The following is a 101616-nucleotide window of genomic DNA, read 5'->3' on the forward strand; positions in this document are numbered from 1 at the left end:
TTGGATATCCACCTTCCTGCCGCCTCCTGAGTTCTGAGGACATACAGGGCTTTCTAGCTGCAAGCAACAAGACCTCCCAGCTGCAGCCCTGGAACCGGCTCCTCAGCAAGTGGGGTCTTGTCTTGATGCAATCATCGGGCCCTGATTGTTTTGCTGTCACCCTGCACAGGGGAGCTGGCACCCATGGCTACTCTTCCTTTTGCTATGTAAGTAAAACACTGTCTAAATCTAAAAAAGACTCATTTCTCTGCCGGCTGATTCTGCCAGGCCTTGGCCTTGCTCTGTCTTATGCATGACAATTCTTACCTATAGGAGTGTGTTGTCTATGTTCTGGAGAAAAGAAGAGGCTAAGAAAGGGAATCGGTGTATACTGCGCTCCGAGTGTGTGCTGGGCAATGTGCTAAGCATCCTACATGCAACTAAATTCACCTGGCACAGATTTGCCTTCAGTTTCTTTAGGCTATGCTCATTACCTTGGTGCATTAATTACTCTGTTGCATTATTATCTCTTCCTGTCTTGCAGGCCAGCACAGGCTAGACGGGCAGAACATCCAGGCCAAGCCCTTGGGAATTAGTCCTGATGCAGCAGGAGACCAGCCAGAGTGTTCCGAGAAGGACAGAGCAGTCGTGGTCCCTTAGAGGCTGCCCTCTCCATTGCAGAGGGATGAGCTGAGCACCCACAGGTGCATCTGGAGTCTTGTTACTGACACTGTATTTTCTACTGTCTGCTGAGGGGAAGCAGATCAGGGGAGGGAACTAAGCCTCGTGAGCACCTCCCAGAATCAGGGGCCACACTAGGAGCTTTCACAAGCTGCATCCCTGTCCCCAGACCAGCCTCAGAGAGGGCTAGCAACTTGCCCACATCACACAGCCAGACAGGAGTCACATCCAGCCGCCTGGCTCCGTGATCCAAACACTTCACCACTGCGCTTTGACTGGAAACGTACATCATTTTGCCAAGGACCCTGGGTGGCTGTCCTGCCAAAGGTCACCTCCAGTAGGCAGGGGCCAGGTGCTCCCGCTTTGCTAGCAGACCCCGCAGGACCCACCGAGTCAGGCACAAGCAGCCTCCGAGGGCATTTATGGGTCTCGGGGACACGGTCAAATAGGGTGGCCTGGCCTCTGTCCCACCTTTAGAAAAACCGCCCTGCCTGGCTCTGAGGTCCCTGGCCTGGGGAAGATGACAGCAAATACCCACCAAGTGCTGGGCAGATGAAGCCGTTCTCTCAGCCCCTTGACCGTCAGCAGCCACGGAACCAGGCTCTCGCAAGCATGGGTCCCCACTTCTCCTGCCTTCCTGATCGCCCCTCTTTCCTCAGGGCCCCTGTATTGCAGTGGTACAGCCCTCCCCCAACCTTTTGACAAGGAAAACTCGATGGTGACAGAGAATGACTGATAACAGGGGAGCCATGTGAACACTCAGAGGCCGAGAGATAAAATAAAAGGGTGATGACAGTCGCCACTTGGGATTTTCCTCTGCAAAGGAGGCCTGAGGGCTGTGGGGGCCTCCGAGTTGCTCTAGCAATAGCCTGTGCTCTGCTGTTTAACAAAGGATGATTTGCCCTGGGGTTGGGAGTCTGCTCACCTCATCAAATTATAGCAGGACCGGGTGAGGCTGCGGATAACAGAAGTCAGCATTTGCACTGCAGATGCCTCCATGGAGGTTTAGAATGCAATTAACTTTGGTAGAAGAGTAGATGAATCAAAATGTGGAAGCTACTACATTATCCCTCTCCTAAAAAAAAAAAATGCAGAAATTGACCTGGGATGTCTTTCCACAAGACACAAGTTTTACAATTTTCATTTTCAGGTGGTTTCTGTTATGATATGCTCTTCATATTTTATTAAAATTATTTAGAGTGTATGCCTCACTTTTAAAAAGGCTATGAAATGTCTTCCCTTAAAAAGCATGCTTTAGATCAGTATAAAATAGAGACAGAAAATATAGCTCAGAAAGAAGGTGAAAGGTAAAATTAAAATATAAATGTCAGATAGGGTATTATTCAATTGGGTATTGCATTTTGTTCTGAGCTTCCCAGCGGTCAAAGTAAAAAAGGATACTTTAATTTTGGGGATACTAAAAGCATATGCTTTGATAGAATGGGGAATTAATGCTTAATTGGTGCGGAATATTTGTTTGGGGTGATGGGAAAATTTTGGTGATGGAGGGTGGTGATGGTAACCCAATATTGTGAATGTGATTAACACCACTGAATTATGTATTTGAACGTGGCTAAAGGGGAAATTTAAAGTTATATATATATTTCTAGAATAAAAATGAAAAAATAAAAACCCACTATAGGAGGGGGGGTGGGGTATGCTGGAGTGCTGTATATGGGGTTTGTATTATTTTTGCAACTGTTACTGTAAGTTTGAATTTATTTCAAAATAAAAATAAAAATTAAATAAATAAATACATACATACATAAAAAGTAAATGAACAATCGGGGGTGGAGGGGAATGGGGTGTTTTGGATGTTCTTTTTTATTTAATTTTTATTTCATTTTTTGGAGTAATGAACATGTTCAAAGATTATCATGGTGATGAATGCACAACTATATGACAACACTGTGATCAACTGATTGTACACTTTGAAGGATTGTCTATTATGTGATTACATCCCATAAAATTTCATAAAAAAACAAAAACAAAACTCATGCACGAACATTCATAGCAGCATTGTTCCTAATAGCCAAAAAGTGGAAACAACCCAAATGTCCATCAACTGGTGAATGGATAAATAAAATGTCAATTCAAATACAATGGAATTTTATTCAGCCATATAGAGGAATGAAGCATTTATACATGTTACAACATGTACCTCAAAAACATTATGCTAAGTGAAAGAAGCCAGTCACAAAAGACCTCATGCTGTGATTCTATGGACATGAAATATCCAGAACAGTCAAATCCATGGAGACGGAAAGTCCATTACTGGGTTGCCAAGGCAGGGAGGGGAACGACTGCTAACAGGTATGGGGTTTCTTTGGGAAGAGTTGATAATGTTCTAAAATTAGATACTGGTGATGGCTGTACAACTCTGGGACTATTACGAAAACCACTGAATTGTACACTTTAAAAGGGTGAATTTTATAGTGGGTGAATTACATCTCAATGAAGCTGTTCTAAATCTTAAAAAAAAAAAAACCCACCATAGGACTGTACAATACAGTGAACCCTAATATAAATTATGTAAATTATTATAATTATATCTTTTTCATCAATTGTAACAAAGTTACCACTCTAATGCAAAGCGTTAATAGGGAAAATTGTATTCATGATGGGGAGCATATGGGAATTCTGTATTTTCTGCATGCTCTTTCTATAAACCTACAACTTCTCTAATAAAAAATTATTTTAATAAAAGTATATGGTGCTTTTATTAGTAAGATTATTAAGATTAAATCATGACCAACATCTTGGGATCTTTCTTCTAGAATTTATGTCTGTGATATTTGTGAAATTGAAATAAGTTTTGTCTTAAACAGCCTGGTGCATAGAAAGAAGGCTAAGAAAGTAAAAGCAATGAAAACAACTGCGCCATGGTCTTGCCCAAAGCCAGGGCTCCAGGCAGACTCGGGTACAAGATGGGGTGTGGGGTGGGGGGACGGGGGATAGAGGGAGCCCCCAGGCCCCCGCAGCTTGGGCCTCTGCACCATTCGCTGAGGCTACCCCAGGCTTAAGGCCAAATGGGCTGGAGCTGTCCATAAACAGAGACCCCACGCTTTGTCCCACAGCAGGAGAGAGAGTGAGAGGGAGGGAGAGGGAAGTCTCGGGGTTGAGGGCAGGACCTGTTATCCCACGGGCCCCCCGACAGCAAACCTGGGCCTCTTCCTGCCACTCCATCCCCCTAGCACCAACAAGGGACCCTCACAAACCTGAGCCGGACCCCTCGTCGCGCAAAGCACCAGAGGACACGGAACAGTGGCAAAGGTGGCAGGGAGGAGGGTCTTAACTTAAAGAATCAAAGTCTGGATTTTGTGCCCTTTCCCCTGCCCCCGGCACCCCAAGTGCTTTGTCCAGAGGCCACCAGGGCCTGTGCCATGCCCGCCTTGCATGACGGCTCTACAAGCAGTGTCCCAGCTCCCCGAAAGGGACCCCTACCCCCGAGTGAGCCTGCCGTGCTCCCAGCATGGGATCGGACCCCCTGAGCAAATGCTTAGCGACGTGGACTGTGGGGAGGTGGAGGAGAGAGGACGTGGACACTGGCTTTCCAGAAGGGTCTCAGGAAACCAAAAGGGGGCATGGCCAAAGCCCCAAGCGACAGTGGCAGCAGGAAAACCACTGACCCTCCAAAACCCCAGCCTGGAGGCAGGGAGAGAGTGACACTTCAACCCCCCGCAGAGCCTCGGCTCTAGGAGCGGCCTCCGACCGGACCCCACGGGGGAACAGGCAGCGAAAGGGCCATCAGCTCTGCGGCATCCAGCTGTCCCCCCATCAGATGTGTGCACAGGCGCCTCATCCACAACAGGGGTCCGGGCATCATTCCAGGGGAGTGGGAGTCGGCTCCCCGCTCCTAATAACCACCCTCCCTGGGTGAATCACCCGCACTCAATTAATTAAGCAATGATCCAGGTTGGGGGAGAAGAGAAACCATCCAACCGTCAGCACAGGTCGTGGGAGAACAGCGTCTCCACCGAGCAAGTGGAAAACATTCCTTTCTAATTCCTGAATCCCATAGGGCTGGCCGCAGTCAGAGCGACATCTAGTACTTAGGGGTTAGCCCAGCTCAGGCATGTATTTATCATTTTCAAGCCCTACACTGTACTTACAGAGGTGCCCGTCACACGAGCACTTTCCATTGTTACTGTCACTTCTCCCCCAAAGGCTGGCGGTGTGGACACAGTCCAGCAGCGTGTAACTGAGAGTGGCTTCTTCTCCAGGGACTCGGTGGTCCTTGGCTTCAGGTCTGAGGTCACGGGCAGGGACGGGGGGCAGGTGGAAGACGCTGACCCGGTTCCTGGCCTCTGCCAGCCCGTACCTGGTGGACAGGCTTAGTTTGCTTCAAAGAGGGAAGCTGGCCAGGTGCAAAAGGAGCCTGGGAAGGAGAACAGAGCTTCAAGGTTGGTTTGGGGAGGGGTTGAGGCTGAGCCTTGCCTAGTGGGTCTTCGGTTTTATCAACGGATTCTTTCCTGGGGAGGCTGAGGTTACAGCACGGAAGAGGAGGAAGGGGTGAGGAGAGTGGGCTTAGGCTAGACCTCAGAAAGAACTTCCAAGAGCCAGGGCTGTGAGACTTGAACATATCGGAATTCTTGAGAGATCGTGAAGGCTCCCTGGAAATTCTTTGTCCTGCTTTACCTCCCCCTGCCGGAGACTCCCATAGACAGCCACACTGACATCCAGGGCATCAAATGGTTTGCTAGTCCCACAATTGTCCCTGAGTTTTATGTCTGTTCCCATCTGTTTGCAGTATTTTTATATTTTCCATCCAGTAAGTGTTTTCTGAGAGCCTCTTCTGTGCCTGGCCCTGTGCTGGGGAAGCCCACGGAGGACAAAGATGAGTCCTTGTTCTCAGGGTGCACCCAGACTGGTGGAGGGACAGAACACGGGGGGACATTCATAATACAGAGTAGTGAGCAGGGGCCACGGAGTGATTACACATGGCATGACAGAGAAAGGAAAAGTGAATTATACCTGGGAAACCTGAAGGAGGTGACTTTGAGCAGGTGACATTTTATGCTGGGTTTTGAAGGATGAGTAGGAGTTTGCCAGGCAGAAAAGGGGAAAAGGTTCTTCCAGGTAGTGGTATCTATGTGTTTGAAGGCTCAGAGGAAAGCAGAGCAGCCTGTGGGTCCAGATCATGCCCAGAGTGAGAGGGGATGGCGGGAATGAGGCAGGGAGCTCATGGGGGCCCAAAGGTGAAGGGACCTTTAGCCACGCCCCAAGGTTGGTGAGGGAGCCCCAGAAGGAGCCGAGGCTGGGAGAGAATGTCCTCAGAGCCCGGTTTGGGGAAAGACCACCTGGCAGCCGTGGGCAGGATTGGACAGAGAGGGGAGGAGAGAGCCAGGTGGGAGGAGGCAGGGGGTCACTGGTCAAGGTGGAGGGGCTTCTGTGATGGCCCCAGGGCACATGGACCCCACGTGGGAGGGTGAGAACCTCTGCAAAGTTCCCAGGGCTGTCCTCCCAGGGTGGCAGGGCCCCAGGCCTGCGACGTGCGTAGAGAATTTCCTGGGAGCCTGAGGCCGGCCAGCATCCCCTCCCCGAGATCTTCCCTGGCCACAGACGGCCCCTCCTCTGCCAGAGCACTGGACAGGGGAGGCCCCGCTGAGCGTTCATCTCTCCCAGAGGACAGAAACCAGCCGGAGAGGGCATGGCACGGGCCAGCAACTTGATCAGAGTCACCTTCCCGAAAGATCGGAGGACAGGGTCTCAGAAGACGGCGCTCTCTTCAACAGGAAACGCTCGTCCTTTTCCGGCCTCAGGTTCCAGTTGAAATTCAAACTGACAGAGATAAACAGGAGATCTGCTTGTTGGAGGTGCAAAAATTCTCAGACTTCAGTTTGAATTTATTTTATGGCCCAGAAAAGATTCGATAATTCACTAAAATGTTTTTCCCAACACATCAACGTAAGTGATTTGGGCCCTTTTTTGTCATTAGGATCAGACCTACAGTGAACGGTTGGTTCACAGAAGTTTTTAAATGGAGTTAAAAGAAATGGATCTACATCTTTTGAGTGTTAGGGTCAGGGAGATGAATCTAAAATAAACTCCTAGTGATATTTTATAATAAATACTGTAAAAATCTTTACAAATGAAAATCATGACATTACCTTTCTTAGTTCTTCGGGTATAAAAACAATCACTTGGTTATACAGTAACTGTTGTGCACTTAAACAGCAAAATTTCTTCAGTTAGCCTCCTAGACATTTTATAAACTGAGGCCCTTGGACCAACTGGTAAAATTTCTGACTATTTAACGCTTTCATGCTCTAAAATACCACATCATTCTGCCATTCTGCAGTCTGTATTAGACATTCTGGTTTTATAATGTTTTATTCTGCCTTCAATCTAGGCTCTTTAATGTATTTTGTGCCCCGAATTAAGTGTTAGTTGATGGAAACTCTGCTTTTAAAATCATCACTTACAGAGATCTAATAGAGTAAAAATTAAACTTGAAAAAATAAAAGCTGTCACCTGGGTTCATGCCTCTCTCACTTCCCCTGGACGTTATGCCAGCGTCAGTGCCACAAAGCAGCACCAAGGGACAGGTGGCCTTTTACCTGGCAGGTGTGTGCTGGGGAGACCGCGGTGCACGTGAATGAGGAAGACGCCTTCCACAGCATCCCAAAGGCAGACCATGGGCACGTCCACATCCTCATCCCGAGGTGTCCAGCGCAGGGCCGGCCACACCACGGGCATTCAGGAACTGAATGATAGAATGAATCAGCGAGTGAACAAGAAGAGATGGAAAGAATGGGACCAGATTATGCAGGATCTTACAAATGAGGCCAAGGAGGTGGAATCAAAGGTGATTCCCTCTAAAGGAGCAAATCACCTGGAAGAAGCAGAACCTAGAGGCCAGGGAAGTCCAAGTGAGAAGGACTGAACACAACCCATCAACTAGTTCCAAGTGTAAAAGACGTGTTTATTTTGTGTGATGCCTCACATACCATGCAGAACACAATTCATCGAATCCTAACAATGAATTCTAAAGGCCTGCTGGAAAATCAGCTGGGTATAAGCCAGAGGTACATTTATCTGCAGAGACTAACTCAGGAGGTTTGAGTGATTCAAACTAATCACTGAGTCTGATTTCTACAGTTAACCCCCTTCCCATACATAATTTAATATGTAATTACAGCACCAGTGCTTAGTTAAATGACACTAATTTGTGCCAGAGCTGCCACAGACAGTAATAAACCAGCTGTGTTCAAAATGGATCACTTCTCGGCACATGCCATGCAAAAGCCTTCTAAGGTCCCGCTAATGTTTAATAATTAAATTGTGACACCTCAATCTTGCAGAGGACACCATGAATCACAGTGAGTTGAATTCTCCAAATGGAAGGTGGCTGCACTTTATCGTCTGTGCTATTTGCTGTCACTGAAGATGCTTGGCTTCATCGAACCTGTCATCTTGCCATGGATTGTTCTCGTGTGCCCTTCACCTGCCTTCTGGCAGCTACTCCTGGGGAAACACATACCCCAGATGGGGCTGTTCTCTCAAAGACGAAGACTAGAGGGACATATAATCCTCATGTGTCCACACTCAAGCACGTCTTGTTTTTGAAAAATATGACAAATGAGCAGTACTAATTAGCTATCTATACCTTCTAAGAAATAGATAAGTGTATAAGCCAAGAGAGACATTATTGAACAAAAATTACACACACACAAACACAATCCTCATTACTTACGGATTCTGTAATTGTGAATTCACCTACTTGCTAACATTTAATTGTAACCCCTGAATCAATACTCGTAGTGCTTTCGTGGTCATTTGCAAACCCATGCGGAGCAGTGGAAAATGTGTCACCTGACACACACATCCCCAGCTGAGAACGAACAAGGCAATGCTCTGCTTCTTACTTCAGCAATCAGACTGGACATGAGCATCCTTTCAGCGGTATGCTTGGTGCCATGTTTTCTGCACTTTTATTAGGGATTTTGCTGTTGAAAACGGCCCCTAAGCGTCGAGCTGAAGTACTGTCTAGTATTTTTTTTTATATTCATTTTATTGAGATATATTCACATACCACGCAGTCATACAAAACAAATCGTACATTTGATTGTTCACAGTACCATTACATAGTTGTACATTCATCACTAAAATCAATCCCTGACACCCTCATTACCACACACACAAAAATAACCAGAATAATAATTAAAGTGAAAAAGAGCAACTAAAGTAAAAAAGAACACTGGGCTCCCTTTTCTGTTTGTTTGTTTGTTTGTTTCCTTCCCCCACCTTTCCACTCATCCATCCACAAACTTGTCTAGTGTTCTTAAGCACAAGAAGTCAGTGTGTAAATACACATGCACGCACACACACGCACAGGGACTTGAAATTGATTTTGCCCATCAAACAGAAGCAGAGGCTTGTGATGCATGGAAAGGACACAGTGTGGCACAGTCATCCTCTCAGGCCAGGAGCAGGGACCTGACCCTTCTCCTCTCTTGTCTCCCTGCTCCTGGGTTTCAACCAGGGGGGTCCTGACTCGGCCCCTTCCCCACCCCACCCGGCCCAGCCCCTGCTCCCTGGTTCTGACCACCTGGTCCCAGAGCCAAGGGACCATGTCAGTAACCAGAGTAAGTGGCTGGATCTGAACTTGAGTCCGAAAAGTCCATGTAGTTATATATCTTATACTTAAAATTTCATTGTGTTATCATTTCTTCAAAATGCAATCTGAGCTTGCAAATTCTTTCAACTTTACCACATGTTGGGAAATTTTCATAATAAAATGTTAGGAAAGGAAGAAAAAAATGCAACTTGATTTCCAGATTCTTCTTGACCTGAACTTGAGAACCCTGGTGGGACACACAGGCTGGTTTGCCTCCTCGGGTTCTTGTTGGCAGGTGGGCCCTGGGCCAGGCAGCTCCCGCACATACAGCCAGTCTCCCAAGGCAGTGTGTTATGGGGTCCCACCAGGACGCGAGGTGGCCTGGAAGCCCCTGCTGCCCTCAGCCGGCTCCTCTGGGCAGCAGGGCAGGCTCACATCATTCAAAACAGACACAGCTTCCTCACTGAATGTTCTTAGCATGAGACCCACCATTCTGGAACCTTCCCTCCAAGTTCCTTCTAAGACCAAATCAGCAAAATGATCCCACCTGGTGTATGTGCATGTTCACCTCATCATGCTGCTTGTCAACTGCCTTCCCATTAGCGATTCGCCCCAGTTATTTTTTTCTAAGACCACAATTAAGAAGTCCCACTCCAGGTGTTGATGGTGTGTCCTGACAATAATTGCTTTGCAATAATAATGGGATACTTACCAGTTCCTCAGGTGCCTGACCCAGGACACGATATGCAATATAAAAAGTTAGGCTCCTGTATAATTTGCACAACTGTCTACCGAGTCTCTCATGGACGATTAAGGAAAGGAAATTGCAGGAGGGAAACAACATCAGGCTTCCCGAGTGCACTCAGGTGGCTTGGTGGACAGTGGCGACGATTATCGTCCTCATCACTGCTTTAAACAATTTATAATGATAAGCTCCCACATGCATATTCTGCACTTCACAGTCTGCAAATCCCTTTCATGCTCACCTCCAGTGTTCCTGGCTTCCAGTTAGGGGCAGGGCAGCCAGGCGGGGATTACTGCTAACATTTTGCAGATGCAGAAACGGCAGAAACTGAGCTCAGAAGACGTCAATGACTGTCGCTGCTGGCACCTGCCAAGGTGAGGCTGGAACCAGCCTCCGACCCTCTGAAGTAGGGCCGCCAGGACCCAGCTCCTCTCCAACCCTCTGCTCTCCCCTGGGTCACTCCCGGCCCCTTCCGCCCTGTGCCAGCACCCTCCCTCAGGAGGGGCTCTCATTGGCCAGTTTGAGTCACGTGCTCGCTCGCAGACCAATCAGTAGCAGGGAGCTTGGTCCTGCCGACCAATGGCAGCTCCCGCTCTAGTCCATAGTGAGTAGTGTGAGGGACTTTCCCAGCAGAAGCCGAGCCTCTGTCTCCCGGTCCCCTCCCTCCCTGCCCAGGCCTCAGAGTTTCGCGGAAACCTCCCTCCCGTCCCTCTGCCAAGGGCCCAGAACTGTCTGGATTCTGCAGATTTGCCCCGTGGACTTCGGTGGGCAGCCAGGAGGTTCCCTGCCCCTCACCCCGAGGCGGCCATTCCTGGGACCAGGCTCCAGCCTGCGCTTCCCGTGAAGACCCCAAATCCCTGTCGCCCAGGGCTGCTCAGACCTCCCCCGCGCTCTCCGCATTCTCGGACGTCCAAACTGGACTCTCCAGCCCCGCACCAGACTCTCCTCATCCTTCCAGTTCAAGCTGCGGGGTCCCCAGCTGAACTTGTGCCTGAGCTGGCCCAGGCCTGGCTTGGACCGGCCAGAGCCCCAAGGAGGTGACTGCGGAAATGCTGAGGTTCCCAGGGGTGGCCCGAGACCACAGTCCGCAGAGCTCGGGCAACGCTGGCTTGAGTGACCACACACCAGCCACACGGAATCCCATCGAGGGTGGAGCCAGTCCCGTGGGGGCCGTGAGGTCGCGGCCAATGCCAGGGTCCAGGCCACTGTGGGGCGGGAGGGAGAGGCTCAGAGGTACAATTGGGGTCAGCGCCTGAGGAAAGGGCACCAGTGCAGGGTCAGGGTGGGGGTGGGGGTTTGGAGGACAGGCGTGTGCAGAAATGAGGGGGCCTGGGTGCTATTCTTTGCGGATCCAAGAGGGCCCTGGGCTGCTGGGTGCACCTGGACCCAGCACAGATGCCCAAGAGTGGTGTCCAAACACCCCATAAATTCCAGCCGCTGTGTCTGCTCTAGGACAGGGTTTTAGAGAGGAAGGTTTGTAGTCAGAGAAACTGAACTTCTTTGTCTCTAGAGTCACATGCTTTTTGGCAGTTGAGTTCCTCTCTTTGGACCCAGTTGGCTCCTCTAGATGGGGAATGGTCATGCCCACCTCACTGGCTTGCAGCAAGGAATAAATGACATAGCACATGCCAGTTTCTCAGAATAGACGCTGCCACGTCTGTTGGGGGCTCAGGGTCGTATTTCTCCCCCATCATGCCTAAGTGTGTCGTCATTTCCCACCAGTGACTTCTGGGAGTGGTCAGCCCCTGAGAGACACTGTCACGCAGGCAGACGCAGGCACCTCTTGCCTTGCCTTGTGGGGCCTGAGCCCCACTTCTCAGAGGGTGTTATGGGGTGAGCTTCTAACCCCTAGGACCTCAGAATGTCAACTTATTTGGAAACAGGACTTTGAAGATGGAATTAGTTAAGATGAGGTCACCCTGGGGGCGGGCTGGCCCCTAACCCAGTAAGACTGGGGTCCTTATGAGATGAGAAGGAACAGACAAGATGGAGAAGACGGCAATGTGACGACAGAGGCGGAAATGGTTGTGTGGCTGCCGTGAGCCAAGGAGCACCGAGTGCTGCCAACCACCGCCAGAAGCCAGATCCCCCCTCGAGCCTTCAGAGGGAGCCCGGCTCTTCACCTTGGAACTCTGGCCTCCAGATCTGGAAGACAATAAACTTCTCCTGTTTCAAGCCCCCCACTTTGTGGCGCTTTGTGACAGCTGCCCCAGAAAACCAATATAGTGTGTATCAGAAATGACAAGGAAACCTTTTCCAATACCCAATCCTGGGCCCCATCCCAGAACCTCGGGGGCAGGGGGCTGAGGTAGGGACTTTGAGAAGGCTTGGGGACAGATTCCCAGACTCTTTGCTGGTGGAGGACTCCCGAGCTGGAGGGGAGCCCCCTTCTAGAAAGACTCCCCAACACAGGCCATAGAAGGATCACAAAACTGTTTATTTTCCAACCTAGAATAAGAGAAGGGAATGGCAGGGGCGGGGAAAACCTGGCCGTTCCAGTAGTGAACACCCGCAGGCCACACCCAAACCCATCAGGACTTGTCCTTACCAAGGATTTTTTTTTTCTTTCTTAAACTAAGAACCCCAATTTATTTCTAAGTGTTCCCCAAGGTATTTTGCCATGTGGCCTCTGGGGGAAGCTTATCGTACCTGCTATTCTACAGCAATTGTGTCTTTAGAATGGGGCATCCAAAAAGTACCAAAATGTCTAATTTCATTCAATCAGGGCAAGAACTGACCTTCTTTCTGCTCTTGGCATTTGGATTTGCTGCTGCCTGACAAATGGCTTTCTTTCCTTGGTCCTTAGCCTTGCCCAACCCTCAAGCAGAGGGAGGGAGCATTATTTAAGCTTTGCATTCCAAACTAAGCCAGGTTTTTTATCAAATAGTTGAGTCATTGGACTCATTATTTGAACACCAAAATGCATCAGACAGACTTACTCATCTGGCCCCATTTACTACATGCCAGCCTAATACTACAGACAAAGACATAAAATTGAGGAATGTCTAGATGGTACGGACAGGTCCGGAACACAGTCTTTTGTGGCAATGACTTGGCCTGGAAGTGCCAACTTGGCTGCCAGGTGGCCCAGCTCAGAACCAGTACTCAGAGACGAAGATGTGCACGTTGACCACGTTTCGGTGGGAGACCACACCCCCGACCACGAAGTTCATCTCCAGCTTCAGGACGGCATGAAAGGGGCCCACAATGGGCCGCACCTGGCGCACCACACCTGGGGAGAGAACAGAAGGGGCCACAGAATTAGTGGGGATCAGGGCAATGTTGAGATCTGGGCAGTGGTTTCCCTCGAGGGATTTCAGGGCTGGAAGGGGCCTTGGACCCCAAGCCTGATGCTTCAGTGCCCTGCATAACAGCCCCTTCCAGCGGTCACCCCAGGTTCTACTTCTACCCTCCGGTGACCGGTGACAGTGAGCTTGCCCCCTCCCAAATGGCCCTTTCCATCATGACAGCTCCGAGTAGGAGGGGACCTGGAGTGGAGGCACTGGGGCAGACGCGCCGGCTCCTGCCCTCTCAGAGCGGGGTCTCCTTTGCTCCCATCATCTACCCGGCAGCCTTGTGCTGGCTTGGATCTATTATGTCCTCCAGATAAGCCACGTTCTTTTAATCCGCTCTTGTGGAGGCAGACTTATTGTTGGTGGGACCTTTTGATTAGGTTGTTTCCATGGAGATGTGACCCACCCAATTGTGCGTGGGACCTTTTGATTAGATTATTTCCATGGAGATGTGACCCTGCCCATTCATGGTGGGTCTTAATTAGCTTACTGGAGTCCTTAACAGAGCCAGCACACACCCAGACACTTGGAGTTGCAGACAGAAGGATGTTTGGAGATGCTAAGCTAAGAGATGAAGCCCCAGCGTTTGCCCTGGAGAAGCTAAGTGAAAACCCACAGATGCTTAAGAAGAAAGCCAGTGGAATCAGAAGCTGAAAGCAATACAACCAGGGAGCAAAGGACCAGCAGACACCAGCCACGTGCCTTCCCAGCTGACAGAGGTGTGCCGGACACCACTGGCCTTTTCAGTGAAGGTATCCTCTTATTGATGTCTTAGTTTGGACACTTTTATGACCTATGACTGTAAATTTGTAACCTCATAAATCCCCTTAATAAAAGCCAATCCATTTCTGGTATTTTGCATTTCAGCAGCTTTAGCAAACCAGAACAGAAGCTAAGAAAGAAAACGCCCCGGGAGAAGCAAGAAGGACCTATGGAAACTGAGAGAGCCGTTTTGAGACCAGAACCCAGGAGAAGGACCTGCAGACGTCGCCATGTGCCTTCCCATGTGACAGATGAACCCTGTATGCCATCGGCCTTTCCCCAGAGAAGGTATCTACCTCTTGATGCCTTAATTTGGACATTTTCATGGCCTTGGAATTGTAAATTTGCAACCTAATAAATCCCCATTGAAAAAGTCAACCCATTTCTGGTATATGCATTCTGGAAACTTTAGGAAATCGAAACACCCAGCTTCTTCTCCATCACTGATTCTAGACCACCAAGGTTCTTTTGGAACCAGTGACAACCTCCCAACTGCAGGAAGCAAGGGAGGGAGGGAGGAGGGGAGCAACACTCGGCCCCATATGCAGCCTCCACCAGGGGCCCAGTTGCATTCACTGGACACTCCAGACCTTTACTTGGCATCTGTCCTGTTCTAGACACTGGGGAGCTTACTCCTCTTTTGTGAAATCTTCTCTGGCCCTCCTTTGTGTCTGTTTCCACTGGATCACCGCATCTGCCCACCACAGGGACGTTCCAAGTTAGCCTTTCTGCTCAGGGACAGGGTCTGCTTCATGTCTTCATCAGGGTCGTTCATCCTGGCCCCACCTGCTCCTGATCCCGGGCCTCGGGCAGGCACACAGGAGGAGCTCCACAATGTTTATTGAGTGGGATGAAGACAGGGGAGAAAGAAGAGGGAGAGAAAAGGAGGGAGAGAGGGAAGAAGACAGGAAAGAGAGGAGAGAGAGAGGAGAGAAGGGAAAACGGTCCTCAAGGCTCCCATAGCCTAGGAAGGAAAATAAAACTTTGCCCTGAAGCAAAGGGGGGCCCAAGGCCCTGAGCAAGAGGGCCAAATGTGGGGCCAAGGGGAGGGGTTTGCCTCCCCACTTTCCAGAAGCCCCAGGTGAAAACGGCCACGGTGCTGGTCCAGCGGCGTCAACCTTCCAAATCCTCACCCTTGGCGTCCCTGCTGCAGGTCTCAGACACCACTGGTCCTTGGCGTGTCTGCGCCTCTTGAAGATATAATTTTTTTTTTCCTTTGAAAAATGTAGGCCCCTTGGGCACTTCACCTTCGCGTCTCTTCTCTGCGTTGTGAACTGCAGCCGATGTGCCCAGGGTCCCTCGAGCCCGAGCACGCAGCACACGGGTCCGCCGGGGACACCCGTCCTGGGGTCTGGATCAACATTCCTGGCCCCTGAAGCCACTGCCCGGCCTCTGCTGCTCGAGGGTGCGCGTGACGGTCCAGCGATCGTTTCAAATGAGGAAAACCAGCCAAGGGGCCACCCGCTTGAGTGTGACGTCTCAGGCCTGAGACGTGGTTCCTACGGTGACATGGGGTCAGTCGCGGCTTCCTCTTCTCGTCCTGCCACTGGCCGGCTGAGCCACGCTGGGCAAGCCACCACCACCCAAAGTCCTGAATTCCAACTGACCGCAGGGCAGGGGGCAGGAGTGTCAAAGAGTGTTTTAACCAACACAGTGATGGACCAAGGACTACGGAGTATCTCAAGCCAACGGAAAGTAACTGTGTTTCTTAAAAGACAGCGATTTGCATTAGAAAAGGCAGAGGTAAGAGTTTTTCAGTGAAAGCGACATGTCAACATCATAAGAAGAATAAGAAGCTATTGGTCCCTGAAATGGCGTTAGAGAGCTTTGTTTTCTGGGCCACTGTGTGTCTCCCCGCTGAGGGGAGGGCCCGGGGCTGAGGCGCGTGTCTTTCCTGAGCACTTGCGACGTAGCAGGTCCTGGGTCCTACTCTGAGCTTGACACTTAGGAGACAGTCAACAAGCAGTTGTTGAATGGATGAATGGACTAAAGATGATTGCATTAAGCACAGTTTATGAAGATTGGAAATTATGACTCCAAAGTAAAAGCACTGGGAGAGGATGGATGATAGGCAGAGCTTATCGAGTTCTCAGGTGCTGACCAACTGGAGGGAGAAAATGGGAGCTGGGCCTCACACCTGGCCTTGGCATCTACATGTAGAGCCATGAGCAGGGAGGGAGGGGAGCAGGGGGGAAGAAGGGGAGCAGGGAGGGAGGGGAGCCAGGAGGAAGGGGAGCCAAGAAGGGAGGGGAGCAGGGAGGGAGAGGAGCGGGGGGAGACTGGGAGGGAGGGGAGCAGGGAGGGAGGGAAGAACTAGGAGGGAGGGGAGCAGGGAGGGAGCTGACCCAAGAGGGAGGTTGTGAGAATGAGGTTAAGTTTAGCTTTCACACAGGACAGGTGTGCCTAGCAGGGTGGGGCAGTTAAGGAATTGGTAGATGGTTAAAAAAACAAACTGTAATCCACAGTCAGTCCCCCTGCTTATCCGCCCACTATCCACAGTCAGTCCCCCTGCTTATCCGCCCATTATCTACTATCCTTGCAGGGTGGAGCCTCGGAATAGAGGTTCTCAGAATAGCCTCATAACTTGTTACCAAACTAGCCCAGACTGGCTCTAAAGAGGCCTGAGCATAACCATTATAGTCAGGGGTGGGGATTTGTTCCAAAGGTTCCTAATGTTGCAAATTTGTGCCAGAAAGGTATTTCAAATGTCTCTAATTTGGGCAGGCTGCATGTTTCAAATTTGCCAGGGCTAGTTAGGCTTGTCGAATAGAATGTAACCTCTGGAGTATCCAGCCAATGGAGAAACAGGGGAGGGACTTGTGGTTAGGTTTAGGGAATAAATACTGCTGAATCTATTGTTCTGGGCGCCAACCCCCACATTTTGGTTGGGCGCCCATTCTCGCAACATCGTGAATAAATTATTTTCTTCTCCACAATCGGGTGAGCATTTATTCCTTTTCGGAATAGTGCTTGTTTCTCACAGAGGTGAAGCAAGACCCAGTGTGGACAAGGTCCTGGAACAGAGAACCCAGCAGCTCAGAGGAGACCAATGTGGTCTTGCCACTCAGAAACATGACAAGCAAGTGGAAAGTAGTAAACAGCCACCCGGATCTCGGTAAATTTACCTTTATACAAATAATGGCTCCCTGCAGGAGCCCCCCAAAGGCATGGAGGAAAAACCAACAACACTAAGACATGCCGTCAGGACTTACAAAGCAGAAAACTCGAGTGTGGCTAGGTTGGGAAAGAAGCTCCATAGCAAGGTAGGGGGTGGAAATGGATGGGTCCCATGTGCCCAGGGCTCCCCTTGATCCCGGCAGGGACCTAGGAGGAGGGACGGTACCTGTGTTCTCCTAGGGAGTCACATGAGGCTCTGAGAGCAGCACGTCCCAGATCACACAAGTAACATGGGGGGTGGATCCAGTCCGGGAGGACCAACCCCAGCGCCCAGGTCTTCCCACTACGCTACATCTGCTCCCCTCCAAAAAGAGAACACATTCACAGTGTGAAGTAGTGTGGAGGAAGCTTCCAGAACTTACTGCCCTTAGCTGAGTCATAAAACAGGGAAAAAATGGCAGAAAGGAATTAGGAATTACAGAGTAATCATGTCAGTAATTGGCACTGCAGTGGAAGGGGTTGAGTTCCTGAAACCCTGTTTTCTCAGCTTGCCGTGAGAAATACCCAGGTAAAGGCCTGTAAGGAAGGAGGGACAGGAGTCTGGGCTGCATATTCAAAATACCAAATGTCACTCAACATGTCTCAGCAACACTCGTCATCCACACATCTTAACGATTATTGATGTGCTCACTCCACAGAGCTCCCGCGAGCCAAACTGGAGCGTTCAGATGGGGCAGCTGCCAGCAGCTGAATGAAAGAGAAGATCCTGGAGCCCACCTCGCCCTTGGGGAGGAAATGAACAGAAATGGCGGCGCTAGATTCCGTCTCTTCAGCCTTCCTCCAGGACGTGGTGACTAGTGTTTGCACAGCGGGTGACCGTCCTGAAGCTCGCTCTCCCCTCTCTCTCCCTCCCTCACCGCCACTGCAGGCGGCTGTGCACGGTTGACTTGTCGGTCATGGAGGAAACGAGGTTCAGTGCAGTTAAGGGAGCCGCTGAAGCCAATGAACAGCAAACCTGGGGCTCGGACCCAATCCAGGGCCTCTGCCCTTTCCATCAAGCCGTGCACCTTGCCAAGGAAGGGGGGCCTGGGCAGTGTTCCGGAAGCACTCTGCCATCGGATGTACCCACTTCCACCACGTGGGCCAAAGTGTGACCCCTCCTCCTGCCCCCCTGCCTGGACCTCAGCCCCACCCCCTCCTGGGTGTCCTTGGGCCTGGACCCCCATGCCCATCAGCCCGTCAAGTCTCTCCAGACGCCCCCAGATGGACAACTCAAACTCAAACACGCTGAACACGGACCCCACCATCCTCCCCAAACTGCCACTCTCCCTGGGAGTTCCCACCAACCGCCCAGTGCCCAAGCCGGGGACTTAGGGGTCCCCCTCCCCCAGGCACATCCAACCCATCCCCAAGTCAGACTAATTCTGTTGTCAAGCGTCTCTCGATTGCCCTTCTCTTCTGCGCCCCTCAACCTCACCCTGCCGCAGTGCAGGCTGCGATGGTAGGAGGAACTTTATATGCCTCGTCAGTTTTGCCTGGTCGTGAGTTCCTCGTCTGAGCGACCACCCCAGCTATCCCTGCCCTGGTGGACCTCCAGCCAGCCCTGCACACACCTCCGCACACCTCCAACTAGCCCTGCACACACCTCCATGTGGTTTGGGTAGGAGCCGCCCTCAGCCTCTCCCACCAGCCCGGCAGCCTTTGATCGGGCCCTTGCCCTTTGCCATTGCATAATCTACCAGCCAGGCCTGTGTTACCTCACCTGGCCTGGGGGAGAAGCAGTGGCCCTCACTTTCTCCACAGGGCCCTCGCCACTGCTGCCTTCCCCGCCGCAGAGTTTGAAACCCCCCGTCTCCGTGGGAAAACCCTCCCGGCCCCTCCGGGTCGAAGAAGGCAAGTCCGGGCCCCCTGTGTGCTCTTCCTGTTGGGACCCTCGGGGAGCCTAGGTTTGGGAAGCCCTCCCTGATCCAATAAAGCTGTCCCCTCGGGCCTTCTCGGCTATCTGTGTCTGCGCCTCATCACCCAAAGAACTTCCAAGGACACCCAAAGCACAGGCCCCAACACTTCCGCCCGCACGGTTACCACAGCGTCCTCCCCACCGCGGCCGGAGCCAGCCTTCTGGAAAGTCAGTCCCGTCCAGCCGGGGTCCCGGGCGGCTCAGCGCAAAACCCTTCTCACCCACCCCCCAGCTCCTTGGCAGGTGAGACGGACCTCGGCCAGGCCCCACTGCCTAGCCGCCCCCTTTCTCAGCACACAGAACCCCTCGGAGCCCCGGGGGCCCTCCGTGGCCCTCAAGAGTGAACAGAGACCCCAGGGGGCGTGGAGCCCAAAGGGGCGTGGTGACCATGGGGGCGTGGCAACCACGGGGGTGGGGGGAGGAAGGGCCCCCGAGGTGCGTGATGGGGGCGTGGTGACCATGGGGGGCGTGGTGCATGAGGGGCGTGGCCTAGTTGGGGGCGTGGCGACCACAGGTTTGCTGAGGGATTAACCTTGAGCCACGCTCTGGAATCGGTTTGGGGGAGGTGCTCCTGCAGCGGGAGCGCCCGAGCAAGGGGTCAGAAGCAGGAGGCTGCTTGGCGCCCTCAGTTTCCCTGCGTGGACAAGAAGGAGGTGGAAGAGGAGAGCCGGGCCTGATGGCATTGAGCCCCTTTCCCTGAGTGAGGGGAGTCGCTGCCAGATTTCAGCAAGGAGGGGACACATGGAAATTTGTTGAGAACGATCATTTTTCTTCTCTCCTTCTGGAAAGGGACTATCAGTAAACCAATGGAGGACCGAAAGGGGCTTTCTGCTGGACAGGGCCACGGCAAGGAGCCCTCCCACTGGTGCCTCTCGCAGGCTCCTCTCCAGTGTCCCCTTTGTCCAAGCTGCTGTCCACAGGCGTCTTCCAGCACGTGGCGACGCTGACCGCATCCTCATGGAGAGACCCGCTTACCCAGTTGCAAGCGAACATGTATGATGTTCCCACTCCACTCCACATACCGCGTTCCCTGCTGTCGGGGGAGGCAGCAATGGTGACATTTGGGACCGGAGAGCCCGCCAAGAAAAGACCGAGGGCCCTGCCAAACCGAGGGCCCTGCCCAAGGCTCACAGCGCCAGGAACCCCACATGGAGTCCCAGCCTGCCATCTGCTCTCTTAAGTCCCGTCATCTGAGCAGGAACCTTCTGTGTTCCTCAGTGTCCTCACCTGGAGACTGGGGATACCAAGTTCCTACCTTCAGGGTACAAGGCGTGTCAAGTGACACAATATGTTTATTACACACCCAGAAGCATGTCTGGCACACAGCAAGTGCGGAGGCTGCTGTTAATTATGATGGGGACCGGTTACTTGGGGTTCCTTGGCCTCGGACACGGCTTGAGTCTGTCTGTCTGGACACGCCTTGACAGCCTCCCCTGCACCCTGAGGCCCCCGCCTCGAGGCGGAAGGAACCCGCTCCGTGCAGGACACTGACGAGCTCTTGTGTCCTTTCATCGGCTCACGGTTGTCAGGGAGGCCGTGGGAAGAGTCACGCCATCCTCAGGACTCTGTTTTCCTTATTTTGCTCAACATGATGAGTCTAATGCTGTTTGGCTGAAACTTCATTTTTTAAAAGAAGGATGATTTATTAATGTGCCTGGTGGAATCAAAGGCTTTTCAAAGGGTGCATAATAGCAGCTGTAAGAGCGTCACAAATCATCCAGGCTGGACCCAGAGGGGCTGCGTGGGAACCTCTGGAGATGCTAAGAGGCTGCGTTAACCCCTTGGTGACTCGGGGAGTCCGCGGGCGTGTGTGATCTGCCGGGCACCAGACCCGGTTACCTTCTAGTGGGCCTGCTGTGCGTCATGCACGTGCGTGTGTAAGAGACAGACAGACACACAGCACAAATGAACCCCGCATGGTGCTCTCTTAGGAATGGTGAGTTGAGCAAAAAATCTCCCGCTGCCCCGAGGCGAATCCTGGTGTTTGGCTCTTCCTGACGCCATCCCCGCTGGCACACACATCTCTCTGCTCCCATTCACTGCAGATCTCCTAGAAAGAGTTCTCCAGAACATTCGCCAGCCCGTTGACTGGTATGCGGCTCTCCTGCCCCTCTCCACGGACACTGCCCTTGTCAAGGTCACCCGCGGTCTCCGCATTGCTGGGTTCAGTGGTGCCTTCTCGTCCTCATCTGCCTTGACTCTCAGCCCCATGGCCATGGCTTCTCCCCCTGGCTCTGGCTCTCCTTCTGTCCCTCCGGCCGCTCCTTCTCAGTGTCCCCAACCGTGGAACCCGGAGGGCCCTACGCGCAGTCCTGTCCACACTCACCCCTGGTGAGCTCAGCCAGCCTCAAGGCTTTACCTGCCACCGCTCAGTTAACATCTCTTGCACTTGGTTATTCCACGTGCATCAATGTGGGGTGTCTGACAAGAGCCTCAAACTGGATGTCCAAAATGAACTTCTGCTCTTGCCTCACCTGCCCGGGCCCGGGTCTCCGCCTTCGCGGCCGGCGGCAACTCCCTTTTAGATGTTCAAGCACAAACCTGGGCCCATCCCTGACTCCTCTCCCCAGCCGTCACATTCCCCACACCCAATCCATCCGTAAACCCTGGCACTGCCCTCCAAGTTTCTCCTGGGTCTGTCTGCTTCTCACCATGTCTCTGGAGCCTGTGGGAGCCCCGGCTCTCTCCCTGCTTCTGTCCATCCCAGCAGCCAGAGAGCCCTCACTCGTGTCTGGTCACATTGCTCCCCGTCCCAAAACTGTTCAGCAGGAAAGCCAGGGGCCCTGTGGCTCCTCCACCAGCCCTCCCGCAGCCTTCCCGGCAGCCTCTGCTCCAGCCACCCACCCCCTGCCAGCAGCTCCACACCCTGGGCCTCCTTGCTGCAGGGGCTATGTACTCACTGGTCCCTCTGCCCAGACCCTCTTCCTCCAGATTCCCTCGCTGCCTGGGGTCTTTCACAAATGTCACCAATTTAAAGTTGCACCTGCACCCCACCCTGTCACCCCAGCCCCACTTCCTGCTCTGCTTTCGGCAGGGCACTCACCACTATCTGGCAGGGTGTGAACTATGCTTGTTTTTGTCTGCGCTTACGCTCTGAAATAAAAGCGGCATGAGGTAGGAATACATGTCTCTCTGTGTGTCTGTCTTGGTCACTGCTGTATCTCCTAAAGCAGGGCCTGCTCCTGGGGACACACCCAGTATTTGTGGGATGAATCAGTATGAGAAAAGTTTTGAAAGAGGGTTGCCCAGATGATGTGGGAGTGCAAAGGAAGGAGCCACACACTCTGCCTGGGGAATGTTGAGGGCATCTGAGAGGAGGGGCCAGTTGACCTGGGCTTTGAGGGATGCATAGGAGTTTGCCAAGAGGAAAAGTTGCTGCATGTCGTGGCTAAGTCCAGGAGCAGCAATGGGCCATGGAATGTTTTAGTTTCAGGGGCATGGGCTGGAGCGAGGTGGAGGGGAGAGGAAGGGATAAGACAAAAAAAGCAGAGCAGGAGGAGCTGACAGGCGGGTTGGGGATCATCACTGCAGTCTGGAGCCTGAGTGCTAGACGCTGGGGAGGGAGAGGAGCGAGTCTAGGCTGATGCTGTCTCTCCAGCCGGGCAGTGGGGATGGAAGCAAAAGGAGCAAAAACTGGCTGTGGGGGTGAGGAAGAGCAGAGAAACGGAAGTGGGTGCCCTGTTTCCGGTCTTAGGACCTGAATGGCTGGAGTGCCCTTGACCATCACATGGCAGCCCTGTTGCTGAGAGGGGAGGGATGCCCTGGCCAGGCTCAGCCACGTGCCTCTGGAGGCTCAAACCAGGTGAAGCTATCTGGAGGCAGGTGTGCCGCCAGGTCTGAGACCAGCTGCACAGGAGGCACTGGGGGACAGGGCACATGGTGAGGCCACAGAAGGTTCCGGTAGAGCTTGCGGTCCCACCTCTGACCCCAGCCACACAAGTCCCGTGGGAGAGGCCTCTGTCCCCACAAGGCCCCTGGACCCTGCCTACCTGCCAGCTCCCATCCTCTCACCAACAGGTGTTACTGGCTTCCACCTGGGGCTGGGCCCTCTGGGTGGCCCCAGGGGAATGGGACGTGAGTCTTTCCCACCTCCTGTCCCCATGCTGTGCCCTCCCTGGCTCCCTCTGCTGCACTAGCTCCCTTCACTTGCCTCCTTTCGCTTGCCCCAAATGCCCTGTGTCCTCACCAGGCAATTCAAGGTCCTAGCTAACTTGGGCGTGTGCCATGGAGGCCGTAGGCCTGGGGGAATTACAGACGCCCGCCACGCAGGTATGTCCTCAAGCCCCAGCCGTGGTCAGAGCCATCGTCCACAAGAAGGAGGCCACTTGATTTACGTCTCCTTTCACCCCCTGTCATAACAGATCCATGGTAACACCCCGTCTACGAATCTGCAGAGCCATCCGGCTCACCAAGCTCTCCTGGCTCACATCAGCTCATCGGAGCTGCTCCAAAGTGCTTCCCCAGAGGGTGCGTTAGGCCCGAGGCCTGGAGGCCACAGGCTTCCTTGTGGACTGTTCTTCCTTCTGCACCATTCCTTCCTTCCAGGGTGGCTGCTGGGGGGCAGCTGGGCTTGGCCACACCCCACAGACCCCTGCTGGTCGATTCTGGGGCTGCCGGCTTGAGATTCGGTTCAGAGGCTGAGCTGGGGTTTGGGGTGTGGGGTGTAGCCCTGGGCTCTGCATGGGCTGTCTGGGGGCTGCCCGAGGTGGGAGCCCTTGTGCCTCCTCCTCTGGTGGGCTCAGAAGCAGAGGCTGTGCCCCCCAGGCCCTGCCGAGCCCCGGAGGAGTCCAGCCCAAGGACCCAGGCCCCTCTCCCACAGGAGTCAGTGGGGTGGGCTGGGGGTAGGCAGCAGCCAGGCCTGCGCCCCCTTTGCAGCCCTGGTGGTCCCCGGCTGGGTGACTGGGGGTGGCCTCGGGTAGTTTCTGCGCCTGTGAAGTCGGAGTCGATGCCTCCCCTCTGGGCTTTGGAGGATGACGGGGTGTGACACGGTCAGCCACACTGCGGGGCCTGACGCCTTCGACCCCATCTCTGCTTCCCGGGGTCCTTCTGCCTTGTTCCACCTAAGCACCCCTCCTGCCCCAGCTCTGCCCCACATCCCACCCCCCTCTGCCGGCCGAGGCGGAGTCAGGCCGCGACGGTCCCAGGAGCGGGGGCGGCTGGGCCAGCACCCCCAGAAGCATCTTGGCTGCTGTCCAGGGCGTGGCCCCCGGGCGACGGGGCTGTGCCTCCCGGAGAAGAGAAAGTGCCTAATCCCCGGGATTTGCCGTGAAAGCCGGGACAGGGCCCATCACTCAGCGCCCGGCCGGGGCGGCTGCTCTGTTGTTTTAGATGGAATTTTTGAACCTCGTCCGTAATGCGGACTGATCCCTGGCCAAACTTTCTGAATCGGGTTGGAGAACACGGTCAGCAGCACATGTTTAACCCCTTAAGGGGTAATGATTTTGAAGATGCGATCTGGGCCCTGCTGGCTGGGATGGCTGATGGTGACTCAAAGCCAGACAGCGGGGGGAGCATGCTCTCCAGACTTGGCTGAGGCCTTGCCGGGCCGGGTACCCTTGCTCACAAGCCCTTGTACCAGGGCCGCCATGAACAGTTGAACAGGTTGTGCACTGCACACAGACTAGGCTGTGAATGGCATCCCCTAGGATGTTGCAGTGCACAACACACCCAACTGTACATGGCAGCCCTGCCACACACCACTTCTCTCTCACTCTGAGACATTAACAGGGACAAAGCCCACCTCTGAAAAATAAGCACTTTCAGCCATGGGGAACTCAGATGGCAGTACAACAGGAAAGCAGGTCTGCAGCTTTTTGAAAGCAGGATCTGTGAATTGGGTGTAAATGTGCCCCCCAGCACCCGGTGCAGGGTCTGGCATGGGGTTTAGGAGCCCAGGATGCTCTTGTTGAATAAGATAATCCAAGGATGACAGAACTTGGAGGCCACAGCCTCCACCACCCCGGCTTTGCCAGCCCAGGCTCGAGACCTGCTGCTACATAGCAACCAGGCAGTCGGAACCACCTTGGGGCGAACCTGCCCTGGCACCGTCCCACGTAACCTCACCCCGGCCTGTTGTCCCGAGGGGGCTCTCAGCCTCCTCACCACCTGCTGAGCCAGGCTACTCTTATCCTGGGCTAAAACAGGCACCTTAAAACCCTGCAAGGCTAGTAGAATTGAAGCAATTTTACCGAAGAGAATACCGAGGCTCAGAGAGGTTATGGGACTTGCTTGAGGCCACACAGCAAGGACAGGAGACTGAGAATCAAGCCCAGCACATCCTACTCCACGTCTGGGGCTCGGCCAGTGTCCGTAGGGATGCCACCGTTCTTAGACCTAGAAAGGGCCACCCAACATTGAATTGCAAATGAAATTTAAATGCTACTTCAAAGTGAGGCTGTGAGGCGTTGTGTGTTCACATGCTGGTTGAATTTAGGAGGGTCCCACATCACGCTTTAGCACAGACGGCGAAGGAAGTGACCCGTGGGGCTCTGTTCACGTGAAAGGTTCAGGTCCCCTTCATGTATGCTTCCTGCACACCTACTGCGCACCAGACGCTGCTGGGCGCTTACACCTGATCGTTTCATCTACTCACATGACCATATGGATGTAACGTAACGTGTGCAAGGATGTGCAGGATTTTGGCTTATCCTTCCTAAACCTAGCATGGGCAGCCCTCTCTAGGGCGAGCCAATTGCACAACCCTGCACTCCCTCTGACTTTTAATGAGCGCAGAGCTGGCCACCCTGGGGCCCACTTGGCTTTGCCTGTGCCCTTCAGCTTTTTGGGGTCACCTGCCTGCAGCCCCGACTTGCTGGCTGTGGGCCTGGCAAGACTCTTGGTCGCCCACAGGCCGTGAGAATCTACCGAGACTCTGGGACAGGGGCGCTGTTCTTGGGAAGGGTGAACACGTGCAGGGGCACTGGCCGGCAGGTCCTGGGGTGACTTCTGGTGTGACTCACACCTAACAAAGCAAAACCTGTCCACAAAATCTCCACGTCCTGTCCCTACTACACCCATCGGGCCCAGGCCGGGGACATGGGGCTGGGCCTCGGAACTTTAGAGCCGTACTTTCTCTAAGACAAGCAAGTATGAAGCATCTCAGAAATCAAAGCCGCTGCGTGTGTAGGCGCTCACCCACACCCACACTCACCCCCACACAAGCCACACCCTCACAGCCACACACTCAGCATACACACCCCACACTTGTACCCACACACTCACTAAGTCAGCCGGGAACAATCCCACAAAGCGGAGTAGGATCTGAGCCTCTTTTCAGACTTGCAGGTGATAATTAAGTGCATTTCCTGCCAGCGAGGGCCTGACCCAGCCCATAAACAATCTTTCTGAACTGCAGCCTGTCCCTGGGTCTGTCTGGAGGTGGGGAGGCTGCAGGCCCAATCGCCCTCCCTGCAGCTGTCGCCTGGGGGCCGCTCGGGAGGCCCCGGACCCCATCCGCTGCTGGCAGGTGTTAGGGACGCAGGCCTGGGGGTCCTGGGCCGCGCCTGGGTGGGCGAGTGCAAGCTGGCACCCACCGGGTGAGGAGTGAGAGGAGGGTGCTCGCAGACCCCGGTTCCTTCCCCGGCAGGGTGGCAGTTGGAACCTCTTGACCGGACGGCCTTGAAGGATGGTCTTTACCAAAGAAAGGGGCGGCCCGGGACCCCGTGGCCAGGGGTGTTGGGTTGGGAAGTGTCACAGGAAGTGCTTTGCTGTCCCTCCTCTCTGGCTGGGACCCAAATCCCACCACTGCCACCAGACCCCAGCCGACAGAGACAGCAGCTGCCGTGGACCTGAGGACGCTGGCGTAGGGGATGAGCAACCGAGTCAGACTTCCCACGTCTATACCCCACCCTGGTCTACACTATACCCACACAGCAGGGAGACCCTGGCAAGCGACTCAGCTTGTTTGGCCGCAGTCTTCTCACCTGCTGCGTGGGGTAAGTATCGCCGCACCTGCGGGGGCTGTGAGGATAAATAAACAGTTGGGTGTAGCAGCGCACCCTGGCCCGTGCAAGCTTCCAGAGGAGCATCACGGACCCCAAGGGGCTCCCCAAGGCCCCCTTTCAGCCTCTTCTCTCACCTTCACGGCTCCATCCTTGCTGCCTCAGTCACCCCAAATTGCATGTGGTTGCTTCCCACTCCGTGCCTCTGGCTGTGCTGCTCCCCGCGCCAGGAATGCCCCTTGGTCTGGCTTACTCCTATTCAGACATCAAGACCCAGCCCTTGCATCACCTCTTCTGAGAAGCCCTCCCTGACTGCTCCATGAGGCCAGCTGGGCCATTTCTCCTCTGCACCTCCAGCATATTCTGTGCCATCTTAGAAGGGCCTGGTTGGCGTCTGTCTCCCTCTCCAGGCTGGGATCTCCCCAGGGGTGTCCAATTATGTCTGCACCCCAAGGGCCAACAGAGGTCTGGCCTCTGCTGGGACCACTGCTGTCCCCCTCGCAGCCCCCAGCCTGTTCATTCCCTCCCCAAGCACAGCTAAAAGGAGCCAAGGCAGGTGACTGAACTTAGCGCTTCCCAAACTAAAAGGCAGCAGGGAGAGGGGGTATTTGTAGAGCTCCGGGGGCAGCTCTTGGGGGCAGTTTGCAACCAGAACAATTTCTTGCATCAGAATCAAATACAAATTTGCTGATTTCCGGGATTTCTAACGCCCCAGTGCGGGGACTCTTGCATGAGTGTTTAAATTGAGCAGATGCTGGTGACATCTCCTGAGGCCCCAAGCCCGCTCCTCGGGTACCCCCAACACCGAGCCGTTCTGTCATGCTTGTAGCTGTTTTAATACCAATGGAGTCTTCCTGTTAATTATGTAAAGGCTGTAAAACAGAGCTGCCCGCTCCAGTGGCGCAGAACAGTGAGCAAATCCATCTCTCCCATTTCAGTTTACTTTGAGGCTGGTGGAGCTAACAAGAATTCACAGCTGCTCTCACTTTGCTTGCTAACATTTGTAACAGAAATCCACCAGTATATCCGAAATTCACGAGTTGACTCTCACGCTGGGGGCCGGAAGAGATGGACTCCTCTTGCAAACAGGAGTGCTTGAGATTCACCACGTTAAGGAGAATGCTTGCAAAAGGACACCACCACAGTTTTCGGATGGTCCTTTCTTGCTGGGAACGTTGCAGTCGCTTTAGAAGAGCACTCGTGTAACAGTCCACATGAGACGGAAGGCTCTTTCTTTTCTTCTGGGCCTCCAGTAAATACTGGATCACTTGCAGTATGTTCCAGTGCCCAGTGTGGTGGGAACCCAGGTCTCGGCCCACCAGGACCTCACACTCCACGTGGCCAAGGTCATAGCTGCACCTCCCGCCCCCCAGCCCTGAGCGTCCTTGAGTCGTGTCCTCTCTGTGCCACGGGAAGGGTCGACTTGCAAAAAGCTACTAAGTCAACCATGTGGACTGCCACCTGCCCCAAGGGGCGGCTGACCCTGTGTGAAATTAGGCAGCGGGCCCGAGATATAACGTAACCAGAGCTGCCTCTAGTTCCTCTTGGCTTTGGTGAGGTTTTAACACAAATTTTGGCAAAGCCGACCCTCAGTTATAGACAGATCTCAACCCCTGCCCCCTTCCTACAGTGATTAATGGAGAGTTCCACTGAGCAGGGAGGGTGATGGGGAGAGCAAAGTTGCGGTGACCGGCTGCAGCCCAGCAGACTGGGGAGCACAGTTGGGGCCCCCAGTTGCCGTCCCCTTCTCTGCACAGGCGGATGATGTATAGCCCGGGCTGCCACCACGTCCAGTGCCCCCCAATTCGTCATTGCACTGGATCTATCAACTGGAAACCCCTTCCCCGATGCCCCCTGGTTCCAGCACATCTGCTGCAGAGCTGGGCTGAACCCGGGCTGCATAAGGAAGGCTTTGCAGGAGTTGAGGACGCCTCGGGCTTAGTTAAGAGAGCATTTTTGTGCAGGTTGGAAATGCAGTCTTCATTTTTCCTTGACAGCTGGCTGAAGAGGAATGCACCAGAGTCTGTAAAAGGCTTTACAAAGACAACAGGCCTGGCCTCGGGTTCTCCTTGATCCCAGTAAGGAACTGGTTTTAGAGGACACCCTGGAGGAAGCCTGGCTATTTCAGGTTCTCAGTCGACATGGGCCACTGTGTCTGTTAGGTTTTGGTGGGATTGGACTCAGCTGACTCTGGCTCCTGGTGGCTTGCATACAGCTATTTTTCTGGGAAACCCAAACTACTGGCACCTTTTCCAAGTCTGCATGAGCTGTTTGCAGCTCCAGATCCAGGGGGAGGCACGGTATTTGGGGGAGACGGAGACCAGGAGCTCCAGTCCCACTCTGTCCTCGGCATCGAGGGGCCTCGGGCACATCTCTTACCATCTCTGGTCTTTGCCTGTTTATCCGTTAAATGGGGATAATCCCACCATGTCCCAGGGTGGTGTGAGTGATGAAACGCCAGCCCCTGCTTTGCAACAGATGCTCACTAAGTGTTAGTCATTCCATCTCATGCTTCAAGACTCAGCTCAGATCTCGCCTCTTCCAGGAAGCCCTCCTGAGTGCCAGGCCCAACGCCCAGGGCCTGCATGGTACTTGGTGTCAGGAAGCACAGGGCAGCACAGTGATCAGGGCCTGGGAGCCTTCGAGGCGCTGCCCGGGAGCAGCAGATGGGAGGCCCCAGAAAACGGCTTCTCCCTCTTGGCTGACATGGGGGGTTTCTGTCTCAGATGTTGCTTGCCATGGGAACTACACTGCTAAAAACACCTTCGAGAACATCCCAGGCTCTGGGATCTACCAGTTGCTCAGTCTCAGGCGGTCATTTAACTCAGTCCCCCATTTGCACAAGGGAGACCAGGATGTCCCTTCCCAGGTGCTATGTGTGAGGACCAACGCGGAACACAGAGGTGAACACGTGGTGAGAACCAGCGGGTGTGAACCCCAAGGCAGAACACCCCGTGTCCAGGGCCAGCGTGTGCCAAGGGGGGACACCCCACGGGCCAGGAAGCTCCTGGGGTGCACAGCAGTCATCTGGGGCAGAAGAGGAGAGGGCAGGAGTCGGGGAGAAGGAAGCCCAGGGAAGAGATTTTGAGCAGAGAAATAGGTGTCCACTGGTGGGTGCGGAGATGAGAGCACACTACACACAGGCTGGGGCCTGCCCAGCGAAAGTGGCCTTCTCTGGGCTCAGTCCACCACCCAGGGTGATCGGTACCAATAACCAACGATAACCAATAACCAACAGTGTCAGTCTGCATTTCCACCAGTGACAATTGGTACCAGATAACCTCCAAGAGACCAGATGGGACATCCCACAATCATCCTAAGGAGTGAAGAGGCTGGGGTCCACCCGGGGGCAGGGCACAGCCAGGGATAGCTGGTGGCCAGGCAAGGCCGGCAGGACAAACTCCCACACACCAGGCCTTGCCTGTTCCCACACAGCACCAGCCCAGAATTCCCAAGACCCTGGCGGGCACGACCAAGCACGGTGAGGGGAGGCCTGTCTGCTGGGCCAGCATTCCAGCTGCCACCAGTCCTTGGGGCCGTTCCCACATTCCGCTCCAGGGAGCCCCTGCCCAGGGATGGGCCTGTGGCCCCTCACACCCAGGGGTCCGTTCTATTCCCTGCTGTGGCCCTGGGCCACTGTGAGAAGCCAGCAAGGCCTCTTGCCTCTCTGGGCCTCAGGTTCCCCCTCGATGAAGAAAAGTTTAGGGAGAGCCGCTCTCCAGGCACCTCCCAGCACTGACATGCCAGGATTTTCTGCCCCGGTGGATGGGAAGCTGAGAAATGGAAACACCCCAGCTGGCTGGGTTTGGAGTGCAGACGCAGCTGGAGAGGCACTGGCAGGCCTAACCTCCCGGCTTGGGTCGCCCCAGGAAGGGTTTAGCTGGGAACCAAAGGCATAAAAACGGCAGGAACCCAGCAAGAGGGTCTGCTCTGACCCGCGAGGCCCGTGGCCATCTCCGTGCCTCGTCCCAGCATCGCCCTTTGACTGAGCGCAAGGCCTGGGGCACGGGGTGGAGTCCACTTCGCCTCTGTGTCCCCACGGCCCGCCCAGGGCCTGGTGCAGAGGCAGCTCAGGAAGAGCCTCGGAACTGGGGGAATGAACGTGTGACCTGGAAGTTTCCGTGACTCCAAATTTCTGTGGTTCCGAGTGCTTTGACCACCCAGCAGATGCAGCGGCTCAGGCACGGCCCCGACCCCAGCGCAGGGCTGGCCAGGGTGGGCTTCCACGAGCGAGCCCCCTCACCCTCACCCCGAGGCCGGGATGGACAAGCCCTCATCCTCCCTCCTCCTGCTTTGTCCTAAAGCACAGGAGGCTGAGGTCCCCTGGGTTCGTTTCATCCAAGGCCTTCATTTACATTTGAGGAAACTGAGGCCCTGAGGTTCCCGGCCGGGGCAGAGGTGCCGCGTGCACTGTGATTGCCTCTTGCGCCCGCTGCAGCTCCTGGGGGGCCCCGTCGGCCGTGTTCACAGGCGCAGGCCCTTCGAGGAGCCTGTAACGTCGCTCCCGCGGCTCCTGGGCAGCACAGGGGCAACGGGCCCTTCCTCGGCCGCCGAGACCCGGCTGCGGCGCCGGGATCTGAAGGCCACCAGCGCCACCTGCAGGCCGCGCTCGCGACGGGCGGTGGGGATGGACGGACAGACATTCACAGAGCCCGGGCCGTCAGAGTCCATGAGGTCCCCTCCCCCTCTCCACTGCGGGGAAACCGAGGCCCTGGGAGGTCAGGGCCCGGCCCTCGGTGGCTCAGTGCCTTAAAAATGTTCAGAGTCTGAATCGAAGCCCCATGTGGCCGAGGTGAGCCTGTCGGTCCCAGAGCACTGAAAGTCTTTAAAAGGTGACAGTTCAGGAGCCGGCTACGGAGGACGACGGCAATAAACGGACGACCCAGGCTGGTACCCTCCTCCGGCCTCCCTGCCCCAGCCAGACCGACTCTGGGCAGCTTCCCAGACTCACCGACTTCCATCCCCCCAGGCCCCCTTCCCCACCTCGGCCCTTCCCTTGTCCTCCCCTTGTCCTCAGCTCAGGAGCCACCTGCACAGGATGCACCTTGGACCATCCCCTGCCCCGGCCCCCCGTGGCCCCCAAGGCACGGCATCGCAGGGAGGGAGGACGGCATCGCAGGGAGGGAGCACAGGGGTTCCGCTTCCGGAGGGGCTGTGGGTCCTTATACAACCAGGGGACGTGCAGGGAGAGTGATGACGTGCTCGAGGTCACACACGAATCCAGCTAATCCTGAGGTGGGGACTTGGGCTGGGTCCTCGGACCCCTGATGGGCTCCTCCTTCCACCATGAGGGCAAAAGCCACCTTAGCCCCCATTCTCCGAGGGACTCTGCCCAGCCCTCGGTGAGATGGTGAAATGCCACCCACCTGGTAGGCCGGGAGACCCAGGCCCAGAGGGTCACCTGGATTGTTGATGGCAGGTGGGGCAGGCATGGCCGCTCCGGGCTGCTGCTCCGACTGAGATTGGCTGGGGTGGGGGAAGGAGGTGGGCCTGCAGCCGGGCCTTTGGGGACTCAGGTGGGAGTGGCTGAGATGGGGCGTGGGGGAAGAGGGGCACCTGGCTAAGCCTGGGCCCTCTAGCCACTCACCCACGGTCATTCCGTCCATGTAGCGCTTGATGATGTCAAAGGAGTCCCGCAGGTTCCCCTCCGTAATGTCGAAGATGATGTCGGGGTGGCCAGCGGGATACGCCGGCATGATGGCCCGGAGGAAGATGATCTCTGCAGTGGGAGAAGCACAGCCTGGAATGGGGTGCGGCACTGGGCGCTGCTGACCCCAGAAGTGAGCCCCTGGGTAGAATCACCAAGGTGGGATCATCTGCCAGGCAACAGCGCCCAAGCCACCAGCTCCTTGCACAGACGCGATGGAGGGGAGCTGGCGGGAGTTCGTATTTCATGGCCCCCACCCACCTGGGCTGTGCTGGGTGACCTTGGGAGAATCCGCCCTCTGGGCCTCAGTTTCCCTCCCAAATGGAGGAGCTAGGGTCCCTCCAGCACACAACTCAAGGGTCTGGATCCCTGGGCCCAAGGTGCCGACTGACAAGGGTCTCTAGTCTCACCCGATTCCCTGTGAGAAACCAACATGCAGACCAGCCCTGGCCCCGAGAGGCCAAACAAGCCGTCAGGGACCTGGGGAGGATTTGTATACCGTTTGGTGTCATTCTGTGCCAGTTTGGATGTATTATGTCCCCCCAAACACCATTATCTTTAATGCAATCTTGTGGGGGCAGAGGTATTTAGTGTTGATTAGGTTGGAATCTTTGCATTAGGTTGTTTCCATGGAGATGTGACCCACCCAACTGTGGGTAATACCTTTGATTAGATATTTCCATGGAGGCGTGGCCCTGCCCATTCAGGGTGGGTTTGAGTTAATCACCAGAGCAGTGTAAAAGAGCTCAGACAGAAGGAGCTCAGTGTTGCAGTTTAGAGAGACATTTTGGAGCCGGCCGTTGAAAGCAGACTTTTGCTTACGCTTTGGATATAGTAGCCCAAAGTTTGCCCCAAGAAGCTAAGCCTAGAGACATTGTGGAGAATGCCATTTTGAAACGCAACCTGGGAGCAAGAAGAAGCCACTCGCTGTGACTTCCGAGCTAATAGAGGTTTTCCGGACGCCATTGGCCATCCTCCAGTGAAGGTACCCGATTGTTGACGCCTTACCTTGGACACTTTATGGCCTTAAGACTGTAACTGTGTAACCAAATAAACCCCCTTTATAAAAGCAGATCCGTTTCTGGTATTTTGCATAACAGCAGCATTAGCAAACGATAACATGCCCCTTCATTTTCCACAAGGCAAACACCAGCTGGTGATTCTCTCTTATCCAAGGCTGTGGCACCTCCAAAGAGCCTCTGCTGCCCTTTGCTGGGGAGTGGGTCAGTGGGGAGGGGCTCTGGGAGCTTGGGACGCCCACGCCTTCCAGGCAGCTGTGTCCTCAGAGAGTCTCTCCCACCCTCCCCACCCCAGCAGCCTGGCTTTATGCCCCGTAAGGTGCTCCTGCGTTACTCTGCATGAACTTGTCATCGTGCATCAACATGGAGTGGCCATGCTGGCTCAATTGCACAACTCATTGTCGTGCTTCTGCTTGGAGAGGCTCCTTCTTACCACCGTGTCCCCAGAGCCTAGCCCAGGGTGTGGCAAGAAGGAGGCTCTGCCGGTGTTTGCTGCATGAATGAGTAATGGTGAACAGGCCTCCGAAGGCCAGAGGAAGGGCCATGGCACAGGGATGCAGTACACGCTATGCACCCAGGAGTCTGGGGGCAGGAGCAGCACCCCCGTCACCGATCTGCTCAGGGGGCTGGGAGCACAGCCCCTGGCCCTGCTCCTGGGGAGCAGGTGCTGTGATGGCAGGTCTACACGGCCTGCTGGGAGCCCCCTGCAGGGTGGGGGTGGGGGGTGGGAATACCCAGCACGTTCCTCCCGGGACCCCCACTTCCAGTCCAGCCCCTCCCGTCTTACTGCGGCATGGTGGCCAGGGCGATAGGTCCAATGCACAGTTATTATCAATTGCAACCTTTCAACTTGGGTTCAAGTCCCAACTCCAAGGTGACACCTGTTCTAGTTTGCTAATGCTGTGGAATGCAAAACACCAGAGATGGACTGGCTTTTATAGAAAGGGGGTTTATTTGGCTACACAGTTACAGTCATAAGGCCATAAAGTGTCCAAGGTAACACATCAGCAATCGGGTACCTTCACTGGAGGATGGCCAATGGCATCCGGAAAACCTCTGTTAGCTGGGAAGGCACATGGCTGGCGTCTGCTCCAAAGTTCTGGTTTCAAAATGGCTTTCTCCCGGGATGTTCCTCTCTGGCAAGCTTGCTCCTCTTCAAAACGTGACTCACAGCTGCACTCCATTTAGTCTCTTTGAGTTAGCATGTTTTATACGGCTCCACTGATCAAGGCCCACCCCGAATGGGTGGGGCCACACCTCCATGGGAGTATCCCACCAGAGTCACCTCCCACAGCTGGGTGGGGCACATCTCCATGCAAACAAGCTAATCCAAACATTCCAACTTAATCCCCACTATTCTGTCCCACAAGACCACAAAGATAATGGCATTTGGGGGACACAATACATTCAAACTGGCACAACACCCTTGCTCGTCCTTCCAGCCATTCACTCGCCCAGCTCCTACCACTGCAGCCAGAAAACTGTTTCTTGGATGCCCCCGAGCCTCAACTGACTTCCAGACCCACGTTCTGCTCTGTTTGGCACCCTCCTCTCTCCCTGGACTCCCCTCTTACTCGGTGATACCTGACTGGCCCCTCAGGCCCTGGCTTGGAAGTCACCTCCTCCCAGAGGCCCTCCCTGACTCCCCAGAGCTTGGCACAGAATCGGCGCTCAGGAGCCATTTGCTGAACGACTGTTAGGCCTCGGAAGAGACGTCCTGAGCTGAGAGCTGAGGATGGGGCCATGAGGTCTGGGTATGTGGAGAAGATCCAGAGGTGAGGGGAGAGGTTGGTATTTCACACCCCAAACCACACTTTGCCAAGGAATGCCTCCTGCATCCGAGCTCTCGGCTCGAGTGGAGGGAGGCTCCGGAGGGGGCTGCCTCGCAGGGAAGCTTCCCCAGACGACAGCCCCTCCTGGGACCCCCGCACCACATCCTGGCACGGGGAGCGGCCACTCACCTTCGGGGTGGTTGAACTCGCGGAAGGTGGGCAGCGAGATGACAGTGTGGGAGATGGTGTGCACCGGGTTCAGCACACAGGAGGCATCGTTTTGGCGGCAGGACTTCACGCAGCGGACGGTGTCTGTCTTCTCCTGGCGGAGCCTACGGGGAACCACAGCACAAGAGGCCCATGGGAAGGTCAGAAGCACACGCCCCACAGAGTCCCCGAGCAGCAGGTGGCCCAGCCAGGAAGCCCTTGTCCCAGAGACGGGGCCACCGGAGAACTGCGGCTGCCTCTGCAGCCCGGCTGCTCCACGTCACTGCTGTGGGCCCTTCCTGCAAATTGGACTGGGCCCAACACCAGGGACACTCCCTGGCTTCTCTCTGTCCCAGCTGTGGGTAAGTGAAGCTTTGAGTCTCAGTTTCCACAACTGCAAAATGCATTCATTCATACACTTGCTCAACAAATACATCTGAGTACCTGCTGGGTTCCAGGTGCCGGGGATGCCAAAGCGAAGGCGCGAGACATGGTCCTGCCTTCCCAGAGTCCATGGTTAGAGGAGTGGCAGGGGCAAGGCATGAGGGGGTATCTGTAAAGCGCTGAGCTCAGCGACCCCACAAAGTTGTCAACACTATATTGTCATACGATGGGGAAAAGGCTGAAGTTTGCTAAAGGTCTGTCTTCCAGGCACTGTGCTATATTTTTAGAGTCTCTGAATCATAAAATAAAAACACACGTACAGAAAGCTACACAAAGCCTAGGTATAATTTGATGAGTTATTACAAGGCAAACACCTGTTAATCACCACCCAGGTCTAAAAAGAGAACTTGAGCAGCCACCACAAGGCCCTTTTGTCTAGCCCAGATCGATCTCCTTCATCCCTAAAGTAACCCCTTTCCCGACTCCCAGAGCAATCACTTCCTTGGGTTTCTTTGGTTTATCACACAAGCATGTATCTCTAGACACAATCATTTAGATTTTTTTTTTTTAAATTTCTGGAAAGTATTCTTGAGTTATCATTTTTGTACTTATTTTTTCCCCTTGTTTTGATTTCTTCTTTAGCGATTCCTACTGCCTGTATGTTGGATCTTCTTTGCCTATCTTCAACATCTGTCACTTTTTCTTCATACCTTCTGATCTCTTTATTTCTTTTTTTGATTTTAAAATGTCTGCCTCCTTCTTTTCAACTTCTATTTCTTTTAAGTGTTTATTAACTTTTGGTTCCTTCTACTTTATTCTATATTTCTGACAGTGCTTTTTACCTTAGTTTTTAATTATTTCCTGAGTTCTGTCAGGTTTTCTAATTCTGACATTATTTTTCATCCATGTTTTGATCATTTTCTTAATGTTTTTAGATTGTTTGGAAGTAGAAAGTTACAGTCTCTGCACACATCCTCCTGGTGTCTTTTCATTACCCATAAAGGTGTTATTCTATCTCTTATTTCCTTTTTCTTAAATCTTGCACAGAAAACTTTCTTAAAACTTTAGAAAGAGCCATAATTCACAGTAGTTTTTCTGACTTCACAGACCGCCCTTGTCTGTTCTTTCTGCCAGTGTGCTTTCTGCTATTCCACCCCTCTTACCTGGCCTTCTATTTCCTTGTCTCTATTGTCTCTCTCCTCCTCAACATCCTATTCATTTCCAACAGTGTCTCCCAGTGTGACACCTGGACCTGGAGAGGACCCAGGGTGGCTCAGTTTCAAGGGGCTAAGCAGCTCCAGCCCCTTCACCCCTCACCACATGCTCCTGGCAGCCTCTGGCCACTGGGGTGCACAGAGTGCCCCCCACTTCCAGCTGCCCTGTCGGATCGGTCCACTGCACTGTCCAGTGAACACCCATTGACCCTGGGGATGAGGGTGGGGTTCTCCTGGTGTCAGGCCCAGTGGACACCCCACTGTTTCCCACTGCTTTCTCTCGCACACAGGCCCACACAGGTCAGCATGCATTGCATTTTGAAGTTCATGGGGATACCCTGTCACCTTTTTTGTAATTGTTTTCCATGGATGTTTGCTTTCCTTACCTAGTCATTCTGTGTGCTTTTTGGTTGGGGTCCAGAGGGCTTCCAAAATGATGCTGCATCTTTTTTTTTTTACATACATATACAGACATGCACGATCAATGAGTTCATGAATACATGCAAAACTGATTAATATCCTAAAGTGCAAGAAAATGCCACTTAACAGGATTATCTTTCCTTCAGGATGGAAATTAGTTGTATCTCTACAAGTTAATTTCTGCCCTCACAGAGTTGTACAATTGCCTAGTGAATAGAAGTCAAACGTATTCAACGTAAACAATCAGATAATTCCCAGATTCCCTGTGCTAGACATTTTGCATATATTATCTCATTTAATCCTTACAGCTCTTTCCTCTACACCACACTGCCTTCTTGTTTAGCTAATAAAATACCCTACTTGGTACTTGGAGTTATAGGATGGGGACTTGAGTCCAGGACTCTCAGAGATGAGGGAGAGGAACAGGCATTTGAAGCAGCCCAGGGCAGAGGTTCAGAGCACAGACCCCAGAGCCCCACCAGGTACAGGCTGTGGGACTTGGAGCAAGTTCCCTGGCCTCTAGGTGCCTCCATGTCCTCCTCATGAAATGGGGATCATTGCACAGGGCTGTCGTGAGGATTAAACGAGTTAAGTGCTCAAAAGGGTACCTGGCCCACAGCAAGCACTACACAAGCATTAGATGATGATGGTGGTGGTGGTGGTGATGATGATGATGATGGTTTCCCCTCTGGATTCTGATTTATACAGAGAAACAGCCAGAAGAACACCACTCTGGGAGTCAGAAGAGATGGCAGCTCTATGAGTCACTAATCTTGGATTTGCCCAAACCCTCTGAACTTCATTCTCCATTTGCATCAAGAACCTGATACAGGACATTCAGGTATCTTTCAATGAATGAAAAAACCAACATTCTTTGAATGTCTACTGTATACCAGACACTGCCTTGTGTATTATTGCATGCAATCTTCAAAATAAACTCATGAAGTGGGCCTTGCTAGTTTTATTTTATAGGTGGAGAAACTGTGGCTCTGAAATGTGAACGACTTACCCAAAGTCTCAGAACTAGTAAATGGCAAGGAGGGGATTTGATGGCCCATTCTTGGTTTTGGTTTTTCACCTGCATGAACTCCCACGGGGTGATCTAGATACACTGTTGTATTAGCCACGAGGACCCACAGGGTGGAGGTGAGCCTTCAGGTAACTTAGACACCAACCCACGTGAGCACTCATTCCCACACACAGAGAAACATCAGAAGGCCCCAAAATGGAGCAGGCCACCTTAAGGAGGAGGGATTTCTACAAACCAACGAGAGTTCAAGCAGAGCTGGACAGTCACACGGTGGGAATGTCATAGAGGGGATTCTGACGAGCCATGGAAGGTTACTGGATGGCCTCTAAAGCACGTCACCCGAGGCTTGGTTTTCCCTCCTAACACTTCTATAGACAGAAAGGGGAAAAGTGCTCCTTTCAGCCTCAGTGATGTGGACTAAGATGAATAAATGATTGAATACAGGGACTGAATCCCTGCCATGTCTTGCTGGCTTCACAGAGGAGGTGACATTTTAACTAAGCCTTGAAAATACCATCAACCCCCCATCATGGATCCATCCATCCATCCACCCACCCACCCACCCACCAATACATTTATTCACGTTTGCGGCTCCTTCTGCTGGCCAAACATTCTGAAGGTGCAGAGAATACGGAAACTAGTCGGACACACTCACCACCTTCCGACAGCCCCCAGGCCAGGGAGGATGCTGAACGAGGAACAACCACAATGCATGGGGGCAAATGCTCTGACGGGGTCCACGTAGTGCTGGGGGAGCCCAGATTAAGGAAAGGCCTCACTTAGGAGATGCCTAGTGAGCTATGTCTTCAAGGAGATAGGAGTTTGCAGGAAGATGGCAAAACGCTGGGAAGGCACCTGCAGAGAAGGGCAGCAACCCTGCGAGGCCAGACCACGAAGCGAAAGGGGTGAGCCGGGCAGGGTGGAAGCAGAAAAGATGCAACTGAAAAGATGGCCGAGGCCGGATCAGGCAGGGCCTTGGATATCCCTCCAAGGGGTCCAAAGCCATCGACGGCTGCAGAAAACCAAGGAAGAGCTCTCAGGAGGGGAGGGACATAACCTAAACGGCTTTCAGAGAGACTGGCTGCAGCCTGGAGAGTGCACTGGAGGATGGGCCTGGAAGCTGGTCCAGTCCAGAGATGGTCAGGGAGAGGCCTGGGAGACAGAGTGGGAGGCTTGGGGATGACTAGTTAGCTAACCTAGTGGCTTGTTAACTCTGGCCTCTGCCTTGAGGCACAGGGCACAGAGTTTATTGTAGATGTGACTTCCCCACTAAACCCTGCTCCTAGACAGCAAGGCGGGGGCACCCCCATCCCGTGCAACTGTAGGAAGGACCTCAGGACTTTGACGTGATTCCACTGAGGTGTCCTGCGTCCCCCTTCCCATTTCTGCTCAGAAAGAACGTCGGCAGTTCATGGCCACAGGGATGCTAAAGACACAAGCCCATGCTGGTGTAATGTCCATTTCCCCAACGGATGTGGCCAGAGAGCCTACCTTGTCGGGAGCTGGGGACACAGCACTGAGCGTGGTGGGCCCACTCCCTCCCTCGCAGAGCCTGCTGGGCGGTGGGGCGGGCAAATGCTAAACACAGATAAACAGGGCTTGCAAACCATGACATGTATTATGAAGGAAAAGTATTATAAGATCAACAAAGGAAACAACCCAGACTGGGGAAAGGGGGCAGGGAAGGCCTCTCCGAGGAAGGAACACTCAAGCCGAGGTTTCACCAGCATTTCCAGCCAAGGGAGCAAAGGCTGTGCAAAGGGCCTGAGGCAGGAAACAGCTCACCAGTGTGGCTCCAGGGAAGCGAGCGAGGGGACAACCAGCCGAGGTCAGGCTGGGGAGGGAAGCAAGAACAACCTTGTGCAAGGCCACACAAGGCACCCTGGGGACGTGCGGGGTTCAATCTAAGTGCAGTAGAAGACATGAGGGGTTTTAAGCCAGGGACTATCATGTGAATTGTGTTTTGAAAAGAGCACCCCGGTTGCTGAGCAGAGGATCAACTGTGGGGAGAGCCGAGTGGACACTGGGAGACCAGCAGTGAATGAGGGATGATGGTGGCTCGGTGGGATCATGGTGGAGGAAGGGAGAGGCGGGGGTCAAGGCCCACTCTGGAGGTGCCGTGACCGATGCAATGTCCAGAGCTTTGGAATCAGCAAACCAGGCAGCCTCTACCAGCTGTGTGCTCTTGGGCAGATCACTCACCCTCTCTGAGTCTGCCTGGGAGGTGCTGCCCCCCTTGCAGGGCTATGGCCAGGCTCGGGGGTGGTGCCCACGTGGGACCTGCTACGCTCAGCGGTGCCTGTGGCTGGCGAGTTCACCGCACTGGCCTCTGCCTCCTCCTGGCCCAGGGCCGGGCTCCCCAGGGGAGGCAGCTGACTGGGTCAGGCCAGAGCAGGCCCAGGGTTTCCCACAGCAGATTTGGGCTTCTTGTCAAGACAGAGTGGGTGGCCTGAGTGTCCTTGGGACCTCGGCTGAGTCCTTCCCTGTCTTGGGGCCTCAGGTGCCACCTTTGCAAAATGAGGGGGGACCTGAGCTTGAAACCTGAGGGCCCTGCTCAATGTGACTTTCATCTCTGGGGTCAACCCAGCAGAACAAATGAGGTTTGGAGGCAGTGCTGATTCACCTGAAATGATGCAGGCTGAGCCTCGTGCTCCCCTCGCCTGCCTCCCTGGGGGTACGGGCACATACACGACATGTCCCCATGACCAGGAACCCCCAGGCGCAAGCCCATCTGCGGCAAACGCTCCCCAGTCACCCCTCGGGGTCACCGGACAGCGGTGAGTGTCCAGCCCAGCCCTGGATGAGAAGCAGCAGCCGCCCACGACTCCGCCAAATAAAACCCGGGCCCATGAGCACGCCGTGCAGGCTGGTCTGCTACAACTTTATTAAAATCCCGGGAGGGGAGGGTGAGGAAAGCAACAAGGGGGAGCCCCCGCCCCCGCCCCACAGCCCAAAGCAAGCACTCAGAGCTCGGCGGACACAAAGATGAAAAGCTTGGCCACAAAGGAGCTGACGGTGCCGTGGCGGTGCAGGTCCATCTTGACAGTCAGGAGCAAGTCCCGGGGCTCGGGCACGGGCTTGGCGAGGACCACCACCCCGCTGTGGCGGCTGACCTTCCGCGTGGTGAAAAAGCCCTCCTCGTTGCCGCCCGTGATGGCCAGCTGCATGCTGTCCCCGGGGACCGTGCTGGAGGGCCCCATGCGGAACACGTCCGCGGGCACTTGGATGTTGGTGGGGAAAGAGAGGTGATAGTAGGTTATTCGCAGGGGCAGCTTGGGGCACTCCTGGGTCTCCTGGCAGGGCAAGCGCTCGCAGCGGCTGCAAGAAAAGTGGACAGAGACGAGAAGAGGGTTAGGGCAAATCCAGCAAGCGGGGACAACGGAGCACAAGGCAAGCGCGGGCTCGGGGGGGGCCCTCTGCCGGGCCCCCCGCCGCCCCTCTGGCCAATCCTGCCAACGGGAGGAGCACCCTCACTCACCTGGGGGAGGCGCCGTGGGACCTCCGGGCCGCGGGCTCAGGCATTAGCCTCTTCCAACGCCCCCCGAGGGCTCCGGGGGGCTGGGGCCAAGGGCGGTGCCCTGAGCGAGGTGTGTCCCCTCGTCACAGGCAGAGCCCCACCCCGGCCGCACGCATGGGGTGCACCCTGCCCTCGAGTGCCGTCCAGGGCAACATGGGGCTCTCGGGTGACCGTCTCCACCACTAGCGATCGCGGCTACTGCCACATACTGTGCGCTTTGCTACTCATCATGGCACGTTTCTTCAGCAATCACTACAACTGCACCATGGGGGCAGGGGAGGCCCCCCTTTTCACGTGAGGAAACGGAGGCTCAGAGAGGGTAAGTGGCTTTCCCAAGGTCCCAGAGGCAGCGAGGAGGGAGATTTGGGCTCAGGCAGTTAGGTCTTCCCCCAGTCCCCAGGCCATCACTAAACCTCGTGCTCTGGGCCCAGTTCCCCATCTGTGTCCACAGGGCCAGCTCAGGGCCTGGACCAGAGACAAGGAGAGGTTCTAACAGACTCTGACTTCCTGTGACAGGACGGGGACAGATCCCAACTTCCTGTGACAGGACAGGAAGTTTCCATCTTCCTGTGACATGATGGGGGCAGATCCCAACTTCCTGTGACAGGACGGGGACAGATCCCAACTTCCTGTGACAGGACAGGAAGTTTCCATCTTCCTGTGACATGATGGGGGCAGATCCCAACTTCCTGTGACAGGACGGGGACAGATCCCAACTTCCTGTGACAGGACAGGAAGTTTCCATCTTCCTGTGACAGGACGGGGATAGATCCCAACTTCCTGTGACAGGACGGGGACAGATCCCAACTTCCTGTGACAGGACAGGAAGTTTCCATCTTCCTGTGACAGGATGGGGACAGATCCCAACTTCCTGTGACAGGACGGGGATAGATCCCAACTTCCTATGACAGGATGGGGACAGATTCCAACTTCCTGTGACAGGACAGGAAGTTTCCATCTTCCTGTGACAGGATGTGGACAGAACCCAACTTCCTGTGACAGTGACAGGGAAGATCCCAACTTCCTGTGACAGGACGGGGACAGACCTCAACTTCTTGGACAGTTTGGGGAAGATCCCAACTTCCTGTGTCAGGACAAGGACAGATCCCTTGTGACTGGCTGAGGACACATTATTTCCCACCTCCTGAGCCCCAGCCCCAGCCCACTCTGTGGGCAGCTGCCCGGGAAGCAGAGCCAAGGAGCAGAGCCCACAGGTCTTGGCAGGGCCCGTGCCAGAAGTGCCACCATCTTGACTGTGTTTGAGTTCTCCAGTCAAGAGCAGCCTGTATCCCGCTCTTCTGAATTACTTCCCTTCCAGCTTTTAAAGTTTCCTTGCCTTCTGTTGGGATACTTGGAGTTATTTTACTTTTGAAATTTATTGGGCAGGGGCCTCTTTTTACATCCTATTTCCAGGCTGTTCATCGGGACTGACAGGAATCTTACATTCGCTCGGCTGTTTATCATTCTGAGCTCTCTGGAAGGACAGTCCTGGAAATGAGCTCCACGCTACCATAGATACGTGAGGATCGAGAACACTGAAGAGGGGCGTCCTGCCTGGGAGGGGGCCCAGTGGCAGAGGGGAGAGGTGGGAGAGAAGGGGGGCACAGGTGCTGCCAAGGGGCATACCCCCCGAGAGGTGCCCAGGCCCAGCCAAAGGGTTGTGCTCCAAGTGACTTGGGAGACGGCCTCTGAGGAGCTGGGCGCTGGGCAGGGCTGTGGAACCCTGGGAGGGGTGGTGGCTCCCACCAACTGTGCTTCTCGGACCACCAAGGTTTCTCCTTCCACTTGCTCATTGACTACATGTCTGTGTAGGTGGCAGGTTTGGGCTTTAAAACCTCTACACACACACACACACACACACACACACGCACACACACACATGCACACACACACACACACACGCACACACCAGCAGTGCCTGGCCAATGGATGAACTAGTCTCCCGCAGGTGGTTTCTGCCTCCCCACTTTTATCCCGTTGGCTGTCCCCCCACCCAAGAACAGGGGATTTTGATTAACCCGGCCTGTGCCGAGGTGAGGAACACGATGTGTGTGTGATGTTCCAGTTCAGCCCCTGTGGCCATTACACACCAGGGGGCCGGGCTCCTCCCGCTTTGGTGATCCCCCCACTCCGGACCCACAGAGCCACCCATCAGAGCACTTCTAGCCCTTCCTCACGCCAACTGGGCGATGCTGGGCCTGGCTCCTTCCAGACCACTCCACGCTAAGGGCAGGGCCGTGGCTCTTTGACTTTTTCTCCAGAACCCAGCACAGGTGTGGTGGCTACTGTGTGCTTAGTTAATGTTTGCTGCACAGAAATACAGGTCCCTGATTTTCTTGGCCGGTCCCAACTTCAGCGATCCTATCCTGCTCTAGATGAAGTTATTGAAACGTCTCAAAAATGACAACTCCTGCACCGGGCACATGACCTGTCAGACTGAGGATGGCACAAAACTTTCGTTAGCCAGGACGTCTCGTCTGGGGAGGGGCTGTTGCCGCGGAAGCTATGACAGATGAGGGCGGGTCACCCCCAGCCCCGGCCCCAAGGGGCAGGTTCCAGGGACCACAAGCCCTGGTGTCCCCTTGTCACACTGCAAATCCTGGATCACGTGTGCATTAGAGAACAATGTGTCCTACATTTTCAGTTCAACCAATGTACTCGGAACACCCCAGGTTCCACAAAAAAGCAGCCATGGAGGGCCACGCCACACATCAGAGGATAGAGGTCCTAAGGTCCAAGCCCCCTGTCCCGAGAGGCAGCGCTGCTCCGGCCACCCCGGGCTGTCCGAGCATCTACGGTCACCCCTGCCAGCTCCTGTTCTGGTGACAAACCCAAGTAATGGGCCAAAGCAAAGGGGCCGTTGAGGGCCCCTTCCCTCCCAAAGTGGCAGCCGAGGCTGCCTGGGTGCACTCGGGCTTTCAGAAACCGGGGGCTGGCCCCACTGGGGAGAGAAGGAGGGTGTTCCAGCCTCACAGGCTCCACGACAGCTCTGACACCTCCCACGGCCAGGGCGCACGGTCACAGATTGGTGTGGCAGTCGGGAGCTGTGGGAAGCCAGCCAGGCTGGGAGCCCGTCTGTCCTCTGTCCCTCTGTGACCCCCCTCCAGCAGGACTGGCATGCCGCGGGGTACCCTATCCCGAGCTGACTCCAGGGGGGTGCTCTATGGGGAGGCTCCGTCCCCATGGTCATGAGTCACCCCACCAGGATCGGAGAGAACAACCTTATCACCCCCATTTTACAGCTGGGACAATAGAGGCTCCCAGAAGCTAAGGAACCTGCCCACGGTCACGCGACCTAGGCGCAAACCCAGGACCCCAGCATGGCAGTGAGGCCGCGCCCAGGGAGAAGAGCTGCCAGGCCAGGACCCTCGGCCGCGGGGTCCCCTGCGCCTTCCCGCTCCATCCCCTTCCCGGCCTCTGCTCAGGTCGCCCGGTGGCCCTGCCAGGAGGACGGAGTGAATAAAATCGCAGTCGCACTTAAGCGGGAACAGCTCTGGAGGGTCGGGGTGTCATCCTCCCCGGAAAGGCAGGGAGGGCGCGGGAGACTCCCCTCCAGGTAGGGACCCCGGGCTGGACCCACGGCAGCCCTTACCTATTGAGGACAGAGCCCCTTCTCCATCGGCCCCACGGGGGCAGCTGGGGGAGCCACAGGCTCCAGAACACGGGGCCCGGGTTTTGGCTGAACGACCCGTGTCATTGCTCCGAACTCTTTCGTTCCACTGTTTAAGCCATGTCCACACCCCTGCTCCAGCCCCACTCTCGGCTCCTCCCCTCCACCTGGCCCCTCTCCTCACCTTGGCTCCTCCCCTCGGCCTGGCTCCTCCCCTACACCTGGCCCCTCCCCTCCACCTGGCTCCTCCCCTCTGCCTGGCCCCTCCCCTCTGCCTGGCCCCACCCCTCCACCTGGCCCCTCTCCTCACCTTGGCTCCTCCCCTTAGCCTGGCTCCTCCCCTCCACCTGGCCCCTCCCCTCCACCTGGCCCCCTCCCCTCCACCTGGTTCCTCCCCTCTGCCTGGCCCCTCCCCTCCACCTGGCCCCTCCCCTCCACCTGGCCCCTCTCCTCACCTTGGCTCCTCCCCTTGGCCTGGCTCCTCCCCTACACCTGGCCCCTACCCTCCACCTGGCCCCCTCCCCTCCACCTGGTTCCTCCCCTCTGCCTGGCCCCTCCCCTCCACCTGGCTCCTCCCCTCTGCCTGGCGGCGCCACACCCAGTCACCTCCCTCCCCCTGCCTCGCCCTGCCTCCCCCCGCGTGGGGCCCTCCCCAGCACTCCTGGCACTCCCCAGTTACTGCTATCTTGCTCCTAGGGGGCACTGGGCAGGGCTGTGGCTTCTGTGGGCCCCTTGTCCAGCCAGGTGCCACGTGCAGTGGGTCTACAGAAAACCTCCCCCCCACACTGGGCCTACAGTGAATGTTCCCCAAATACACAGTGGGTCCATGGTGAACACTGCCCAAACGTACAGTGGGCCTGTGGCAAATGAGTCCCAAACACACAGTGGGCCTGCGGCGAACATGTCCCAAACACACAGTGGGCACACAGCAAATGTGCCCCAACGCAGAGTGGGCCCACGGCGACCGTCCGTGCAGACCCTGCTGTTTCCCCACAACCAGCCGACAAATCAGAGCCTGGGTTCCCAGGAAGGAAGCCTGGGCAGAACCTCAGGGATCATCTAGTTCAACTGCTCCATTTTACAGACCCAGAGCAGGAAGCAACCTGCCCCAAATCCACGAGGACCCAGATCCCAAACAGGCAAATGACCTTCTCCAGCAGGGAGGGGACGAAAGGCTCCCGTAGCACGAGCCGACACGAGGTGGCAAGCTGAGTCCTGAGGATTCCAGCCACAGCCACGGCCCCCCTGGCCGACCTGCCCCGGGCTCAGCAGAGCAGGGAGACCCCAGCGGCAGGGGCAGCCTCCCCTCCTTGGGTTCTGTGGCTGAGCAGCCAGTCTTCTGGAAACCTCAAACCCAGACTCCAACAAGTGCCTGGGAGCAAGTGAGCGTCCAATCACAAACGGCAGCAATCTCAGACTGAAGACCCGGAACTTTCCTCACAGCTCAGGGAAGCCGCCCCACTGCCCCTGGGGTGTTGTGTGACCCACGAGCTCTTTGGAAAGCCCCCTGCTTGCAAACTCAATTCAGCAGTGGCTTTCCTGGACCCAGGCACAGGAAGGAAGCAAGCTTTGGGTTTTCAGGCTGACAAAAACACATGCCAGGGAACACACTGATCTGGGGGAGCAGCCAGGCAAGCAAACGAGCAAGCCCAATGCTGGAAGAATCGAAGGGCCGCGAAGGAAACTGGAGATGTTTGAGCAGCTCATGCTCCGGCCTCCAGCAAGCTGGAGGCCAAGCCAGAACCATGAGCCAGGGCAGCCCAGCCCCCCAGCAGGCCCCCAAGCCCGGGCAGCGCATGCTGAGGCCAGGACTGACCAGCATTGTTCCCACATGGTCCCCAGGCTGAACAGAATCTGACTTTCGGGTGGGGTCACCTAATGACGACAAGTCACATGGGCTCACTAGCTGACAGCAGATGTGGAGTCACAGTTCCTGGCTCCTCTGGGTAGACAGGGCGTGTTCTGATGCCCACATCTCGCAGATGAGGAAATTGAGGACTGGAAAGTTCTCCTGGGCCCAGAGCTCTGCACTGGGCCACGAGAGGCCTGTGGTTCCTGCCTGGCTCCACACAGCTCTGCAACCACTACCTTGGCTTTCTGAGAGCAGGCTCGCGGGCGTCTGGGGCCTGGAACCAGGGATCAGCTGACCCTCAAGTTTCCTGAGACCCCCGTGGGAGGACCCTGAGGTCACGGCTCATTCATCAGCCCCCCACTCCGTCCCCCATGGCCCAGGCTTGGAGCAGGGCCACCGGGAGGGCGGCACAGACGGTCACGGGGCCGAGCGACTTACGTGTCTGCGGAGTGGCGGTAGTTCTCGGGGCACTTGAAGGACAAGCAGCGGAAGCCGCCCTGGATGTTGAAGCAGGTCTCGTTGATGGTGCAGTTGTGGATGCCAGTCACGCACTCATCGATGTCTGCGGAGACCCGAAAGCGGCGCGGTGAGGGCCGAGCCCGTGGGGACCCACCCAGCCTGCCAAGGGGTGTCCGGGCTCCCAGCAGCCAGGGCAGTGACAGAGCAGGGGTCTCAGCACCCCAGCCTGGGCCCTGGCAGGTGCTTTTCTTTCTAGGATATTTCTATTTCCGGGATATTGACTTATCACTCGGCACCCCAAGGGCTCTAACAACACAGCAGACACTGCACGGCCGGCTCTGCAAGCATTTGGCGGAAAGAATTCACCTAGTTCTCCCATCGATTCAATGAGGCAAGCACTGCTGCACATTAGCATCCTCATCTGGGGAGGAGTCCAGAGCGGCTGTGACTCGCCTGAGGTTGCACAGCTTGCGAGTGGCAGCACCGAGCTTGGGACCCAGGAAGGGGAAGCCAGCGTCCGTGCCTTAAGCCCCCTGGGCCCCTCTCACCCACATAGCCCCCAAGGCACGTCCCCCGTCCTTTACGCGGGTCCCGTAATGTCCCGGGAGGGAATGAGCAGGAGCTACCAGCTCCTTGCTAAGCACGAGGCTTAAAGGGGGCTAGGTCTGGCCCAGTGTCCTGCGACGGGGACTGCTCAGGCTGGACGGGAACAGGCCTGGGGGCCTGCACTGCCGGGCTCGGTGTGAAGGAAAGGTGGAACCCCAGGGGAGAGGAGATGGCCCCTTCCCACGGAGACCCGGAGCAGCCAAGGGGTGGGCTCAGTGGATGTCACCGAGCCCCAGAGGCACCCAAATGCCCGCTTGTCGGTGGGAAAACACCCCTTTCCAGTCTCCAATGCCTCAGCTCAGGAATGAGCCTTTTTCTGTGTCTGGGCAGGACCCCAGGCCGCGGGGAGGGAGCCTGGGCAAGGCAGGGAAGCCCTCTGCTCCATCGGAAATGGGAGGCCAAAGTGGGGTCCACCTGGAGCTCTGAGGGTGTTGTCCACAGGAAACCCCACGGCTCCTGCCTGCCTTCAAGCACGGCCAGAAACTGCGTCTAAAGAACGTGAGGGGCTGTGTGGGGAACCACCGGAAGGGGCTGGGCAGACCCAGTCGCTGTAACTCAGCTCCTGGGGCCCCCTGGGAGTGAGGTCAGCGTGGGCATTCTGGGGTCACTCGTTCATGCACGACACTGACTAAGCCCCCCTCCCAGTTCTCGAGGGAGGTTATAGGACGGGGCTGAGCCCAGAGCACCACACAGGAAGGGGAGCCGAGCTTACGGTGACTTGGACCCTCACAGCCGTTAGTGCCCAGAAATATGGGGTCCGATCTCGGTGTTTCCACCCCCGAGGCCCACGTCTGTCCCTCACCTGACTGCACCCCAGGACGGGGGCCCCGCCCCCCTGCTCACTCCTTTGCCCTCAACGCCTGGCCCAGGAGGGGTCTTCTGGGCACAAAGAGTCCAGTCAGGCCAAAAGCCTCCTGTTCCCCCGAAGACAGGCATCTTTCTAAAGCCGTCAGCCCTCACTCCAGCCTCCTCGGGCAGCAGAAGGCAGGGGCAAGGGCTCAGGTCTGTGGGGGGCCGGGAAGGGGAGACTGGGTATTGGGGTTCCCAGGACACCCTGAGTTGGGGAGGCTTGGAAGCTTAGAAGCTCATCCTGCAGCTGGGAGCTGCCCGGCCTCAGGGCTCCCGCTCCCCTGAGGATCCCCGCGTGTGGCCTGAGCAGCTTGGGGGGCACCGCCACGCTCACCTTGGCAGTTGCGGCCATTGGGGGCCAGCCTGTAGCCGGAAGAGGGGCAGCTGCACTGGAAGCTTCCAGGGATGTTGAGGCAGCGGTAGGAGCAGATGTGGCCCCCGGTGGGCAGGGCGCACTCGTCGATGTCTGCAACAGCAAAGCCCACCCTCAGCAACCTGCTTCCCTGGACTTGGCCACGGACCCCAGCTGGGCTATGTCTCCCCGGTGGGCTGGGTTGGGGGCTGGGGGTGTGGTGTCCCAGGGCGAGCTGGACACAGGGGGTCTCAGTGCTGGGGGCAGCCTCAGAGAACATGAAGTCAGAAGGGGAAACTGAGGCCCGGGGAGCAGGGGGAGCAGCCTAGGGTCCCCCAGCAAGTTCAGGGGCCAGGGCTAATTATTTCATACCTGTTGGCAAAAAAACGCACCTTCTAAAACGTGGCATATAAACAGCCACGACCATAACAGTGGTTGTTACTTGAGCAGCTGTGGTGTGCTAGGAACAGAGTTAGTTGTCTCTTGTCCATGTTTGGTGTAATCTCCAGCAAGCCAGTGAGTGTGGCACTAACCGCCCAGCTTACTGAGGAGGAGACAGCAGCCCACCCACAGCTGGGAGTCAGGGGTGTGTGAGGCCCGAGCCCCCTGTGGCACCGTCACGGCCAAGACTTGGGATACAAAGTCCCCACCACACAGCAATCCTCACCGTTACATGTTTATAAAAGAAAAATCCAGGCAGTTGGCTTACTCCTTTCCAAACCTCACTCTCAACTATGGGTTAAATGTGTCCAGATAAATCTTAGTGTGTGTGGGGGGTGGGTGGGACACCTGCCAGCTTTAAAGGGTGGGAAATGGGGTTCTCCCAGGGGCCTCATTTCCAGAGCCATCCCAGCAGGCCCCCTCCCAGGGGCTCTGAGCCCGGAGAGCCTGAGGCTGCTGGATGTCGGAGTGTGGCGCGGGCTGTCACCTCCCTCCGCCAAGCAGGGGGCCCTCACCTTCGCAGGTGACCCCGTCCACGTCGCTGAGCTTGTAGCCGCGCCGGCAGTAGCACTGGTAGGAGCCGTAGACGTTGGCACACTCCTGGCTGCAGGGGTTGCTGTTACACTCGTTCACGTCTGGAATAAAGGGGGTCCCCATGGCCACCGCTCAGAGCTGTGACTGCAGCCGCCGCGAGCATCGGTGCTGGGGTGCAGTGTGACCCCAATGTCACCTGAGGGAGGCGGCCCCTGGTCCAGCCCCTCACGCTGCCCTGCTTCAGGCTGCAACCTCTCCCGCTGGGATGGCACTAACAGCCCCCCGGTCTCAGCTCCCTCCAGTCTGGGACCCCCGCCCCCAGGTGCCAGGGGCAGTTCCAGCTCTCAGTGCACATCTGACGGCGGCCTCCAGGGTGACAGTGACGGAGCCTTTCCTGGCCCGGCCTGCCCATGGGGCAACGTTCCTAATACCCCAAAGCTCTGAACTCCCCAGGCCCCCCAGCAACTCAGGGCATTTGCTCATCTGCCCCCTTTGCCTAGAGCAGGGGCTGGCAAATTACAGCTCCCAGGGCCCAAATCCGGCCCACCACCTGTTTTTGTCAATAAAGTTTTACTGAAACACCGCACACTCCTTCGGTTTGGTATCAGCCATGGCTGCTTTTGTGCCAGGACAGCAGAGCTGAGACGGTGCAGCAGAGACTGTGTGCGACCCCCAGGGCTTAAAGTACTGATTGTTTGAGGCTTTTGGAGAAAAAGCTTACTGACCCCTGACCTAGGCCTCCCTTCTCGCTTTCATTTACCGCGAGTTCTCGGCAGGGCGGCAGGGGTGGTCAGCCCACGTCTGCCGTGACCCCACCTGCTCCCCTCTGCCCAGGGTCTCTCGTTTCATCTTAGAAACAAGCCTCAAAGGCAGAACCATCTTCCTGCCACACGCCCGGGGCGGGCGCTTAATGAACGCTCATGGAGGTGACGCAGCGAGGCTGGCCGGGGCCCGGGCTCTGTGCACAGTTTCCCACCAACACGGACATGGGGGCCGACCCCCGTCATTTAGGGGGCTCAGGCACGGAACACGCCGGATGGCAGCAGCAGTGCCGACAGTACCCGTGTCATCTGTGTCGACCTGGGCCAGGCACAGCCGTGAGCCGTTTCCAGCCTCCACCTGGATTTGCCCTTGTGGTACCCCAAGAGGTGGGCTCTGCTGCCCCCATTTTGCAGATGGGAACATCAAGGCCCACAAGTGTTGTGTGACTTTGTCAAAGCCACAGAGCCAGCAAGTGGCTGAGCTGGGATGTGGACCCAGGCCCGGGGGGCCCCAAGCGTGAACCCTGCTCCTTTTCAACAGACTGGAGCAGGGATGGGGGGTGGCTGGTCCTCGACGACAACTCCTGGAACCCCCGGGAAGCGAGAGGCTGTTGTCTGTCTCCCTGCCCACCCTCCAGGTGAAGAATCACATGCACTGGAGCGAGCGCAGTCTGGAGTCTCCCACATCTGTGATCTTATCAGCAAGGTCTCCCTCTTCACCCAGAATTTGAAGACTTGCCGTGTCCTGAGCCCGGCCCTCTCACTGCCCTCTGGGCTGCTGCACAGTGTGGGACAGGAGCCGAGACGCAGGGGACAGGCTTGCCAGGGGTCACTTATGGCCCTTGGTCGCTGCTGATGCAGGGTGAGATGTGGCACCCACTGCCCACCTCTCACATGCCAGGCCCCTCATGGAGCCCCGTTCCCACCCCGTGGGCCTGAGGAGCTCAGCGTGGTCAACCTGCTTCCCCGCGAGGACACCGAGGCCAGTGAGCTCAGCCACTACCCAGGGCCACCTCCAAAACCCACCTCTTAACCACCTCCTGCTCGGCCTCCCCAACTAGCTGGGACTCCCCACCCCGCCTCGGAAGGCAGAGGGGATCAGGCCTCTGGTGCACATGGGGGCGGGCGGCCACTTCTGACACCTTTTGAGGCATTTTTATAGTCATTTCCCCTGCAAACCTGCGATCGATGTGTCGCGATGGATTGAATTGTTCCCCTCCCAAAGGAGATGACCCAGTCCTAACTGCCCCCCACTCTGTTGACGTGACCCTACTTGGAAATAGGATCTTTGAGTGCAATTCATTAAGATGAGGCCAAACTGCAGTGCGGAGGGTCGTGATCCAATATGACGGGGAGAACCGGACACAGAGACGCACAGGTGGCACGCGACGGGGGCAGAGGTCGAGCTGTGCCTCAGGCCCAGGAATGTCGCAGACTGCCTGCCAGCTGCTGCCAGACCCCCTCACACCCCAGGGGGAGCCTGGCCGACCCCCTTATGTAGCCTTCTGGCCCCCAGAACTACGAGATGTTTTTGCTGTGTAAGACAAGTCGCCCGCGGTGCTTTGTCACGGCTGCCCTGGCCGATGAAGATGGATGTGCCGGGTAACAAGCATCCCCCCGTGGCCTCTGGGGGGACTGGTGGCTTTCCCAGGAGGAAGGCATTTTGGGGGCATCTACACAGGGGTCACTGCCTGCCCCGGTCCTGCCCCCAGCTCACCCTCACCTTCGCATGAGCGGTCATCGGCTGAGAGCCGGAAGCCCACAGTGCAGCTGCAGAAGTAGGAGCCTGGCATGTTTTCACACTTGTGGCCGCAGAGGCGCCCGGGGTAGCGCTGGCACTCATTGATGTCTGAAAGCAGAGTTCGGTGGGGTGGCTCGGGAATGGCTTGGCCATGCTCCACCCTCCTGCCAGGTGCCCCCATGGCTTCTCCCCCACCTCCTCTGGCTCCATGTCTCAGATCAGAGAGGCAAAGGGACTTGCCCAAACACACAGCAAGCTGACAGGGAGCCGGGGCCAAGCCCTGGCCTGCTGACACCTTGGAGCAGGTGCCCGTCTGCCTGCCAGGGGAGGGTAGGGGTGGGGTACGGCAGATGCCAGCCTCCCTGAAGGCCCTTAGAGGCAGGTGGTGGACACCAGCCAGGCAGGTCTGGCCCCGCTCCAGGCACTTGGCTTTGCTCTCTCATCCTGGGCTAATCGCCCATCCCTGCCCCTGCACCCCGGGGTGGGTGGGACAAATCGCCAGGAGATGATGCACCCTCTCTGGCCTCTGTAGAATGTGGCCTCCAATCTCATAAACACCTGGAGGCTGCAAGCCCAGCAGAGCACCTGTTCTACAGGTGGGGAGACAGGCTCACACCAGGAAGGGCCTGGAGCCCGGGTCTCCTGCTTTGGGGTCTTTTCTTGGGAAGCTGCCAGGACATGGGTTTCTCCAATGACCGCCTCAGAGTTCAAGGTCACCCTGTAGTGCCCAGGGCTGGTCATCCTTGGTGCCCTCCCAGATGGGTTTCCCAAGTCCCTGGAAGGCTCGCGGGGACACACGCACCCACGCACGTCCTGCTGACACTGTTGAAATAGTAACCAGCCGTGCATTCGCAGCGGAAACTTCCAGGGCTATTCAGGCAGCGATGTCCTGGCCCACAGGGCTCAGAGGGTGGCGAACACTCATCCACATCTTGCAAAGGAGAAAGACACGTTTAGAAACCTTTAGGGCATTGGGGTTTTATCCCAAGATCAGAAAGGAAGGCAAGAAAGGAGCAAACCAAAATGCATGTTGGCAAAGCAGCATTGCTCTCTTCACCAACAGGGATTTCATACAGTGCCTGCTGGGTGCCGGCCCGTGGCGGGAAGATGAGCCCGTCCGCTCAGGACACACCTGCTTTGGCCAGCAAGGACTCCAATTACGGCAGGAGGAGCCCAGCACCCCAGGAGAAGCACTGGGAAAGCTCCCCAGAAATCAGAGGGAGGACATGCCTCCCTCCGGCTGACAGGATCTGGGCTGGCTAGACGGAAGAGGACCTGGACCCAAAGACACGTGGGAGCAGGTGGGAACGGTGTTTTGGCAGAGGTCAGAGAGATGCATCACGCCAGGAGCAAAGGGCAGGGCTTGTTGGGGAAGCAGTACGATTTACTGTCAGATTATAAGGTTGGTGAAGTTGGAGCCAGCTCAGGAAGACTGAATTGTAATCAGGGGCGTCTGCACCCTGTTGCACCAGCAAAGGGCTGTGAGCAGGGAGGGGTGACAGCTGTTGGCCCAGGAGGGCTAACTGGACAGATGGACGGGTGGCGGCTGCAGGCAGCAGTCTGGGCTGGGCGTTACTGCACTGGTCCAGGCAAAGGACCATAAACGTCTTTGCTGGGAATTGCCGTGGGAGAGGTGGACAGGTGGAAAAGGCTCGGCTTTGTGGATCTTCTCTCCCCTTCCAGAGAAGGGAGGGTGTGTGCTGGGAGCAGGCAGAAAAGCCGATTTTTTAAAAATACCCACCAACACATCGGTTTCCTTCCTCACTGAGATGGTAGCCACGGCCGCAGGTGGGCACGTTTTTCTGGCATGTGTAGGAGCCCTCCGTGTTGATGCAGGTCTGCCCGACAGGACACGGGGCAGAGAGACTTAAACACTCATTGATATCTACAGCGGAGGAAGATGGAGACATCCATGGTTAAACGGGGCTTCCAAGAACCCAACAATCACAGCGCTGAAGAAACCCATTTCCCTCCTCTGCAAAGCCGCAAGCTGAGGGACCACGATCCCCTTGCCCTGGCCAAGTGGTGGCCTCCTGGCTGGAGACTGCATGGCACACGGGGCCAGCGACTGCCCTCAAATACTGTCCCCCTGGTTTGGCTTCCGGCTGGTAAAGCTTCAACACCTCCACTTTTTGCTGCATTACTGGGCAAAGTCCGCTCCTAAGCTCAGCTCTGCCACCACCGCCACAGCGATTCGATTTGTAGGCCACCCTGTGTTTAAGGACTCCACACACGCTTACCGAGCGTGCAAAGGGAGGCAGAGGGGACCGTGCCCTAGTGCAAGCACCGTAGCCCCCGACGAGGCTGGGAATCCTCCAGGGCCTGGCCCCGCCCGCCTGCCTCCTGCCAGTCCTCTCCTAGCAGTCCATGCGTGAGCCGCAGCAGCACACCTACAGCTCCCAAGAGGCCTTGTAGCATCTCACCTCCAAGCCTTTAGCCACACTGGCCCTGCCCGGGACACACGTCATCTGCTTTTGTAAATAAAGCTTTATTGGAACACAACCACTGCCATTTGTTTATAGACAGTCCATGGCAGCTTTTAAGCCTCAATGGCAGAGCTGAGCAGTTGTGTCCAAGACCAGGTGGTCCGCAAGGTCACTTTCACCCTCTAGCTCATTCCAGAAAGAGCTGGACGATTCACGCTTCTATCAGGAACACGTACGGAGCTTGCCCTTGACCCTGCCCTTCCCTAATGCTGTGCTTCCCCTCAGATTCACACCCCCAAGCTCAGTTCTGTGGGATGCGGGCATCTCTCACGATGTTACAAGCTCCATACAGAGTGACGTCCGCCGGCCGGCAAGCTCCACCCATGGGCCAGGATCAGACCAGTGGCGTCCTCCCTGCTTCCCCAGCCCCAGCGTGATGCCTGCCCACATTCGAAAGTGATGCATCCTGGTTCTAAAATAAGCCGACAAAATCTATGCTAGAAAGTCAAAGTTTCTGCCCTGCTGGCTCCTGCCTCCTGCTTGGGATGTAGCTTCCTGCAGAAGCTCAATAAAGACTCCTAGGATGCATGGATGAATGAATGAATGGGTGGAATGGAAGCACAAACAATGATTAAATAGAAAGGCTGGGTGAGTTTGGAAACACTTTGTATGATCCTTCCCTCTTAGGGATTTGCGGAGAAAAATCCCAGCCGTGAGCTCCCTGTCTCCTCTGCTTGTCCCTTCCCAGGACCCCTTACTGCCGCGGGAGGGCCTGGGAACATCCCGAGAGATCCGTGAGGACAGCGTGCAGAAACCCTGCCCTGGACCCTCACGTCCTCCTCCTAAGAGCAGATGGAGGGCAGGGGGAGGGCGTTAGAAGAAAAATTGAAAGTACAACTCCATGAAGAGGGGAGAGCCTTAGGTCCAGAGTGGTCAAACCGCAGGGTCTGGGAAAATTCTGTTTTATAACAGGGAAAGAGGCACCTACTTTCTAAGACTTGCCCCAAGCTTTGGGCAGCCCCTACCAGGCAGAGCTCTTTGCTGTGGAGCTGCCTGTTGTGCAGGTGGAGGTGGGATCAGATGTGCTCTTGGGGCCCCCGGAATGCTCTAGGAGCTTCAGGAAGATGGATTCTGGCTATGCCTGAGATCAGAGCTTCCCACGAGGGATTGCAGTGTTTCGGGGAATGAGGGTGCTGTCGGCAGATGCGTGCAAGCAGAAGATGTAGGAGTCACCCAGAGCAGGGGAATTGTCCACACCCAACACGAAACCATTGCCCTGTCTTGATAATACTTTCTCCTAATAAAGCATTATTTCTGACAATGTGGTCATTTCTTTTAAAATGACATGAATGTTCTGACATAAAACGATGTCTAAATAACATTGTTCAGTGAGGAAACAAGCAAGTGGCAGAAGAGCCCAGGCCCATTTTCATAAAAAAAATTAAGTCTATGGGATGCAGGAAGCCCGGAAGGACAGACACGGCCTAGCAAGCGAGAAACTTTGCCTTTCTACATTTTTGTTTTGTGTGCTTATTTAAAAATAAACATGTATGCAATTGTTGATGTTAAAAAAAGCACTAATTTTTAAAGAATCAGTCTTGGTTGCAAGGACTGTGGGCACACAAAAAGGGGGGCCCTCAGCCCTGCAGGCCAAGGAAAGGGCAGGCCCAGAAGGATGAATGTTTGGCTTTCGAGGCTTTGGCTGGGGACACAGAGAGATGCTCCCAAAGAACCAGGTGCCACCAGGCATGGGCTCCAGCTGGCCGTGGGCTCCTGCAGGGCTCTGCTCGTTCGCCCGGGCCGTCCCCCAGTCCAGGGGAGGACAGCGAGGGCACTGTCCCCTTTCGCCCTGCACCATTCTGCACCCTCTCGAGGGGTGAGCCGAGACTTGGAAATCAGGGCTGCTTTGGCCAGGAGTCAGGGATTCCACCCTGCACAGCCCCCGCACATCTGGGCAGGACCCTCCTCCCCAGGGGCTCCCACTCACCGCGCCGTGCCGGGCGACAACGGCCCCGTTGGCAGGAGGCTGACCAGGGGCCAACTCACAGGCCAGCCCGGGAGGAGACGGGGCTTTAAAGCAAGAAGCCCAAGGCCAAGTGCACATGGGGAACTTTCCTAAGGGGTCACTTCTACTGGGCTTTAAAGACAATGACAAGGACAAGCAACCTTTCAACCCAAACTACCACTGCCAATAAAAGAGCAGCACGGATTTATCTAAGAAAGGTTGAGATCTCCAAACAAGAAAGGAATCCCCAGTGCCCGGCCTTTTAGGGGTGACATGGCAACCCCGGGGGATATGTAAGGAAGGGGATTTGGGGTTTTGACTACACGGATTAAGGGAAGAGTCTCCCTGACTTCAAAGACAGGACCCGGAAGCTTCCACCAAGCAGCGGACAAGGGAAGGCTGGCAGGTCCAGTCTCAAATGCCCATGGTAGTTACCAGGCCGGGGGGCTCAGCTGGAGGCCACTTCCGGAGAAAGGAGGGGCTCACCTCCCATCTCTGCAAAACGGGGCGCTCTGGCCGGCCTGCCACTCGCCCCCGCCCCACCTGCTTCTCCACTTCAGCCGTCTGACCCAGACCTTCCCTTGCCACAATAGGTTCACAGGTGGTTTTCTTTCCTTTCACATTCATCTTCCTCCAGTAGCAACACAGTATTTTTTGTGTGTGGTAGAATATAAACAACCTAAAACTTTCCACTTGTTATCAGTTTTAAGTGTACAATTCTGCGGCAATAAGTACGTTCGTGATGTCGTGCAACCCCACGGCCATCTAGTTCCAAAATTTTCCGTCACTGCAAACGGAGACTCTGTCCCCCGTGAGCAACAGGTACCCCCCCCACCTCTACCCCAAGCCCCTGGTAAATCCTCGGCTACTTCCTGTCTCCAGGAATTTGCCTATTCCAGATTATTTCGTAGTCGTGAAATCATGCAATATTTTTCCTTTTGAGTCTGGCTTCTTTTCTTTAGCATGTTTTCTGGGTTCTTCCATGAATTACAATTTTGTAACAAAGAGTATTTTTTAAGCAACTCTTTGATAGCTAAAATGGCCTGTGGCAGAGAACTTCCATTTATTTTATTTATGGAATGAGTGCTCCCACGTACGGGGTGTTGCACAATCACCTTGTTTAATCCTTACCTCAAGCCTATAAGTCAGATGTTATGATTATTCCCATTTTATAGAGGAGGAAATCGAGGCTCAGAGGCAGTCGGTAAATTACGTTAGGTCACACTTCAAAACCAGGTGTCCCTGCCTCCAAATCTCCTGCTCTTTTGTTTATACCAGGGGCTGGCAAACGAGGGCCTGGCCCGTGGGCCATATCCAGCTGCTGCCTGTTTTTGTAAATAAACTTTTCTTGGAGCACAGCCAGGCCCATTGGTTTAGTACTGCCTGTGGCTGCTTTCCAGCCACAAAGCGTAGGCTTGAGCAACTGCAGCAGAGACCAAAGGGCCACAGTGCCTACCATATTTACCCCTGGCCCTTTACAGAAAAAGCCTGCTGGCCTCGGGCTGTGCACCCCGCGGCCCCTAAGAGAGGCCGCGGCCCGGGCAGGACGGGCGGACCCGGCACCTGGCCGCAGCGTCTTACCAATACAGTTGCCTAGAGCATCTTGTATAAAGCCACTCTTGCACTGTAGTTTGGGTCTGCAGCGGAAGGATCCCACAGTATTCTGACAGATAAAATCGGGGAGGCAGTTATGAATACCACTGTCACACTCGTCAATATCTGGTACATCATAAAAAAAGGAAATTGTTAGCAAGAGTCCTGCCAGAAGCATCTTACAACACTTTAAAATCACAAGTTTTTTTATTTTTTAAAATTTCATTACTCAAAGTATAACCCAGAACATTCCATCAGAGACTATACACATAGTTAGCCAAATAATGCTTGCATTGCTAAAGACCTCTACACTGACATTTTCCCCAAAGCTCTTATGAAGCAAACTTACTATTAAACAATAAATAACCCAGGCATTTTCCTGGCAGATTTTTTCTTTTTTCATTTCAGGCTACGTGCACATTTAGCTTAGGTCATAAGGCAATTTGTCTTAGTGACAATAAACATGGTCCCTACAAAACATCTGCCCCTAAAGTCTTCCCAGTGTCCCAGATGTGAGCAAGTCTGACTGTCCTGACGGGCTGTGGCCGGGCTGCCCTTCCCTTGAACTTCACAGGTCAAACATTCAAATGTGCAGACAGCTGGCTCGGCCACTGGGTTCAGGGTGTCCAAACCGCCCAGCCCGATTCCGCAGGGCTGGTGTGGCCTGTGCTTGCTCAAAGCCCGCGGGCGTCAGGAGGGTGCGCCTTGCTTTGGAGTCACCCTCAAATCATTATCAGACCAGTGGTTCTGTCCTCTGAAAGGCTCAAAACCCCCTAGAGAAAGGCAGTTCTAAAAGATCCCCATCAGAACCTCATCTGCCAAATAACATCTATCACTCGGCAAGAAGAGGCCACCAAAAGAACGTGCTTTGAACTTCAAGGAAGCCTGGAACCGGATGCAAGGCAGCTGGTGTGCAATTTTTTTTTTTGGTAGAAGGCACATGTGAACACCTGAAATTTAGCCTGCTCTTGTTTTTAAACGATCACGCACTCAGGCTTTTCAGAAATCCCACGAGCGCCATTTACTTGGCACTGAAAGCAAGTAAGTCTTTACTCCTAACAGAACCAGACCCGAGCAGGTGCACTACAGCCGGCTCTCCACACGCTCTGAAAGCCCCTTGCATCCCATCTGCCCTGTGACACCCCCGGCCACTGGCCAGGCAGGGCTGACCACCTCTGTCCTCCAGGGCAGCCACCCTTCCCCACTGCAAAACGTGTGTCCCCCAGGGAGGCGAGCCTGGGCACGGATCTTACCTTTGCAGTCATTGTCCTCCGTGAGCTCGTAGCCCGTCCCACAGCTGCTGTCACGCTGGCAGCGGAAGGAGCCCACGGTGTTAACGCAGGACTCCCCCAGCCGGCAGCTGTGGCTGCCGGTGATGCACTCATTGACATCTAGGGGAGAGGAGACCCAGGAGTGGCCGGCGAGAATGGCCAATCCTTCCGCTGTAGCAGAAGGAATTTACCAGAAGGCGCAGCAGAACTGGCTCCCCGCACCTGTCGAATCACCCGTTCAACCCAAGCTGGGTCCCGGCCCGTGCACCTCGTGGTACGGCACCATGAGGACGTGCCACCACTTGGTCCTCGGCAACACTCTCATCTTGGGCCGCCTTCCCCCTCTCATGAACCAGGGCCCAGAGAGGCTGAGGGAGCAGCCCGAGGCTGCCCAGCACAGCCAGATCCAGAGCCTTGGCTGAGCCCAGCCCTGGTCCTCATGCCCAACACCAGTGTTTCCGTCCTCTGCGTATGAGCCTTGGCTGGGGCTGCTGCACAGTTCCAGGGAGCCCTGGAGACCCAGTCCCGGGCCTTTCTCCAACCCATGAGTGGGGCCCCTGAGTTGTGCAAAGCAGCAGCCCTGCCTGGCCCTCGAGTCCAGGCCCCCAGGCTCGGAGTGCTGCGGTCAGCCCATCCTGCTGTCACCCTGGGCCCTGGCCCCTTACCTTCGCAGGAGACGCCATCAGACAGCAGCTGGTAGCCCACAAAGCAGGAGCAGACCACCTCTTCACCCGTGTCCCGGCACTGCTGCTTGCAGGGGCCCCCGCCTGGAATCAGAAGCCAAGCACACACCAGACAGCTTTTGGTTTTCCAGTTCTGTTTGGACTGGACTGGAGACACATCCCTGGGCAGATTCTGCGGCTGGAGCCCACCCACCCCTCCACTGGGCCCCAGACACCCCGGGGGCTGCAGCTGTGAGTCTCCATGGGCTATGATGGAGCTGGAAGGGGCCAGGCAAAGAAGAGCGTGATGCTACCCACCTGGGCCGGGCCCTGAGCAGGCCCCAAGTGTACCCCAGATCTCTCTCAAGCAGGACCCCTCTGTCCCAGGCCTCAGCTCCGGCTGTGGCCACACCTCCTCCCCCTCAGCCCCCCGAGTGTCCTGCTACGACCCCCTCCCACCCACTCTTCCCCACTGGGCAGCCGGAACAAGGCTCAAAGTGCAAATCTCACTAGGCTAAAGCTCTGCTAAGCAAAGACACTGCGAGATGCATCTCTGCCCGCTGCCCAGGCCCTGCGGGGCCCTGCCCGCGTCGGCAGCCTCTTCCTCTATGGACCCCTGGCCCCAGCGGCGGGGTCATCGCCCTTCCTGCCCCTTCCTACCTCCATCCCCACTGCCCATTGAGCCTTCGCATATTCTGTTCCTGGCTAATCCTCCCTGGTCCTTGCAACCCAGGTCCCTCCCCTGACCCAGAGAGCAACCGAGGCTTTCAGGGCCGTCTGTCCATCTCCTCCCTCCCCTCCCCGCATGCTGTACCTGCCGTCACCTGGACTGCCCACGCCACGTTGTCATTCAACTGGCTCCCTAACTAACCTCCCAGCTGCAGGGCACTTCGCCAAGTGAAATGGAGGCGCAGACCTGCCGGCCTGGACCTGCTGCCCTGTCCCAGGACAGAGAAGGTAAGCCTGCTCCGACGGAAACCCAGCCGGGCCAGGCCCGACTCACTTTAAACTCGAAAATGTCGCCCCGTGAGACAAGCAATTATCTTTCACTTGACCTCGCTGTGGGCCAGGCCTGGGTGGGCTCCAGGGACACCAAGTCAAATCACTCTCAGCCCTGTCCCTGGGGGGCTGCCAGCCTCAGGGGGAGCAGCGGCCGTGGGGTAGAACGCTGGGGCCGGGGGCTTGTCGTGTCCGCTTCTCGCCCACCCCACTTCCCCATAAGCCCACACTGTCCCTCCCTCCCCACCCGGCGCCAGCTCCAAGGAGAGGGCAGGAAGAGAAGGCAGATGCCCAGGAAGGACAAGAGGACGGGCTGACAGTGGATCCCGCCAAAGGGCACTGCCCGGGGGGAATCCGAGCAAAACCGCGGAGGGTTGAGCTTCTCTGGGGCTTCATGAACCCCTAAATGGCACAGGGGAGATGGCAGGTTCTCACCTCGGCAGCGGTCGTTCAGGTAGGGATCCTCTGGCTCCTCCTCACCCTCGGGAATCTTCGCTAAGGGGGACAGAAAGACAGACACGTATGCAAACCCAGCTGGCTCCAGCTTGGATCAGAAGAAATGCCAAAGAGTTGGCCTTCTTGTAGCAATCAGGGAGTCACGTCCGTTTGTACAGATTATGAACGGCTAAATATTAATTTTATCCTTTTTCAAACAGAATTACTCTCATGAATGCAATTAAATCTCTAAAAGACCTCTTAAACAGAAATAACTGGTAGGTTGCCTGCAGTCGTCAACTTCACGTCACATTGTCCAAATACCTTAAGTATTTTAGCAAATGCAGTAACAGCTCTGATATAAATCAAGTCACATTCCCCGAACAACCTTCAGCAATGCACAGGCTAAAAGTTTATTTGGTATAGTTTGCCTGCAAAGCTTAATTTGGAGCCAGCCACCGGGATCCACACACTTGATTTATTCGACAGGTGTTTTTGGGCCTCTCTGCTCCGGGGGTTAAGGACGTGGCACAGACGAGGCCCCTGTTTCCCTGGAGCTGAATCTCGTTGGGGAAGATGGATGATGGACAGGTTATGAGTAAACGGGGGGCACTCATGCTAGAAAGAAAATTCAAGAGGGCAATGGGATCGAAAGGGACCGGTGGGATGGAGGGGACCACATCTAGGTGGGGTGGTAAGTCCCCATCAGCTTCCCCTGACAGTGATGAGATAAGAGAAGAAACGGGCACATCCATTACACCTGGACAGATACAGACGAGGAGGTAAAAGCCACCCCCACGTGAGGACTGGGGTCCCCCAGCCCCCAGGGATACGATGTCAGACTGGCCCGTGCCCACAGAGCCTGTCAAAGCCCAGGCCCGGCTGCTTCGGAGGCCGAGAAGCAGGGACCAGGGTCAACACACAAGTTCCCACCAGCCCCTTTCCCCCCAGCCTCCCTGCACAAAGGGGGGTGGGGTTTGTCCATTTGACCCCTGACCAAAAGGAGGGGCGAGGAGCTTAGACGGGCCTTGAGTGGGCAGAGTCCCTGGAAACACTTGAAAATCAAGCCCCCGACATTTAGGGCCCGTGCACACGAGGAAACAGCCGCGCTCACGGCTCACAGCCACGGCACCGAAACCCGGGGGGAGGAGCCTGCGCGGAAGCCACGCCCACGGCCTCATCGGGCCTCTGGGGAAGGACAAGGCCGACGGGGCGCTGCCCCAGGGGAAACTATCCACCTCTGGGTCGGATTTCCTCTTCCTTCTCTTTGTCTGTGTTTCCTAAAATGCCCACAATGACCATGTAATATATGCAAAATGGAAACGTAAACGGCATTAAAAAGAAAAACGTAATAAAAATACTGCTGTGAAATTTGGTGAGACGTGGGACGTACAGATGGGACTGACTATGCACAAAGCATTGCATTTCAGGGGCTGTTACAATATGATACAGGGTCTCTAACCAGCCAAGGAACTTTCAACCTGGGGAGGCACCAAGCAAAAGAAATTTAGGGGCGGGCCTTCTCTTCTAGGTGGGGAGCTGGGGAGCACCTTCCCTCTGGTTTATTTAATTTGGGGCTCTTCCTGCACTCAGCGCATTCAATCCAGGCAAAACCCAAGTATCCCCCACGTGCCAGGCACGGGCCGGGACACTCGGACGCACACGTGGGCCTGATCCCACCCCGAAGAGCTCACGGTGGGAAGGCAGGGGGGCTCGTACATGAGGCACCCTTCACCACCGGGGTGATGGGGCCTCACAATCTACACAGTGCTGGTGGGTGCCAGTGAGTCTGGCACGGAAAGGCCCAAGGCCTGCCAGCAAATGGGATCCTGAATCTGAGTTTCCCCAGCCTCAGTTTCCCAATCTGTAAGACGGGAGTTGGTATACCCAAGATATGCCCCAGCAGAGTTCTCCTCCAACTATCTATGGCAAAGGACTGGATCTCTGTCCCTGGTCTGGGGCAATATTTTCATAACATATGATAAAATGAATTACAATAATGTATTATAATATAATACAATATAATAATACAATACAAAATAACCTAATGCAATACAATAAAACGAATCACTAAAAGAGCAAAATTAATCAAATACATACAAACTACAAGCCCCAATTTTTAAGCCAGCTTAAGCAGGCACACATGACTCTGAAACTCTTCTGGACGTTTCTAGAGGCCCCCAGCCCGCATGGGTGCTGACAGCGCTGAGCATGGGGCACCATAGTTCTCAACCAGTGTTGGTGGGCTGGAGGCAGCAACAGCTGTGAGTGGGTGAGGATGGGGAGACGGGGGTCCCCACAAAGGAGGCTCCATGCAGGGAAGTCCAGGGCAGATGGAAGACAGGGGAGAGAAGACACTGAGCCGCCCCCAATCCCTGAGATCAAGAGAGTAATCAACGTCCCCAGAGACAGGAAGAAGAAATGCTCTACCAGGATTAAGGGTTTGGGTTTGTTTGAAGTGCACATGTCATCTCTGCTTCCAGGAGCCCAGGAGGGACCTGGAATGGGATCCTTATCCCTTTTTAGACGGAGACGATTCCTATTAGCCCCTCGGCGTGCACGGAGCCCTGGGCTCAAAATAACACACAGACCAGTCCCCCTGACCTGAGCCCCAGTGCCGTGGACGGCCTGGCTTAGAGACCTCAGGTCTGCGAGCTCTTCTGACCCCTTCCCTCACCTCACCCATCTGAACAGAGAGGGGAGAGACGCTCAGGGGGCTTGGGGCAGAGCAGACCACCGAATCTTTCCTACTGCCTCGTGGCAAAGGAAACCATGACGTACATGAAAGAGATTATTAGAAAACCAAGAGGCTGCCTGAGTCTTGTAACCGAACCGTGCCCAAAGGCTTCGGGGTTTATCTGGCTTTGGACAGACGGATGGCAGAGAGACAGAGCACAGGACAGACAGCTGGGAGCTCTCTTGAAACAGCTCTCGGGGGTCACTCACCCCTTGGCTGAGACAACGTCTATTATTTGAAAGAACACAGCCTGGTACTAGTGCATGATGCCTCCCAGCCCCTCGCCCACACCCACTGGCTCCTTTTGGAGGGTGAGGAGGCACCGGCCCGGCCCTGGGAGGCCTGGGCTCTCCCTGCTCCACGGGTAGCCATATGACCTTGGAGATGCCCTGACGACCAGAACTGGGCTGGGCTGGGCTAAGGCAGCGGTCACGTGCACGCCCACACCGCCAAGAGGACAGGGAGGGGGTTACCTGTCTCCTGGAGGTCCCCGATGTCCCCGGGAGCGAAGTCTGCGGACTCCTGGCTCTTGACGCAGCAGGCCCGGAACACCAGCCCGCACTGGTAGCCGACCAGGAGGCTGTACTCGCAGCTTTGGCCCTGGGCCTGAGCCACCCGGCCCAGCAGGCAGCAGTGACAGCATCTCTGCAAGCACAGGAGGCAACTCAGATGGAGAAGCTGGACAGCCAGCTGAGCGGAGGCCCAGGGGGTCCTCGGGGACACCTCTCTGTCCCCAGCTCGTTCCCTTGCCCCAAACAGTGGTGGCTCGTGTCCGACTGATGTGCCTCTTCGGCAGCAAGTAACAAAGCAAGCTGAGCCCCAGATCTCAAAGGCTCTAAAAGGCCCAGGCAGGTGCTCCCCCCTCCCCTCCCCTCCTCCAGTCCCTGGCTGCCCTCAATGCCCCTGGCCAGAGGCCACACGGGCTCTGGGACCCCAAGACATGTCACCAAGCAGAGGGTGGTGTCCCTGCCTGGCACCTGCACCCAGAGTTCCCAACAGCCACACGTGGTCCCCGAGGCAGCGTCTCCCCCAGTGCCCGAGAGCCCCACTTCAGTCCCAAGTGGTTACTCTCAGAAGAGCACGGAACTTTCCAGAAGGCCCAAAGCAGGGGCTGGGAGGGGTGGCTTTTGCTTCAGTCAGTGAAGGTTGATGGATCTGCCAGGCAGCTTATTTCACCCCCTGTGCCAGGAAGGTGCGGGGGTGTTCGTGAACTGTCTCCTTTTCGGGGGTGTGAGTAACCTCTTCTGGAAACACAAATCGCTCATCTGCCAAGGCAATCTGTTCCCGTTCCTTCTAGAATGTTCCACAGCTTTCCGCACTGCCCCTTCGCTGAGTCCAGGGACATGGGCAGTGTCTGCCAGGCCGATGGCATCTGCAGAGCCCCGGCCGGCGGTCATTAAATGTCCGAGGCTCCAAAACGACTGCCCACCCTCGCCCCACCCAGCTGCCTCGTGCCAGAAGCTTCCGCCCACAAAAGCCCACAAAGGCCCGGGAGAGCAGGTGGGCTCTGTGCAGAGCCTCCCCCACGTCCCATTCTGGTGGGGAGAAAGTCCCCAGCAAGGACCCAGGGAGCGCCAGCCCCTCGGGAACCAGACTTCACTTGGATCCTTGCTCCCCAAACCACTTCACTGCCTTCCCACTTGGAGCAGGGAGCGTTTCTCCCAGGGGCTCCTCTCAACCCCAGCCCCTCCGATGGCAGCTCAGCAGACCAGGCCCGCGCCCGCACCCAAGCCCCTCCTGGCCGGGGCTGGACTCCCCCAGCGGGTGGTCAGGGAGGGCCCGCTGGACATCTTTGGCTTATTGGCAGTTTCCGGAGCTTCCCCACCAGGCCCAGGTGCAGACCTTCTCCAGGGAGGCTCTGGTCACAGGGTCGTGGGGATTACACCTCTGAGCCTGTGGGACCCCGTGCCCAGCCCTGCCTGCCTCCCTGGGGTCAGGCCGAGGGGGGCCGAGGGGGCCGCAGACCCGCCTCACCAGACCCCGGCCCTGTGGGGCGCGAGGGGCCCCTCCCAGGACCACTGGAGCCCCAGTACGCCCCTCCGGGTGGCTGCGGAGCTTGCGTGTCGTCACAGACCACGGAGGGGGCCATTCTGAGCTCCGGGCCCCAGCTAGCCCTCGGGTTAGATGAGCAGGAGGGTGTCCCGGCAGGGGTGGGGTGTCTCCCCTAAGCTGCAAAGGGGGTTCTGAAGGCTGGCTGGAGAAGGCCCTGGCCCACACGACCCCTGTTCTGACCTCTGCACTCTGGCCTGAAGCCTGGGGCCTGAGGTCCTCAGGGCAAAGACGGGTCACTTCACCCTGTGTCCCCAGCATGGAGCTGGCCAGGGCGTCGCCCAGGGTTTACTGACTGACCCGGGGGAGGTGGGGTCATTGGGTGGTCCTCACCTTCACAACCATGGCCTCGAGGCTGGCATTGTTCCTGTGCGGCATGGCGCAGCCCTCCTGCTCATTGGCCAGGTTGATGCCCGTGGCGCAGTGCATCTCCTCCAGCTGGCTGTGGCAGCACTGCTCCTGGACCATCCTGCGGGCAGAGGGGGGTCGGGTGAGGGCCGGGGGCTCTGCGGGGGGTGGGTGGGGGGCACCGGGCAGCACCCAGGCCTGGGAGCAGGAGCCCCTTGGGGATGGGAGCTCTGGCTGCTGCCTTCTTCACTCCTGCTCACCCACCCGCAGATGCACGGAGACTCACACCATGCCTGGCATACAGAAGGTGCTCAACGGGTGTTTAGTCAGAAGGAGTGACTGCAGGGTGTGCCCGGGGCAGGAGTTGGGAGTCCTGGCTGCACTGATGCCCACATTCACCTCCCGGAGACCACAGCCCCTGGCCCACTCTGCCTCTCCCCGCCCTACAGGGCTGCAGGTTGGCACCCGGCATTCTGTGTGTTTCTAGAATCACCCCCAGGCTCCGGGATGGATTTGTCTATGTTGTGCCCTTGCACATTTTACTTGTGCTTTCCGTGGACTGACAACACCCATCCGTCCAGCCATTCAAATATACTGGCTGGGGAGAGCCCTCTGTCTTGGGGCTTGGCCTTGTGAAGCTCGTTACTACAAAGGAGAGGCTAAACCTGCTTATCATCGTGCCTAAGAGTCTCCCCCTGAGTACCTCTTTGTTGCTCAGATGTGGCCTCTCTCTCTAGCTAAGCCAACTCAGCAGGTGAACTCACTGCCCTTCCCCCTACATGGGACCTGACTCCCAGGGGTGTAAATCTCCCTGGCAATGCAGGACATGACTCCCAGAGATGAGCCTGGCCCTGGCATTGTGGGATTGAAAACATCTTCTTGATCCAAAGGGGGATGCAAAATGAAACAAAATAGTTTCAGCGGCTGAGAGATTGCAAATGGAGTCGAGAGGTCACTCTGGTGGACATTCTTACGCAGTATATAGATAACCCTTTTTAGGTTTTAATGCATTGGAATAGCTAAAAGTAAACACCTGAAACTATCAAACTCCAACCCAGTGGCCTTGACTCTTGAAGACGATTGTATAACAATGTAGCTTATAAGGGGTGACAGTGTGATTGTGAAAACCCTGTGGATCACACTCCCTTTATCCAGTGTATGGATGGATGAGTAGAAAAATGGAGGCAAAAACTACATGAAAAATTGGGTGGGATGGGGGGGATGATTTGGATGTTCTTTTTTACTTTTGTTTTTTATTCTTATTTTTATTCTTTATGGTGTAAAGAAAATGTTCAAAAAATGGATTGAGGTGACGAATGTACAGCTATTTGATGGTGCTGTGATTGCACATCACGGATGATTGCATGGTATGTGAATATGTCTCAATAAAACTGAATTAAAAAAAAATGCTGGCTGAGGTCCTCCTTGGCCGCCAGCCCCCCTGCGGAGGCTTGGGGGATGGGTGGGGGGTCGGCCTGGGGTGGGGGGCGGGAGGCAGCTTCCCACGGCCTCGGCACCTCTGGAGCTGCTGTCACTGAGCTCTGCTCGGCGGGGTCCGGGGCCATGTGAAGACCCCCTCGGCGGGAGCCGGTAGAGCTGGCACAAATCTCAGCCCCCCTGCCTGTCCCCTCGACCCGGGCAGGCGGCCCCACTGTCATGAGCCCCCATCTCCTCCTGTTTTTCGGGGTGACACCACCACTGTGCCTCACGGGCTGTTAGCAGGGTCCAGGAACATCAGCTGGAGCCGGGCCTGGGGAGTCAGTGAGTTCCCCCAAATTGAGGGCTGTGACCCCCTCCTTGGTCACAGCTGCCACCACCCAACTGACAAGTCAGAACAGGGCATCAGGGGGCACAAGGGGCGAGGGGGGCAGGTGCTGACCCTGCTCCCCGTCCGGCTCTGCCTGGACTCCAGGGGGTGGCCTTGGGCAACAGCCCCCATCCCCGAAATGGGCCTCGGCTCGCTCCTCTGTACCCAAAGAGGGGATCGGACCATTCGCGGTTCTCAAACATTTTTAAGGCACTGAGCCGTGGTTCCAGGAGCTTAGGAGAGGAAAGCAGTGGTTTCAGGGGCAGGGGCCCGGGGCCCGCACGGCTGCACCCTTCTCCCTCCAGGAAGATGCCAGGGAAGTGCCGAGGCCCCAAGGAACCCTGTTTGAAAACCAAAGGACTAGCCAGGCTCTAGGGCCTGTGCCCCACTCTCCCATGAGGCCAGGCACCCCACCTTGCGGCCCCGCAGGGCCCGACCTCACCCGCCCCACATGTGCCGTCCCGGCCCACAGTTCCCGAGCGCCCTTGGACCTGTCGTGGGAGCGGACGTGTTTTGGGAGGTGGCCCCGTGAGGGTTAAGCGCAAGGACGCGCCACCAAGGAGAGCAGTCAGCACGGAGCCTGCTTCGGGCCGCCCCCCAACCCCAAGGTCTTTCTCGCACCCTCGCTCCAGCGCCTCATCCAGATGCCCCCCGTGCTGGCGGCTCCCACTTCCCCTCTCCGGCCCCGGCCTCTCCCTGGGACCCCCGCCTGGGCTCCCCAGCGGCCCCTCGTGTCTCCCCCGGGATGGCCACAGCCTCTACAACCTTCTCCTCCTGCAGCCTGCCCTCCTCCTCGGGGAAACGCCACCTGTCCCTTCGCTCAGGACGAAACTGGGGCTGTCCTGGTCTCCTCTCTCCGATCAAACCCACATCCAAATAATAACAAAGTCTGGCAGCTCTGTCTTGGAAACATGCCCATCGCCCGGCCACTCTTCACCCCTCTGCTGCCACTTGGTCCGAAACACCAAATTAGTCTCTCACTTCCCTCCTTTCTCCGCTACTCTCTTCTGCACACAGCAGCCAGAGGGTCCCTTTTACAATGTGAGCTCTGCTGCATGTCACTTCTCTGCTCAAACCCCTCCAGAGGCTTCTCCCCTCGCACAGAGACAAAGCCAGTCTCTCGATGGCCAAGTGGCCCTGACCGTTGGCCCCTCTGGTTACCCTCCAGCCTCTTGTCTTCCCACTCAGCCCTCGCCACCCTGCTGCACTGGCCTCCGGCTGCTGCTCCGTCACACAGGCACACGCCCTCCTCTGGGCCTTTGCGCTGGCTGTTCCTTCTGCCTGGAATGCCCTTCCCCGCATTTCCACATGGTTTGCCTTCTTGCCTCCTTCAGGCCCGGCTCAAATGTCCCTTCTCAGTGACGCCTTCCCCAGGCGCTCGACTGGCCCCAGCCAGACTGCCCATCTCCCTCCCCTGGTTTATTCTACCCTGGCACAAATCACCCTCTAACAAACCACGGAATTTACTTATTTTGTTCGTTGTCTGTGTCCACCGTGGAATGTCTACAAGGGCGGGGTTTTTGCCTGTTTTGTCCCTGATTTACCCCCATCTTGTCCAGCACGGAGTGTAGATGCAGCGGGCCCTTGGATTTTTGTGCAGTGAGTTGACCAAGGGCTCTGAAAGGGCTTACTGGATTGGAAAGTGCCAGCTGGGGACCTGCGTTGGGTTTTGGCTCGGTGTGTATCCAAATTCCTCTGAAAAAGGTTGAAGGATCTGTGCATTTAATTTAACACAAGGTTTTAGGAGAATTTAGATTTAGATTCTACAGAATGCTGGACCTTGGTTGAGGGTGATAGATAAATTGAGGGAAAATTGGAACTGCCATCTCCTGACTGTCCCCAGATGTTTCGTTGTTTAAAGGTTCAAGCAGACTAATCCCTGTTTGACTGGAACCCACGTTTACAGTCCTCTCAGATTCCCTTGCCCACCCAGGGGAGCCACCTCCCTGCTCTGGGCCCTTGCCTCCCCGGCCCAGGGGGGCTCAGCCGGCCGTGCCTTCCCACCTGCCTTGTGCTGAGCTTGGCACAAAATCAGAGCCCCACAGAGATCTGCCAAATGAATAAAAACAGAATTTTACTGACGACTGGTGAGGCTGGTGGAATGCCCCTTTGAAAGAGGAAAAATGGTGCTAAAACAATTGACTTACCAACTGGCCAGGGCTCCCTGTTTCTTGCATCTTTTAAACAACACTATTAACAAGTGCCTCTTAAATCAGGCTTGATTTCCTGATCTGCTCTCTCCTGTCCCTGCTCCTTTCAAAAGGATATCACTGAATTAGCTGGAAAATCCCTATGCTTGGGCATCACTGCCCTGTGGGCCCCGGAATCAGCATTCACTGGCCCACCCTCACCCACTGGATAGGGGAAGCGAGGAAGGCAGGGGAAGGGTCTTCTGCTCCTAAGCAGCCCCCATGACGAGCCCAATGTCTGCTTGCTGAGCTACAACCCAAGTGTTTCCTTAGATGAGCTACCTCTGGCCCCCAGCCCAGAACCCTGGCTCGGCCTGTTCTCTGCAGACTGGGCAGAGTTTGAACCCCAGCATTAAGGGGGCGAAGGGGAGAGCGTGCAGGGGAGGACCAGGGGGAGCAGCACAGCATCCCTGTAGGGTTGGGGACACAGTTGACAGCAGTCAGCTCAAGGGCTAATTCACAGAGTCCTCAAACGGGTCACACAACAACCCCTGCCCATGAGATTACGAGATGAGTTCACTGTTTCCCCAGGACGTTGGTGAAACTAAGGGCTGGTCACTCACCCAAACGCCAACATTTAGTGATCCTTGACTGGTGACCTGGACGGTCAGGGGACAGGTAGTTCTGAGGACACTGTAATATGGAAATGTGTGCTATCCAGCCAGAGGCGCCTCCAGAAACAAATTGGGGGTCCGTGCAATGCATGCTTTGAAATGTACCCCTGATGAAATGTAGTTCATAAAACAAATGCCTCCTACATAGACAGGAAAGCATTTCTGGGCCCTCTGAGGCCCACAGGGGAGGAAAGACATCTCCAGATCTCATGAAAGACATTGGAGAATAGAGGTCAGTAATAAATCTAGGTGACTAAAATGCAAATTTCCAAGTCGGACCCAGCGAGCTCTGAGTCTCTCTGGCCTCAGTTCTTTCAGGCTCCGCTGGCCGGTGCCTCATTTTGTGAGTTTTACCAACTCTTGATTTCAATAACATTAATAACAGTGTCCCTCCCCACCCTGTTTGGTTTTCTGGTGCTGGTTCCCTATGTCATTTCTGATCATCACAACAACCCTGAAAGAACGGGATCACGGTCCCTGTTTTATATTCAGTGGAGCTGAGGCTCAGAGCCGGCACCAGCCCACAGCTGGAACTCCATCCCAGGTCCATCCACACACCCGAGTCCTGGCTCCTTCCGGGGCCAGGCCGCCTCTCGCCAGCACAGTCTGTACACACAGGCTTGGCGCTGGACGCCCAGCTTAGCGACAGAGCCGCCAGCAGCCGCCAGACGTTTCCAGCACTCAGCCACACTGGGAGCCAAAATCACAGCTCGTGTTCATCAGACACTGCGTAAACCTTAACTGCACTATCTTCTAGGCCATGCAGAAAATCCAGGCATCCTGTGTTCTCTTCCTTTATTTGGTCTGTATGCTTTGGACTCTTTAAGAATTTCTGAAATTAGGATCTATATCCTCCTCTGTGGCTGGCACGCAGCAGGCTACCCCCAGTGCCAACACAAATGCAAAGCTCCAGAATGAGGTGAGTGAGACTTTCCGTAAGAGCCCTCCACCCAGCGTCCCAAGAGCTGCAGCTGAGGCTCGAATTAGAGGCAGAGAAAACTGAAATGCCAGGCAAGGGATGCTTTTCCACCCTCGCCTTCCCTGCATTGCTTTGCAGGCAGCAGATCTGGGTTCAAATCCTACCGCCAGCACTTGCTAGCTGTGCGTGCTGGGGAAAGCTCAGCATCCTTGTCTATAAAATAGGATCGATAACAGGGTTAAATGAGACAACACACACCCAATGCTGAGCACGCAGTAGGTGCTCAACAAAGGCGTGCTATGGTTTTTACCATTATTTTTAGGATGATGATCAGTGCTACCCACATATTTTCATCATCTGTTCCAAGCTCACGTTCTCCCCAAACGTTGAAGGAGCCCGAGTCGCTTTAGGGAGAGAAGACTGCAAACGCCAGTGCGGTGGTTGGCTCCTGCCTAACGGGCCACTCCCTGGGGGAAGGAACTTTCCTCTCTGGGACCAGCTCATCTGTGTTTTCAGGGTCTTAGGGTGGCCTGCGTTCTTATTGCAAAGCTCCCCCAGTTACATTACCTCTTCTGTGCCCATACAGCCCCTTTTCCTTGGGAGGAAACTGCCATGGAGGCCCATGTCTCCTTACTTCCAGCCAAGGGAAGTAAGTCAGTCACAGGAAGGCTGTGCCGTGCCCTGTGTGAGGACAAGGAGGTGGGCAGAGGAGGGGGCTGCTAAAACGACAGCTTCTTGCAAACGTACCTGCATTCCTTGGACTCCGACGCGTAGGGCAATGAGCAATCCTTCTTCTGGGTGGCCCTCTGGTGCCCGTCTGCACAGCAACCCTCCATGGAGACGTCTGCACCCACTGCGCCGAGAAGAGGACAAGGTGACTGGTGTGACCGCGGCCCCCTCCCTCGCATCATGTGCCCCTTAACACACAGGCTTCCTGGGGGCGCCGTCCAGATCCCCCACCCTCCCTGGGTCTCCACCCCAGACCGGCACCAGGCGGGTCCGAAAGGGGCGTGGGCACCTATGATGAGCCAGCCGTGCCTCTGGTCGCTCTACAAACGAGTTCCGAGAACGCTGCCGGGCCCCAGGCTGGGGGCGCACACCCCCTCCCTCCTAGAAAGTTGGAACCCCCAACTGCTCCCTTCCAAACGGGGTTCTGAGAGGCTGCAGCTCAGCACCGGGGGCCCAGGCAGAGCAGGGTGAGTCCTGCTCGAAAGACAGATGTGCGGAATGGGGGACCCCAGAGTCTTGAAAACTGGGACAACCGAGGGCGGCTTCTCCATGGCCGGGTCCTGGCAGGGCAGGAGGTAAACACAGGTAAGTGTGGGGCGCACAGCAGGCAGGGATGGGGGTGTGTGGAGGAGAGAACGCGAGCGGGAGCCTTGAACACAACACGACGCCAACTCAGGAGAAGGGGAGGCCCGACATCTCCAGCACAGCTTCGGGGTCTGGAAGCTGCACCCTGCCGTTTCGTCTTTACAAGCAACTCGAAATGGGGTGCCAGTCCTCATGGCGCAGGTGAGGGCACTAGGCTGGTGATGGATTTTAACCTTGACCTGACACAAGACCCTTTCTTCTACAGAAACAGGGATTTGTGAGAGGTTCAGAGGCCAGGGCTGGCTGGGCAGAGAGGGCTGGGTGAAGCCGGAACGGCGACCAGGCCACAGTGTCCTCTTCTTTCGAAAAGTTCGAGCAGAGGCCAGGCAGCTGGCTCGTGCCCTCACCGCTGACAACAGCTCTGCCGAGTCTGGGACCCGCCCTCTTGCCCCTTGTCCCAAGCGCAGGCTGCCACCCCCACAGACACCCCGCTCACAAGCCCAGCCCCTCTGCTTGGGGACGGAGAAGACCCCACCCTGCCCCAAGCAGGGCCAGCCAGGTACCGAGCTGCCACGTGCTTTGGTCTCAGCAGGAGGGACTCGGGTGGCACGGCTGCCTCGGCCACCTGGGCAGACGGTCGCCTCGCAGCAGGATGTTTCAAATCGGGCTTCAAGAGACACCAGGTTTCCTTCCTCATGGCTTTCTAGAGCCCTGGATGGACAGACGCCACTGGGCTTGGCAGCATTTCCTGGCACTGACAGCTGTCAGGCTCTGTTTGAGCTCACCACTCCTCCGAGGCTGAGCCCTTGGGGTGGCCCCAAAAGGCTTGCTCTGGGGTTCAGCGGGAGGCTGCGGTCGCCTAAAACATGAGCTTGACCATTGGCCGTCGACCACCACAAAGCATCTTTACATCAGACGTGCGTCTGGGTCCTGCTGCGTTTGGGCCCTCAGAGGGGAGCACGCACGCTCCGCTCCCGGGACGACCCTGTTTGGGCACTGTCACAGCATGAGGGGGAAACGAGGCTCGGAAAGGGCCCTGGCACGTGCCCGGAAGGAGGCAGGGCCTCCCCTTGAACCTCAACCTCCCACCTGCAGCTTCCAGGCTTTTCCTCTCCTCCCCCGGGCTTCTCAGGGCCTCTGGGCTTCTTTCCAGCAGCGAAGGATGTTCCTCCCCAGTTTGCACTCTGGCCGGGGACCCCCGGCTGGCAGAGGAAGACCTGTGGTGGGCTCGGTTAAGGGTGACCGTCCCCCCACAGCAAAGCCGGCTGGCACTGTGACTTCAGCCCCGGTCCGTCCCCTACCTCAGCTGCCCCGTCCCTGTGGTTCCCAGAGAGACTGCCTGGTGCCCGTGGGACTCCCCGTGAGCCGGGCTCAGATAAAATTGTCCGGAGTCCTGAGCCTCCGGCCCCAAAGCAGGAAAGCCACGCCAAGTGATAACTGGAGCGTTCCAGTTAATTTTTAAGGAAAGCATTCACAAAACACAGGACGTAATCGGTTACAGATGGAAGCAGCCCACAGTTCACGGATGGATGACAGTGACCCAGCCACGTGGTCCAATGCAGAGGCGGATCCCCCTACGCAGCCAACCCCGGCTCCCCCCTCCCAGCACTCCCGCACCCCATAACCCAGCGAGACCCCCTCAGCTCCCCTGCCTGCCGTCTCACCCTTGTGTCTCCTCGCAGCTCCTCCCCAGTGCCCACCTGCCCTCCCACATAGTCTGTCACCGTCTCGTTGCACTTTCTGCTCACCCAGCTGGCGTGGGTGCCCCTCTGCTCCCACACTCACCGTTTTCTAATATCCTTTCTGCCACACCCTCCCAACCAAAAATTTCTTAAGAGCAAGGTCTATATCTTGTCCTCCTATTTGTTGGCACAGAAGCCAGCACCCAGAGGCTGCAGGGTTTAGTAGGAAAAGGGTAAGCTTTGGAGTCGAACAGAGCTGGGCTCAAATTCCAACTCCAGCACTTCCTACCTCCGTGACCCTGGGTAATGCCCGGTGCCTCTCCAACCCACAGCTTCCTCGTCGCTAAAAGGGGGCCCACGATACCTTCACAGAGTTGCCAAGAGAAGGTTTATGAAGTTTAAAGAATAACATTAATAAATTTCCAAGTGTATCACAAGCTCTCGGTTGGCAGTGGCTCGATTGCACGTTAAATGGACAAGGGGATTTACTTGCAGTCGCTCAGGAGCACTGGGGGGGCTGTGGCCACGTCCTGGTGTGCGGAACCCCCCCTCCCCATGCCAGCTGCAGCCCCAAAGCCTCCCTCAGACTCCGAGAAAGGCAAGCTCGGAATTTCTGGGGCCTGCTCGGCAGGGCTAGAACTTTCTGCCCTGGGCTGTAGAAACATTTGGAAACGATACCCACTGGAGGAGCCTTGAGCATTTTGAACTTTATTCTCAGCAGGACAATAAAATGTTAAGTCCTCCTGTCTGTCCAGAAACTTAGAATGTCTCTGGAATGTGGCTAGAATGTTCCAAATAACCCCAGAGCTGGAACCTGTGCAAAATGGAGCCATCTGGGGAGCTGTGTCCTGGGGACCGGCTCATGGCCAGCTGTCCAGGGCCAGCTCGCCCTCCCGGGTGTGGGGCACCTCCCTACCCGATGGAAAGCTCCTTCCTCCACGGCTCCGTCAGAATGACCGTGAAGGATCCACCGGAGGACAGGCCAGGCTGGAGGTGGGGAAGGGTAGCCTCCTCCCCCGTGATGAAGCAGCGTCTGCTAGAACCGAGACATGCGACGGGCCCTGCAGAGAAGGCCCTTTTCATTCACATCTCCCGTCCCCTATTGCCACTATCCCCACTTTATAGATGGGGAAACAGAGGCCCGGAGATGCAATGCTCACAGCCACACTTCCAATGGGCTGCGCTGGACCTGACTCCTGGGTGCACACTCGCCCGTCCCCACACTTCCTCCCATCCGGGCAAGGCCCGTCAGGACTGTGGCCAGTGGCAAAAAGGGGGAGGGCACACACGGTACCCAGCACAGAGTAGATGCCCACTAAACAGAAATCAAATCTGACACCAAGGGCTTCCACCTGGGAGGCTGGGCAGCGGCACCCGGCACCACCCACCCAAGGTGCGGCTCCCAGCCGGGCTCGGCTCGGCCCCAAGTCACCACTGACGGCCCAGATCGCACCGCAGAGGCACCTGACGCGCCTCCTCGTTCCCTCCCCTGGGGCTTCCCTGCCCCCTTGGCCCCCACATTCTCCCAGGCCTGAGAGGGCTCCCAGGCAGGCCCTCCTGCCTCCCCTCCGCCCCTCCTGTGGTCACTGGGCCCCACACTTAGCCCCAGCCCCTCTCCTCTCCTCACCTGTGTCCCTGCTCGGGAGGCCTCACGCCCCGCGGTTTAACTGACCATGGACACCCCGAAGCCTAGACCTCCCCAGACTGTGATGATGCGTCTTTGGGTTAACCTCACGCAGCGTGGGGTGTGCGTGCGTGCGTGCGTGTGTGTGTGTGTGTGCCTGTGTCCCTGGGCACACGCTATCCCTCCTATACCCGGGTCAGGGCTCCAAGCAACACCACTGAACTGGCCTCTGGCAAAGGCACCCTCTGCACAGAGCTCCTCCTGCGGGTGCGTGACCCAGGCTTGCGGCAGGCCACTGGCCCCCCGGGGAGCAGGGCTGGTGCTGGGGGCAGGTCGCCGGAGCCAGCTGTGTGGCCCTGGGGGACGGGAGACACCAGGTGACAGGAGGGCAGGTTCAGAGACCGAATCCCGAATCCTGAACTGAACGCCTGAAAAACAGCCTAACACACTAATGCCGTAACAGTCAGTTACTGTGGTATTTCTTTAAAGAATGAAGTAAACCATATATAGTAAAGAAAAAAATGTTAAGTGGTGTGAAAATAAAGAAACTCCTGATAGCTCCTATCCTAAAACAATTGTGCATTTTGCTGCACTTCCTCCAGTCTTGTTTTCAGGGCATTTGTGTGTGTGTGTGTGTTGCTTGGGTTTTTTTTTTTAACATCATTTTATTCACTTGTTTATGGACATTTGTATCCTACTCTGTCATTTGAACATTTTATCCCAAACTCTTTTTTTAAAAACATCATTATACAGTCTTTATAATAACTATTTCAGATGACTGCATAATATTCTACCAGGACACTGAGAACTCCTTAAGGCAAGGGTCTGTATCTAAAATCTGTTTTTACGTCACTGTTTCCAGCATGTGGCATGCACTAGATTAGACGAACTCTTTTTGAGTGGAAGTGGCACCATCTCTCTCTTTGGACACATGTCGCTTCCAGTTTTTCACTCTCAGGAACAAACAGCTCTGTGTTGAACATCTTTAATTCAAAATCTTTCTTCATAATATCACTATTACCCGATTAGACTGGAGACTCAGAAGGAGAGGAGAGGAGCTAGGTCAAAGGGGGGAGTTTTCAAGACTTTGATATATACAGCAGGTCTGCTTTCCCTTTTACACAGCCCGGCCGACTCGGTGACTGGAGCAGGATTATCAGGGGCTCAGAGAGAAGGCTGCGGCCACTGGTGGCCGGGGGGAGCCGGGGCTGACCGGCCAAAGCTCCCCAGCCTCCTGGTCAGGAGGTACTGGCCTGGGGAGGGGGCCGTGGGCTCGAGACAGAGGGCACCCTGAGAGAAAAGGCCAGCCCCCGTTTCTGTCAGGCTCTGCTGGGAGTTTTGCAGCTGCCCCGTGGGACACTGCAGTGGAGGGTGGAGGACGTTTCCAAGCCACACAGACCTAAGTTTGAACCCCTGTCCCCTGCTTGCAGCCCAGCATCCCTGAGCAAATTCCTGAAACCACCAGGGCCTCAGGTTGCTGAGCTGTGGAATGGGGCTTGGACCACCCACGGCCCAGGGTTACTGTGGGTTCCGGGTACACGGAAGGCAGCTGGGAATTCTCCCACTTCTGGTCCCTCCCCTTCCCCATCCCCTGCTCTCTTTCAACTTGCACGCCTACGGCGTCCCAGCGGCCAGATCGTCACACGGTGACTGTGGACTAGGAACCTGGACTTCAAACATAGTTAAGAACAGGGGCAAGTCACTGAAGGGTGATGTCAGTATAAATGTCAAGGGTCCCCGGCCCCCACAGCCCCCACAGCCCCCACAGCCCCACCGGCCCTGTAGGGAGCTCAGCTGACGGTCACGTCCCCAAGGCTCTGCCACGGACATCTCTGCCCACCGCCCCATGGCCTGGCTCCGGCTCCTCTGGGCTCAGGTCCTTCTGTCCAGCCCTGTCACTTCTCCACTCCCAGACACGACTCGGCTCAATTGAGATGCTCATCTTCTGCTACCGCAGCATCGCAGTCCTACCCTCTGCATGGGTCTGACTTCATTCTCACCAGCACTCAGGGAGGCTGTGCATTCTGTTCTCCATTTTGCAGCTCAGGAAACTCCGGCTCAGAGAGGGTAAGTGACTAGCTTGAGGTCACCCAGCCACAGGGGCAGAGCCGGACATCAGGCTGGATCTGACAGTGTTCTAAGTGGTTCTACTCTGCTTGCCCCGAAGAAAAGCTCCTTGGGGACAGAGATGGTGTCTTTCTCCTCTCACTGTCCGTACGGCACCTATCTGGTCTGGCACAAACATCAAGGCGCAATAAAAGTTCGTTAAACCCGGGCTGGAGCAGAAGTCCACGGCTGATTAGAAGTTCAGCAAGAGCTGGGGACATGCTGAGGTTGTGGGTACAGAACTGTCACTTTCTTGGCATTACAGATGAGAGGTCCTGTCACAGCAACCGGCCCAGCCAGGCACTGCCCCTCTTTCATCCCCAGCCTGCCCTGGCCCCCGACAGCTCTCACATCCACACGGCTAAGGCACCTCTGCTGCCCCTCCACGGTCCCAACCACCTCCACCCCCTCCAGGGCTCCTGCCGCAGCCTCCTGACCGGTCTCCCAGTCTTGCCCCCATGCTGTTCCCTACCCCCGTCTCAGCCTCGGATGTGCACTGAGGAGGCTGAATGGCGTCCCTGGCCTCCGTCCATCCAGCACTTCCCCGAGTTGTGACAACATTGTGCAAAGTCCCCAGGGGACACCACTGTCCCCAACTGAGAACCACTGTCCTACAAGCACGCTACTCTGATCTTTATGTTGCCTTACCAAAAGCCCTCCAGTGTGTCCGATAAACCCCCAGTGCTCTTAGGACAGGGACAAATGCTCTCGTGGCCCCACCTCCCTCCCACCGCGTTCTGCTCTAAGCCCACCGGCTCTGCCTGCTCCCCCACCAGGCCTGCCTCTTTCCACTTCAGGGGCTCCTGCCCCTCCACCCCCTTTACCTAGTTCTTAGTCACCCTTCTGTGTTCAGCTCAAGGGTCCTTTCCTCCAGGAAGCCCTCCCTAACTGCGCCCCCAACACACACATGCTTGCACGCATGGGTATTTCCTCGCTTGTGTGGTCTCTTTGCTCCCTGAATTTCCCAGAACTTATCATAATTACAGTAAAATAATTCACTGTGTACTTAGTGTCATAGGGGCTCGGACGGGTTCTGTCTCGTTTTCAGCCCTGCCCCATTACACAGTAATAAACGAGGCACTCGATACACAAACACCTGTGAACAGATGAAGGCAAGAATGATCTGTGATCCTAACCAGGCGGTGAGATGACGGAGCAAGGAAACATTAAGTAAGTCGCCAGAGGCCACGAAGCCAGTGCAGAGAGCAGCTCAAACCCAGCTCTGTCTCTAAAGCTTACTCCCACCCCCCAGTACAAAACTTGAAGGAAGCGGCTGCTTCCCCACGATGCTGGACCTTAAAAAGCTCGAGAGTCTCCAGGTGCAAAGAGGAGTGAGGCGCTGGGCGTCCTGGTTGAGCCTGAGCTAGAGCCAGGCGCCTGGGGTCAAGACCCAGAGCTGCCCCTCTGCCTCTGGGGGCCCGTGGCTGTCCCCAAGTCCTGCCCTGTCTGGTGGGGGCTGCAGCAGGGCCCCCCTCGTCAGTGGTGCAAGGGAGATGCGACCAGGACAGGGCCAGGGCAGAACCGGACACCGGGGTGCTGGAAAGGTGTGGACGTCTAAACCCCACGATGAGTGGACGCTGGGTGATCATGGGTCGGGTGCTACCCGTTGACCTGACCCAGTGGTGCCCGTCACCCTCAGGGCCATGCAGGGAAGCCACGGCCAGAGCAAGCAGCTGTACTTCTTATGGAGGGAGCGAGACTTAGTCCTCCGGCAGGTGTCACGACCAGAAGTAGAAAGGGGCTCATGTGCAAAATGCTCTCGAAGCACTTCCACCTAAAAACCAGTCCTCACAATGTCCTGGCCACCACCGGGTCTCTGCAAAGCCCCCGAGGGGTGACTGTCCCCAGTGCCTCCACTTCCCTCCCCATCTCCCCCTCCCATGCGGAGCCCTCCCTCAGGGGCCGCTGCTGTCTGCTGCCCCCTCCTCAAACTGCCTCAAGCCTGGGAACACCCAGCAAGGGCTCCGTCCAGGACCCCCTCTCCCAGGGGCTCTCGTCCAGCCCCTCTGTGTGCCGGCGATGCCCACACTTCCCACCCCGAACCCCAGCTCCTGTATCCAGCCTCCCCCTGGGTGTCTGACAGGTTGTCTCATCCCAGTAACCATCACCACTGTCCGGTGCTCGCACCGAAGTCACAGGTTGGCCTCACTCATTCCTTCTTTCTCCCTCCACGCCCGGCCCCTTGGCCAGCCCTGTCCTCCGAACCTCCCAGATGCCCAACTGTCCACCTCTCCCGGGCCCCGCCCAAGGCCACAGGAGCCTCTCCACGGCCTAACTGACCTCCACTCTCGTCTCCCCAGAACCCACTCACCACAAGGCAACCCAGAGTGACTTCTGGAAATGCCCGTCAAGTTAAGCTGCTCTTGGGCAAAAATCCTCCAGGGGCTCCCCAGCACATCCGAGAGACCCCCAGACCTCACCCTGAGTTCTCAGGCCCTGCACCACGAGCTGTGTTGCCTCCTCCCACTTCCTCCCTGCAGCCCCACAGGCCCTCGGCCCCATTGGGGGCCACTGTGCCAGCCACTCCCGTGGCCCGGACCCTCCCCCAGGCCTTCTTGGAGATGCCCCATTGCCACCCCATCTCAGCTCGAGTCACCTCCCACCCCCAAGGGCGGCCCTCGCCTGGGGCACCTCCACAGCGTGCTGTGATCACAGCAGCAGTTCCCTGCTGGTGCTACCTCTCCGTGTGTCCATTCCGTGCTTATCGTCAGAATGTGTAGTGGGTTGAACTGTGCCCCCCAAAATATGTCCACATCTGAACTCCCAGGACCCGGGAATGTGACCTGACTGGGGAAAGGGGTCTGTGCAGATAAAATTAAGTTAAAGATCTGGAGATGAGAGTGTCCTGGATTCTCTGGGGGTCTCTGAGTCCAGTGATGAGTGTCCTGTGAGATAAAGATGGGGAGACAGAGGATGGGAAGGCACGTGGGATGTAGAAGGGTGGCCACATGCCCAGCCGCACCCGGGGGACCCCAGGAGCAGGAGGGGGCCTCCCCAGAGCCTCCGGAAGGAGCGCGCCCTGCCTGCCCTGGATTCCAGACTCCAAGCACCCCACCCCACCCCTTCAGGGGTCATCTGTCAGGGCAGCTCCAGGAAACTAACAGAGCGAGTCAGCTCCACAGGGCCAGGGACCCATCTGCCCGGCAGCCCTGGTGCCTCGGCAAGGGCCTGGCTCCCTGATATCTAACAACTGGTAGGCTGGTAAACAGCTCTTCGGGGCCAGCCCAGGCTCCCGGGACAGGCTCAGGGACTGTTTGCTGAACAGAACCAGAAAAAACAGCGTATAAGTGACATCGCTTACTGGCTAGGAAAGCCGCTTCCCCTTTCTGGGCCTCAGTTTCCCCCCAATCACAGGGAGAGTGGCCCAGCTGCACGGAGGTCTCGGTGCCCTGGGGGACTGACCATTCCTGAAGCCTCCTCGGTGCCCATCGCCAACCCCATCCTCAGCCACATGGACCCCGAGGCCAGCTCTCGGGCTCTGCCCTCTTTGCCACAAACCAGGAGGCGTGTGATCCCAGCGGGCTCAGATCCCGCTGACTCGGGCCCCTCTGAGGAGCCTGAACGTGGCAGGGCTGGTGACCGCCCCTTACTTGGGGGAAAATAAGGACCTGCCCCTCTGGCCCTCGGGGAATCATAGCCAGGGGTCCTTGCCCATCAGGCCCCTTAGAAAGGTGGCAACAGAGCCGGGTAGGAACCCCAGTTTCCCAAGTCCCTCCTGGCGCCGCCCACGTCACACAGCCCTCTGGCAGGATCCCGTGGCGAGGTTGGGACAATGTCCCAACTGATCAAACAGGAACACAAAGCAAACAGCTCCAGGACGGTCCACTTCAGAGAGTGGCCCGGAACCCAGGGCCAGCCAAGAGCACTTTCCTTTGTAGAGAAGCCAGCAAAGAGGAGAGAGAATTCTCCCCTGCGGACAATTCCAGAACTCTTCAGCTAACCGCGGCCAGAGCCAGCTGTCCACCCCCTGCTATGCACCGGCCCTGCCCTGCAGCTGGGGGATTACTGTGGACCTCAGGTTCCCTGGGGGGCTTCTGAGCCCACCCGAGATGGAAGCAGATGGTAGCTGACTCGGGCTCTGCAGGGGCAAGGCCAGCCCCCATCTCGACACCCCAGCGAGCAGCCCCCTCCACCACAGCTGCCGCGACTCCAGAATGGGGCCACTTGTCCCCTTGATGTGAGCCAAGACAGGGGCGACCCCCCTGGGGTCACCTCTGTCACACCAGGTCCGAGCCCCTCCAGGGCGCAGACTGTGACTCTGGTCTTGTGTTCGCAGAGCTCTTTTGGGGATTGTCTAAAGTGAACTGCGGCCTGTTTTAATCCGCCCCCTCCCCCCCAAGTTTAAGGCAGCACGGCCGCGCAGTTAGGGGCGTGCGCTCCAGTCCCACCTGCGATGCCCTGGGCAGGTCGCCTCACTGCTCCTGCCTTGGTTTACATGCCTGCAAAATGGGGATATTAGTGGTGCCGACTTCACAGGGCTGGTGAGAGGACGAAATGTGTCACTAATCGTAAAACGACATTCCAGTTACAATTATCACCCAGTGCAGCGGGTTCCTGTGTCACATGTATGGAAATAGAGACGCAGAGGGCTGCGGGTGTCGGTCAGGACCCTGGGGTCACTCTCAGAGTGGGGACCACACGTGGACCCCTGGCCCCTCTCTAGAGCAGGTCCCCGACACTGCAGGACCCCCCAGTCGATAGGCTGGAGGCCCCAGAACTCCCGCTGCCTCCCAACTCGGCCTCCTGTTGGGGCAAGCCTGGGGTTATAGGGAGCCCCAAAGAACCGAAAGCAGGCATCAAATAAATATTTGCACACAAACGTCCACCTCAGCATCCTGCACAACATCAGAAGGTGGGAACAACCCAGCTGCCCACCAACAGAAGAAGGATAAACAAAACTGGTCCATCCCTACAGCGGACTGTTGTTGGGCCATAAAACGGAACACAGTGCTGCCCGCGGGATGGATCTGGAAGGCTTAGGCTGCGTGAAAGAAGGCGGTCACCAAGGACCACGTATTATGTGGCTCCTTTCATATGAAATCTTCAGAAATGGGAAATTCATGGAGACAGAAAGTGGAGGAGGGGGTGCCAGGGGCTGGGGGCAACTGCTTAATGGATTCAGGGTCTCCTTTGGGGGTGACGAGGATGTTTTGGGAGGAGACAGGTGATATTTGCACAGCATTGTATATGCACTAAATGACACTGATGGTTAATTTTATATTATGTGGATTTCACCTCAATTAGAAAAAAGAGAGGGGGGCGGGTGGGCACTGCAGGAAGAGCCCTGGCCCGGCGGGAGCTGGCTTCCGGTCTGGCCCTGCCTGCTCGGTCGGGCAGATGACGGAGCCAACCTTGGCACCACACGCTCACCTCGGAGCTCCCTTCCAGCCTGAGGGTCTCTGATCCCAGAAGAGATGAGGTAATGGGTCTGCCCTCCGTCTCTCCCACCCACCCCCGGCCATTTTGTTATGTGGTCACATTTGAGAAAATTATGGGGAAACTGGAACCCTTACAAGGGGCCTGCAAAAGTATTTTTAATAACTTGATGTTTCGCAAAAGGAAAAGCATTTATTGTGTAAAACACACTGACAAAATAATTATCCACCCCATTAGGACTGTTTTCATAACATTTTACTTTCCAAGCTGCCCTGCTCCCCACTTCCATTAAGGGAAACAGGGGGTGAGGGTGGGCTGCCACTTGCCCAAGGAGCCTCTTGGCCTCTCCCAGGCATTTGGAGGAGGAAGAACTCCCAGACATTCCCGGCAGGTCCCTTGTTCTTCTGGACCTCTGCCCTTCCTTCTGCCTGAACATCCTCCCAACCCTCTTCCCAGCCCACCCCACAAACTGGGACAACTTCTTCTGGTCCCAGTTTGGGTGCCGCTTCCTCCAGGAAGTCTTCCCTGAGTGCCAGTTGAGGCCGGTTTATAATGGTCTGTTCACTTTTCAGCGTCTTCTGGGGTAGGGGGAGAGATGGGTGAGCCCTGTGGGGTGCAGGATTGTGTCCCTCTCCCTCTCTGTTGTATCCCGAAGACCCAGAAGAGTGCCTGGCACAGAGCTGACCTTTAGCAGGTATTTAGTGACTGAAGTACTGTGTGACGAAGGTGGCCAACTTGCCTGCTCTTTACCAAGTCGAGTCTGACATTAGGCCACTGCTGTCCTGTGGCCCCCTGGAGCCTCCTCCCCAGCTCCCAGCTGGAGAAATTCAGTGTTCAGAGAACTTTCCAAGCAGCCCTGGAGAGAAGGCTACTGCCCTTCCCTAGGAGAAGGGACAACACAAGTGACCACTGATAACCACCCGCCTGGTCCCCTGTGTTTGCCCTAAAGCTCGGAGGCAACCCAAGAAGTAGGTCTTTGTTACCTGTGTCCTGTGGGGTTTTTCAGGGGAATGACAGGCACAGTGGTTTTCAGTCCCACAAATGCTGCTGGCGCCCTGCCAGGACGCAGAGCCGGGCGAACCCCTCCCTCCCCACATGCGGGGCGCACAGGCCAGCTGGGGGGAGCAGCCCGGAGTTGGGGGAGGGGGGCTCGGGCAGTGCCAAGGTCCCGGTGCTGCCCCCAGGGCGCCGTGAGTCTCGTCTTCGTGCCTTCGGTGCCGTGGCCCCCCACCCCCATCCCGGCCAGCTGGGAAACCTCCAGCAGCGCCCGCCACATGTTTGCAAGCCAAGTCCGCTCACGCCTTTGTTCTCCCTCCCAGCATGACTTTGTCTTTAATCAGTCGGAAACGCGGCCGTTTTCAGCCTGAAAGACGTTCAAGAGCCAGCTGGGAGCCAAGAATGCCTTGGAGAAAATATAGTTGTCTTTCCCAACTCCCTCCTCCTCTCGGTAAAGCCCAACAGGACACACGGACACAGGACAGACTGGAAGCTCTGTCTCTGCCCTTTGGCAAGAAAGATCGGCCGCCCTTCTGGCTTTCGGTGGCCTGGTCCCAAATGAGTGTCAGCAGACTGGCTAAAGGGCTCACCGCTAGACAGCCTTTTCCATGATCACTTTTAAGTGGCCTGGTTCTGGGTGGTCCCCACTGCTCTCTGCAGGACTGGGACACTGTCACCAACGCCTTACAGGGCTTCCCTTACAGGGAAACGCACAGCTTCTGAGCTTGCAGCCACCAAAAGGAACAAGGCAGTCTTCTAACACTTCTCCCCCAAACCATACCAAACTACATTTGTTGAGACACAAAAGAGGGATCATGCCAAAGGAAACAAAAAGGGCCGTGGGACAACACAATTGCTTTCCCCAAAGCATGCAATTGAGAGTTTTCTTTTACACCCTTCAAACTAGGACCTTCTCTATGAAGAAAAATCATGACAATCCATCGGTCAGGAAGAGTAAGCCGATTTAGGGAATCCCAGTGTGTTCATTCAAAGTCAAAAACAGCACAGGGAACGGCCTTCCTTGCACAGTAGACAGAAAGGAACCGTGATGGAAATTTTGGGGAATCTTTCTGGCTGGTGAGAGTTGAACGCTGCCTTCTCTCTGGACCTTAATTTTCCTCATCTGTAAAATGTGGGGGTCTCTGGGGTCCCTTCCTTTTCCCAACAGGCGTCTGGTGTGTTCCCCACTCCGAGCCCCTCCCTGGGCTTTTGCTCCAGCCAGTGCCCCACTGCTGCCCGGCACACCCTTCCCCCTGCCCGCCTGCCCAGCACCCCCCTCCAAGAAGCTTCCCGTGAGCTCCCCGGGGCTGGGAAGGTTCTCAGGGCCAGCGCTTTGCCCTGCGTTTCCCCACACCATCTCCCCAGTGAGACATGACCCCGGACGCGGCCGCCACAGAGCTCAGAACACCCAGAGCTCCACAAAATTCTGCTGCAGTGAGTGATCCAAGAAACCTCTGCAGAGCTCTTCTTCCGCCTCAGCTCTTCCTTGGATCCCCAGCGAGCATTAGCTGGGGGACAAGTGACCTTTTGACCAAGGAGGAGGATGATCACTGGAGCATTTAAAGAAACTAATAAACCAGAGATAAGGGATCTGGGATTCCTAGGGTGGTCTGAGCAATTGTCTGGGCCGGAGCCCCTTGAGAAAGGAGCCCCTTGAGAAAGAAAGACGCCAGGAAGGCCAGGCCGGGCTGATGGCCCCCAGATAAGCCACCAGTCAGCAGAGAGGGCAGAGGTCATGGCTCTGCTCACTTGCGGCTGCTCTGATCTGCAGGGCCTTGTGGACAACCCCCAGGAGCCCAGCACCCACCCAGAGAGTGGCACTACCTAAGCCCTCCCCATCCAGGTGCTGCCAGCCCCAGGCCTGGGGGCTGTGGCCATGGGTTTGCCAGTGGAGACCCCCATCCCCCTTGCAAATGGGTCGGTGGGTTTGGAAGCAGCCTGTCCCTAGTCCCAGCTGGGCATGGGCCTGGTAGAACTGCTGCGGTGGGCCCTCTATGTCCCTGGAGGGATGAGGTGACCATGGTGATGGCCCCTCCCCATATGGTATCACCCTGAAAACATTCAGGCTGCCCACTTCTCTCTGCTTCCTTCGCCCGGAGACTGGTTGAGAGTCCTGAGCAAATCACCACCCCCAATCCCCAGGTGCAGGTTTCTCATCAGAAAGTTGGGGACAGGAGCCCCTACCTGGGGGTGGGGGTGGGGGGCAGTGAGAAAACATCAGCCAAGGGCACATTTGGTGCAAAGAGCATGGCAGGGGGAAGCTTGGTAATCACCACGGCCCAGGGTGGGAACTTCTGTGCTGCAAGAAGTTCCAGGACTCTGGTAGAAGGGTGGGTGGGGCCTGGGATGTGCAGGAGAATGTGTTCCGGGGAGCAGTCCCCCAAGGCAGGGTGTCCCCTAGTCTGGCCAGCCAGCCAGCCAGGGAGGTGATTAGGGACGGGAGCCCGAGGTGGGGTGATGGGGAGGGAGCCTCTCGGCCTCGGAGGCGGTGCAAACTCAGAAACCCAAGGACGGCGCCGGGGGCCCAGCTCAGGGCAATGCGCACAGCTCCAGACCTTCCGAGGAGTGCGGGCCGGGTGGGGGGGACACTAAAACCGGGCCACAGATCCGCCCCCCCTCCCTGCTTCACCCCCCACTCCCGGACCCCTACCTTGGGCCGCCAGCAGCCAGAGGCCGCCGAGCAGCAGTAGCGGCAGCTGGACCCGGCGGGAAGGCGCCGCGCGCTCCATGGGGCTGGCGGGTGGGCGGGCACGGGCCGCGGAGCAGACAAAGGCGCCGGGCGCGCGGGGCCGCGGGTTCGGTTCCTGGGCTCCGAGCGCGGCGCGGCGGGGCGGCGCGGGCTCCACGCTCAGGCTGAGCCTTCGCAGCCAACGCTGGGCCGGGAGCGGCGGTTCAATTATCCCGCCCGGGAGGAGGGCGCGGGGGCGGGCGCGGCGGGGGCGGGGCCCACTCGGGCCGCTGAGTCCTCCCTCCCAGACTACCTCCCACTTAGAGATTCGGGACCCCCCTCTCTACCCCGCCCACCGTCTCCGAGGGGCACGCTGGCCCCGTGGCTGGGGGCGGGAGCAGGGACCCCAAAACTTAGCCCTTGGGGGCGTAGAGGGAGAGGTATGCGTTTTCAGGCCAGAGGTGCCCGGGCCTGGGCCGTGCAGCCCCTCGCACCCTACCCCCCCGCAAGTGAAACCCGATCCCCACCCCACCCGCGGGCCCGGCTCAGGCTCAAAGGTTAACACCGCCAGAGCCGAAGAGAGGCAGCTGGACACCCCTAGCCCCACCCCAGGAGGCCCAGCCTGAGGGGCCCCGGCTCCTTGTGAGGGGCGGATAAAGACGTGCCCCACTTGGGGTTTCCCGGCAGCCCCCTTCCCACCCAGATCCCCGGGCGGTGGTCCCTTGCTGACGCCAAGCATTTCCCAGGGCTGCCAGCAGGCTCTGCCCTCGGGGACTGTCAGTCTGGTGAGGCAGACAGACTCCAGACATCCCCAAATACATAGAATATGATGGACGAACCCGGGAGGCAGAGTGTGACCAGAACCCAGAAGGAGAGCCCTCTTGACCCAGGAAATCATAGAGGCCCTTAACGGCGGCAGCCTTTGAGGCCGGTCTGCAGGACCCCCAGGACCTGCGTCTTTGCATAGGAATGCGGGGCTGCAACCAGTCAGCGTGACCCAGGAGGAATTCCTCAGCTGGAAATGTGAACAGATTGAAAAACACTAATGTGGAGAGGAACCCATAAGGACCCCATTTGGAGGAAGATATGCATCCCAAGACCCAGCAATTCCACTCCTTGGTTTATACCCAGCAGAGAAAAGCATGCACACGTGCACATGTGTACCAAAAGACGTGCTAGAATGTGTGCAGCAGCACTGCTCATAACCACTTCTAATTGGAAACGGCCCTACATCAGCAGCAGTAGAATGAATACATGTGGTATAGTCACCAATTGGAGTACTATAAAGCTATGAAAATGGCATGATGTTCCACTCCTGCAACAAAAAAAAAGAGAGCAAAAGACACCAGACACAGAAGACACATACTGCATTGTTTTAGTTTCCTAGCAAATACCATGAAAGGAGTTAGGTTAAACAATGAGAATGTATTTGCTCACAGTTTTGAGGTCAGGAAAACGTCCACATAAAGGCATCATCTAGGTGATGCTTTCTTCCCAGAGCCCAGCTCCTGGTGATCCTCGGCTCCTCTGCCACACGGCCAGGCACAGGGCAGCATCTGGGGCCCCTCCCTCCTCTCCTGGGTTTCTGTTGATTTCAGCTTCTTGCTTCCTGTGGCTTTTTTGTGTGTGTCTGAGTTTCATTCTCTTATAAAGGACTCTAGTAATAGGATTAAGGCCCATCCTGATTGAGGTGGCCACACCTTAACTGAAGCAACTCCATTGAAAGGTCTTGCTTACAACGGGTTCATACCCACAAGAATGGATTAGATTTAGGAACCTGTTTTTCTAGGGGTACATACAGCTCCAAACCACCACATGCATGATTCCATTTACATAGAGTAAAGATCAGGTTAACAGTCAGGGGCATGGGGGGATTTTCAGAGAGTTGGGACCTGGTTGGGTTCTGTCTTTCAAATCTAAGAACCAGAGGAAACTGGCAGATCTTGGTTACAAGGCTGGGTTCAGTTTGTGACAATTCATCAAGCTGTTCACTTGTGATATGAGCCCGTCTCTAAATGAATGTTAAATTTAAAAATCAAGAACTGAAAACTAATTTCCCCACACAATGTGTCCTAAGTTTGAGGTTTGCAGACAGCCCAGGGAAGCTCATGGAAGGGGCCCACTTGCTCACTGTCACGTAGGTGGAGGGGATTTCCTGCAAGAGGTGACTGGACTGGCCCTTGAAGGATGAGCAGGAGACCCCCAGGCAGAGAAGGTAGGAAGGGTTTTTCCTTGGGAAGCCTGAGTGATCCCAGGCACCTGAAGAAGATTGTCTGGTCCATTTTGACTTTGGGTGGTGCAGGGTGCCAGAGGTCACACAGGTGCTGAGGTCCTGCAGGCAGCTGTGTATTGGGTGGGGGGTCAGCTCTGAGCTGGAGACAGATTGGAGGCTCCTTTCTGAGGATGGAGAGAGAGGCAGGGAGGAGGGAGCAGGGTTGAGCAAGCAGAGCAGTAGATGTAGGCGACTCTCGTTCATTCTGCAAAGACACAGACACCTGCTTGGCACCCGGCATGGCCCAGGCACATGGGGGGACTCGCAGGGAGGGCAAGGCCTCAGCCAGGGGGCAGGGGAGGATACACGGGAGACCCCTCCTGGACTTTCCTGAAGATCTGCCAGCTTCCTCTGGTTCTTAGGTTTCCCACTTACTCAGGTCCTTGCCCTCCACAGGCTCTCCAGCTCTCCTCATCCCTGTAACTGGCCAATGACTTGGCAAAGGATAGAGGGACCTAGCCAAGAGGCAGGTGGTCCTTCAAACCAGGCACAGCCCCAGACCCTTCCCAAAGCCAGAAGGTCTGCCACCAGGAGTTAGGAAAACAGGCATCCAGGTGGGGACTCCCAAAATGGGCAGGCCTGGTCCTGCCAGATGTCGTGACATGAGTGGGGGGTCAGTGTGGGCTCCGAGGCCAGACCACCCAGGCCATCTCCTAGCTGCGTGGCCTTGCCTGAGTTACTTAACCTCTTTGTGCCTCCTTTCCTTGTCTGCAAATGGGGCCAAATGTGAGAAATACAGACAACGATAACGTGGGGAGGGTCCACACCAAGTACACGCTTCCCCAAGTGCACTGTCAGCTGCTACAGTGGTGGGGATGGTGGGGGGAGGGCAGTAAGGGTGGGGGTCAGTGGGAGCTGGGGAGCAGGGATGTGTCCTCAGGACAGAGCCTGGGAACATCAATCCTGACCTCCCACTCACTCTCTGGCTGGCCTGGAGCAGGTCTCTTTCTTGGCCTTAGTTTCCCTCTCTGGATGGACTGGGCTGCTTCCAAGGGTGCTGCAGACCCCAGATCACAGGCTGTGATTCTAGGCCCCCATTATGGATTGAATTGTGTTCCCTAAAAAATATATATTGAAGTCTGAAACCATAGTATCTGTGAATGGGACCATATTTGGAAATAGGGTCCTTGCAGATGTGTTCATTTTGGCTGGGTCCTAAATCCAATATGACCGGTGTCCTTATAAGGAGAGAAGAGACACAGAGAGGAGAGCAGGGGGCGATGTGAAGCTAGAGGCAAACAGGGAGAAGACACTCGTGCACACAGATGCAGATATGGGATTGGTGCCACCACAAGCCAAGGAATGCTGGAGTCACCAGAAGCTGGAGGAGACAAGGAAGGATTCTTTCCTGGATCCTTCAAAGGGAGCACGACCCTGCTGACATCTTGATTTTGGACTTCTGGCCTCCAGAACTGTGAACAGAGTTCTCTTGCTTTAAGCCACCCAGTTTTTGGTACTTTATTTTAGCAGCCCTAGGAAGTTAATTCCACTCCCTTCTCCAGTTCTGGGTGGACCCAGCTTCCAGAGACCCACTGGAGGATCAAATGCCCATGCATCTTGCTGTCCAGGTGGGCTGCACCTGGGTGATGGGGCAGCCAATCTGCCACGGGCCCTTAGTCCTGTGCACATTCTGGCTGAGCAGGCCAGGAAGGCCTGACTCTGGCCTCTCTGCCCCCAGGCCATTTCTCAGGGTCTTGTTTGCAGCAAGCAACCCTGAGAGATGAGGTGATGTCTCGCTCTAAACAGGCTTCCTATAAAAGCAGTGAACTCCCAACACTCAGGTTCCTCTCCTGTAGTGCAGTCCCCCGTGGGTGAACGCATCCATGATGGGCCTTTTGCGTTGTACCCACGGTGCTTGGAGGCCACCGGTGTGAGCCTGACGCTGAGCTCTGGCTCCTCCGCTTTTACCAGCATTAACAAAGCCCCTTGTCTCTGACCCAGGAGTCTCGTGTCTTCCGGCCACACCATGAAACACGCACAGGCCAGCTTGTTAGCTTGTAGTGAGGGTGAATCTCAGACCCTGCACAGTTCCTGGCACCAAGACCCTGGCCCGTGAAGGTGGGAGGGAGAGGACAGAGGGATGAGCCTGGGAGCGACTCAGAAGGACAGCCTGCTTGGGCAGGTCTCATGGCCGGGGCTGACCCAGCTGGCAGCACACGCTCCTCTTTCTCTTCCACCTTCTTCTAACAGCGTGGCAGAACAGAAGGGGCTGGGCTGGGAGTCGGGAGGCCCGGGTCTCACCCTGAGTCCACCGTCAGCCCTTGCCCTGCTTTGGGTCTCAGTCTCGCCCTGCAGACTGTAGGGAGCCAACCCCCTGTAGGCCCCATGCTGCCTTTCTCTTCAATCCCTCTGCCAAGGCCTGTTCAGCCCCAACATGTCTGGGCCAAAGGGGTGAACGAAAGGTGCTAAAAGACAACAAGAACTCATTGTCCCCTACTCCGCCTCCATGGTTGCTAACATGACCACAGACACAGGGGACTGGTTGTTTGATGGGTTGAGCCCTCTACCACAGGTTTTACCCTTGGGAAGACGGTTGCTGCAAAGGAGAGGCTAGGACTCCCTATATTTGTGCCTAAGAGCCTCCTCCCGAATGCCTCTTTGTTGCTCAGATGTGGCCCTCTCTCTCTGGCTAAGCCAACTTGAAAGGTGAAATCACTGCCCTCCCCCCTACGTGGGATCACACACCCAGGGGAGTGAATCTCCCTGGCAACGTGGAATATGACTCCCGGGGAGGAATGTAGACCCGGCATTGTGGGACGGAGAACATCTTCTTGACCAAAAGGGGGATGTGAAAGGAAATGAAATAAGCTTCAGTGGCAGAGAGAATCCAAAAGGAGCCAAGAGGTCACTCTGGTGGGCACTCTTATGCACACTTTAGACAACCCTTTTTAGGTTCTAAAGAATTGGGGTAGCTGGTGGTGGATACCTGAAACTATCAAACTACAACCCAGAACCCATGAATCTCGAAGACAGTTGTATAAAAATGTAGCTTATGAGGGGTGACAGTGGGATTGGGAATGCCATAAGGACCACACTCCACTTTGTCTAGTTTATGGATGGATGAGTAGAAAAATAGGGGAAGGAAACAAACAGACAAAGGTACCCAGTGTTCTTTTTTACTTCAATTGCTCTTTTTCACTCTAATTATTATTCTTGTTATTTTTGTGTGTGTGCTAATGAAGGTGTCAGGGATTGATTTGGGTGATGAATGTACCACTATGTAATGGTACTGTAAACAATCGAAAGTACAAGTTGTTTTGTATGACTGCGTGGTATGTGAATATATCTCAATAAAATGAAGATTAAAAAAAATAATAAAAAAAAATAAAAAAAATAAAAAAAAAAAAAGAACTCATTGTCCCATTGAGGCTCCCAGGAGAGGGACCCCGAAGGCATGCCCCTCCATCCCCCTCCTGCACAGGGTAGCATGGTCATTTAATGCAGGCCACTCCCTTACGCCAAAGAAACAGGAATCCTGTTGTTTCAACAAATCCGTCCTTAACCATCCGTGAGGTTGAACATTTGTCTTTTGCTTGTTAGCCATTCGTGTTTCTCTTTGTGTGACTTTTCTCATATCCTTTACTCATTTGTTTTTGTGAAAGCAGAATTATTCATAACAGTGAAAACCTAGTAAAAACTCTATGTCCAACAGTATCCCGTCGTGGTATTTACATTGGATTCAACTCTATTGATATATTAGTGATTCTGTGGAAAGCTGTGCCCTTGTTGAGAAAGCAGAAGAGGATATCTCCCTGGAAATGTGGTATTGGTCAGGGTTCTCCAGGGAAACACAACCAACTGGAGAAATATGTAACATTAAAATTATGAGACTTATTATAGGAATTGGCTCATGTGACTGTGGAGCTTGGCAAGTCTGAATCCCAAAGAGCAGGCTACAAGCTGGGAACTCCAATGAAAATTTTCAATCAATTCCCTGTGAGAAGCTGGCTGGTAGAAGTGGAGACAGAAATTCTCTCTTCTGACTGCTGAAACTGTCTCTTCTTCCTTTAAGGCCTTCAACAGATTGGACAAGACATTCCTCATTGCGGTTTGTCTTTGTGTGACTTTTTTCATATCCTTTACTCATTTGTTTTTATCTCCCAGTAACAATCAGGCCACTGCTTGCTTGACCAAAAATTGAGCACCATAACCTGGCCAAGGTGATGCACGAACTTCACCATCACATGTGGTAACACATATTTGGATTAATATTATGTGAAAATATAGAAAACAAAATTGTGTGTGTGTGTGTGTGTGTGTGTGTGTATGGGTACATACTATGTGATAACTACGATGCAAAAGCTTTACTTACAAGGCTGAAGATAGAAAGTCAACTAAATGAAAGTGGATGCTGTATTTGACTAGAGGAGTTAGGAGTGAAATTTTTGTTATTTTTAATTTTTCAAAACTGATTTTCCTTTTTTTTTTTTTTGGAAAGAATTGAGGCAGAGAGAAATAATTGTACCAGAAACCTGGAGTGATATAATTACTACACCTGAATTTGGCCTTGAGTTTCTTGACAACCAAAACGAAAAGCAAGGCCCGTTCACTTGTACAGTTCCTGTGTGCTGATCAAAGAATGGACACTGTTTTATCAGGAGGAACGGGTTGTTTTGCCACTGAATTCCAATCATTTTTCTTATGGGTTTTTATGGGGGTCGTTAGGAAACTTCATGAGCAGCACACTCACTTGCAGCTTGCACAGGATTGGACGGGTCTCCCTGGAGGTTCCGTTTGGGTAATTAGGCTGAGGGACAGGTCCCTGGTCATCTGACCCCCAGGGCCAGGCCAAGATGACACACTCCCTGCAGAATCTGCTCCAGGCAGGAAGTCATTCATTACATCCCGCGTGACATTCCAGCTTTTCCCTATCAGACAAGCAGAACAACCGGCCAGTCTCTCTTGATAACAAATAGCTCTTCATTTGTTTGAAAGATAATTATTGGCCCATGTGGACAGTTTCTCCCCAGTTCAGGAAAAAGGGCTCAGCTGCTGCTGAGCCCCTGGAAGGAAAGCTCCTGTGATTCTCGCCCGCAGCTGTGCCCACTGCCCATTCCCTTGCTCAGGGGTTTTCTAAGAGCGGGTGGCACGTCCTGGCCCCTGCCCACCCCTCCAGCTGCATCTTGGTCCCCCTGCCCCTTGTCCTCTGCACAGCAGCCCCTCGGCCTTTGCATGTTTTCTGGAGCACCCAAGCACACTCCTCTCTCTCCCCTGCCACTTTGCCCACCGGCTCTTCCCGTCCTTCGGGTCTTATTTGAGAGGCCGCCTCCTCAGAGGGTGGTTTCCTGCCCATCCGTACCCCAAGTCCCCAGGCCTGGATGTCCCCTGGCCTGGCCTGAGTCAGCTCCTTTACAATGCCATGCCTCTTTGTACTTCTTCGTTTCTTCCTTGATGTGTAGATTTTCTCTCCACCCACTCGCCTGTGAGCTCCCAGGACAGGGACTGCCTGCCGAGTTGACTGCTGTGGCCTCATTCATCGAACACAGCCAACTCCTCACCCAGTGCATGAACAGAGAAAGCCACATTCCCAGTGGCGGGCAATGTGGCAAGGTGAGAAAAACATGGCTCAGAGTCAGAGCTGGGCCCCTGAGAAGGGCACTGTCCTCTCCTTACAGGAAGCACCTGCAGCTCAGGGAGGTGGTCACGTGGGGCCACAATCCAGCGATCCCCTGACTCCAGTGTGGTTCCTGGGCACTGGCTCTCTGCCTGCCTGGGAGCTGGCCCCACGCTGCAGTCCCACCGCCCTGCAATACTGTACCCACTCACCGTCCCCTTTGCATCACCTCTCCTCTCCTCACCAGGAAGGTTCAGCACATGGCACTGCCACCTCCCTCCCTCCTTGCCTGGGGTGCCACCACGGACTGTCTGTTTGCTCCTAAACCCTGCCATCTCGGGGCACCCCCAAAAGCCTATGAGTGGCTAAGGTGCATTTCAGCTACCACCGCAGCTACGTCCCACTCCCACATAACCTGCCCAATGGAATCCTGACCTGCGTGGGTGGGGGAAATGAGCTTGTGCAGAGAAGGGGACGATTTGCTAGAAGCCAGAGGTTTGGCCAGGCTGTTAGCTCAAAAGCTGAAGAGAAGCATAGGAACAGGCAGGAGCTACTGCAGCTAAAACATTACTCATGTTTTACTCATACGCTGGGATCTTGCTCAGCAATAAAAAATGATGAATATTGCTACGTGCAACAACATGAAGGAAACTTACAGGAATAACGCGGAGTGGAAGAGTCTGACAGAAGAGCACACGCTGTACAGTTCCATTGCTGTGAAGTTCAACAACAGGCACAAATAGTTTATAGTCAAAATAGTAGTTACCTTTTACCTTGCAGGGTAGGTATTGAGTGGGAGGTTGTTCTGGTTTGCTAATGCTGCAGAATGCAAAACACCAGAGATGGATTGGCTTTTATAAAAAACGGGTATATTTGGCTACACAGTTACAGTCTTAAGGCCATAAAGTGTCCAAGGTAACACATCAGCAATCGGGTACCTTCACCGGAGGATGGCCGATGGCGTCTGGAAAACCTCTGTTAGCTGGGAAGGCACGTGGCTGGAGTCTGCTCCAAAGTTCTGGTTTCAAAATGGCTTTCTCCCAGGACGTTCCTCTCTAGGCTGCAGTTCCTCAAAAATGTCACTCTTAGTTGCACTTGGGGTATTTGTCCTTTCTTAGCTTCTCCAGAGCAAGAGTCTGCTTTTAACAGTGGTCTTCAAACTGTCTCTCATCTGCAGCTCCTGTGCTTTCTTCAGTGTCCCCCTTGGCTGTAGCTCCTCTTCAAAAGTTCACTCTCAGCTGCACTGAGTTCCCTCTGCCTGTCAGCTCATTTATATGGCTCCACTGATCAAGGCTCACCCTAAAGGGGTGGGGCCACGCCTCCATGGAAATATCCCATCAGTTATCATCTACAGTTGGGTGGGGCGCATCTCCATGCAAACAACCTAATCCCCACTATTATGTCTGCCCCACAAGATTGCATCAAAGAATATGGCTTTTTCTGGGGGACATAATACATTCAAACCGGCACAGAGGTGTTCCAGTTTGCTAATGCTGCCGTTTTGCAAAACACCAGAAATGGATTGGCTTTTTTAAAGGGGGGTTATTTGGTTACAAAGTTACAGTCTTAAGGCCATAAGGTGTCCAAGGTATCAACACTAGGGTACCTTCACGCCGTTGGCGTCCAGAAAACCTCTCTGTTAGCTCGGCAGGTACGTGGCTGGCGTCTGCTTGCTCCCAGGTTGCATTTCAAAATGGCATTCTCCAAAATGTTGCTCTTGGGGTGTTTTGTCCTCTCTTAGCTGCAGCTCCTCTTCAAAATGTCACTCTCGGTTGCTCTCCAAAACGTTACTCTTAGCTGCCCTGTTCTGAGGTCCTTCTATTTGTGAGCTTTTATAGGACTCCAGTAAACTAATCAAGGCCCCTGTTGAATAGGCAGGGCCACACCTCCATGGAAATAATCTAATCAGAGTTAGCACCTACAGTTGGGTAGGTCACATCTCCATGGAAACAACCTAATCCAAAGGTTCCAACCTAATCAACACTAATAAGTCTGGCTCCACAAGATTGCCTCAAAGATAATGGCATTTTGGGGGACATAATACATCCAAACTGACACAGGAGGGTATAGGGAAGCCTTCTGGGATGCTGGAAATGTTTGAGTTCTTGATGTAGGTGATGGTTAACATGGGGGTGTGTGTATTTTATATACATATGTATGTGTATATATACACACGCACATATATACACACATTTGTGTTTAAGTATATATATATATAATCAAAGAGCTATGCAGTTAAGATTTGTGCACATTATTGTATATAAGCTATACTTTAATTTTAAAGAAAAAAATAAAGGTATCTGCAGAGTGAATCTGGCCAGCTGTAAGACAAACTCTCTTGGTTTGCAAATGAAACCTCGTAGAATTGTTCTTTCTACAGAAATATGCTGTCTCCATTTTTCTGGAAACATGCACCCCTCTAGTCCTAGCTTTCTTCCTCACACTTCTGATAGAGGCATGATCCCAGAGACACTTCATTTTCTTTCTCGATGCTCCTGTGTGAACAAGAGCACATGCTTGCTTGCCTAGACCCTGGCTTTTAGCCTTGGGGAGACCATAGGGAGTGGTGGGGCCTGTGGTCGACTGGCAAGCAGGCTGTCCTGTCCTGGCTCAGGGAGGGCCTTGCACAGGACAGCCGGTGCAGGGAGGTGAAAGCCCAGGCCCAGTATGGCAGATTGTCCACCTTCATCAAGAGACACCTGCAGCCCAGATTGGTGTTCATGAAGCTTCCCAGTTTTTAAATATTAGCATCTATTTTAAGTGTATATGTGGCTAAATTCAGTCCATGGGTCACCGGCTTGTGGCCTCTGGCTTTGTGAACATGAAACTGGTGCCCAAGGAAGATGGGGTGTGAAAATTTTGCCTCGTGTATAAGAGAGTGTGCTAAGGGCTGGAAAGCTCTCTACTCCCGTCCCACAGACCAAGGGGCCATAGCAGGGCCAGGGTGATAAGCATGGAAAGAATTCCATCCCTTCGAGGGCCGCCGGGAGCTAGAGGCTTCCAAACAGGGCACCAAATGGGACGAGCCACTGGGTCCTCCCAGCCCCCCAGCAGACACTCTCTCCGCAGACTCCCACACTCTAGAACCTGCGCCTGCCCTGCGGCACGGCACCGAATTCAAGGCTGTCCAGGACATGAGTGAAGCTGGGCATCTCATAGCCTCCATGGGGCTCCTCCAAAATTCGGGGGGGAAGAGAGATAACACTCTTGGGGGCCGAGGGAGCACCAAGGAAGTGGTCAAAGAGGGCTTCCTGGAGGAGGTGCCCCCAGCCTAAAGGGTGAGTAGACATGAAGCAGGCTCAGGGGCTGGGAGTTTATGGGTCCAGAAAACAAAAAAAAAAATAATCAGAGCAAAGTCAAGTCATAGCACCATCGTCACTTATTTTTATGTTGAGACATAGTTCTTGGGGTTGCTGTACTCTGCTTTGAAGCTCCTATGTTACAGGAACAAAAACAGAAAACAGGGAAACATGCTGAGACCCTGACAACAGGGATGGGGTGGGGGCCTATTACATTTAGTGAAGCAGAGCCGGAAAAAATGATGGCCAGGAATACGAAACCCTGTGGGCCCTTGTGGTAAAAACCACTACGTGGCTGAAGGGGATGTAATTTTGTGGTGACAGAATGAGAGACCCCTGAGGCGCTGGGTTGCGGGACCCCCTGCTTCCCAGTGGCCTGGAGGTAGCGCAGGGCCTGGGACAGGCCTGCATTGGGGCTTCTGTTTGTTTTGGGGTGCGTCTGCATGTCTTTTGCTGATGCCCTAGACCTGCAATCTTTAAATTTCCTGTTTAGTCTGGCTGCAGAAGACAGAAATGGGACTGGCCCTGTGTTAGAGGAATTCCCCGCTTTGAGAGCCTCTGTAGGAGGCGGTGCCATGGAAACCGAATGCTCGCTCTCTCCACTCCTGAAGCTAGGGTGCTGGCCCGGGACCCCCGCCCGCCGATTAGACGTAACCGCCCCGGGCTCTGAGACGGGAGCTGGCGACGGGAAGAAGCCGGGCTGCGGAGGATCCCTCCGGTTGGCAGTCGGAAGTGGCAGCAGCGAGGATGTGGAATTCCAGGGTCAGCTCCGGTCTCGATGTGGATGGCGGAGGCGGTGGCCGTGTCCTTGTCCCTCTGGTTAGGTGGCCCGGATGTTGTTGTTCTGAGCCAGCTTCTAAGCGTGGTTTGCATATTCCCGATGATTCCACCAGCTACCCAAAAGGTGTTCCGTGACTTGCTGTCCAATTCACACCAGCCAAAGTGGACTTCGGTTGTTTGCATCCAAGAGGCTTAATTGATTCTGGGATTGCTACAGAATTGAGGGAGGAATGGACATTCCCTAAAGCCCAGGTGTGTGTGTGTGTGTGTGTGTGTGTGTGTGTGTGCCGAGATCAGTGAATCTGATAGCATTGCAAGAGCAGGTTTGTGTGTACGGGGGAGAGGGCACCCGGGGGTGGGATGGAGCGACACTTTGGGATACTTGGCTAAGGCCAAGACACCCTCGCCCTGAGAACGACACCCCCTGCCACCGGGCTGCTCC

At 55.6% G+C, this 101616-nt stretch overlaps 1 protein-coding gene and 1 long non-coding RNA gene across 3 annotated transcripts; both read right to left on the minus strand.

The window, feature by feature from the left end:
* Positions 1-6176: 6176 nt before the first annotated feature.
* Positions 6177-10360, minus strand: LOC119542340. The gene is made up of 3 exons (XR_005218452.1): positions 10207-10360; positions 7221-7366; positions 6177-6441 (listed from the first exon to the last, which is right to left on the minus strand). It is a non-coding gene; the product is annotated as an uncharacterized LOC119542340 (long non-coding RNA).
* Positions 10361-12383: 2023 nt separating this feature from the next.
* On the minus strand, positions 12384-89457 carry FBLN1 (fibulin 1). Of its 2 annotated transcripts, XM_037847088.1 has the most exons (17): positions 89252-89457; positions 74251-74356; positions 67960-68095; positions 66051-66222; positions 62841-62900; positions 61410-61511; positions 60727-60864; positions 59462-59599; positions 55191-55334; positions 54252-54380; positions 53432-53557; positions 50929-51048; positions 49955-50086; positions 48145-48268; positions 35662-35804; positions 32622-32753; positions 12384-13197 (listed from the first exon to the last, which is right to left on the minus strand). In XM_037847088.1, exons 1-17 carry the CDS (start codon positions 89328-89330, stop codon positions 13058-13060), a joined length of 2121 nt encoding a protein of 706 aa, XP_037703016.1. In that variant the 5' UTR covers positions 89331-89457; the 3' UTR covers positions 12384-13057. The 2 variants fall into 2 exon arrangements, with proteins under 2 accessions (XP_037703016.1, XP_037703017.1); XM_037847089.1 differs by lacking the exons at positions 12384-13197; positions 32622-32753; positions 35662-35804 and adding an exon at positions 41586-42045.
* Positions 89458-101616: the final 12159 nt, after the last annotated feature.

Source organism: Choloepus didactylus, chromosome 8, assembly GCF_015220235.1.
Source record: "Choloepus didactylus isolate mChoDid1 chromosome 8, mChoDid1.pri, whole genome shotgun sequence".
In the NCBI taxonomy this organism is placed as follows: Eukaryota; Metazoa; Chordata; class Mammalia; order Pilosa; family Megalonychidae; genus Choloepus; species Choloepus didactylus.

Bases quoted from the DNA above. Each gene is read 5' to 3' on its own strand.
- FBLN1 (XM_037847088.1), bottom strand. From the start codon at position 89,330: ATGGAGCGCGCGGCGCCTTCCCGCCGGGTCCAGCTGCCGCTACTGCTG. The intron at 61,512-62,840 runs GTGAGAACCTGC...TTCTGATTCCAG, and splicing joins CCTGAACGACCGCTGCCGAG to GCGGGGGCCCCTGCAAGCAG. The intron at 32,754-35,661 runs GTGAGTGGCCGC...CTCCCACTGCAG, and splicing joins CGAGTTCAACCACCCCGAAG to AGATCATCTTCCTCCGGGCC.